The 144,179-nt window shown below is 32.2% G+C and overlaps 9 protein-coding genes and 1 long non-coding RNA gene across 15 annotated transcripts in view; 6 read left to right on the top strand and 4 right to left on the bottom strand.

Moving 5' to 3' along the window:
* Positions 1-326: 326 nt before the first annotated feature.
* Positions 327-5,092, top strand: LOC132717616 (uncharacterized). The gene is made up of 2 exons (XM_060701112.1): positions 327-429; positions 2,476-5,092. Exon 2 carries the CDS (start codon positions 2,514-2,516, stop codon positions 4,254-4,256), a length of 1,743 nt encoding a protein of 580 aa, XP_060557095.1. The 5' UTR covers positions 327-429; positions 2,476-2,513; the 3' UTR covers positions 4,257-5,092.
* A 1,999-nt stretch (positions 5,093-7,091) lies between these two features.
* Positions 7,092-13,487, top strand: LOC132717615 (uncharacterized). Of its 2 annotated transcripts, none has more exons than XM_060701111.1 (2): positions 7,092-7,287; positions 9,100-13,487. In XM_060701111.1, exon 2 carries the CDS (start codon positions 9,135-9,137, stop codon positions 10,884-10,886), a length of 1,752 nt encoding a protein of 583 aa, XP_060557094.1. In that variant the 5' UTR covers positions 7,092-7,287; positions 9,100-9,134; the 3' UTR covers positions 10,887-13,487. The 2 variants fall into 2 exon arrangements, with proteins under 2 accessions (XP_060557094.1, XP_060557093.1); XM_060701110.1 differs by having other exon boundaries at positions 7,092-7,404.
* An 870-nt stretch (positions 13,488-14,357) lies between these two features.
* LOC132717599 (uncharacterized) lies at positions 14,358-18,759 on the top strand. The gene is made up of 2 exons (XM_060701090.1): positions 14,358-15,049; positions 15,325-18,759. Exon 2 carries the CDS (start codon positions 15,366-15,368, stop codon positions 16,851-16,853), a length of 1,488 nt encoding a protein of 495 aa, XP_060557073.1. The 5' UTR covers positions 14,358-15,049; positions 15,325-15,365; the 3' UTR covers positions 16,854-18,759.
* Positions 18,760-22,284: 3,525 nt separating this feature from the next.
* On the bottom strand, positions 22,285-42,357 carry LOC132717613 (uncharacterized). 2 transcript variants are annotated; one of them, XM_060701108.1, is made up of 6 exons: positions 42,203-42,357; positions 28,028-28,124; positions 27,189-27,329; positions 25,938-26,051; positions 23,136-23,266; positions 22,285-22,761 (listed from the first exon to the last, which is right to left on the bottom strand). In XM_060701108.1, exons 2-5 carry the CDS (start codon positions 28,120-28,122, stop codon positions 23,152-23,154), a joined length of 465 nt encoding a protein of 154 aa, XP_060557091.1. In that variant the 5' UTR covers positions 28,123-28,124; positions 42,203-42,357; the 3' UTR covers positions 22,285-22,761; positions 23,136-23,151. The 2 variants fall into 2 exon arrangements, with proteins under 2 accessions (XP_060557091.1, XP_060557092.1); XM_060701109.1 differs by lacking the exon at positions 25,938-26,051 and having other exon boundaries at positions 42,203-42,356.
* Positions 42,358-69,713: 27,356 nt separating this feature from the next.
* LOC132717612 (leucine-rich repeat-containing protein 72-like) lies at positions 69,714-87,514 on the bottom strand. 2 transcript variants are annotated; one of them, XM_060701106.1, is made up of 8 exons: positions 87,488-87,514; positions 85,816-85,889; positions 84,960-85,029; positions 83,640-83,835; positions 80,871-80,960; positions 80,291-80,437; positions 72,348-72,384; positions 69,714-70,209 (listed from the first exon to the last, which is right to left on the bottom strand). In XM_060701106.1, exons 1-8 carry the CDS (start codon positions 87,503-87,505, stop codon positions 70,044-70,046), a joined length of 798 nt encoding a protein of 265 aa, XP_060557089.1. In that variant the 5' UTR covers positions 87,506-87,514; the 3' UTR covers positions 69,714-70,043. The 2 variants fall into 2 exon arrangements, with proteins under 2 accessions (XP_060557089.1, XP_060557090.1); XM_060701107.1 differs by lacking the exons at positions 69,714-70,209; positions 72,348-72,384 and adding an exon at positions 76,967-77,193.
* A 37-nt stretch (positions 87,515-87,551) lies between these two features.
* Positions 87,552-109,412, top strand: LOC132717611 (dual specificity protein phosphatase 3-like). The gene is made up of 4 exons (XM_060701105.1): positions 87,552-87,885; positions 106,691-106,907; positions 107,065-107,291; positions 108,049-109,412. The coding sequence occupies exons 2-4, from the start codon at positions 106,747-106,749 to the stop codon at positions 108,267-108,269; spliced, it is 609 nt and encodes a 202-aa protein (XP_060557088.1). The 5' UTR covers positions 87,552-87,885; positions 106,691-106,746; the 3' UTR covers positions 108,270-109,412.
* On the top strand, positions 87,935-104,759 carry LOC132717609 (uncharacterized). Of its 2 annotated transcripts, XM_060701102.1 has the most exons (8): positions 87,935-88,175; positions 90,279-90,445; positions 91,738-95,091; positions 95,322-95,475; positions 96,324-96,454; positions 97,278-98,212; positions 100,296-100,433; positions 100,744-104,759. In XM_060701102.1, the coding sequence occupies exons 2-8, from the start codon at positions 90,316-90,318 to the stop codon at positions 101,002-101,004; spliced, it is 5,103 nt and encodes a 1,700-aa protein (XP_060557085.1). In that variant the 5' UTR covers positions 87,935-88,175; positions 90,279-90,315; the 3' UTR covers positions 101,005-104,759. The 2 variants fall into 2 exon arrangements, with proteins under 2 accessions (XP_060557085.1, XP_060557086.1); XM_060701103.1 differs by lacking the exon at positions 90,279-90,445.
* Positions 109,413-110,002: 590 nt separating the features above from the next.
* On the top strand, positions 110,003-125,730 carry LOC132717610 (tetraspanin-7-like). Its single transcript, XM_060701104.1, has 9 exons — positions 110,003-110,180; positions 112,574-112,644; positions 117,306-117,521; positions 118,206-118,280; positions 118,779-118,877; positions 119,333-119,389; positions 123,362-123,517; positions 124,528-124,611; positions 125,331-125,730. Exons 2-9 carry the CDS (start codon positions 112,582-112,584, stop codon positions 125,397-125,399), a joined length of 819 nt encoding a protein of 272 aa, XP_060557087.1. The 5' UTR covers positions 110,003-110,180; positions 112,574-112,581; the 3' UTR covers positions 125,400-125,730.
* An 8,320-nt stretch (positions 125,731-134,050) lies between these two features.
* LOC132717607 (tetraspanin-6-like) overlaps positions 134,051-144,179 on the bottom strand; it is a 14,849-nt gene continuing 4,720 nt past the window's right edge. Inside the window, exons 4-9 of one of the 2 annotated variants that reach the window (XM_060701100.1) lie at positions 140,856-140,930; positions 139,063-139,158; positions 137,980-138,039; positions 136,621-136,764; positions 135,767-135,850; positions 134,051-134,215 (exon numbers count right to left, since the gene is read on the bottom strand). In XM_060701100.1, the coding sequence (XP_060557083.1) occupies positions 134,150-134,215; positions 135,767-135,850; positions 136,621-136,764; positions 137,980-138,039; positions 139,063-139,158; positions 140,856-140,930 (525 nt within the window). In that variant the 3' untranslated portion in view covers positions 134,051-134,149. Of the gene's footprint in view, positions 134,216-134,470; positions 134,771-135,766; positions 135,851-136,620; positions 136,765-137,979; positions 138,040-139,062; positions 139,159-140,855; positions 140,931-144,179 lie in introns of those variants that run through there. The other variant, XM_060701099.1, reaches the window with a different exon arrangement.
* LOC132717598 (uncharacterized) lies at positions 141,953-142,534 on the bottom strand. The gene is made up of 2 exons (XR_009623972.1): positions 142,405-142,534; positions 141,953-141,999 (listed from the first exon to the last, which is right to left on the bottom strand). It is a non-coding gene; the product is annotated as an uncharacterized LOC132717598 (long non-coding RNA).

Here is a 144,179-nt window from a genome sequence, read left to right as displayed (position 1 = left end):
CTAATAGCGATAACATGCACATAATAAGGGACAAATGTGTGGTACGTGTTGATCATGCGTTACACATATGGATTATAAATGATTGCATACATGTATATCCGTTGCTATTAATAACCACGATCATAAAGAAATAACAAGTAATATTCTAATCTCTAGCATGCCAATCAAAGTTCATAATGAACAATGTCTTTCGTCCGCTCATTCATAAGTGGTATACATTTCTGGTAGTTTATAAGAATATCTTGTCATCATATGTGTACTAGTTCATCTTCACTTGCTGCATTTCTTGCTTGGACGCCCTTTGATGCTTTGCATCAATGCTTTTCTTGTAGGATATTCATACGGGCCAGGTTATACACGAGAAGTTTCTGCTTTTCCACGTATACGCTACATGTGTAGAACGACATACTTAGATAACGAAATGAAATGGTAGTTTATTTTCTCATTAATAAGATTTCAATTATTTCAATAACTCATGTCTATATACAACATGCTTGTTACATATATGACGCTCTGAGTAAATGAATTTGAAGTTTTTCAAATGGATTCATATATTTAGATAATACAGTTATATGACAATAGGTTTTTTTTAAAGAATGTGATGCAAATCGGACTGAATACCAAAATTCATTTTAATAATCGGGTATCTTTTCTGCAAGGGATACCATTGTCACTGTCCGCATTAAAAACAGCAACAACAACTACAACAACAACAACAACAACAAAAACAAAAGCACAACAAATACACACCACAAACAAAGCCCCATCCCGATCGGGAAAAGAGACGCTTACTTAATTGACACCATGGTCTACGGGTTTCAAGGCAGACATCTAGGACATAGATTGCTTTAATGTTATTTTCAATGACATCTTACAGAAATTTACCATACACAAATAATTAAAACACACTCATTTCTGAGGTATCCGAGCATAAAGTTGAAGGCTTTTAAGAAATAATCGCTATTTTTAAGTTTATCTAGTTTTGGAAATATTTTTTCTTGAACAAGCAAATATTCTATACAATGGGTAATTTATATTTTTTTAAAACACCTTGTTACAGATAAAACATAACTATTTAATATATTTTGTTTATTACGAGTTCTCAATGATCTGGTGCTTTTGCGTCGACGCAAATTGGATGCTTAAATGCCAACTATGAAATGTGAAATTATTCTTAATCGATATCTTGTATGACAAATTTTTGTTCAGTGAAATTTATTATTAATTGAATGTCCTTATGAATATTTGTAATATAAAACTTTGAGTAAAATTTCTATTTCATTTTATATTTTAAATGAAAATTATATTGCGTAAATGTGTTCCATAGACAAAAACAAGAATTTTTTTAAATTTTCTTTTTCCTGTTCATTTTTGACGGGGATATGCTTTATAAAGGGAAAGCTTCTTCTTCAAAAATTTTTAGGAAGTTTACTATCAAATTTTAAACTTTTTAAAAGGTCAGTTTGTGTAAAAAAAAATTGTATATGTATATGATATTTTTATCAAATTGTTGAATATGATTGGGGAAATTTTTTGGGTTGTAAAATTTTGCAGTTTTTACTCAAAAATTAAAGCAATGAACAACTAAGGCGGGGGTATAATTTGGTTATAATTTAAAATAACCCCAAAACAACAAGAAATTTAATATAATATATGGGCAGTTAAAAAGACACGAAACGGGTTATGTGGTTCTGGGGAAAAACAAAATAGGGAGAGCCCAAAGGGTGAACATGAAGTAAAATTTATTCCCTATGACTTTATAGAAAAAATCTTTCTGAAATTTTTTTTGTTAGATAACTTTATGCACTGTTCCCTTTTTTAAAACTTTTAAACTGTTTAAATTGAAAACTTAACTCGAATATTGAAAAAAAAACTGTAGAAAAAAATACTTTGGCCTTTTAATATGTTTTTGGTAAAATTTAAAAGTAAATCTTAATTAAGAAAATTTTGAAAAACCCCTTCCTTATGTTTTTGGATTCTTGTTGTCAAAGAAAGTGTATTTCCCAAAGGTCAATATCCTTACACGTTATGCTCGGATATCTGTAAAACATGTATTTTGCTTTTCTTATAAGATAATTGTTTAAAAGTTATCTGATCATGTACTGTTCTTGCATTTTGTGAATCCCATAGCCCAAAAATTAATATATAATGTTTGCGTTTCTTTATCAGATCGGGGGAAAATTTTAAAAGCATTTGATTATCAGGAAAGAGAAAAGCAGTATCTCCTAATTATCCATTTGGAAAAGACGTCCGGTTATTTAAGCTTTGACTAATTCGTCATTACATTAGTACAATGTTGACTATAATATTTTATAACAACTTACAATTACTTTTTGCGTGGATATTACTACTTTAAGTAAAAAAATGATAAAAGTTTATTTTCTTTTGATGTCCATGTTTGTTTTAACCAAAGCCGGTTTTGTTTTCTTTTTTGTCAATTTGTAATAATGATTATTTAGTTGTATTCCTTTTTAGATACATTATTAGAAAGGACAAATGAGTTCTTAGCGACAATGGCAGAATCAAAAGCATTACACAAAACAAAAGTCAATGGCTCTGAAGGCGTTTTTGAAATGTACTGTGAACCTTGTCATAGGGAAGGGAAACGTGAGATAGCATGCGCTTTCTGTTCTGTTTGTGTGACCTACTTTTGTTTGATTTGTCTGAAATGTCATGGTAGGTTTTTTCCAGGTCATAAACCCCTGGCAGGAGTAAACATGCCTCAAGACTTGTGTATTGAAAAATGTAAGACACATTACCAGGAGATTTTGAAGTATTTTTGTACTACTTGCAATAAATTTGTTTGTTGTATATGTAAACCGGAGCTCCACAAAGATACCTGTAACTTGAGATATTTACCAGATTATGTTACGGATACTAAAGTGACAGAGGAACTGAAAGATATAAAAACTTATAATAGTAACATTGCTAAACGTTTGTCAGATTTCAAAGGGAACATAGATGTGAAATATGAGAGTATTTTTTCTTGTGCATCAGAAGCCAAAACTGTGATTCAAAGTAAGAAAGAGGATATATTTGCACCATTCGAGGAAGAAATCTCAAACTTAGAGAAAACTGTACACACAGCAAAGACAAAGGATATGTTGAACATTGATCGAGCGAAAGAAATGCTTGAAGTGCTGCACAATGAAACCGATAAACTATCGGAGAACATCAAAATAGTACAACAATTCCCAAAAAGTCGAAAGTACACGTCATTTCTGAAAATGAAGCAAATGAGCGGAGATTTGACACAACTGAATGAAATTGTGCGTAATCTGACAAAAGATTCATTAAAGACAGACAATCATTTTGGGGATGAAGTGAAAAGGGAATTGAATGATTTGATCGACAGAGTTAAAGAGATTGGAAAATGCGTTGCAACATCTCAAGAATGTCAAGCTAAAGCGACGGGTAAGGCAGCTTACTTTGTTGAGGATTTAAATGTAAAGGATAAGAAGGATCAGAAAGACTGTCTTATATTCGATTTATGTTTAATAACCGATCAATATCTAGTTTTGTCTGACAGAAGTAATTGTTGCCTGAAGTTAGTCGATGTCAAAAGCAAGAAGTTGTTGTATCGGCGATCTGTGATAACAGCCCCAGAAGCTGTTACTAAGATTACAGAGTCGGAGATGGCTATGGCTCGGTTATATGAGAAAGATGAGAGCCGCTGTATAATTCAGTTTTTGAAACTGACAAATGCTAAACAACTCGTTTTTATGAAGCGCTTTATATTGACAGAAATGTTTTGCACCAATATAACATACATTGGTAATGACAAGTTGGTAATTGCAATGACGGCTAACTATCATGGTAAAGTGCAGATAGTTGACTTCAGCGGTCGTGTTATACACACAATTGATAAAGATGAAAATGGAGAGTCTCTTTTTCAATGTCCCTACTATTTAAATACTAATATGGCGGAAAAGGTTGTTTACATCAGTGATTGGTTGAATGACAGTTTTTGCAAAGTGGACATTGACACATTAAGTACATATCAGTATTCGCCACGCATCTGGCATCCCTATGGGATAACGATTGACGAGGATTGTTGTATTTATGTCTGTGAATCTGGAACTGATAGTATACATGTTTATTATACCGACGACACTAAAAATTCGGATAAGCAAGTTTTGTTACAGTTCAGCGATGATAGCCCCCAAGCTTTACTTTTTTCTGCTTCATTGTCTAAGCTGTACGTTAGTTTCGACGGTTCTGAACACCTAAAGGTATACAATATTATCAACTCTTAGAACTGCTAAACTTCGAGTTCGACGAATGTTGATCATGAATTTACATATATTTATTTGACTTTGTGTCATCGAGGATGAGAAAGTTATCCGCTGTCTACGTTAAAGAAATGTTTAAACTGCCAGTTTGTTCTACCCATGATGTGTCGATTTGATATAGAACGTAACAGATGAAATTGGTGATGATTCAATTAAAGAGATAAACACATTATTTTAAGAATAAGACCTATGCGGATAAAACCACCTATGAAATCTATGTCATCATATACAGTAGGTTAAGTGATAGTTATCTTGAAAAGGTATAACGCGGGCAAACGTATGTGAAATACGGATCGACACTGGCTCTTTTCACAGAATCAAAGGGAGATAACATTATTAAACAGTTACTGTCCTTAACACACTGCTGATAATATTTACATGAGGGTGTGCACGTGATCACAACGATGATCGAAACAACATTTAAAGAATACAACTTTATGTTTTGAGTGCGTAATACATATTCATTCAAAAGTCACCTTTTTGATTGACTAAAACTTGTAAATATTCTAAAAAAATTAATGATAGTGAATATGTATTGTTTTATGGATATTTCATTCTTATCATTTACTATTTTATGTTGATTATTTTACTAAGTTTGACTATATTAAGCAACCTTGTAGAACTTTTAGAACATTCTTTTAGAGACGCTTACCATGGCTTAAGATTATTTTATATAGTAATGTATAATATATATATAGAAAATGGTTCTACTTCCACATACTCTGGCCTTTAAACTGAGTGGAATATAAGTTGTTGATTAAGCATTCGCATATGTTTATAAATATATTTAGTTTCTTAGTGGTATTTTTATTCTTTTAATAACTTTGTAGAACTTTGTTATTGTTATCTTTTGTAGAAAATGTTAATGTTTTTTTTAAATCTTTTCCATGAATCACAATATATTATTAGAATAGTTATGCAAAGAAATTATAAGCCTAAAGCATTTGTTAGGTAAATTCATGTAAGCAGAAATTTTCAGACCAATCAGATGTGTTGTTACATACAGTGCCACCTGTATGTAAATGCTAGCACCCTCACGGATGCAGAAGTTCATTTAACCAGTCATCTCGAGAGTTTTGTTATTCTGCTGCTAATTTATAAAGAAGCAACATCTAATGTTTATTAATCATTTAAAGAATTTATTTTAGGCACTTTGCCATTAAATTAAACTTAAAGATTATGTAAATTCACTGAACCATTTTTTGATAAATTTGTAAGTAATTTTAGTAATTTCTTTGTACCGGGGTAATTAAGATCGATTAATATCTTTTCTTTGTTTTTAAAAGTGGCAGCCATCTATTACTGTTAGATTTTCATACTTGTTAGTAAAACTTTGAAACATGGCTTGCTGCATGGAATTTAAGATTATTTTTCATACTTCCAGATGATTGTTTGACACTTGGTTTCAACGGATTTAAATCTTTTATTTAATATTATTTCTAAATATATTTTGGTTAAATACATATGGTAAAAAAAAAATTAAGTATGTAGGTTGAATGTAAACATAGACCTCGTGGAAGTTTGTTCTGACAACAGAAGCCGTGCTGCCTGAGATGGTGATCTTAGCCAGTGAGGAACAGAGCCATAAAAAACTGGAGTATGAAGGTGTATAAACTTTGACCAATGTAAACATCGGCTTCTTGGAATACCTGGAAAAAACAGTACTGTGAGCTTTTTTAATAAATTATTAAAGTAAAACATAAATATAAGAAAGACATTGATGAGACGTATTTGAGCATGTATCAATCGCATCTTTTCGGCCCCTTCCTTCATACTTTGAATAAGGACCTCGAACACAATAGTAAGAATACATAGAACGAATTCTGTATTACGGCCTTATCTCCGCTAAGAAACTAAACATGCAAACAAATAGTAAGAGATTGCTGAGAGATATAAAATTATATTTGGGTTGCGTTCATTGAACGCCGCCTTTCGTTGTTGATCTTGTTTATCATATTTGTGTTGACTAGGTTTATTCCAATATATAGAGTAAAAGTCTGCCTAAATTATATAATATTATTTATATATAAAGTAGTTGGTTGTAGAAACCGAAAAAACAAAATGTCTTTATTCGGATTTGTTTAAAATTGTACATTACTGAATATGTCTAATTTGAGTAAGAAAAAGCACTTACTATGTTTTTGGAGCTGCATCATCTGTCAAGGAATTTGATCCTGCCAGATAATTTTTTGAATGACACTATGTTTACCTATAATGTGTAAATCACGTCACGTTGTATTATTATTTGGCGCGCTTTTCATTCAGTATTAGGTTTAGTATCTTTTTAAAACGTTTCTTTGCATATAATAAAAATGAAAATTTATCTAGTTTAGTGTAAGATCGAAATATATTTCACCTTGTGAACACCAAAAGTTAATATTTCACTCGTGGCTGGGCCACTCGTGAAATATACCTTTTGGTGCTCACTCGGTGAAATATATTTCGATCTTACACTGAACTTAACAAATATCTTCTATATAACAATTTATCACATTATCATAAACCATAAACTTTAACATTTCTCGAAAGCAATCGGTACACCCCGACGAAGTCGCCGGAGAAAGCCGAGAAGTTACGATTGCAACAGTAAATAGCTGGTGCATTGTGGGAAGATCATACTAGACGGTTACAAAACTGCTGTTACTTTTAAAACCCTTTGATATAGTTTATCAGATGAAATGTCATTGATTTCGTTTCGTTATAAATTTACTGCATTTTTAAATTATCTGTCACGTGAAAATTTAACTGACTGGACTTATGTTTATCCCAGTAATGGTTTTTTAATTCCGACAGAAAATTTAAATACAAACTTTGAATTTTTGCGGAGTTATGATGTGGGGTTTTAATCAGATAAAGGCCTTATCAGTAATGTACTGATCCACACCGGACATGTTCTCTTCAACGACATAACGTTTTTACTGTTCAACATTTGGACATGTACATATCCTGTGTAAATAGTTATGAACGACATTGAAAGATATCACAGCATGTAAAGGTAATTTCTTTTATCAAGTTACGATTTAATATTCTTATCAGTAGACATGTACAGACATAGTTCGCCTTTGGTGAAACCTGTCTATGAAGTTTTGAAATCGGATCATGACCAATAAAGGTTTGTATTTTGTTTCTAAAAAGTTGTTTATATTTGATGTTTTTTATATAGTTTTCCAACACTTACTAATTTACCAATTAACTGAATCATATTTCGCCTGAGTTGCTTTCTGGGAATAAGCACAGTTATAGTGATTTAGTATTTTATATTGAAGTCAAATTTCATTCTATTTTTATTTTTACTACTTTTATGCCAACTATTTTCACATTCAGCACTACTCTTTCATGATGTAAGCCTCTAACATGCTAGATAAATCGTTCAGATCAATTTTTATTATAATTATAACAAGAAAAAACGGGAGCTGTTTTTCAAGCGTATCGATTATCATATATTGCTATTCTATTCACTTTAAGTATTGTATATATACGGTGGCACAAAGGTGACATGTGTGCATTTTTATTTATCTCGTGGCCACAAGATACTATGTCGAGGCCATGAGTTACTAAGTCGTGGCAACGACTTAGTAACACGTGGCAACGACATAGTATCTCGTGCGCACGAGATAAATAAAAACACACACATGTCACCTTTGTGCCACCGTATATATATCTTTATTTTTTTCAATGATTATTCTAATAGTTAACTAAGTATCAGTCTATATTGTATAGTGTATACAACAGTAGGTAAATAATCTTAAATGACGTCATTCTGTCGCTTTTTTAAAAAAAAAATAAAAAAAATTTTTAAATAATAAAAATTTTTTTTTTTTTAAATTTAAAAATAAAAAAAAAAAATATGAATGTGTCCGTGCTGGATTCTTATAATGGTGTAAGATTCATCAGTATTCTACATCATTTGCTGACCAATAAAATCACTCCTATTTTCAAAAAATCTTAATCGTATAGACAGGCAAATTGTGTCATTTATTAAGTCAAATACTTAATACAACGACGTGAAATTCTACCGGTTTCTTCCTTTAGGGGTCTTTATTGTTAAAATTTCACTTATACTTACAACATAACCTACATTTCTAAAGTAAAGGTAAATTCATGTACGATATTATAGTACATTTAATAATCTACTCTTATATCCTAAGACGTTGTTATAGCAACTTTCGCGTTTTGGTGAACCACCGTGGATTTTCTGTCTTTTTATTTTTAACTACAAAAACATACCTTGAAATTAACAAACAAAAACTGAAGAAGGAATGTACTATACTACATCCTCTATAGATTGTATGAATTACTTTCTTGATCGGAAAAGTTTATTTCCAAAACGAGAAAAACTATCTTCAGTACATTCGAAACTTAAACTTGGATATCCGAAAAAAAGTATAGTGTTTTTGATTAATTGTGCTCAGTAGAATTTCAGATAATCGCTCTAATATTGGGTAAAAACAAACAGCAATGTAGAGGAATATGTGCACTATTAGTGAAAAGAGCCCCTCCACCCCCCCCCCCCCCTCTATTCTCATTTTTGAAAAACTCTCCTGTTCAAGTGTTGACTAAGTCGGCGTTAGAGTTGTAAAATGTTGAACGATACATCATTTATCAATATAATGTTTTACGATTTTTAAAGTGTGTGAAGTGTCAGATGAACGTTGATAACAATTAAAGGTTTAAAGTAAAATCTTACATTTTCTAATGCTGTCCACTTTTGTTTCAAATTAATTTATTTTCCACAAGAAATATTTACGTGTCTTGTTGGCTCATTCTAATCAATTATTGCTCACCTGTATTTTACTTTAAAATTTAGTTTATTAGAAAAAGACGCATGAATTCCTGGTAACGATGGCGGAATCAAAAACAATTCAGGAAGCAGAAAGCAAAGGTTCTGACGATGTTTTTGACATGTACTGCGAAGCTTGTCATAGGGAAGGGCAACATGAGATAGCCTGTGCATTTTGTTCTGCTTGTGTGACCTACTTCTGTTCAACTTGTCTGAAATACCATGGAAAGTTTTATCCTTTTCATAAAACCCTGGAAGGAAATAAAATGCCCCAAGATTTGTGCTTGGAAAAATGTGAGACACATACAAAGGAGGTTGTAAAATATTTTTGTACTACTTGCAATAAATTTGTTTGTTGTATTTGTAAACCGGAGCTACACAAAGATACGTGTAACATGAGCTATCTCCCCGATTTCGTTACGGACACTAAATGTGAGGAAGAACTTAAAGGGTTAATGAAACACAAGGATGGTATTGTTAAACATCTTTCAGATTTCACAGGGGAAATTGATACAAGATATGAAAGTATTTTTGTTGATACAGCAGAAACGAGAACTGTAATTAAAAAGGAGAAGGAATTAATGTTTGCGAAGTTCGAAGAGGAAATTTCAACACTAGAAGAAACAATACAAACAAAAAAGGAAAGTGATACTTTGAGCATTGACAAAGCGAAGGAAAGGCTTGAATTGCTGCAAAAAGAAACTGATCAATTATCAAAGAACGTTAAAACAATAAAACAACTTCAAAAAAGTCGTAAGTACACGTTATTTATGAAAATAAAACAGCTGAGCGTAAATTTGACTGAAATGAATCAAATCTTGGGAGATTTGACACAAGATTCGTCAAAAATAGACAAGGACTTCAAGGATGAAGCGAGAAAGAAAACAAATGATTTGTTAAAAAGAGTTAAAGAATTTGGAACAAACATCGCTACATCTCAAGAATGTCATGGCAAAGGGATAAAAAAGACAGCGAACTTTGTCGAAGATATAATTGTCAAGGACATCTGTGATGAGGAAGACTGTTGCATATGCGACTTATGTAAACTGTCCGAACAATATCTTGTCTTGTCTGATCGTAGTAATTGTTGTCTGAAATTAGTCAATTTAAAAAGTAAGAATTTATTAGATCGGCTGGCTCTGAAAAGGACTCCAGAGGGTGTTACTAAGATTACGGACTCGAGAATTGCTATGGTTCAGTTATATGAAAAGAACGAAAAGAACGAGAGCCGTAGTATAATTCAGTTTTTAAAACTGACAAATGCTAAACAACTCGTTTTTATGAAGCGCTTTATATTGACAGAAATGTATTGTGCTGATATTGCGTACATTGGTGATGAAAAGTTGGTAATTGCAATGACTGCTGATTATCATGGCAAACTTCAGATAATGGACTTCAGTGGACGTGTTATTCGCACATTTGATATAGATGAAAAGGGAGAGTCTCCCTTTCAATGTCCCTATTACTTAAATACTGATATAATGGGAAATCAGTTTTACGTCACAGATTGGTTAAATGACAACATTTATAAAATGGACATTGACTTCTCATATGGATATTCTTATTCGCCACGCATCTGGCATCCTTTAGGTATAACGACTGATAAGGATGGCTTCATTTATGTCTGTGAATCCGGAACTGGTAGTATACATGTTTATCATACCGATGACACTAAAAATACGGACAAACAAGTTTTGTTGAAGTTCGACGATTTTTGCCCACAAGCTTTACTTTATTCTGCTTCGTTGTCGAAGCTGTACGTTAGTTTTGACGGTGCTGATCGCCTAAAGGTATACAATATCATTAATTTTTAGAACTGCTAAACTTCGAGTTCAACGAATGTAGATCATGAATTTAAATGTATTTATTTGTCTTTGTGTGATCGGGATTGGAAAGCTTTCCGCTGTTTACGTTAAAGAAATGTTATAAATTAAACTGCCATTTTCTTCTATCCATGATTTGTCGATTTGATATAGAACATGTAGAACGTAACAATTAAAATTCACGATGATTCAGTTAAAGAGATATAAACATTATTGAATTTAGAAGAATAAGACCTTTTCGGATAAAACTCTAATAAAATCTCTGTCACGATATACAGTAAGGTGAAGTGAACGTTATCTTGAAAAGGTGTAAAGCGAGCAAACTTTAATTTTGTGTAATACGGATCGACACTGGCTCTTTTCACATTATCAAAGAGAGATAACATTATTAAACAGTAAATGTCCTAAACACACTGCTGATAATGTTTACATGATGGTGTGATCACAACGACGATCGAAACAATATTTAAATAAAGAATACAATTTCATGTTTTGAGTACGTAATATATATTCACTCAAAAGACACCTTTTGATTGCCTTGCACTTGTAAATATTCTTAAAACTTAATGATATTGAATATGTATTGTTTTATGGACATTTCAGTCTTATCATTCACTAGTTTAATGTTGATTATTTTACTAAGTATTGATTGTAGAACTTATTGATACATTCTTTTAGAAACACTGAGCATGGCTTAGGATTATTTTATATAATTATGTACAATATATATAGAAAATGGTTCTATCTCTATTTACTCTGGCCTTTAATCTTAGTGGAATAGAAGTTGGTGATTAAGCATTTGCATGTGTTTATAAATAACTTTGTAGAACTTTGCTATTATTGTTATCTTTTGTAGAAAATGTTATGTTAATGTTGTTTCTTAAACTTTTCCATGAGTCATAATCTATTATTAGAATATATATGTAAAAAATATAAGCCTGAAGCATTTGTTGAGTAAATTCTGATAAGCAGTACATGTAATATGCAGAACAATCAGATGAGTTGTTACATACAGTGCCACCACTATGTAAATGCTAGCTCCCTCTGGGTACAGAAGTTCATTTAACCAGGAAGCTCAGGGACTTTTGTAATTCTGCTGCTAATTTATAAAGAAGTAACATCTCTAAAAGCTCTCTAATGTTTATTAAAGAACTATAGAATTTATGTTAGGCACTTTTGCATTGATTATCTTTATTCACTGAACAATATTTGATGAATTTGTAAGAAATTTAAGTTGTTTCTTTTTACCGAAGTAATTAAGATTATTTCAATAATTTTCTCTTTGTTTTTAAAAATGACAGTCATCTATATTTATGAGATTTTCGCTCTTGGTGGTATAACTTTAAAACAGGACTTGCTTCTATTTAGATTTATCTGTTAAATAGCACAGAATCAATTAGGTTATTTTTCATACTTTCAGATAATTATTACATTTTTGGCACTTGTTTGACGGGTTCAAATCTTTAATTCAATATTATTTCTTATAATAATATATTTTGGTTAATTAAGAACAGTTTATACAAGAGTGCATTTTGTAAACTTGTTTTGCTTTAAGTTACTTTTAGTTAAGTGTAAAAAAGTGAGTTTTTAAAGATTTGTTTGATTCAAAAGTATTCATTGTTCGTGGGTTATTTTCCTTTGCATTCAATGGCCGTTTTATCCTGACAATTAGATTTTTCCTCCATTATAAACTAAAATTCATCTCTATATAAAATTTCTAAACCTATTTTTAGCACCGTAACATTTCATTGATATTCTTATTATGTTTGTTTGAGTTTATTTATTCCTAACCATTTGTTAAGATGATTGAATTCCAAAACAGAAACCGGTGCTTTTACAGAAAATTTAGTAAACATTAATAGGTATATGAAACATAAAGGTGGTTTACTTTGAACAATGTAAACATAGGCCTCATGGAAGTATTTGTTCTGAAGATTCAATAACACAACAGAAGCCGTGCTGTCTGAGACGGGGATTTGAGGCAGCATCAGAAAACTTAAGTATGAAAGTGTATTAACTTTGACCAATGTAAACATCGGCTGCATGGAAATAAACCAGTCCTGTGAGATTTTTCAACATATTTTATAGTCCAAAATGTATATAAGAAAGACATTGATCAGATTACGCCAAACTTTGGATAAGGACCTCGAACACAAGAATAAGAATACATAAAACAAATTATGTATAAAGGTCTTACCTACGTTAAGAAACTAAACATGCAAACAAGTGGAAAATGAATGCTAGGAGATGTTGAGTTTATTCCAATATATGTAGTAAAAGTCCACTTAAATCATTTTAATATTATAGAAATAAAAGTAGTTTATAACATTATTATGATGGTTGTAGAAACCGAAAGTACAAAATATCTCATTTCGGATTTGTTTAAAATTGTACAGTAGTGAATATGTCTAATTTGGGTAAGAAAATGCACAAAACTATGGTTTTGGATCTGTATCATCTGTCAAGTTAATATTATAGCTATTAAAAAGATATACTGTGCTCAAATTTGTTATTAAAAATCTTGGCAATTGCTACACAGTGACTTTATTAATATAACATAAACATGTTATGACTGCACACAAAGTAGATATGTTATGTTTAAAATCCTACAAACTATATAGGTGGTCACAATATATATTGTCATTTAAAAAACCGTGACGTCAATAAAGTTTTAAATATACGGCTGCTGTAATTTATGAAGAAATCTGACATTTTCTCTAAAAAAAAGTTCCTTGCTGTTTTTTAAATTCGTTATAAACATTTTGACAGTTTATATGGCCATATATAAACGGTTGTTTGCAATATAATCCTCGCCTGGAGCCTCGCGTTATATTTCTAAACAACCGTTAATGTAGGGCTATATAACCTGTCAAAAATCTTTATAACTAATAATATATATGTAATGGTAAGTAATACATGGAAAATACACAAACCCTATATCTCAAGGATTCTTACTCATATATCATTATTGCCCATTAGCAAATCTTAAATCTTAAATATAAGAAAAATCTAATGAAGATATCAGGTTTCAAATATCTGATCAGCTTTTTGATAATAAAGCCACTCTTGAAATTCTTTCAACACCGTATTTTTTCAGGCAATCCTTATTTTTTTTTTTTCCCCTCTCGCGACCCTTGCAAGTTTGAGTAGGGTACGTAAGCAGAAAAATAAAATATTCAAAAATATGTTTTCTATCTAAAATTATATGGAATTCAAAACAAATTGTGAATGCTAAGCATCTGTTTTAAGTTTAGAATCAAAGTTTCAAAATTTTATTTAACATTTTTTCCAGTTTGTATATCTACAAAAACATGTGACATATATAAAATGTGATTTTCATTGACAGACTCCGATTCCATGTGTATATTTTCTATGCGATAAAATTCTTTGGGTAGCTGTAATTTATGTGGGTAGAAAGCGGGAGGGGAAACAAACAATATTTTATTTTAGGCCTTACGAATATCTCATTTCATTATTGATTCTGAACTATTTTGAAAAGGTATATCTTATTCAATATGCGTTTTGTGACGGATATGAATTAATCTTAAAACGATTTCAGTACTCGTCACAATAACAGACATATGCTGCGGTCGTTACGATAGCACAATGAAACGTTTCGTTTTCATCGATCGTTATCCTTTTGATTATGAGACTAGCAACAGTTGTTACGTAGATAACCAAACACTACCAATGTATTTTGGGAAAATTTGAATAGCTGAATTGAATGTATAATTGAGCATGTAAATGCATTATTAGAAAACGATATCAAACTACAAATACAAGGGGAAAAAAACACTTTTAAACCTGTTCACTTGTCAAAATAATATGCTGGGTACAGTTACCTACGTTTTTGCTAATTGTGATCAGAACAATGAGACTTCAAATATCGTTAATTGTGCGACGTTTTATGAAAGGTTGATTTCATAAAGTTCTATATATTTATAATGATTAACATTTCGAAAGTATTTGAAATATTGGTATTTTGGGACTCTTTTTAATGTTGGTTGAGAAATTATTTGGACATAGAATTAGATAAAGACTACAGTGTCCTTTGTGATCTTCAGACGGAACTGGTTACACACAATGACAGTTTATGCTGTTTATCTTATTGCAAATAATCATCAAGGTCATAGCAAAATGACAAAAGGAAAAGGGTATGTTAATCAGTTATTAAGATTAGCTTTTAATTATTCATGCATGTTAGTATGCAAACCAAGTTAGTCGTTAGTGAAAGTTTTTAATGTCTATGAGTCTCGCCTTAAGATATTTTTTATTTATGGTTAACAACAATATAAACGTATATAAACTGTGGTTCGTATACTATTTTTTGCTAATTCTCCAGGTATGATATAAATGAACGTAAGTGTTATATATATACTGGTATGCCACATCAAATATTCTTCACTTGTATTATTCCCTTCAAATTTAGATAGCTATTCGTAAAAAAAGTGGCTCGAGTTCCTAGCGACAATGGCAGAATCAACAACAGTTTGCGAAACAGAAAGCAAGGGCTCTGAAGACGTTTTCGAAATGTACTGCGAAGCTTGTCACAGAGAAGGACAGCATGAAATAGCCTGTGCATTCTGTTCTGCATGTGTGACCTACTTTTGCACAACTTGTTTGAAATATCACGGGAAGTTTTATCCAGTTCACAAACCCTTGGAAGGAGAAAACATGCCACAAGATATATGTATGGAAACATGTAAGACACACACCAAAGAGATTTTGAAATATTTTTGTACAACTTGCAATAAATTTGTTTGTTGTATTTGTAAACCTGAGCTACACAAAGAGACTTGTAACATGAAATATTTACCCGATTATGTTACGAACACTAAAGTTGCAGAGGAACTTAAAGGTTGTAAGACATTCAATGATGATATTGCCAAACGTTTCTCAGATTTCAAAAGAAAAAAAGATATTAAATATGAGAGTTTATCTGCTTTTGCAACAGAAGCTAAATCTTCGATACAAAGTGCAAATGAGTTAACATTTGCACAATTCAACGAGGAAATTACAAAAGTAGACGACAAAATACTTTCAGCAAAGACAAAAGATATGTTGAGCTTAGATAAAGCGAAAGAAAAAATTCAATTGCTGCAAAGAGAAACCGACAGACTATCGGAGAAAATCGAAGCAATAAAACAATTACCAAAAGGTTGCAGGTACACGATTTTTCTGGAAATGAAACGGCTGGGCGAAGATTTAACTAAAATGAATGAAATCTTAAGAGATTTAACAAAAGAATTATCAAAGTTAGACAATGATTTTGAATGTGAAGTGAAAAAGAAATCAAATGATTTGAGCAAAAGAGTTAAAGAGTTTGGACGATGCATCGCTACAGCTAAAAAACATTTTGGCAAAGAGAGGGAAAAGACAGCGTGCTTTATTGAGGATATAAATGTCAAGGACAGTTTTGATCAGAGAGACTATTTTATATCCCATTTATGTGTACTGTCCGAACAATATCTTGTTATGTCTGATCATAACAATTGTTGTTTGAAATTAGTCAATTTAAAAAGCAAAATGTTATTTGATCGCCTGTCTTTGAAAAGCAGCCCTGACGCTGTTACTAAGATTTTAGACTCGGAGATTGCCATTGTGCGATCATATGAAAATGATGAGAATCGCAGTATAATTCAGTTTTTGAAACTGACAAATGCTAAACAGCTCGTTTTCAAGAAACGTTATATACTGACAGGTATGCGTTGCTCTGATATTGCGTGCATTGGTGAGGAAAAGTTGTTAATTGCCATGACGGCTAATTATCATGGCAAACTTCAGATAAGGAACTTGACTGAACAAGGTATTCAAACAATTGATAAGGATGATAATGGAAAGTATCTTTGTAACTGTCCCTGCCATTTACATGTTGATAAAACAGAAAAGTCTTTTTACGTCACAGATTGGTTACGGGACAAATTTTACAAAGTGGACATTGACACTTTAGATATATAGCAGTATTCGCCTCGCATCTGGCATCCTTTAGGAATAACAACTGATGAGGACGGCTTCATTTATGTCTGTGAATCTGGAACTGGTAGTATACATGTTTATCATACCGATGACACTAAAAATACGGACAAAAAGGTTTTGTTGGAATACAACGAGTATGAACCACGCAATGTACATTTTTCCGTTTCGATGTCCAAATTGTACGTTAGTTTTAACGGTGCGAATTGTATAAAAGTATACAATGTAATTAACTCCTAAAAGTAACAGTACGGACCCAAGAATGGTTAACTAATAAAGAATGTTACAGTTATCCGCTAAAGTAAAGTCTTTTTTTTCAGGAGCTCCATTTAGTGCAAGATTTACTGCCGTCAATAAAAAACAAACATAGATTTCTTAAACAATTTGTCGATATAAAACGTGAACGAATGAAGTACATTGGGAATCAATCGCAAGAGATTTTCGCAGTTAAAACATAAAGAAAAAGACATATTTAAGTGACTTCATTGCTTTTTTATCAAAATATGAGGCGGACATTATTGTGAAGAAAAGTGAAAAGGTAATTATTTGTGTTGGTGATCGGTCTAGAGTTTTCACAATAAAAGGGAGATAAACGTTATATGAAACATAAGATTCAGTGCAGTGAGTAATTTTCCTTGACATTGTTAATGGCTAAATGTTGATGACAGAAATGATGATTTACTTCAAATACAATTTAATATTTTAAGTAGATATAAACTCACTTAAAATAACCCCTTTTTGATAGACATACATGTTGTAAATATTCGTGATGAAATGTTGTATGTATTCCTCCTCATTTATTTGTTTTGATGTTTCTGAACCACAGCAGAATCGGAATGCCTTTATGATCATATCTCTTTTGCATACTCCTTAATAATAACGCTTCTTCTGATAATAAAAAGAGGGGTAATTGCACCTTGTTCTCCGTTAATCTTTACCTGCGTGCGAATAATCAATCATTAACAAAGTGCATACATTCTTACAAATATATTTTAAGCCAGTTAGCTCATAAAGTGGTGTGTGTTTTTATTCAGTTGTTAGCTTGTACTTACAATATTTTATTCAAAATCTCTATATATAAAGAATTACATTCTATTGATGTTTTGATCAAACACTTTCGATTTTGATTTGACCACTTTTGGTCGCGACCACGTTGTGATTCGATTTTCTATTGTTCCAATTGAAGGGAAAACCTAAAATACGTGAAATATTCAACCTTCTCTATGCAAAGTTCATCTTAGTTGTTATTTCAACTATACAGGGAATTAAATGTATTTCATAAAATATTTCTCGCTTAATAATTTTTATTATGGTGTTTTTATTCTTGAACGTAACAATGCAGGGTTTCTCGTGATTTTGATTCCAGAACAGTGAATCATTTTAAACATGAAAACCAATTCATTACAGCTTAATTCTCAAAGAGAGACAATCAAATGAACGGAATCATATTTTCTCTTTAAAGGGTTTTCTGAAGTAAAGGAATGAAGCACTGTACAAAGTAATGAAAGCAATTCCGTCCTAAAAAATTAATGTAAAGATGAAGGACTTCTTACATGTATTCGATAAAACACAAAAAGGCGGGTTGCAGTTTTTCATATAAGTATAGTACATTAACTCAGCAATTCGTTTCTTATCTCTTTTTCTTCATAAATTTGTCAACTAATCTACCTTTTTTGCCTCTTTTATTTGTGTTAGCTATAATAAATACAGCTTCATGCTTTATAAGTACTTTTGTACAGTTTGTTCTTTTTTACCCGTGTTTGTGTAGAAGGTCACTTGATTTTAAAAACTTTAATGAAAAGCATTTTATGAAGAGTACGTGCAACGTGAATTTAATGCTAGAATTGAGTTTAATGCATCACAATGTTAATGCTTATCCCGGAAAAATAAACTAAGAAAAACAACTTATATAATTGCAGTATTTCAAATGAATCACAGCATATCTACTTTGGTAAACCGACTAAATTCAATCAGTCTAGTAAATCGAAAGTTTTATAAGAATAATTTCAAAACTAAACTGGGTTGTGTTTATTATATTAGTAAGCATTTACTAAATTTAATTGGTCATGACCAATTAATTTTGTAAATGCTTACTTATTAACAGTTACATATATAAAATTCAATAAAAAAGAGAATCAGCGTCGAGTGCTTGAATTGCTTCTAATAAAAAATATACTTTTTACACAACTTTTCAACAATACATGTAACGTACTATAATAGTATCTGAATGAGATGAACTATTCTAAAAAGGATTGCAATAAAATGTAAAATTGAATATCAAACGTGTGTTTTAAATATATTTATGTCATATAAGTTAAATCAATAAGTTTATATCAGACGTCTTATAGACAATTAGAAACCCCACATTGTATCTTTTTATATTACCATTTTACTGTAAATCATAGTGATACACACATTTTTCAAAGATTTATTTATTGTAAAAAACATTTATTTATTTTCTTCGCGTTAAACATGGGTCTGATGTTTTCACTTTAATGCAAGATCTAATTCCTGACAAAAAAAGTAAAATTTAAAAAATACAATAAAAGAAACAACATCAAAAATTAAAGAAATGTCTGAATATTCAAAATCTTTCAATGATTCACATGTCATATGCACAATGTCTTACCTCCTCTTACCTCGTATTTGGCGCAGTAATGGATATTTTGCATAAATTTGACATTATTTTACATGATTTTTCTTATTGAAAAATATTTCAATTGTCTTACATAGGCTAAATTTCTTTATTTGTTCACAATTTTTAAACTATTTAAAGCAGTTTTTTAACTTTAAATTTTCATGAATATAGAGACCTGCAGCTTTCACGATGTTAACATGAATTATCACATACCATCATTTGTGAAACACTATAAGCTATATTCCAAACATCAAACACCAGCGGGTATATCTGATCCTGCAGATGAAGCATAATTTAATTTGAATAGACTTGATTGATATTTGTCATCCCCACTTCCGTTAGTTTGTCCGCATTATACATTTTTACATTTGTAATGGGTCCGAGTTGATAGTATTCATTCAGAGACGGCGTTTAATAAAAGGTTTTAAATATAGTTCCAACGGCCATTTGGACGGCTAACTATAGAACTTGCTTTGAGCAATTATGGGCCAAATCAATAGGGTAAGTGGTTCAGCAGAAGAAGCATTGTTTAAACTTTATAGGTGTGCTGAAATAACACGAGAAGTATCTCAACCACTTTGTATAGAGTTCATATTAATGACTTCATTCCTCTCATGAATTATTTTCTCATGATGATTCGCTAATAGATTGTCTATATCAATTATCAGTGTTCTTCTGATCTTGGTAATTCTGTGGTCTTTTGAAGCAATTGTTTCGAAGGCCATTTTTTGCATTGCCCTGAACGGCCTAATAGCAACATTTGGAACTGTCAATGCTATTATATTACGAGCTTTACACGTGTATGTGGATAATTATTAAACATTTACGTTTTATGATTATGACTTTGACGAAAAAAATAAGACATTTCCTTCTTTCAAACAATCCGTGTATTTTAATTTTTATCGTACATTTACTGAATAGATCTTTATTTCGAGTGCGTTTTGGTATTAAATATTCGTAGCGCGGTTCTTTTTTATTAGATGTTAAGTTAAATACTCGTGATATAATAAGCATCTGAATAACATACCGAGTATCACAATGCACTCAAGTCAAGATTTTTTTCCACCCAACATGTCATGAAAGGGAAACATTTTGGCCATCACTCTCGTCCAATCTTGACAAAAACTGTGAATAAATTTACCATTGGCGCATATATTTTCAGAAGAAATCAAATAAGAAATCAAATTTTGAAAACGTTGTTATACAAACACTTATTATTTTAATCAAGTTGTTGATTATGTAAATTAGATAAGAGAAATCCTGATATCTACGACACGGGGAAGAACGGAGCATGTACATGGGAATAAGAAAGGAAAATGCGTTGTGGTGAAATAACACCCTTCCGGTTTTTTTACGATAAAAGGTCCCTAATTGTCCTTAAAATGATTTAAAGTAATTAGTGTCACAGACCTCCCGTTCTCCTCTTTACATGCACGTAATTGAGAGGCACAGGGAACCCACCGTGCATATCCAGTAACGCAGGAATGTGCAAGTAACGCAAAAGTTACAACGAATCTGTGCAACGCTATTGCCAAAACCAATAGCACAGTAAGTATACGAACCAAAATATTTGATTCTAAATGAAATTTAAAGAAACGAATAGCGCATACGGCTGCTACGACATTATACTTTAACCAGCATTACAATTTTTTTCAGGAGTATGTTTACTTCTTTAGATCATTCGTGAGAAATACAACCTGATTACCGTTTTGAAGGTGACTTTTGTGTTTTCGTCAAATAAATATGTACATTTAACACATTTAAAACATTATTTTTTCATATTATATATAGATCTACCTAAGACATTTGTCAAACTACAAGTGCGTATAACAATAGAAGGAAGCTGGTAAAATAAGATTTAGCTACTTTTTATGAGATAACCGGCGTTGCTTCAGTGCTTCATTCACGAATTCGGCGTTACCTCGTAAAAATGGTCACAATTACGTCAATTATCTGCTAAATTAACTGTAATATAACACGAGTAGACTGGAAAATGTCTCAGGTACAAGGCATATAAAAATCATAAAGTAACATGTACGTAATTGTATTTAAAGATATCAACGAAAATAAAAATTGCCATCAATACGCTAGTCAGGTCGTCATTTTCACGGATGATCTTGAAAAATTAACATGAAAATATTTTTGATGAGGTTTATAGTATAATGTCTCGAGAGCCATATGCGCTAATTCATTGTACTGTAAAAAATATTGGTCCATTTTCTTATCGCGGTGCTCGTTTTAGCCACTGATTCGCACCATTCTGTGTTATTTGCACATTCCTGCGTTACTGGATATACACGGTGGAACCGGTAGAAGATTTTTAGACCTTGCAACGACAATGTTCTGACTGAAGGCGATGGGAGATGTCCTACAAAGACAGGCACGACTAGGAAGGAAGCCTTTATTACAAAGACTCCTTGAAAGGCAGGCATTTAGCTCATAACAATTCTTATTGGGGCTATTTACCTCCTTTTTTATTGTTATAGGTTACGGTACGTTTAGGTTCCAATTAGCTTCTGTTCAGTGATATACAATGGGCTTAAAATTAATATATTTGGCTTTCACTCTGTGTAAAATTATACAGAGGTAACATCTCACTAATTTATGCTTCAAGATCAAACCCTTGAAAGAGAATAACAGTCCCGAGATGCGAACTCGATGACTTGATGGAGGATGAACCTTCATTAAACAGATTTACGTTACTATGATGTTACTGATATACTAGTATATGTTTATTATCATGATCAATTTCTTTTACATAAAAAAGACAAAACCGCATTTTTTTCAATTTGTTTATTTTACTGTTGTCTTCACACTATTCCAAAATTCAGATATACCATAAAAGTAATAAATAATTTAAGATAAAGCGATTACATGGTATTAAATAATAATAAGATAAAAATATACATCGATATAATTAAATTGACATTTTTGTGAAGCATTCACAATCTAATTTGATTTTTGGTCTTGTCAATGTTTGTCCCCTTAGCTCTTCTTTTAACATACATGTACATTTCGTTAAGAGATGTTTTATCCATCATAGAGTTTCTTTAAATTATATTGCATTGATGAAAGTGTAGCTCTTCTATGATCATAGCTGTGTCGATATTGTTGATTGTCGTCTAAGAACACGTACATTATTGTCAGCTCCAGGTCACATGATCTCAAAATAATTGTCAGAACTTGTTTTAGAGTTTTTAGTGAATTTTCTTAAAAATGTAGTTTATGACAGGACGGAGACGAACGCCGTTGAATCTGAAATAGAAAAGATTTAATTTTATACATTTACAGTGATTTTATAGTGACAAGTGTTTCTGAATAAGTAATTTGACAATATGTTGATATAATCCTAATTAACTTATTTCTTTTCTCCTGTAATATCATATTGTAATGTAATTCACCAATAAGATTACTTAATCTCACTTATTTTTTCATATCTTAGTAAAAGAAGAAAATCTAAATGAAAAATATTTGGTGAACCAACTCATTTAGCACTTACTTAATACCAACATTTTCTTCATCTGAATACAATATTTTCGTTCTAATACCTACTATTTATTGATTAACGAAATGCAAAACAAAATCTTATACTTGGTCGTACAAATAATATTTTTTATAAGTATGATAACCTCTAAGACCCCGTCGTTATGAATATTGGTCATCTCTTGCAGAAGAAAGTAAAATGTTTGATAATCTGTATTTCTGCTCATCACTTAGGCCATTAAACACCGAGTCCAGAGATCTTTTCTTGCGCTTGCCGCTAAAATGTACATAAGTGTTTCAATAAGATAAAGTATATATTGAAGATATGAAAGTATCAAAGTGATACAAAGGCGTTTTTAGTTATGATAATTCATAATTGTTTTGTTGGTTGACAAATATATACATAACTAAACAGCAAGAAGAAACCACGACATTGTTTCTTCATATACCACTAAATTATTTTGATATGAAATTGTATTTGATAGTATAAAATTGAAATTGTAAATGAACTTTAAAATGTTACCATCCTTTAGAAAACTTGAGAAAATTGGAAAATGAAAGGGAATAGGTGAAGAATCTTTCTCATATTGTGCATTTATAACGTGTTGAAATTTACTCACGTGTTCTTATAAAACATGATACTCTTAAATTGGATACATATGACGTTTCATTTATAATACATATTATTCATTTTAACATTTATTTTGTAAACGTAGACCAATGTATCATATATTTATCATTATTTCATATACATTACATATCATATATTTAATTCAGTGAATACAATATAAAGTCTTATAACATAAACAAGATTTGTAAAATAAAATCAGACACAAAATGTCCTTTAAAATTTTATTATGAAATTTGATGTGATAAAACTAATGATATACGGGTATATAAACATGCATAGGATTTAACATTCAACACATGCCATTCACGTAATTTGTATGTGTTTGAAATTGACAAATAAACAAAGTTATACGTTTTAAAAATTTGATGTGCTCGTGCAATAACGTATACATAAATTACAAATTATTAAAAATATTATATAAATAAAAAAATATTTAGCTTATTTGTAAACATAAATACACCGAATGTCAAGTTCTTACTTAATCTATTAATTTTGGATGAAAACAATGTAATTTAATGATGAAAACAATATGAGTGAATGTGTGAATGTGTGGGTGTTTGAATGGGTTGTTATACCTGAAACACTGTATCTTTAGTGAAATTAAAAAAAGGGGAAAAAAACACCGGTTCAGAAAATATCATTTTCATTGTTTACTATATATCTTTTTTGGTATTTGCTTTACTTGTTAAGGAGACCATCATCATTTTGGTCAATTATCTAAAATTATCAATAAATTTATCTCAAAATTTCTTTTTGCTCATAATACAATTATTGTTTTCCTGATTATATCATTTCTCACCCGTGTGATAAAGTGCACAAAGTGTTCAAGATACAAATTTAGCGTAGAAAATACCTATCTCAATTTTAACTACTGTTACTGTCTAAAGATTTTATTATCACGTGACATAGGAATTAATGAATTTCACAGACGCCTTAAGTGGTACTGTTGAAATTGGCATTCCTTAAACAGATACTGATACCAATATATATAAAATATTCAATTAAAAAAACCTAGAAATATGATTTAGTTTTGTATCGTAATAACTTCTTTATCGCCATTTCCTATATTGTTTTTATTTATTGCAGTGTTATCCGTTAAAATGAATCAATGTGTCACGGACAGATGGACCTATCTTTTTTTCAGACTTTCACGCATGGTGGCAATTATTCATACAGCATGATAATATTTTTTTCTTGTGTATAAAGGATTTCCGTGAAATTGGAGACGAAATTTTCCAGCTTGGTGGCAGGCAAGCTCTCAAGAATTCTTGTTAAGTTGTCGCAGTCTGTGTGGAAATTTGTACGGATTCTTGCCATTTATTTCTGGTGAAACACTAATTTTTGAAGACTTATGTTTGATAGTGGCCTAATTACAAATAAATAAAAATCACGTCTCTTGCAATTTAAATTTCTAGCTATAATAACGTGTGTATCTTCGATAACCTCGGATATAAAGTATTGGAACATGCTTTGCGTTTTAAGATAGAAAATGTTCTTATAAGTACCTATTCGTTCTTGAATACTAAACCACGTTTATAAGCTTAACAAGCTTACACTTGCGATATAACAAACACATCGGTTCATAAATCAGCAAAAAAGTTGTCTAGGGAAAAAAACACGTGATTGATACCTTTTCTAAAACAGTATATTGACTATATTCTAACATCGTAGACATATTAGTTTATACGTTACTGTGAGGGGATAAAAGTCCCTATCGTATTTGAATAGATGCAATTTTCCTTGCAGGTTTCAAATTACGTTACAAAAAATAAAGAAGGATGATTTGTTTCATCTTTCGCGTCAACCTCTACCAAATATGATAAGAAAAAAGTTATTTATAATATGAAAAATGACAATGTTTTATTATCCCATCCGTCAAGAGAGTCCTCATTTTGAAAAGGTTGAACCGATATTTTATGATGACGAAAGCAATTACTTATGGCGGGTACCTGCTGTGCGCATTATTCTCTGACATCATTTTTTTCCTAACCTATTTAATTATTCCTTACTTACTTTGAAAAATAAAATAATCATAATTATAATGTACATTATGTTAATTTGAAACACCGAAAAAGGAGTAAATGTGATTTCGAAGCAGACGACAATAAAATAATATCAAAGGAATCAAAACATTGTAAGACGCTATTACTGTATTTCATATTTTCACGTGTAGGATCTCTCTTTTGATTAAAATCAATTCTCTCCGTACTTAAATCATCTTAAAAGTGATAAAAAACAGCATATAGATCACAGTTAACTAAATGTCGAAACTGGCCAATTGAAACGTTATAAACATATGATGTCACTATATACGTACATATAATTCGGGTCAAATAGTCCGTGACCTACTGGTACACCTAGGCCTCTGTTGAGGGCAATAAGAGCCTGGATTTCGGCGATCCTCTGATCCGACATTGTCCGCTTCACCATACTTTTAAAATCAAAGGTTATATAACATGGTGGTTATATATATAATTATATTAAATAAATATATATGAAGGTCATAAACAAAACATAATATAAAGTATAATGCATTATACAAGTTTCATCTACTTCCGTTACAAAACTGCACAAAAAAGCATGCAAAAAAGTTAAATGGGTTTTATTCAGTAGCCTTGACCGTTTTCCTGTCATGAATGAAATAAAGAAAACGCATGCAAGAAACAATATATGTATTTATTTATATTGTGCCGTCGCCTTGGAGACAGCACGTTGATAAAGAAGAGACAAAAAGCTGTTCGCATCGCGCAGTGGGAGATTGTTCAACTTTTCCTGAAAAATTGGTTTATACTTTTATCATGTTTTAAGATATTTTCAGAGCATTAGACTGTAAAACTCAAATCTTTAAACGAATCTAGCTTTCTTATTCGAGTGGAAAGGCATTTATTCTTAAAAAATGTATATAAATGTTTGTATGTCTGCAACATTTTCAATTTTCTTAATATGTTGCGCGATCTTTAATGGGTCCCTATGTGACTGTTTGAATTGAGAACAATATTTTTATGTGAGAAATAAAGCTATTATGACATAAATGGCCAATTAAGCCAATGCGTTGCAGCGATGGTGCACTTGCCTTTATAAAAGTCTAGGCTTGACCTTAAAAAATACATCATCAGACAGACTTTTGTGTTATAACTGAATTTCGATATAATATCGTACTCAATCATTCTTCAAGCTTGTGTTTTTTTATCTTCAATTAATCTACAAATCTGTAAAAAGCAATTCAATATACTTTTATGCTGGTGTTCCATTTCTAAAATATGGCTTTGTCATTCACTGTATGAAGGAATTATTCGACCATTGTGGTGTTATGATTTAAGGATAAGACTGTAACAGTATTAATTATGCCAATGTTTTGATAATCAACGGATGCTACAGGTGACGCATGCAAATGAGTTATTTAAATAAAAAAAATCATGCTTAAGGTAATATATTCATATAAGATAAATATTCGGTCTATCATGCACATTCTCTTATGTAACGCATGCAGTGCAAAGGTAAAATCGCAATATGCAACCATGTGGCACCGGCAAATATATTTGACCACACCCAATGTCATCGCCTGTACCTTTCAAAAACGTCAACTAGACCGCAAGCAATATCAGCGCAATGTGATGGCATTTGAAGATAGCGTAGCAATTTGTTTTTATCAAGCGTGATACGAGCAAGATACTCGGCTGTGCGTAAGTCACCAATTTGTCGTTTATCTCTGAAAAACAGTTCATCAATTTAGTATATTCTGTATTACTTGAAAGACATGGCCTTTAATTAAAAAAGCCGCTTGAATTAAATTCGAAAAGACCGTTTCAACTAAAGACCTTTATATAAATAAAACAATATTCAGTACAAATTCGTAACATTTTTTTTATTATTTTAAAATCAATATTTAAATATTTTTACATAAAAGGAATTCGGCAGAAACGTTTATGAATGTTTAAACAGAAATGGCATTTAAGAATCATATGACCAAAATGGATTGGAAAGTAATTATTGTTAACAGTTCAAGTGTCACAAAGATACTTATTTTCAAAACACATCTTTCTTGTATATTGTATTTCCATTTACATATTCTTATGTAATTTACATAACAGACGCTTCATCAATGGTGGTTCGAATCTATCTAGAATGACTGTCACATAAAACTTGATGTAAATGTAATTTTAAAATACTACCTTTGGAAAATTAAAAAAAAAACGTATGGGGTCTTAATAAACTTTTGATGTATATCTTTACAAGTTAAAACAACTTGATGTCACAGTCTTCAACTGGTAAACATGAAATATTTAATCGGTTACTATTTCTAACTTTTGGACTGCGCCATTTATAAGAATTAATAAAAATTATAATTAGATGCAAATTGATAAACGTTATAAATAGATATAACAATTAGGTCAAGGTCGGGCATACCTGTCGTCTGTATCCTGTAAATATCTAGCAGAGGTGATTGTCGTCAATCCCAAAGCTATAACCAAAACCACTGAAGTTACGTATGTCTTTAACATCTCTGAAAACAACAATAAAAACAAGATTAACATTTTCGAAAATCAGGTTATGACGTAACAAATTAACGAGCCATTTAAAATCCTTTATTGTACTATTACATTAATGGTTTAGTATGCATATGGATGTAATAAATTGTAAGTTTTCTAAACTATGTTAGATATCATATTTAGTCCAACGCTCTACCTATTGAGCTAACCGGACAGTTGCTCTGCAGCATTGGTTTTGATAAAAGAATATATATATCGATAATGAACACTAGGCTCTGTCGTCTTTCTTCTTTTTTAATCTTTAATGTTAACAAATATTCTTATTAACATGCATATCATTCTAACCATTAACATGCAGGCGGCTACAGAATCTAGTCATGTGACAAGTTGAGGACAAACTCAATCTGCAAATCTGTGTTCGCTATTCAGACAATACATATATTACAATTTTCGCTTAAAAGATAGATAGATGGTCTTTTCCAAGATTGAAAGATGCACAGGTCCACCTGAGATAAATTGCTTGTTAAAACTTAAACAATACAGATCAGCTATGATTATGATTGAAATGCATCGCAATAGATTATGGTATTCTAATACGCATATATACTCTAATTTCTTCTTCGGTGACATTTTGTTTCTCTTATTCATGACTATCTCATATCTACTTTGGTGACGTTATTTCTCTTATTCACCTATTATAAGGGGTTTAGTGATTATAATGTTTCTTTTCTCTCTCTTTATATATGACATTCAACATGTGGTAATCCAGTACCGTCTTCTTAGATTGGTATATTAACTTGGAGTGCATTTACAACTCCAACACTTATATACTTTGACAAGAACGTATGTCAAGCGGATAATGTTAGAAACGTATTTGGTCATTGGCGACACATTGAAATATGGTAATGACCGTCTTTACAGGGGAATATACATTAAATAAGAAACGAGAGAAAGAAATAGTATCAAAGCGAATGTTAATGACCGACAAAGTCATAGGGTAACTGATATGCATAATTATTGAGCAACATGATAAATAAAAGTTCTATAAATAAACAGAAAAGTTTCATATTAGTTTAAATAATTGTAAATGTCCTTATGTTGTACTAATACATTTACTGAAATAATACGAATAAACAATTAGCTAAGTTCTAACTTTGTTATAAATTAAATAGATTTTTTTTCAAATAAGTTAAGGCATATATTTCACTTTTTTTGCCAAAAATTAAATCAAATTACACAAAGCAAACGAAATGCACAAAACCCAGACTATGATATTGTCAATTTTTTATTTGATGATTAAAAATGTAATTATAAAAGCACATAACTTTTTTGCAACGAAACTCATTCCATTTCCTTATTTCTTTGTGTGTGAATAAGTAAAGAAACGAGAGGAATTTTAAGTCAGGGACGTGGTTGCTAAGGAAGTACTTCAACCAGTGTGACACAGCAGACTGTTCTGCAACCTTATCTAATCAACAAGTTACACACAGACTCGCAAAGCTTAAGTGTCTTAATGCTAGGAAATCAGGGGAGTATTAGGTTTGGATTATTCTAAATGATCTTAGTCTGCAATAACCTAATAAGATATTTCACACGCACTACAGTGTTCTAATTAGATAACAGTGCTCCGCTGGGTATTAGAACTGTGAGCCAAATTCTATTTTGAAATGTTCAAGAGGAATTTGGTTTAGATTTGTAAATCTGTAGAGATGACTTCTGACTTTTGTTTTGTATGCATCTATAAAAGTGAATGAGATACTTGGAATTAAAGTGATTTGAGATTCCCCAATCACTCGTTAGAGAACAAAGTTCGGTTCCTATTTATATAAAATAGTTCATGAAAATGATCTTCTGATGTATCGTTTGTTTCTCCTGTTATTTGTTGATGTTATATTTCGTATTCATACGCGCCACATCGCAACAAATGTCATTTCAGATAATGAAAGTAAATATATCAAATTTCAAGGTAACAGTGTATAAAGTTAAATATGGTGAAATATTTTATCAAAATTTTAAATAACTGAAGATTTGTGTTGCTTACACATCCTTATAGTGACTTATTAAACAATTTGTAACATATGATGTATTTTTAATTAATTTAGCATACAGAACGTTATACGTAAATGGAATAAAATGTTCCGGGACAAAATATTAAAGCGGCTGCATTAAGTAGGGTTGGTGATGATTTCAAGCATGCCCACTCGCTTTTGATTATTAAATATTCTGACACAGGAATAATCACAATAGAAACAATAATTTCACAATCCACAGATTTCAGAAAGAACGCTAAAATTTAATAAGATAACCCGTTATAAGATAGTTTAGACATAAAAAGTAAAGTTTTGCATAAACATGTATTCATAGACCTTTTGAATATAGCCCAAACTGCATACTTATATAAATTCACACATCTTTTCCATTGAAATAATTGGTAAAACTTACGTCGAAAAACTATATTTAAGTACACTTTTGTAAAACATGACGTAAAAGAAAGGAAAGTAAACAAACCAAAGACGTAATATTTCTACAGGGTACACACTCACTGAACTTCGTCTTTATTGAATTAGCTTCCAGGTGCGACAACAAATGGTGTAATTAATTTGAGCTATTTGACCTCGGCTAAAATCAGCATGGAAAAGCAAACTGTACCTTGTTCTTCTAACACAGATCCAGGAAAATTAATTTTAATTACATTACCTCGATGTTTTGCCGTCTGTACATTGTTTACATGTTTATATATTTTAACCTTTGTTTCCTAAGTGTGGTGGTCATTGCGTCATAAACTCTCAAGAGTAATGAAAGGTGTTCAAATAGGCGTTGGCTTGCGTATATTTTTTTCACTTTCACCTGCGATGTGGAACAATTAACTAGTTTAGGTTTGAAAATATTAAATGATTAAGACATAATTCATAATTGTTATCTATAGACATTTTTATTGAGTTGGTCCATGGGAGGTCATAGAAAATGGAACATCCCCCACGCCCCTTGGCACCGCCTAAAACTGTATTCACGATTAATTCCTTAAATTACTAAGTAAAACTATAATCCCCAAGGTCCAGAACAATATTAATATCAACATTTGTATTAAAACCAATCCAACACGTATTGCCCTTTCAGATATACTTAAAATAAAATTGACCGGAAATTATTATTACGCTTTTGAATACTTCTTAGACCAATTTAAAAGATGTCTGTATGGAACGTCAACTCATGTTAGATCCTAACATTATGTCTTGGATATTTAATCTTTAGACAGTACATATTTGGTATTAAATTTGATTACCAGGAACGAGCTCGCTGCCGTGATCTGGAGTGAAAAAGCACACCACCGCCGACTACCCGGTATACTAGTATATGAAAATTGCAAATTCCGAAGACTTTAGTTGACTTTTCTGTAAATTGAATATTTTGAGACATCCTATTACTTAAATTTAATAAAACTATTAAAAAAGAAGAACATTTAAGGATGTGCTTGTTTTATTTTCCTGGCTATATAAAGGTGATTTAAGAACTATCATTTGAACCGTTGCCAATGAAAGAGTTAAAACCTTCCGACCTTCAAGTTTTATGTTTGCTCAATTCAAGAGTCACACGCACGCACACTTGTTGTCTTTAATTTGTTCATTCTTTTCATTCAAAATGTGACTATCGCGTGACATATTTTTTTTTGTAACATAAAATCTGTCTGTCAAAGATTTCAAGAGTTTTTGGTAATAGCTATTGGCAGAATAAAGTAGGAATGTGTATAAGATACAAGGACCATTGATTTCTTAATCTCCTCCGCGTGATGTATTTTGATTTAAAAAGATCATCATTTGATGTGTAAATATTAAATTGTATCAAAGCCGGTGCTAGGGAGGGGTCATGAACTCTATCTTGCAATCACCACTACCACCCATGAGTAGACGCCGACTCAATTAAACCAAGCGCGTAAGATATTCAATTTTGCCGATTTTATGTATTTATTTTGTAATTTGTTTATTTCATTAAATTTTTTTTCATTTATTTTTTAGGGGGGGGGGGTGGGTCTTCGGGGGTTCTGTTTTCTGTATTCGGCTTCTTGGTAACGTCTATAACTACAATTAAATGTTGGACACTGTGACTAAATTTCCCATAATTTTAATACACAATAAGTCATTTCATCCCGATATTGACAATTGCCTCCGAAAAAGCAGTGAATCAATTTCCCTAACTAAAATTATTAAAAGAAGATGTTGTTTTTTTTTAATAATTGCTCGGCGATATGCGAATGAAATGCAGTTATAAATGGGCGCCACGCCCAAACAAATAAACATAATGAAAAATTACACTAGAAATACCCCTAAGACTGAACGAAACAAGTTTTATTAGGAAACAAATAAAAAATGACGTTGAAAGGTTTAGAAGACGGGACACTATTAAAACATTTCTTAGACATGCTTTCCTTTTAACCATATATTCATATTATGTTATACTTGAAAATGTGTCATTATTTGTTATTTTCTCATTAAAGCTAAGAGTTTTCTTTCCAACATCAGTGGGTGTCCACACAAAAGAAATGCAAATAGATTGTACGAAAATTGCTCATTACTCCATAAGATGTTGCCATAATGAATATCCATGTCAGTTTCAATACAGAAAGGCAGTGAAATGTAGTAGAAAATATAACACTTGAGTGTCTAAGTAACAAAAGTAACAACGCGCCGTGTCCACAGTCTGTTAGTTAGTATGTAATTTTAAAGAATTTTCACATTTTGTCATGGTGTACAAATGTATTTAATTGGCTTGGTTGTCCATTTTGGTTAATTTAATGGCTTTAGGGTTATTTATTTTGCGCATAACATCGTTTTGTATTTACATCAAATAAACAACATAAACAAAATCAAAATACAATCAAAAGATAAAATGTAATAATGCAAAGGGTGTTATGAAATCAATACATTTGTAATTTTGCAACGGCGACTGTTCGGTACTACTTTAATCATCTTCAAATTAGTTTTTAGGCACCATTATTTCAGACAAGCAATATTAAAGAAAGTCCATATTACGTTGTTGGCATCAAAGTACCAGAAATAGTTACCGAAACACGCGCCTTTATAATAAGATCAGTGTTTTTACAATAGAAAATATCAAAATAAGATTTTTAAATTAAGAAATAAATGGATGAACGTTTGCAAAACAAAAACAAAAATCCAAGGAGCGTTAAAAATACCTAACACGAATGTCTTTCGTCTATTAAAAAGCAGTTTTGATTACTTATAAGCCAAAAAGAGTTATCTATAAATCCATTAATGATGGGTTATAAAGCAAAAATGAACACACCAAAACAAAATAAACAAAACGGGCCAACAGATTGACACATCCGTGCCGTGTTAACATGTTCGGTGCACTGTTTCTCTTTTCAGCCAATAGATATATCAAAATTTGTCTATCAACATTGAAAGAGGAACACGTCTATTTAACTGTATAATGGTTAAAGATCTTATAAATACATCTTATAATCAAGCAGTAATTCTCACTTGGCGGATAATTGCTAAGTCAGCGATGTAATCTAAAATAATGACAATGTGTCACATATTGTTTACACGAGCAGATGGCGAATCATACATTTTGAGTACCACCCGATAAGTACTTCCGGTCAAAGTTCTGCAACCCGTCAAACATTCAAAACCAAGATGGCGTCAAGAGGAGATCAATAATTTTAGCACGTTAATCTCGAATTTCCAATACAAGCTCTAGTTGGCTATGCATGATATATGGCTATGCCATATAACTCGTTTGTCATTTGTCTAAAAAGCTCCAAAGGGATTGTCCATAAATACATTTTATTTCCATTCGTCTAAAAATGTTTCATTTTAAGCTTGTTTTCTTTTAAAATACAGCATGTTTTTAAGTTGTTCGAATTGAATCTGAATGATAAAACAACAACACCAAAACCAGTTATATCACACAAAAGAAAAAAACAAACGGAAACATGCAATGAATATGTTATATATTCACACGATAATATTAAAAAGTAACAGTCAAGTTCTTCAAGTCTCAGCGGTTTGAACTTTATCCATCCCCCACATTGTTCTCTCTAGCTGTGAATTGCGTAGTGAAATTTTTCTGATAATCTTTAAAAGAGGGGAAAAACTTGCAGATAATATGAGGTCCTCGTAAAAACGATTGGAATTTGATTGAAGTTTAATACGTAAAATTCTATGCAATAAAATGTTATTTTCCCAATTTTGTACTGACATTTTGAAGAGTTTTATTTGAAATATTTCTCTTGATGACAACGATGCCTTTAAAGACTTACAATACAATTATGATTACTTACAATTACATACAAATAAACATTAACATATCTGCTTACAATTATAACAATACTGGGTTTCAGACTTTCTGGCTTTCCATTAAATTATTCATACTAAAACGAGGTTTTTTATGTATAAATTTCACTTAATGGCAACGATGGTTTTAAAGACTTACAATAACAATGAATTTTCTGTCCGATTATGATTAGTTTATTTTTCGAAACAATTGTTTTTGTAGGTAGGGTTCAAACAAATTAGGTCAAGACAATGGAAACATGTACAAAATTATCAGTTTCAATGATTTTCATTTCTGGAAAAAAAATGCTCCAAATTTTTGGATTAAAGTAAATTATGATGATAGTTTGTAGGATAAAAATATAATAATAAAAATAACTAATGTACTTTTGAACCGATATTTACTCTTTATATTTTGATACACTTTCTTGTTACGATGCATTGGCTTAATCATCTTTTTGTCTGGTTCATATTCTATAACATTAACTTAGTCTCAGTATGAATGCACCACAGTACAATCCCTTTATTTATGTCATAAAAAATCCCAAAACAATAAGCTTTAAACTAGATTGATGTTCACGTTCTTCATCGATAAAATTTCTAATGTGTTTAATGTTGTTTAACATCACTAAAACTCGCCGGAATTTATATGCTGACTCATGATTCAATTATTAGTGTAAAGAAGTCTTCAGTGCTATTAAGCAAAAACGTAATAATTCTGGACCAGAGGCGAATTTGTGAAGCATTTGTTAAACTTTGTATCAACCACCGAGTTACTTCACTTGAGAAAAAAATTCCAGTTTTAAGAAATTGTAATATTCGACCTTTAGCGAATAAATGATCTGGAATTGGTCGCAAACGATAGATAATGAAACGTTAATCGATCAATCCTTACGTTTAAAACGATGTCCAATTCCCAAATGATTTAAATTTACTCGGATTCTTTTATTTTGTACGGTCTCAGTACAAACTTGAAGCTCAGTTACCTACAAGCGGTCCATTGACATATACCTAGTTACAGTGCCTTTAGTACATCATTAAACCTACATTTTGTTTAGCGCACCTAACGTGATAAAATGATATCAAAATATCATAAAGAATCGTAAGTGAAACGTAAACTTAAATTATTGCGTTTTTTAACTTAAATAATTTTCCACGACTTACATAATCACCTGTTTTCTCTTTGCATATTCCGAAACATTAAAAAGTGGTGCGTATAACTTTGGTTCTTTTATTAGACGCCGCTAAAATTCGAACCGGTGAAAACAGAGCAAAAAGTACAAGATGATGCAAAATTACTAGATCAGTTTCACCAACGAGGTATGCAATTCTGTTTAGCACTCATACGGTACCCTTCTAATAAGCGATTAAAATCTCTAACGACATCTAAAATCTTTCATTGAAAATGCGATATTAGATCACCCAAATGAATATGTTTGGTACGACAATACTCTCAGATGGAGTATAAATTACGTTCTTGAACTTTTAGGCCGATTAAACTGGGAAATCATTCCAAAATATCATCCCTGAGAAACCTACGAAATCGCTTAAATTTTGGCAGTAAAATATGACCACATTATTACCAGATTAAAGTTAATAGCAGTGCATGCTAGAGAGTTACAAATTGTGAGCATAAGCTGCGATTTATTGTAAATAGGAAGCAACCGTTAACAGTTTAATCGAGACTTAGAATTTAAGTTAAAACAAACAGATCGGAAATTGTTTGATATCATATGCGTAAGAATATTGTTCTTTTAACTGCCTAGAGGAAATGTTTGATTATAAAAACGGAAGAATTGTCAGTATAGGAGTGATACGTATTTAGATATTGACTAAGCACTTAATAATATGTTGTATTCACAGTATATTTGAATAAATAAGGAAGTTTTCAGCTTTAACATGAACAATGTTGAATATATTTGATCAATCTCAAGGCAAAGCTTCGTATCATTTACGAATATACTGGCGCCTGTTGATATTTTTGGACACAAATTTATTCATCGAGAACGCAAATTATTACCGATATGAAACCTATCATGCTGATTTAATGAGACAATTCATGCAAACTATGATATTTGAATTAGAAAACTATTCATTACAAACATGATACTTTTGCAGTATACAAAAAGAAAAGAAAAAGAAAGATTATTGACATTGTAATAAAACATTCTGGACAAAATCATTCATCATTCGTATAGAAAATTTCAACATATATACTATACAGCATGTATCAAAATATCACAATATAACTAATTGTTATAACAAAAAAAGTTCAAATATCATCGTTATAGAATCGACACTGAAAGCACCTTAATGAAAAGAAAACTATCTTTAGTCGAACCATTTAATAAAGCGTACAATTAAAAATATTGCACAGTTTATTACCTTTCACTATTTGAATTTATATAAATCTTGTCAAATTTAACTAGAATTGTTTTGCCATCAATTATGTTTTTCACATAATGCCTATTTAATTTTATGTCAAATGAGAAAACGTGCTCTTTGTACTGCCAGTAAACGCTGTATGTTTCCCGCATAGTGAGGGTCATGCTGTATAGCTTATATAGAGAACTGTGCTGAAATTCAATTTTAGTTTGACCAACAAGGTTACAGTTTTATGGCGAATTATCGCTTACTTAAGACATTACTTGGTCCTCCGACGGCTCTTTGTCTACATTTGAGGCATGCACAAGCATTTTTAGAGTGCCAATAACAAATATTAATATACTTACCTTTCTAGATATAGCTGTATTAACAATAACTGTTGTTTATGTTGTGCAAAATCATTTAAATTTGGAGTAAATTTTTGTCTAACAATTGTAATCTAAACTAACTTGTCAGAGTATATATGTATTTCATTGATAAACGATATGTTCAAAGAATAGTTGGAAACAGAGAAAGCATAGACTTTCCAATATCATTAAATGCGTTCGAATAGATTGCTTTGTACTATTCAATATTTGTTGGAATTTGTCTATGCACTTTAATAAAGGAATTTATATTATTTTATTCTTTCCAGAAGTATCTTTATCGTACTTTTTCGAGTTTGGAGAATGTTCAATCAATCAGTCAGTCAGTCAGTCAGTCAGTCAATCAATTAATCAATCAATCATTTCATTCATTCAATCAATCAATCAATCAATCAATCAAATTAATCATTATCATGGCATATATTAAAAGTATGAGTTAGTGAATCAGAATAGTTAAGATAAACCAATAAACTAGGTTTTTTGGGGGGTTTTTGAGGTTGTTTTGCTTTTGGCCGAAAGCTTTCTGTGAACAAATTTGACTCCCTATAAAATTATACAGAGAACAAGTGAATACAAGTAGAACTTTTATTGGTCATTTTGATCTTGAGTCTTACAAATACCCAAAAGCACCGATTTGCCTTTACTTTTACCTCTTGCAAATGCTTCAGGTCAGCATGTGTTTCATAAAGATATCTAATTATGCATTCTGATACTAAGCATAATTAAAATTAAGAAAGTTGAAGCATATTTAATGACAAATTTGACTTAAAAATAATGCAAAATAGATGAACTAGGTTTTCTAGACAATATGTATTAATAAAAATATTACTTGTTTCACATTGGTAGCATTTTAAAACATACTCATCCTTAAAGACAAATTGTCATTGTAGTAACAACATAACAAAGTATCCAAATAATGTTTCAAAACTGTTTGTTGTTGTTAACAAAGATTAAAGAGAATACCACTTTTTGTCCATTAGAAGATGATAAAAATTTTGTCAATTTATTTTTGTTTTCTTGTAAGAGCAACTCGTTGATAGTTTTTATAATAAAAACAAAAAGTAGTTCTTGAGAAAGGTTAACACTGTGTCACTTGCTAGAGGTGGTTTTGATCTAAATTTGATATTTTTTTGTAAGAATTCGAGTAAATTTGAGGGAAATTAATGTGCCAGTGGATGCTGCTGAGGAAATTAAATTCAATTCCTAGTCCTAAGTGAAAACTGAGTCAATGTCCCTAGAATATACGACAAAAAGAAATAGTTCAACCATGTTTTCCTCAAAAACAGGAACAAAACTTTTGAAAAAGCGGGGGAAAGCTCGCAATGTAATTATTATATTATTAAATACTACTTTTCTTTTAGAAACTATATTCCCAAGTGAGTGCAAAGAGCATTATAAAATCGCAAGCAATATTTCTTGTAGTGGAAAATATACTCTTATGCAGATTTAATTGCTTTAGAGCCTTGAGAATTCAAACTCAGCTAAGAAAAACATGCCGAAGACTGTTGAAGACTGAATGCTTCTTAAGTCGGTGCTAGGGGCCTAAGAGATGACGAATTTTCCAATATTGTTAATGAACAGACCCAATCAAACCGAGTCTACAATATCTAACAATTTATGGTTTTTATTTAGGGACCTCTCCTTTTCCAAGTGTATAAGTTACACACATAAGATCCTGCAAGCCTTTTAAAAAGTTACAAATTCTGAGAAACCCTTTGCACAAATTCAACAGGGTGAAGGTTAGAGAGCAACCAATCAAGATTGGTAACTAAACTACTTCATTACAGTTCTATTTTTTCCATTTATCCTACATAATCTATTTTATTCTATTCTATTATTTCCAACCGATTTTATTATTTCATTATAATTCTATTATTCATGACAGTTTTGTTTTTTCCTCGAACAATTCTATTATTTCATTTAGGTTCTATTATTTCATCTATTTTACACGAGGGATTAAAAATGCATGATAGTACTTAACGAGAACCTTCTGTAATCGTGTTGGTTGTTGCAACAGAAGAAACATGTGTTTGCTTGTCTACAATTTGATATTGATAAATGCAAAAATGACTGTCAGACATACGTTTTAGGAAAGAAAGATTTTATTACAGAAATAATCATATCTTGATATATATCGATTAAGGGAAAGATTCAATTGAGAAAAGAAGTATATATTTCGAATTTTAATCCATTAAGATTCATTTTCAGGCTTATTTAGCGATTAAACAAATTGTCGTGGTAGGAAAGGTAGCTATGTATTTCAATGTTGCATGTGTCCAACACTAACTGACAATGTCATCATATAACAACAAAACTTATTACCTTTTTCAATGGTGCTTCACTGAAATTAAAAGGCTTTAAACATAAAATTTGAAATTCTTACATGGATCAAGTTTAAAAAAATGGAAAATTTGCAAAGGATAATAAAGAAATATACCCATAATTGAATTGTATATCGAATATTGTGCGATTCTTTGTCCAATTTGAGCGAAAAACGTTGCAACGCTTTACATTTTTGGGTCATTTTGCAAAAAATATGATTATTCTGGAAAAACACGGCGGTAAAATGATACCAAAAATTAAAAAAAAGGTTTCGAGAAATAAAAATGATAGCATTTCTGAGGCATAATGGGAATTTAATCTAGATAGGAATATCTTGTTCCGCAAACGTCACTACAATTTTACCTTTCCCTAATTTCAAGAGAACATATATGGCATAATCCTTCTTTTAGAACTAATGTTATACCATATATACCACAAGCCATTAAACACGTGGCGTAAAAACCATTTTTCAGAAATTACCAGTTGAGCGATAGTATGGTGTCTTTAATTGACTTAATTACTAACATTGCTAAGGAACGAGAGTGCGAACTCGCATTCAGATGTTGAAAGGAATTTATCACTGTGACGCTTAGTTTTAATCTGAATTACAGAGACGCTCTTTAAATAGTATACGTAATTTGTTAAACCATAAGTTGGTGAATTTCTTAAATGGTCTTGTCCAAATAGCATTTTCGGAACTGTCCATAAGAAATTTTGTTGATATGAAGATGACCATTCAAACATAGTATTCAGCCAACAGTTAGAGCTTGGTCAGACAATATGGGTGTGCCCGGTCTAAATTAAAATGGCGACGTTTTTTTCCCGAAAAAGAAAGTCAATTGGTTTTTGAGCTGATTTGAAATCAATTATTGTGTGCTAAACATATTAAAAACACATTTAAAATGACCGTAAAACACTTTCATCATCAATCGTTATTAATCATGTTTTGCCGTGTGAAAGAAATAAAAAGGTACAAGGATAACAAAATTTGAATCCCACTTTAGAAAGAAATAAGAAGCAACAGAGATAATTGTTACAGACTAAAACTCTCACGAATCCAGTTAAACGTGCCGATGCAAATTGATCGTCTCTTTTACAAATTAGAAATCATTCAAATTTCAAATTGAATGAGATTTAAAGAGAAAAAAAACTTATAAAGGGATGTGGCATAATAATCGTTATTAAGATACAAAAACAGCACTAACAAAATTATGTTTATTGTAGATTATCTTCTCGTATATTATTACACAAGTCTTTACTCTTAAATTTTATTGTATTTTTAATGTAAAGCTGAATTATTGAAAAAAATAAATTGGTTTTATCATCATACCTGCAAAGGAATAGTTATTCCCACGACTTATCTAGCATAGATTTATACATGTTGCTAATTTTATCGTATCTAGGGAAGTTTGCAAAAGTGTTTTATGCCATTTGCTACGTTCTTCATCCAATTAAAAGTCAATTATATTTAATAAAAATGAATTTATTCGTGGAAGCATTTAATACCGTCCGCAATGCTGTGAATTTAACAACAGGTATATAAAATATTGATCTATATCAAACTGATTTCTACGATTAAAAAAATCTGAAACATTTAAAAAAGAAAGAAAAAACATACAAAATTGTTGTAAGCTATCAAAATATGTGATTAACGTTATTCTTTGCCTTTTTGACGATATCAATTTTACTTTTGAATTAATCATAAGTACTTTACTCCATTTATGTTATTTGTAATATTTTTTCAATTTCGTAATTAAATGCAAAACATAGTTAGAAGAATATTTACATGTCATGTACAGATTAATTTATAGAATAAAATCACATATCGTATGAAGTGTAATTTAAACAAAGAGTATCTGCATTTTATTAACAAATGATTACCATATTCAAGGCAATAATAATATGTTTTATTCATATTTCTATCACGTAATAGCTACGATTTCCGACAAATGTGTCTGTTTCGACTTTATGTAAATATTTCATGTTTAGTGAAGCTCACTTATAAGCCCATTGGGCCTTTAACTTTTAATATGCAATCGCATGTACCTATAATAAATAAATTACGTACTTACTTACTTATACAATACATCACATAATGTTAACTCTATCAGTTACAATCAGTAACAATTACGTAAATTATTTCCAATATTTCAAAAAAGTGATAAAACAGAAATGCACATTAAAAAAATAATATTGAAAGACTGCATATCTGGATGAAACTTAGTCATGAGTATATTGCATTCTGTTTTTCGATATTTAATTCATACTAGATAGTAAGTGCCAAAGAAATCTTTGATCCTCTGCTATATGGAAATTGTGACTAAAAACCAACATGTGAAGAGATTTAAGTGTTGTTGTTTTTTATTTCATTTAATTTGATTTAAATCAAAATTTGATTTAGCTTATTGGCCTCTTACTATGATTTAATGCAAATTTAACGAGAAAAATTAAGTTAAAATAATGAAGCGAATATAATTGACACAGTTTACAGACAAATTAAAGAAGAATGTGAAATATCTTAAAACCTAAAACAGAAATAATCAGTTAAAAATTCCAATGACATTTCTGATGCAGTCAAACAACAAATAATTACAAACTATCAAACAGTAAACTAAATTCTTAAAATTATAACATAGCTAAATATGTATATCAGAAATTCTTTAAATTCAAACAGTTATAAGAGACTATTTTCTAAAACAATAAATTTAACTTAAATATTATTCTTACCTTTGCCAATTAGGATAGTTTATCCGAGTCTTTCAAATTTATTTATTTTTGTTCCGCCAAATCATGAAATAAAAACTCTCTTTTATACAAGCGTTTTTACGTGTGCGATTTTGATAACGCGCTTACATTAAGTAATAATAACCAATCCAAGCAAGCGTTTTATCGGGATTTTGTCACCTTTCGTCCAATCAAAATGCCAGTTACAAGTGGCAGAATCAATGCGCGTAACACGAACAGATAATTAGCGATTCCTACGCGTTTAAAAGTTTGCAATGTTTGGTCAGAGATATTTGACGAAAGTCATGTAGTTTCCCAGTCATATAACTGATTACGCACAAGAGGTGTTGTTGATAAGCACATGGCGTTTAGTGGTCACACAAGAGGTTATAAGACTCAATCCCATTTGACTCTACCCATTTCCATAGCAACAGTAACAAGATGTCATATCTGCATGTCATTTTGGCGGACAAAAATGATAGTGAAATCGGTAAAACGTCCCGTATGATGAGTTATATCATCTAAAATAGTTCAATAAGGAAAATTTGATAAGAATTTAAGATAGTTAGCTAAAGTGACGTGTGATTTAGGATTTGTTTTTACCAAACTCCTCTATCATTTAATCTAGTAAGAGACAGGCTCGTAAGTTTAATTAAATGACGTCATTGATATTGAATTTGGCTACACTTAAATCTCTTAATTAAAACAATAATAACATACTGTCTATGTATATGAGTTGTTTGTTTTTAGTATTTGTACTTGTATTTTATAGTTGGATTCGTTATTACAGACCTGCCACCCACTTCCACCCACCACCTCTTAAAAAAAAAAATAACTAGCAGACAAGAAAATCGCGTCTTTTTCAAAATAAGACATCTATTTAACAGACAATAAATAATTGTGAACAAGTTCTTCAAGCTTCCAGGCAAACGACACTGAAAGGTGGAATCAAACTGATAAAATTAATATTGCAACTGAATATTCGTTCTATTAAAGTTTTTATTTTAACGTGTTTATACAAGCATTTTTGTACAATATTCTATGATGTGTTGTTTACATATCTCAACTTACTAATAATATTCGTACGCACGATTTAACCTATCTAAAGTCTATACAAAATATATTCATTGTTTATTAAACCAAAATGTATTTAAACATATTCAAGAGGCAGGGGCATTTTAAAGATTAGTAAAGTTATAATTTTATTTTTAACATGCAAGAATTTTAAAACTTTGCTGAGCTTTACTTGACATCTTCATATAGTTATTAAAGGTGTATACATAGTAAACTTGCATGTACATCTCATTTCCTTGACGCGCTTATTCTTCAGCGTGACTGGACGCTACGTTTGTATTATTCGTTACTAGTATAAAGATTTCTGATAAGTTATATGGTTCAGTATAGTAATAATGGCTGTAAGTTTAAATAGCCAAAATATACGAAAGAATAACTTTTGTTTCCGGAAAAAAAAAGAAACTTCATAAATTGACAGCAACAGTGTATATAAATTATATAAACGTCACGATTATTCAATAAAAAACGACGTTACAAACGTGCAGTATTTTGATTGAGCCTGTCCAAGGACAGTACTGGAAAACGCAAGTTTTCGTCCACGCACCGCACCCTTGCACCGGCTTAAGCAGAATTCAACATGATATGTTCATACTGTGGTCATCATTGGGCATTCAATGTTACACGTTCGTGCCATTCCCTGGCAACATATCCTTGGGGGTGATGATACAGTATGTAAATAGGAATAATGGAACAGCCCATCAGTACAAAACAGATCAAATAGAAAGAACAAAAAGTACAACAAACTCACACACAGCAATCATGTCGTGCTTAACGATATTTAACGATCCAAAATATATGTATAACATCTTTGATTAAATGTACGTGGCGACTTTTTACGACCGCCACATAATTTAAAGAATAAAATGCATATGACGTCAAGTCAAAATCATATGCATTGCCGTGCAAACAAAATTGCTAAATTGCTATTATTAGTCTAATAACTATGGAAGCGTCGTAGTGCCAAACCTGAAATATTTTTATCTCTTAATAAGTAGATACTAAGTCATAATTAGTAGATAGTAAGTACTAATTATTAGATAGTAAGTGCTAATTAGTAGATAGTAAGTTATAATTAGTCGATACTAAGTCATAATTAGTAGATAGTAAGTACTAATTATTAGATAGTAAGTGATAATTAGTAAATAGTAAGTACTAATTAGTAGATAGTAAGTGCTAATTAGTAGATAGTAAGTTATGATTAGTAGATACTAAGTCATAATTAGTTGATAGTAAGTACTAATTATTAGATAGTAAGTTATAATTAGTAGATACTAAGTCATAATTAGTTGATAGTAAGTACTAATTATTAGATAGTAAGTTATAATTAGTAGATAGTAAGTACTAATTAGTACATATTTAGTAATAATTATTAGATAGTTAGTACTAATAAGTAAATGCTAAGTTATAATTAGTCGATACTAAGTCATAATTAGTAGATAGTAAGTACTAATTATTAGATAGTAAGTGATAATTAGTAAATAGTAAGTACTAATTAGTAGATAGTAAGTGCTAATTAGTAGATAGTAAGTTATAATTAGTAGATACTAAGTCATAATTAGTTGATAGTAAGTACTAATTATTAGATAGTAAGTTATAATTAGTAGATACTAAGTCATAACTTAGTATGTACTAATTAGTACTTACTATCTACTAATTATGACTTATTATGTTCTAATTAGTACTTACTATCTACTAATTATGACTTATTATCTACTAATTAGTACTTACTATATACTAATTATGACATAGTATCTATTAATTAGTACTTACTTTCTACTAATTATGACTTATTATGTTCTAATTAGTACTTACTATCTACTAATTATGACTTATTATCTACTAATTAGTACTTACTATATACTAATTATGACATAGTATCTATTAATTAGTACTTACTATCTACTAATTATGACTTATTATCTACTAATTAGTACTTACTATATACTAATTATGACATAGTATCTATTAATTAGTACTTACTATCTACTAATTATGACTTAGTATCTACTAATTAGCACTTACTATCTAATAATTAGCACTTACTATCTACTAATTATGACTTAGTATCTACTAATTAGTACTTACTATATACTAATTATGACTTAGTATATACTAATTAGCACTTACTATCTCCTAATTAGTATTTACTGTCTACTAATTCTGACTTAGCATCTACTAATTAGCACTTACTATCTACTAATTAGCACTTACTTTCTACTAATTAGCACTTACTATCTACTAATTATGACATAAAAACATTTCAGGTTTGGCACTAGGACGCTTCCATAAATAACGGTAATAATAATCTATCATATATTTCTATTACATGTATTTTCATCTGTCTGATGGTATTAATTTTTTTATTTATTTATGTATTAATTTTTTTATTTTTTTTTTGGTGTTTTCTTACATTGTTCGAAACGTTGGCAATTTAGTCATGTGCCTTTTGGTTATAAATAAGTTATAATGATTTACTGTTTTGTGTGGGAGACACTATAATTTGTGTAACTTTTATTACAAAACATTTCATAAAAACGCTTCATTCCGTCACATTATAAGCTTGTATTATGCTCTTAATTTATTAAAGCACAGATGCGCCTTTACTTCTTCAGGGAAAAAATGTATTGATTTTAAATTAATTCAGAAATTCATTTTATTTTTAAATAACTTTGCTCATATTCAATATCAATATAAAGGGCAAGCGCGCCGCGAAGATTTTGACACTAGAGCGGCTGTGAAAAGGCGGTTTTGAAGGGGTGTCCCGCCTGCAGACTCCATGAGTATATTTTGAAAAATGAGAATTCCTTTTAATGCCCTTTTTGATAGCTTTGTGATGATTGAAAATGGCTACTTTATATTTTGTTCATTTATTATTTAAGACGCCAAATATTTAAATATTTTTTATATTAATGTTTACTTTATTCAAGGCTAATAATTATAGAACTATAGCCTATAAAACTTGTATATATCAGTTATTACCAATTATAAGTAAATTCAATCACTTTATTTTACAATCAGACTATTGATAGTACTTTTGGATTCTTCTTACCAAAACAACGCTCAGGGAAATTTAAATTCAAACAATATGTTAGCAACTATTATGTTTACAGTAAGAAATAACTTTAGGAAAAAAAACACAAACAAAAAAATACGACGTGCCTTTTTTATTTGTTTTGTTTTATTTTAATATTTTCATTTTTTTCCTCTGTAAAATCAGGTGCGTATATACATGTAAATAATAACATAAATTTGTATCTGGTAAACCAAGTAGGACTATTTTAAGGCAATCCAATTCTTTCAATATTACCTTTATAAAACTCATTGGCTTTTTCAGTTCAATTCTTTAAAGTTTCGACATTTACTTATTTGAGAAACCAAAGATTCCCGGCTCAGTTTGCGGCAGTACAATATTAATATACAAGGATGGTACTGGCCACCATCTTGCGTAAGGCAAATTTCCTTGAGGCACGAGGAGATAGTTGCATTTTATATTAATAAATGACGTATTGGAAACGGGTGCCAGATATATGACGTTTTTGTCAATGATCCATTCTTTTTAAAACCCAAAATGTAATATTTTTACTTTTTTTTCTGTGCTGCTTTTACCAAAATTAGGGGTGCGGCGGTAGCCGCCCTTGCCGCCCCTAACTCGACGTCATTGTTACGTGAGTAATCCATATTGTATTGCACTTAAGTGTAACAATTGTAAATGAAACAATTTTATCATTCCTCATTACATCTTTAAACGGACATTTGTAAAAGCTTTCAGTCGTGTAGCAATTTATTTTTGGAATAAAACAAAAACATCAACTTTTATACCAGATTTAAATGACAAAGTTTTGATTCACGATGCCCATGATACATTTGTATAGCAAGAACAAAACAATTAGAAAACAAACTTGTGATGTCAGTGATAGAACAAATCAAGTCAATGTTTTATGTGTTTAAGGGATTTATTTAATCCGCCAAATGACATAACCAATATATTATGCAAGAAAATATTTCAACCTCTATACAATTATTATTGATTAGAATAATTTTCAAATGTATGCATTTTTCATCGACTCTAAAATGCCTTTTCTCTGTCTCCATTATTTTTGTTTTTTGTTCATCGGCTCTAAAATTGTATATTGTAATACAACGTTATGGTAAAAGTGTCAAAAGCAATGTTAAAACTTTTGACAGAACATTAGAAAAAAGCCACTGTTCTCATTTACATTTGTTCGAATTATTTAAATCCACTTTAGGCGATGCTTGGTTGTGAATCAAGTTTAACTCATGAACAGGTCATCGCTTTATTTAATTTTCTATTCTGGTGTGAGTTTTCCACTGTATAAGCTAAAGCATATGACATGTGGATTTTTAATAAAACAAAATATACATATTTGTATTAATTGTATAAGATGGTAAAAGTTATGTTGCGATTTCAGTCATTTTATCTAAGCACTAGTTAACATCACTTTGTTTTTTCTTCTGAATTAATTGTGTGTGTTTTTTTTAGTTTGGTTACCTACAGAAAGCACTAGTAACTATTATATTTGTAAAACAAATTTTCGGATAGAAACGAAATTTTTGCACTTTCTAGTCCGGAAAGACCATGTGAAGAAAATTATAATTTCAGAGACGAAAAACACCTTTCGAAATAAATTCACGACGACGCACACAATTTAACGCAAATACACTCAAGTATATTGTTAATTCTTACTAAAAGTAACCAAACAGGCAAAGGTAAACTTTGGGACACCGCTAAGAAAATACGGAAAGTCCCTGTTAAACATTGTTTATCAATTTATAATTAGCAATATTCTGTTGGTTGTTGAATAAGTCATAATATGACCGAACGTTCCCAGTTTGATGCACTCATTCACAATACCATATTGGGGAATCGTTGAAAAGGACTATCGACAATTTTTGCAGATTTACGCACCTATTGCGACGTATTATCTATCCGCAAATCCTTACATCTGGCGCGGTCATCAAGCACATCCGTTACAACATCATTTAGTGACCACTCGAGATGTCATTTCTTTGCAAACTTTGTCACGAATATGACCAGGATTGGCGAGCGATTTCGATTGTTCAGCAAAAGTACATTGATAGCCAGAAATGAATCGATATTAACTGCATTTTAACGATAAATAATAGTTATCAAAAGTAGAATTAGCATTTGAGTATACGGGTTAGCGCAGGCAACGTTTTTCACTGCGGTTTGGCCGAAACATTCAATATACAATATATGTTTTGCCGCCGCTTGGTGTTATTTAACTGTCTAGGTTTCTATAGGGGACATGCAAATCTGTCAAAACTGCAGAAACGTATTAATCATATAGATAATGTAATTTTCATTGTAAGCTTGTTAGCTTCCGTGCAAGCGTGCAGAAGAACTGGTCATGCAATTATGATGTTTATTGTACAATAAACTCTAAGGTTTGCTTAGGATTGTATTGTTTTCATATCATAATATTGTATTATCTAATAAAAAAAATAACCGGTATTAGGGAGCATGTTTTGTAGTGCCGAACACCATTAATCAAACCGAGCATGCAGCAGTTTAAGTGGGCGTGTTGGACGGCATATAATCGTCATCATCATCTTCATCATAATCATCATCATCATCATCATCATCAACAACAACAACAACAACAACAAAATAATCATCATCATCATTAACAATAACATCATCATAATATATTATTAACCTAAAAATATGTTTTTTTTTGTAAAATGCTTAATTGGTTTTAGCGTGAAAATGAGAAAATTTGTAACATAGCACTTTCATTCGAAAGTAAAAGTGCATCTAATAATAGTTGCAAACTATTTTCGTATGATAATCGTCATATAAAACAGAGAAAAAAAGGAGTATGGTTCATCTGAAATATGCAATATTAGACATTATGTTTAATATGTTTTCAATATTCACACCATTGTATTGAATAGGGGGATACTTTAGATTAACTCATCATGATTATTTGTGAAAGAATAGACAAAAAGAAGTGAATTGCAAAAGTACGCCTGGAAAAAAAAAGAACTGCATTTAAATTACAACTTTAATATTCATACATTTTCAAATAAAGTACTTTTTTTCATTATAATTATCAAAAACAATATCTTGTTTACAATTTCACGGTAATGAAATATCCGAAATATTTAATATTGTAATATTTTTTAATGGCATGTTATCTTCAAATTATATGCTTAATAATGTACGCATAGAATTATATAATGTATCTTTGATGGAATAATTATGACGTAAAACGTTTCAGCTACAATATCAAGTACATACTTAATTACACTTTTAGAGTTTTTCGCACGCTTTTTCCTTGACATAGGATTCCTTGGGTTATAATATAACATGCCATAAGTGGAAATAAGAGTATTTTCACTAAATATAATTTGCTCCTCATAACGACCCGGGTTAACAAACTCATAATTCTTATATTTCATATGCTTTAATTAGTTACAAGTGATTTGGTTAATAACTTTTTTTTCAGACCCGTCAGCAAAAAATCTATTTGAGGATATATAACAGGGTCGTCCGTTTTTTCGGACATCATAAAAAATTTTAACCGCGAAAAGGGTGAAAATTTGCAACATTATCATCAATATCATCAACATCAACAACATCATCATCAACAACAACAACATCATCATCATCAACAACAAGAATAACATAATCATCATATTATATCAACATTAATTTTTTTTTTTTAAAGTTTAAAAAATATATTTAAAAAAAAAAATTTTTATATAGAAATTACTTTCTTATGTAAGACAAATATACTTGAATATTTATCATATTGTGAGGCCAATTATCTGATCCATTGAGAGCATTTACTTGATATACTTTTAAATAAAGTAAAGTATATTTAAATACATTTTAAGAATAAATTGTCATAATTGTTTGTTGTTTATTCATCGAATTAATATTTTCTCTGTTTATTTCTTTAATGGGAAATCAAAAATCAATCATATTTGATATGCAGCAACAACAACAACAACAACAAACACCCTCAAATACTTTAACAGCAGCAAGAACAGTAGCAACAGTAACACAAAACTCCAAATTACGAAAACTAAATTATAAGTCGAGCATGTAAAACCATCGCATGTCTTCCGTGCAAATAGTAAATTGAATCAAAGGTGCCAAAGAGCCATTTCAAGCATTTTATATCATACAATAATCGTTAAGATAAGGTTAAAATACGTAGAATTAATGCCAGGAGAGTGTTCCTCATATTCTTGAATATTTGATCACTATAAAACAATCATTATTATGAAGATCTTCATCGTATAAATTAATGTTGTGTTTTTTTTTCTTCAAAAGATGATTGTATTGTGGAAATGTCATTAAGTTTATTTTAAGTTTATTTCGTAAACATGGCAAATGCAAGTATGTGCTTAAAGTCAAACCTTTTAAACATATGTTTCTTTAATGTTTTTCCTTTTGATGTATGTAGCCAGGCAGAGTAGAAAGTAATCGAGAAACACTTTCTGTAGATTTAAAACTTGAAAAAAGAAAGAATGCAAAACAAACAAAACAGACAAAATAGAAGAAGAAAAAACAAGCAAACAAAAATATATTCATTCTTAATATTCCCATTTTTAGAGGGGAATCACGTATTTTACGTTTCAAATAAAGTATACATTTGTGAAAGAAAACAGAAATGTGTGGTCTGGAAGTATTTAAATGTCAAGTTCTACAGTTAACCTTTTACTTTATCTAAAGAAAATGCTGCAAATGATGAGTAAATTTTTGAAATATTCAATTTCATGCTAAAATTTCAACAAGAAATATTTGATGTCACATTTATAAAAATGGGTTATTTTGGAATGAAATTGGATAATTTATTTGGATTATGGCAAATGAATGCAAATAAATATTAAATAACAAAATAAAGACTTGAGTAAAAATTTGAATATTTGAATTACCCACACTCATAAATATGTCAAACAATTTCAATATTACTGATATATGTCAGAAGAATATATGTTTAAATATCTTTATCTCTTTCAATTCTTTCTTGTATCTAAAATTATCTTAAAATCATTGTTATAGTTTATTGTTAAATACATGTATACTAAAATAACACGACGGTTTCAGTCATTCTGTAGGTTCGTGCAAGGTTTTTGTAACATTAATATTTGACATTCTTAAGCACGGTGCTTTTGAATTAATTATGTTAAACCTACTAATTTGACCTAGTGAACCCATCGATAGCTTCCTATATTTTGAAGTTATATCCTAAATTACCTCCTTCTTTCACATCCACTGGTTGCGGTATTGCCATCTGTAACCCCTTGCGGTCAACTATAATTTGAATCTATGTTCCGCCCATATTTGGCAAATTAACCTCAGAGTGCTTAAAATACACACCAAAACTGATAAAGACCGGAATACGATGTTATAACACGCATGCATCTCCTTAATAAACTCCTGTTTTTGATCGCGTAGAGTTTTGCACTTGGACATCATTTACTACTGTATTGAATACATTTGTACTAGAATTGAAAAGTTTTGTTATATTTAATTGTCAGTTCGGTTTAAGGAAAGGAAAATCAACTATAGATGCTATCTTAATTCTTCAAAATGTTATACAACATTTTATTAATAATGATAAAAGGGACGAGTACCATTTTAAATTTCCCTGTTTCATAGATTTTGAAGAAAAAAAAGTTTATTAAAAAAAACTATTATAAAAGACTTTCCATGATAAAATTTATTGAATTGTTATGTGTAATAGTAATATGAATAAACTTCTTAATCTGGCAAAATATATAAAGGAAACATTAAAATGCAGAAATTATATTGTTACTTTTGTCAATTAATTATTTATGTGATAAAATGTTTATCCTCAACAACACGATATATATTTTCATTGATTTCAAACAACACATTAAATAGTGACATGTTATTGTTTAGGTGACATTATAGTATTCACAATATATTACTAATGTATTACACGTTTGTAGCGTATATATAATGTATTGATTGATATTTTGTATCATTTTGTTGATATTTACGACAAAGTAAATAAAATTGTTGTTATCATTATCTGCTACAATTTTAAACACGTGATTTGGGTGCTACGCTTGTATATGCGCGTTTTTGTTATGATATTTTTCATTCTTTTCGGTTGTTTAGTTAACCTAATGTTCACTATTTAAAGTCAACAATTTAAAAGCATTTGTATTTATATTTTCATTTATCTTTAACAATCGTTTCTTTTTATTACAACGAATAATATAACATACACAAGAAGCACAATATGTTAAAATTTTCTTTCTTCTCTTGTTTCTATAAATACTTAATATGATTTTCATAGTTCTAAAGAATTGCAAAAATAATGTCATAAAACTAAAATAACAACTAATTCAACAAACATGCTAACGTTATTTTACATACAATGAATTCGTATAGATCGGTTACTTGAATACATTCAGAAATACGACCAGAAGTTTTATGATTTTAAAACGTTGATACAAATACACTTTCTTTCTTCCACATTGACTTTCTTTTACGAACTGATTAGATTTAAGTTCTATATCAGTATTGAAATAAATGGACCAATGACAGGAAAAACGAAACATCGTAATAATGTTAAAAACGTCCATAATCGTTTATCGGAATTTATTTCCGACGCTTGCTAATCTTATCTGAAATGCCATTAATGAGATTTCCTGATTTTAATCGTGTTAAATCGAAATAAACATCGCGGCTGAAAGGTGTATTATTCGGCATTTCAACCGGTTTTGTCCGTTTTGAGTGCGAAAAATTAACCACTCAGGCCTACGGCTTCGTGTGTCAATTCCTTACGCATCAAAACTCCAAACCGTGTTAAATAGCCGATATACACCGCTCAGGCCGATGTTATTTCTTAAATATTTTGAACACGTTTGTAATGTAAACATAATGTATTGATTAAATAATTTTGCACACGTTTGTAATGTAAAACATTAATGTATTTGATTAATATTTTACACCGTTTGTAATGTAAAACATAATGTATTGATTAATATTTTGACACGTTTGTATGTAAACATAATGTATTGATTAATATTTTGACACGTTTGGTAATGTTAAACAATAATGATATTGATTAATATTTGTATCATTTTGTAGAGTATGGCACAATGTACATGTCAAAATAAAAGTTTGATCACTGTGGCATCATTTGTCTCTTCGTCGTCTGCGTACGTGCAACTGCGCGTGTGTGTGCGTACGTTTTTTGTTATGATATTTTCTTCTTATTCCTTATGTTTCTTGGCTTGTTTAAGTTACCTTGTTATCAATATTTGAGTTTTGGGAATTCAATTCCATTTTTTCAATCATTCTGTTTTTATCTTTTTCATTTATATTCTTATAACTGTTACAATCAATTTCCTGATATAAAAAAAATAACAAAAACCAACAACAACGAATTCCTGTTTCTTCTTCTTTTCTTGTTTCTATCAAATACATGTATTTATGGTATTTTGCATGATATCTAAAAGAATTGCTAAAAATGTCACAAAACAAAAATACAGAATATCTTCAACATGCGATAACTTTTAGCTGGACTGTAATACAATAATTCGTCATAGATACGGTTAACTTGACAACAATCATCTAAACAAATTATGATTTGAACCCGTGTGATAACATCATATACATTACAATTGTTCGTTTCTTTCCTACATTTACGTTTGTTTTCAAACAGAACTAAGATTAGATTTATTAGTTTCTTAATCAGTATTAAATAAATGGACCAAGTTTGACAGGAAAACGAAACATTTCGATTCAATAATGTTGAAAAACGTCATTAACGCTATCAATGACTTTTTTAATACCGGCGGCGGAAACATTGGCTATCTCTTCATCTGAAATGCCCATTAATGAGATTAAAACCATTTTCATACACTGTTTTGTTTATGAAATGATAATGGAAAAGTCACAATAGACAAGACAAATATGTTTGAACAATTTCGAACGCTATTGTACTCACGTTATGATAATACATGTATAGAGACGGCGCAATGTAAGGTACTTTGGTACTACAAATATGTTTTCTACGAAAGACCGATGGGGACATTAAAATTCATTATAAACTTCACAAATTCACAATTTAAGCATTTCAACATCAATATACAAGATTCCAGAGTTTATACAATATGTTTATTGCTATATATATGATATAAAGTGCATGTAAAATGACGAGAAAACAAGCAAGCAAACAACAAAAATTATTAACTACATTTTGGAACAAACAAAAATTGTAATAATACGTGAAGTTGAAATTGTGAGTTTATGAAGGTGAGCAGATAAATAGAATTTATGATTTTAAGGTGATATAATTTTCATATTTTCATTGTCAAATTGAGCTGAATTAACAATATATTTAAAAGAATTTACTGTTATAACCGGTCTTCGACGAACAGTTGATATTGAAAAATGTAAAATATAAATCTGCCTAAAAAATAAAAAGACTGCCCCTCTCCTTTTACAAATTGAATTGGTATTTATAGAAATTTTACTCGGGCCATGTGAGGCATCTGTTGTTCATGCGGAGTTAATTTTGAAATTGAAAGTAATTATGGCAAAATTTTTACTTATTTTAACTCACAATATACCCTCAGATGGACATAATACCTCCTTAAGATGTTGAAGTTGTGAATTCAAGAAGTAAAAATGTTCCTACCAGTGCTTCGTAGTTTTCTGTTTCCATATTTCTATTGTCATATTCTTCATTCAGCTATGGTTGTTTACCGCTTTGATTGAACTACATGCAAAACACACGTAGTTTTGTAACTGCTGTTGTTAAAAAGTTTAGTAAACACTGCCATATACCATAATATTTATAACTTAATGACGTAGTTTAAAAAAACACGTACAAATTACACATGTATCCTATAGCAGAAGGAATCGTCATGTCTAACTGTAATTTTTGGGAATAGTTATGTGAACAATCTAATCAAACAAAAACAATAACAACAAAATAATAATAAGAAAGAAAGAAAGAAAGAATGATTTTGTAAAGGAAAGAAAGAAAGAAACAACAAACAAAACACACAAAAACAACAACAACAGAAAAAACGATTGCTGTGAATTTTTCTAGAAATACCATTCCATTTTGTTACCGGACACGACATAAGGTATGCACATTTACAAATAAAGTGCTATTATCGATGTCAACGTCAAGTAAAAAAAAATAAAATACTTTTTAAAGATTTGCCGTTGAAAGCATTACGATATTGGTGCCTTATATTATTGGTGAATATTTTTCTATACTGTGAGGGGAACAGCTCCAGTACCGACCATGTACAGTTCCAGTACCGGCCTTTGAACAGTTTCAGTACCGGCCATGAAAATTTTCAGTACCGGCCATGACCAACTCCAGTACCGACCATGACCAGTTCCAGTACCGGCCATGTACAGTTCCAGTACCGGCCTTTGAACAGTTTCAATACCGACCATGAACATTTTCAGTACTGGCCATGACAAACTCCAGTACCGACCATGAACAGTTCCAGTACTGACCATGAACAGCTCCAGTACCGACAATGTACAGTTCAAGTACTGACAATGTACAGTTCAAGTACTGACCATGTACAGTTCTAGTACCGACCATGAACAGTTCCAGTACCGACCATGAACAGCTCTAGTACCGGCAATGTAACAAGTTCAAGTACCGACCATGTACAGTTCTAGTACCGACCATGAACAGTTCCAGTACCGACCATGAAACAGCTCCAGTACCGACAATGTACAGGTCAAGTACCGACCATGAAAAGCTTCAGTACCGACAATGTACAGTTCCAGTACCGACCATATTCAGTTCTAGTACCGACCATTGAACAACTCCAGTACCGACCATGAACAGTTCCAGTACCGATTATGTACAGTTCCAGTACCGACAATGAACAGTTCCAGTACCGACCATGAACAGTTCCAGTACCGGCCATGAACATTTTCAGTACCGGTCATGACCAACTCCAGTACCGACCATGTACAGTTCCAGTACCGGCCATGAACAATTCCAGAACCGGACCATGTACATTTCCAGTACGGACCATGAACAGTTCCAGTACCGGCCATGAACATTTCCAGTACCGGCCATGACCAACTCCAGTACCGACCATGTACAGTTCCAGTACCGGCCATGAACAATTCCAGTACCGACCATGTACAGTTCCAGTACCGGCCATGAACAATTCCAGAACCGGCCATGAACAATTCCAGTACCGACCATGTACAGTTCCAGTACCGGCCATGAACAATTCCAGAACCGACCATGTACACTTCCAGTACCGACCATGAACAGTGCCAGTACCGGCCATGAACAGTTTCAGTACCGACCATGTACACCTCCAGTACCGACCATGAACAGTTTCAGTACCGACCAATCGTTCCAGTACCGACCATTATCAGTTCCAGTACTGACCATTAACAGTTCCAGTACCGACCATGAACAGTTCCAGTACCGACCTTGAACAGCTATAGTACCGACCATTATCAGTACCAGTACGACCATTAACAGTTCCAGTACCGACCATCAACAGTTCCAGTACCGACCATATACACTTCCAGTACCGGCAATGAACAGTTCCAGTACCGGCACTGAACAGTTCCAGTACCGACAAGGAACAGTTCGAGTACCGGCAATGAACAGTTCCAGTACCGGCAAAAAACAGTTCTAGTTCCGACCATATACAGTTCCAGTACCGGCAATGAACAGTTTTAGTACCGGCAATGAACAGTTCCAGTACCGGCAATGAACACTTCCAGTACCGACCATATACAGTTCCAGTACCGGCCATGAACAGCTCTAGCACCGGCCATGAACAGCTCCAGTACCGGCCATGAACAGTTTCAGTACCGACCATGTATAGTTCAAGTACCGAACATGAACAGATCCTGTAAACATTTGTCAGTTTTTACATGTTCTTTAGGGACTCTTCTTTTCTCCGTTTTAATACCCAAAAAAACAAAACTTTGCACTCATTTACTTGACATCTAATTCGCGATATCACTGGAATATTATTTGGACGCATTCTAATCCCCTGTTGTAAAATAGTGAGCATATTTATGCCTTTACAGTCTCAAAATGCCGAGAAAATGAATGCGATTTAAAGACATTAGTGTGGTTCAAAAGAGCATGACTGTATAACTACACGAACTGAGACTAACTGTTAACCGAATAATTTAATCCTGTATGCCATCGAGAAAAGTGAGGCCCCGACATGTGATTTAAACAAAACGTGTCCATCTTTTTCAATTCTATTTCATGAAAAATCAGTATATGATATGTTTCATCTGTACGTTTACTAGAATATTGGGAATCACAAAATGTATGTTCAAGTATTATATTTATTAGTACTTCTTTAAAGTGATTAAAGTAAATTGGTCTATGACGGAAGGTCTGTAATATTTAAAGGTTTATTCTTGGTTTCAGCTCGCCATTAAGCCATTATAATGGCCCGAAGATGTCAACAATGCCCTGAGGACGAGAAAATGTTGTTTTATTGTTGTTCATATTGATAACTGTTCTTTATTCGTGTGTAATGCTTGTTGTTGTTTTTTTATTAAATTATAATTGTGTACTTTCAAGAACAAATACAAGCTTGTCAAGAACATAACTCTTTCCCTTGTCTTGATGATGCTTCCAGTTCTTCCTTTACTGCAAATTGCCTGCTAATTTCCTCAGATCTGTCTGGGGATGTAGCCCTAGCTTGATATAGATTTATACATGATTAATTCTTTGGTTGTTTTACGGTAATATTGTTTTATAATGTCTGCTGGCCTTATGTCTGTACAGCAGATCTATCGTCAATATGAAGTAATTTAGGTACATGTATTTTTTAGGGTCACAATTTGGCATGGGCACAGTAACTTGAGTTTCTTGAGTTTATAGGTCTTCAAAATTAAGCTATTGATTATGTCAACAAAACTTGATTTTATGTGTTAATTAAAATTGAATCTCAGATCAGATTTTTTTTATATTTTGGGTTGGCTTTCACCTACAAGCCTGTTTGTCTGCGGTTTTATCGATATTAAAGGTATTATACTATATGTATTATTATTTTGCCACAATCAGAGTACAATTTTATCAATACATTGATGAAATCATCACTTAAGGTATGATTCAAAATTAAATTCGCTGTGTGTCATTTAAAAGTGTTACAACTTCTGTGCACCTATCGCATTGCTTTAGAAAATATAACAATTGAAAGTTTCAAGGCACTGGCTACAGGTACATAAAAGGAGATTGAAAACTGAATAATAGAATTTTTTAACTTTGAATTAGCTGAGGTCAAAGGTAATTGTGTAAATATGATCACTGCTTACAACACTTCACCTTTATTCTATTGGAATCCAAATGATTTTACCAGGTTAGAGGTACATGTATTACAGCTGCATATTTTACAGGCTGAACCGGCTCTGTACTTGATATGCACAGATTGATAAAAAATTGTAAAAGAATGGGAACTTGAAAAAGTAAAGTTTACAAATCAAGCAGGTAAGATAAAGCTTGAAAATATGTATAGTCTTATCAGGGTCAGATTGTCGGCTGCTCAAGTTTTTTTTTCTCTTGCAGCCTATCACATTATCTTTTCTATTACAAGTAGAATAAGTGGAATATAGAAATTAAATTCGTACTTTGACAAAACTCCCCTCAGGTTAACCGTTAATATTTGAAAACAAATAGTGAAATATATCTTTATTTTTAATGCATATCAAACGTTTTTGAAACGTCCCTGTCTTGCAAATTATATAATTATGTTCTATACATAAAATGAAAAGTAGAAAAAACTTTAAACTCAAAATATTCCAAGAAATTTATATATCATCTTCTTAAAATTTCATAGCGGAATTAAAAGGACGTTAACTGTTAAACGCTTGGTATATCCGTGGTTGTCATATATAAATCAATTCAAGACATATTTTATTTGTGAAAATTGGCCTTCTTATCAATACATGTAACTGTAAGAAAATGGCATATTTTAAAGTATGCATTTTAGTCAAAATTAAGGGCGGACAACTACTTTTCCCTTTCTCATACAAGAAAAGGGGGGGGGGGTCTGTGATGCGTGTAAGTGGTTGCACGGTCACTTTCCCTATATTTCTGTGGTCGCATGGTCGAAAATCTCTAATTAAATGACAACGTTTTCAAAGGAGTTTTGGTACGGATCCGTCTGGCGCAAAATCTTGATGTTCTTAAAAAATGTTGAAATCGTATCTATAGACAATTTTGTTTATCTCGGTATCAAATTAACATACACTTGTACCATATTAAATGCTGTTAAAGCATTAAATAAGTAAGCTGTTAAGGCATATAATACTATTTTGAATGTACATGTATTTGATAAATTGAGTACCAAGTTATCTCTATTTGACCTATATTTACATATGGCTGTGAAGTGTGGGGTGTTAATATATATATATAGAGGTAGATAAATAAAGCATTCGGTTTTGTTAGTTTATATATAAAGTTTAAAAAACAGAGACCAACATAATTATGATGTGTATGGGGAACTTGGTCGTGTGCCCGTCGAAAGTTATTTGCAAGAAAAGAGCTATTAAAGTTTGGTTTAAAATTATGAAAAAAACACAACAAAAAACAATGATCTATCACACATGATCTTACCACATGTATACAGATCTTTGTAACAATGTTAATATTCCTTGTGTGACCAGTATCAATAATAAATTCAATTAGAAAATAAGATTGTTTTTTTTATATTATTATTCTAGAGTTCACTTGATTCACCACAGTTCATTAAAAGCAGGAATGAGGGATCAATTTGTTTAAGAATGGAGTAATAAAATTAATTATATGTCATAATCAGATTGCTATTTTAGATATAAAACTTATTTTCATTATGAAACATAATTAGTTGATATTCTGAATGATCAATTAAGGCAGCATATAACCAGTTTACGATTATGCTCACATGCGAGTAGTTTAGAAATAGAATTAAGAATTTACAGTAATGAATATAGAAATAATAGAGAGTGCAAATTATGAAGCGGAAATACATTGACAAAATAATATACATTGTACCCCGAAGACGGTGGGGCATAAAATAATTCAATCCTTTTGTGCCACTCTCAAAAAGAAAGTAAATACAATAAGGCAGCCACCCGCTTGATCACAAAACCATGAAAAAATGAGCTTTATTGAGGCGATCCCAGCACAATATTTAGGGATCATGCTAGTACACTGATGTTTTTTAATGTCTCGTGTATTTATTTATGTAATGGACACAGTAGGAGTTTTTCTTAAAAAGTGTTTTCTTACTCATCGGCCAATTAGCTGGACCATCTTTTTCATCTGTTGTTCTTCGTCAAAAAGTACAGTTATTAACAGTTTTTGCCTGATCTATAATTCCCCTAATGTTTTTTCTTAGCGTACCAACAAATAGTTTTCCGTTTTCAGGCAAAAACTGTCCATCTATCCAAAAAAAATATATTGCACTTGTGACATACCACTTACTAAGTCTCCGCTTCATTTGGTCATTGTTGATAAAGAAATAAAGAACATACGTGAGTTTAAATATTCGAATCGGGCGGCTTTCTTCATAGGTAACAAAATATGACACATTTTATTAGAAGGGAGACAACCCAGCCATATCATAATATTCATATTTATACCAGTTTTTTCCCTTTACATTATCGCATGGGCGTCATTCATGAACACGCTGCTAATGATTAATACAAAGATCTCCTATAATGATTCAAGGGACAGATTATCATCAACCGCGCGAAATTAAATTTTAAGCATTTTTTTTTTAATTTCAGGTTTCTCTAGATTTCTCTGATATTTACATGTATTCTTCTTTGTATGTTTGTTGGTGTAAGAGGGGTCATTTTCGAAATTATATATGTTTGAAATGCAAAGATGTAAACATGACAATTCAATGTGGAAACGCACGAGTTTCGAATATACATGATACCAAAGAGGTCATAGTGCATTAATATCTTCTTCTTGAGGTATATCATGTATATGAGCCAGAAAGTAAAGAAAAATGGAGTTTTAATTACTTGAAATTCTTAAATTTGTTTGTGTATTATAACTTTTCAATAATTAAAACGTTTGTTTTGACATCATTTGTTATATCTACATATAATTATGTGTGTACTTTATTACTAAAAAATCCAATAGTTTGAAAATAAGTTCTTTTCTACGCAATATTTATATAAACATTTTTTGCGGTGCTAGTACAATATTATCATTTTTTCAATTTTAACACATTTGTCGTCCGCATTAAAGAGTTATAATAGATAGGACCCAGAACAATGTTTTTATCAATGAATATGATGAATTGTTTTGATAAAAAAAGTCAATGTAAATGGGTAATTCTTACCATTTTAACGCATTTCAAAACTCGACAAACGTCGTTCAATAGTATTTATAAAAATAAAATTTGTTAAAGGGACTCCACTGAGGTTTTTTGACATGACGGGTCTTGAAATAATTGTTCGGAAGTAATGTTCCATTTTATATAGTCCTAGACCAATAACTTGTCTGCAAAATCTAAGATCATTTGCTCACTCCGTTTTTTTTTTGTTGTTTGTTTGTTGTTGTTGTTTGTTTTTTGTTGTTTTTTTAGAAAAATTATTCTCATTGTGAAAAATGATCCAAAATCGAAAAGCGTTGCAACGTTTTTCCCTAAAATCGGACTAAGAAAAGTATTATGCATTAAAATTTTGATTATTATTATTATTTATTTTTTATATTTATTTATTTATTTATTTTATTATTTTTATTGTTTACTTTGCTGAAATTTCTTAATGTTTTATTTTTTACTTTGCTGATCGATATTTCTTAACGTGCTCTTTAATGTCGGTAACATGTTACAACAGAAATCATAAGAACAAATACAGATAGGAAGATCTAAGTTATCTAATCTACTGTAATCGCTTTAACAAGATTATTAATCCCTATTTCAGATTATTCGGCAGTAAATATTGCAAAAGTAATTTTAACACTATCAGTAACCATAAGCTGAACATGATTTGTCATGAACGTTCAGGGTTTCAGTTAATACTTTTAGTAAAAAGTAAACATTGTTTCATTGGATAATTCCAAATTTCATTACACGAAATTAAATTTGATTGGTTAAAAGGTAACTAAGGGTATTAAGGGTCACATGGTGTACAATAAAATTGATTGGTTTATTAATTACTGTCACGGATGTTATTGTTCTAATGTCCTTTCCTCTGAAGAGCCATAGATTGTACGACTCTGTGAAATAGTTGCAAAATAAATTGAGGAAATATGGCATCTTTTTGTATTTTAGTTTTACAAGAATTGTCCTACAACCAAAGCAGAACAATAGCACAAAAATCATTTTTCAATTTATCTTTTGTATATCTTTTTGGCTGAACAATTAAAGAAATTCAAAATTTATGTTTTTAGCCTTTTGGATAGTTTCTTTAAGTGACTACATGGGGCAATCTTATTAAAATACCTTAAATTTAAACTGTCATAACATACACGCCTTTTTATAACTACGAAAGGGACGATTAACTTTCACTTGAATTAAATTATTTTAACATCCCGCTTAAATAGTCTTGCGCTTTTTTTGCAATCAAACAAACAACAAAAAATATTTGATAAAATCCTATTGTTGACGTCGGACATACGGACGAATACCGTGCTCGGGAAATATAAAATAAGTTTCAAATTTACATAATTAACGATAAAATGTGGTAAATGAGCATCAAAAAATTAATAAGTTAATCCACGGATTTATATTACATGTATTGTAATGTAAATCCGTGGTTAATCCAAAAGTTTTTTTTGTTTATTTTTTTAATCGAAGATTTGTACAAACTACATGTATGTCCATAATCATGATAATATGATAATATTATTTCGAAGCGAATGTCTGCCAAAAGTGTTGTCTGTGTCGAACCATATCCCCAATAAAGATTACGATAGATATCAAACCTGAATCGGTATTTGTAAAACAGTTATAAAATCATCAAAATATAATCCATCGTTTCTTATTTGAAACGGTGCATATACAGGAATTTTCTATGATGTCATCACATTTTATCAATAATTGACAATAAAAGACCATTAATTATGTAACTGGCTTATGAGATAAACATCGCGCATTGACTACCCAGGGTAATCGATAAATATAGCGTAGAAGATTATGTGTAGCCCATACATTATTGATAACATGTATACATATGGAGTTAGGGCGAAATCATGTCCATATATTTGTTCGGTGTATGTAATTTAAAATCGATCAATAGAAAGTGATTACATTGTTTATTTTGTTGAAAGGAGTAAATAGTGCAAATCAGATCGTGTTTCAAAATGGCTGATTCTTTCAAAAGAACTGATCCAAAGCCCCTGTGATAATCTTTAATTAACGTTCGACGGTTGTTCGAATTTAACTATTTATATTCATTGGAATAAAAATCTCATAAACAATACTGTATTTTTTATTCATCTACACAGCGATACATAGAGGAATTATATCAAGGAAATAGTGTTTAGTATGGGACACAATGTATCTTCAACAAAGGTTGTTGTTAAACCAAATTCATCGGGCTTAAATGTTATAAAACACACCGAAAATGGCATTAACAGTTCTGCTGGATTCAATCACGTGACTGAGAATCGCTCTTCTGTGAGGATATTTAACAAAAGTAAGGAATTTAATGTTAAAGTTGACAATGACAATAGACTATGTGACATCACCGGATGCTGTATCACAACAGACGGTTGCCTGGTGCTGTCAGATTTCACGAATAAAAGACTAAAGAAAGTAAGTCCGAAAGGTCTCGTTACCTATATTGACCTTCCTGAGCAACCTTCGGATGTGTGTTGTATAGGTAAAAATGACAACAAGATTGTTGTTTGTGGCGGAAACTCGTTGTATTTTGTTAACAGCAAAGGAAGTATGAAAATAACACGTTCAGTGACGTTATCACATAAATGTAACGGAGTCACACACTGTGGGGGCAAGTTATACGTCATTGATGACTCTTCTATAATGAAATACGCAAGCAATGGCGGGGAAAAGGAATTGCTGTACACCGGAAGTACTTCGTCGTCTGCTTTTTGCCATATTGCCACAAATGAGAATGGAACTAAATTATATGTAACAGACGAACGTTCAGGATTGAGAACTTTTGACAGTTCAGGTGCAATTCTTGCCACACTGACGGACAGTGGGCTAAAGAAGGCACAAGGGCTTTGCGTGGATTCAGAGGGTAATGTCTTAGTCAGCGACTTTGAATCTGACAACGTTATTAAAGTTGACAGTTGTGGGCAGGAGAAACTTGGAACAGTTATTCAGGATGGTGGGGATATACGTGATCCAAAGTGTTTATGTATGAACAACCAGGCTTCAAAATTGTATGTAGGCCAATGGGATGACAAATTAACTGTTTTTGATGCAAGATAAAACCAAGCTTTTCTGTGATATATAATAAATTACTGTTGTGCCTCGAATGATCAAACATTAGACTATATTTATTACGTTTATTTTATTACTGGGATATGCTATTTGAAGTTTTATGGCGATATCTCGGTTCATATTTGAGACTTCTTTAAGAACACACACACTAGATTATCAGTATTTTTACTTCTTAAAGGATTATCCATCAAAATCCTTAATGATAGTTTTATGCAAAAATTCGCTGATAATAATGGTCTTAAATACGAATGTTTTCAATAGATTAGAAAAAAAAACAGCTTTAAATTCTTACGTTATATCCTCTCGTCGAAACCATGTTTAACAACTGCTTTGATCATCTTGTTATTTATTATTATACTGTTTACTGTACACATTACTGTTACAATTATGTTCAACCTCGACTATTCATATTTGTTAGTCTATGTTTACAATAAAAATAACGAATCATACCTCTGTATTCATATCTTTTACCTAGAACGAAAATTTGTCTCAAGTTTTAACTTTTATAATGTACCACAAATAGAATGTACGCATGATTATTATATGTAATATACCTGTTCTGCATGTATTTAATTATTTAAAGGCTGTATTATGTAGCATGATTTAACAAACTATAAATTCTGTTATAATTTACAAATCAATATTGATTTTAACGCGTCATGATAATATAATGAGTGGTTTATTTATAGAACGATCGTGTTAATAAAATGACGGTACACTTGACATAAACATAATTGTAAAACATAAACTATAATATAAAACTGATCTGTATGTGCAATATTGGTATGAAAACTGGTGGCACTTTATAACTAATTTAGTTAAATTGACGTTATATTTTTTTTGTGTGTGAAAAAGTGCTACTGATCCATTGCATATCTGCCACTGGTAGAACTAAACAAAAACGCAAAACCCATGCAACAAGCAACTGCAACTTTTCGGCTCTTTCCGTCAAACTTCGGATCAGGATGACGTACTATTGGTAAAGTGTTCCGAATGGTGAACCGGGTCTTGAAAAGGACAAAATTATGATATTAAAGAGATAAATGTCGAAAAATATAAGATTTTTTTTACTTTATAAGGATATAAGCATAGTTGAATATGTTGTACAAATATAAGTAGCTCTATATTGAAGGTACCTCTTAAAAAGTTTAATACACGTAAGTGGTTGTAGCATGGGGTTTTAAAACTTCTATATTAGAACGAGTGTACATGCATGTATACGTAAGCAGCAGACGATGATCATTGCAATAAATGACTCAGGGGCCATAACTCTGTACAACATTGAAACTTGTATACCAAAGCTGGGACATATCTCTTTATATCCCGGACCAAACACAGGAATATACAGAACAATACCAATTCGTAATAACACATGCTACTATTAAATTCAAACATTTGCAGATTTTTGTTAACCAGAATATGTTAACAGTGTAAGGGGCAATAACTCCATTAATTATTTAATTATAATATTAATAATGGATAGATCCCTATATGACACATACATGTACCTTTCTTATTCAAATTATTGCATTATCATAAGAATTTCACCATGAACTGTTTTTAACAAAAGAACACATGTCAATTTTTGTGGTAAAATCTATTGTTTTATTTAAATAAAAGGTCAGAGTAGGGATCTATCAATAACCATATACATGTATGTTTCATCTCCTCCACATAAATGGGCCGCTAAATATAGTCTCTACAAAAGTTGGTTATATATGTATATATACATGTACAAAACAGGGACTTAATGTCCCAACAAAGTATTTTTAATGGAGAAGGCTAGGTATATTATGAGCTTTTAAAAGTGAGAATGTAGTTGTACAAAACAGTAAAAAAATCACATTTGCATAAAGAAACAATAGTTTATTTTTTGGTAATGTCAATATATATGTAAGGGTATCACAGTTCAAATATTAAATAACTCAAAGATTGGTTATGCAAAGCAAGGATCACAAAAAATATAGGTAATACTGTACGCTTATCAGGTTTTTATATAAAATATCATAATACTGCATGCATGTTTGTAACGTCCATTTTCATTGGACAATCATCATTTGATATTATTCATAATACATTGTAAGTAAAATTTCATATAATATTTTTATCTTAACCACAGAAAGCAACTGTGCAGTATATCAATCTTTATGAAGACTTCTAATAGGTTATATGGCTGTTTTATAAACAATTGTTTGCTATACAACCAACAAATAGCTTGGGTTATATAAGTTTACAACCATTTATATTAGGTCATATAACCTGTCAACTTTAAATTATACGATATATGTCAACAAATACATACAGTTTCAAGGCAGGAGATTTAGGTAAAACAATTCTTGTTTAATTATAATACTTTAAAATACCAAAAACAAAAGTTAAACACATCCATATCACTGAAAGGACAGGGTGTTTGAGGTAAACAAGAATAACAAAAACACTAAATAAATTCTGCACTTAAAAGAAAAACAACAACTAAGATTTAACATCTTAAAGATAGAAACAATAGTAATAAGTATAAATGCTTTTTTGAAACCTTTCAGCAAAGCAGAGCATGTCAACATGTAAAAACTCTAAAAAAAAACTTATAATAACCATAATTCCTTAAAGCAGCATACCTCTAGATTTGTTTTTGTTTTGGATGACAATTCAAAGATTGTTTTCATGAGTAAAATGTTGCTAATTTGTATAAATTAAGTGAATAACTAATATTTGGATTACAATTTAAAAATTGGAGTAAAAATGTTGCTAATTTGTAAAAATAAAGTGAATAACCTAGTTTACGGTATTTACTGTTTACAGAACTTAATTTATCAAAATGTTTAGCAATTTCTCTTACTCCTTTATTTGAAAGTAAAATAATGTAAAGTGAAGAAAGTAAGCAATTTTAATATTACAAACAGCACTTACAATCCACATTAATTACTGAAAAGAGGTCAAAATATAATGCAAAAATATTATAGTCCTTACTGTGTTAGGTCAACCAGTATTGAAATATGGTCAATCTACTGCAAAATCAGTCATTTATCACACATATCATGTAAATTATTACTTGAATCTTTTTACTTTTTTTAAAATGTTACTATATTTTTTCTCAAGTTTGAGTATTTAAAAATATTTTTGTTCATCTAGAGGCATGCAGCTTTAAAAGAACAAATCTATTTCATTCAGTCAGCATGTAAGGGGTTAAAAATACTGATTGTTTAAACATTTAACAAATTTAATGATAAAAAAACAACACCTTTCTTTTACAGGATAATAGATAATATTTTACAAATTCATTTATTGTTACTTCCTAACAGTAACAGCATTATTAGGAACATGTAATATAAAACTAAGGCACATGGTGTGATTTTCTTAAATATGCTTTTTGGCTCTCTCCATATATTTTTCAAACTTAGCACTTTAAGTAAAACATGTAAAAGTTGAATTTCAAATTTACACAGACTCAGAATAAAATACATCATACAAATAATACACTAAATTATTTGTATTTTTAATGTACATGTATTTTTTTGTTCTTCATTTTTTTTTTGGTTTATAGATACTTTTGCCAATGGTTGGCTATAATTCAGTTGTATCTTAAGTAATGATTATTTTTATTCCAATATTGTGTTCAATAAATATATTTCCAATTTCTTAAATAATCTTAATTCTGAAAAAGCCTAATGATTAAAAATAGTGTAAGTTTTTAATATTTTGTTTATACATAAATTATTTCAACACACTTTGGTTTCCTATTAAATTATGGAATACATGGAATCACATTTGTGTTCAAACTTTTCAACTGGCAGTGAAATATGTAAACAAAATGCTCACATTTTCTAGTTCGCAAATATTTTCTTCCTTGTTTGAGAAAGAATTGGAGATAATGTATCATAAAAAAACTTTAACATATTTGAGCCGCGTCACGACAAAACCAACATAATGGGTTTGCAACCAGCATGGATCCAGACCAGCCTGCGCATCCGCGCAGTCTGATCAGGATCCATGCTGTTCGCTATAACTTTCTCTACTTGTTATAGAGTTTGTAAACAAACAGCATGGACCCTGATCAGACTGCGCGGATGCGCAGGCTGGTCTGGATCCATGCTGGTCGCAAACCCATTATGTTGGTTTTGTTCCGATGCGGCTCATTTCTTTATCCAAAATATAACACTTGATAACAATTAAAGTAATATATAGTTTAACATACAGGAAGATAATTATCATGTTTCTTCAATGTCTTGTTTATTCCATATCATGTTGTTTCCATAATCCTGTTAATACACATTTCCATAACTATGTTAGGAAAAAAACAAGAGCTGTCAGAAGGACAGCGCGCTCGACTTTTTTAGTGCTTGCCTATAAAACAAAACTTTGACAGTTAAGGGCACACAAGACTTTAACTAGGAATTTCTAAGTACAAATCAAGAAACATTTTCACAGAGTTATCTTCTCTTGCTTACAGATAGGTCTCATGATGGCACATAAGAACTCCAACTTCCAAAGTAATATCTCAAATGGTTAAGTCAACAAGTGGACAAGAATGAAAATCTTAACTGAGTTTCTAAGTCAAAAAAGGGCCATAATTCAAATAAAATCCTTAACAGAATTACCTTCTCCTGCCCATGTTTTGGGACCATGATGGTAAACAAGTATTCCAACTTTCCAAATTAATATCTCAAACAGTTCAGTCAAAAAGTGGACTGGTACTAAAAACTTAACCAAGATTCTAAGTCGATAAAAGGCCTTAATTTTTAAAACAAATCCTTGACAGAGTTACCTTCTCTTGCGTACAGATGGGGTAATGATGTGAAATAGCATTAAAAGTTTCAAAGCAATATCTCAAAGGGTTAAGGCAATAAGTGGATTTTACCCATATTCAATGTATTTTCTAAGTCAAAAAAGGGGCATAATTCTGTCAAAAACCTTGACAGAGTTATGTCCTCTTGTCTGTTGATGAAGGTCGTGATGGTAAACAAGTATGGTCAGTTTCAAAGCAATACCTCCAATGGTTTTGAAATAAAGTGAGGTGGTACAAAAAACTTAACCAAGCTCAATACACTTTCTAAGTCAAAAAAGGGCCATAATTCTGTCAAAAACCTTGACAGAGTTATGTACTCTTGTCTGTAGATGGAGGTTATGATGGTGAACAAGTATGGTAAGTTTCAAAGCCATACTTGTAATACTTCTGAAATAAAGTGGGGTGGTACGAAAAACTTAACCAAGGTGTGACGCCAACGCCGACGCCGACGCCGGGGCGAGTAGGATAGCTCCCCTTTTCATAGAAAAGTCGAGCTAAAAACTATAACAAAAATAACATAATGAAAACAAATGGTAAAAACATGAAAAGAGAATAAAAAAGATAATCAAGTTATCTATAAACATGAGTAATAATTTCTGGAGAATCAAACACAGTATCTGTTTGGCGTCGTTCCTCAATCCGCGGCACTTTCGACCAATCAAACGTTGTGTACAAGGTGACAGATTTCTTCAACCTTCGAGCATTACACGCATCATCAGAGCTCATGTATAAGGGGCTGTAAAAAAATAAATAAAATAGAATATAATAAGAGGTACATGACTTAGGACTTTTAGTAGAAATGTTCCGATATTATCAATAAATCAATGTATTGTGATTATCGCCCTCATTCTACAGTATTGTGACAACAATTCTGAGGTATCAACATGTAGGACAAACAGATTAAAACCAACACAATTTTAAATATCAATACATGTTTTGTCAGTTGATACATAAAGGAAATGACGTAAATGTACTCAAAACAGACGTCTACGTTAATAGACGGCACATTAGGCCCATAAAAGAAATGTTATAATATTATAATAAAACAAAAAAACGTCTAATCTATATACAGCAATACATGTACATCACTCTTATAGTTGTCTCTTTGAACAGTACTGTAAATTCAAAAATTTGTAATTGCTAATTGTTAATCACTTTTTGAAATATTTGAAACTGAAGGACGATGTAAAGATACATAGTCTGAGATTTAAAGTTTGTTCTAGTCAAGAACTTAATTCACAATAATAGTGTTACAGAATCAACACCAATACATTGTAAATCAGCGCAATGGTATAGAAGGTATTACTTTAGAAAGACTTGAACATTAAAAACTGCATTCATTTCTAGCCTACCCCAACCTGTGCATTATTTAGCACTGGCACATCCTTTAAAAACACTGAGCCCCTGTAAGCTACCTAGACTCCTTTAGAACCACTGAGCCCCTGTAAGCTACCTGGACTCCTTTAGAACCACTGAGCCCCTGTAAGCTACCTGGACTCCTTTAGAACCACTGAGCCCCTGTAAGCTACCTGGACTCCTTTAGAACCACTGAGCCCCTGTAAGCTACCTGGACTCCTTTAGAACCACTGAGCCCCTGTAAGCTACCTGGACTCCTTTAGAACCACTGAGCCCCTGTAAGCTACCTGGACTCCTTTAGAACCACTGAGCCCCTGTAAGCTACCTGGACTCCTTTAGAACCACTGAGCCCCTATAAGCTACCTGGACTCCTTTAGAACCACTGAGCCCCTGTAAGCTACCTGGACTCCTTTAGAACCACTGAGCCCCTGTAAGCTACCTGGACTCCTTTAGAACCACTGAGCCCCTGTAAGCTACCTGGACTCCTTTAGAACCACTGAGCCCCTGTAAGCTACCTAGACTCCTTTAGAACCACTGAGCCCCTGTAAGCTACCTAGACTCCATTAGAACCACTGAGCCCCTGTAAGCTACCTGGACTCCTTTAGAACCACTGAGCCCCTGTAAGCTACCTGGACTTCTTTAGAACCACTGAGCCCCTGTAAGCTACCTGGACTTCTTTAGAACCACTGAGCCCCTGTAAGCTACCTGGACTTCTTTAGAACCACTGAGCCCCTGTAAGCTACCTTTACTTCTTTAGAACCACTGAGCCCTTGTAAGCTACCTGGACTCCTTTAGAACCACTGAGCCCCTGTAAGCTACCTGGACTCCTTTAGAACCACTGAGCCCCTGTAAGCTACCTAGACTCCTTTAGAACCACTGAGCCCCTGTAAGCTACCTAGACTCCTTTAGAACCACTGAGCCCCTGTAAGCTACCTAGACTCCTTTAGAACCACTGAGCCCCTGTAAGCTACCTGGACTAAGCATGTTTGCTTTAAACTAATCCAACATTTTTGGCAAGATTCAAACGTGCTGATTTTATTACTGGGACATTAGTGAACAGACTGACAGCTTTAAAAAGTACCAATCTCAGCCACAGGCCATGCATCTTAATTTCTTTTCCATCTACTGCTGAACAATTTTAACATTTAAAATGAAGAGCAATCACAAAAATACTAAAAATTTGTAATTTTTTCTTGAACTGACAAAAACCAGACAGCTGCATAATTTAGAGGACCTTTGCTGTTACCAAAAAGATTGATTATATTCAATTCAGAATTAAGTTGTTTAAAAGCACAATGACACTATTATGAACATATGGCAACTGAATTTTCAGCTTTTATGATGAAGGAAGACTTTTGGTGCGCAGCATTGCTTAGTCCTCACAGGGGAAACCTCTGACATTAGGATCAAACCCGTTGCAGGAAGGGTCTAGAGATTTCAAGTTAGCACCATTAACCACTTGGCCAGTCAAAGCTTACACTTAATGCTAAAGTTATAATTATTTAACAGGGTACTAACCTATCTCTTAAAAAGCTATTTCCAAGATCTCTTGTATCTGAAATATAACACAAATATAAATGTAAAATAGCTAATAAGTAATCTATCAATTTATATTATATAAAAGATGTTTTTTTTGTTGTACTTTTTTTTTATTAATCTATAGCATTTTTTGTTAAACAAAAGAACTCTTCTAACAAAGAAAATGAGTATCAATTTAAGTAGTTTATCTTCTTAACAAATTTAAAAAAAAAAGATTATTGGCCCTTTTTGAAGTACTATTATCTAACATAATTACAACAGTTAACCATTATCCAACATGGACCAGATAATCTAACATGTTACACATTACCTAACCTGAAACAGATTATTGTACAGATTATTTTAAAGTCACAGATGATCTAACATGTAACAGATCATATTATATGTAACAGATTAACTATTTTTATTGGTTTATCTAACACACATAAAACAGATTTTATAACATGTAACACTCAAGACTTTATAACATGGAACAGATAATCTAACATGTGACATCAAACATGTAACATATTATCTAATATGTAATATATTAATTCTAATATGTATTGTAACATATCTGACATGTAACAGATTATCTAACATGAAACAAATTTAATATCATGTAACAAAATTTATCTTACAACTGTAACTGATTATCTTACATAGGACAGGTTATCAAACTACAATGTACCATATAACCTAACATTTGACTGTCTTATTACCTTATGTGTAGCAGATTACCTAACATGTGACTGATTACCTTTAATGTGACAGATTAACATAAATGTAACATATTACCTAACATGTAACAGATTACCTAACATGTAACAGATTACCTTAAATGTAACAGATTACCTAAATTGTAACAGATTACCTAACATGTCACATATTACATGACATTTAACAGAATATCAAACATGCAGCAGATTACTTAACATATGACAGATTACCTAATGCATGACAGATTACCTAACGTATGAAAGATTACCTAACATATGACAGATTACCTAATGCATGACATATTACCTAACATATGACAGATTACCTAACATGTGACAGATTACCTATCATGTGGCAGATTACCTAACATATGACAGATTACCTAACATATGACATATTACCTAACATATGACAGATTACCTAACATGTGACAGATTACCTATCATGTGGCAGATTACCTAACATATGACAGATTACCTAACATATGACATATTACCTAACATATGACAGATTACCTAACATGTGACAGATTACCTATCATGTGGCAGATTACCTAACATATGACAGATTACCTAACATATGACAGATTACCTAACATATGACATATTACCTAACATATGACAGATTACCTAACATATGACAGATTACCTTATATGTAACAGATTATCTTACAAGTAGCATATTATGTAATATGTATAAGATTATCTAACATGTAAGTTATTATCTAACATGTATCAGATTAATGATTACCTTAAATGTAACAGATTACCATACATGATACAAATTATCTTACACGTAACAGTTTATCTACCATGTTACAGATATAACCATACGTTTCTTAACCCGATATGACAAAAAAATCCTTTGCAAATCATCTTATTCATTAAAATCAAATTAGTAATCCTTAGGTGCAAATTATATTATTTGTTTGTTTCAAAATGAAATGCTTCACAACAACTTACCATATAAAATAACATTAACTGTATTGACTCGAACAAAAGTCCATTTTTTTGATGTTACATTAAACTGGTACAAAATTCAGAAACATTAAACTTAAAGTCGGCTACCTAATAAGTTGGCTTCCATAAGACATTTCAACGACCAAACTAAATTAATAAATTATCTTGAATCTATATAAGTCTAAACTTTGAAAATAAGAAAAAAAAAGAAAAATAATAAGATATAAAGAAAATAAACAAAAGAAGATAACAAGAGCTGTCAGAAGGACAGCGCGCTCGACTTTTTTAGTGCTTGCCTATAAAACAAAACTTTGACAGTTAAGGGCACACAAGACTTTAACTAGGAATTTCTAAGTACAAATCAAGAAACATTTTCACAGAGTTATCTTCTCTTGCTTACAGATAGGTCTCATGATGGCACATAAGAACTCCAACTTCCAAAGTAATATCTCAAATGGTTAAGTCAACAAGTGGACAAGAATGAAAATCTTAACTGAGTTTCTAAGTCAAAAAGGGCCATAATTCAAATAAAATCCTTAACAGAATTACCTTCTCCTGCCCATGTTTTGGGACCATGATGGTAAACAAGTATTCCAACTTTCAAATTAATATCTCAAACAGTTCAGTCAAAAAGTGGACTGGTACTAAAAACTTAACCAAGATTCTAAGTCGATAAAAGGCCTTAATTTTTAAAACAAATCCTTGACAGAGTTACCTTCTCTTGCGTACAGATGGGGGTAATGATGTGAAATAGCATTAAAAGTTTCAAAAGCAATATCTCAAAGGGTTAAGGCAATAAGTGGATTTTACCCATATTCAATGTATTTTCTAAGTCAAAAAGGGGCATAATTCTGTCAAAAACCTTGACAGAGTTATGTCCTCTTGTCTGTTGATGAAGGTCGTGATGGTAAACAAGTATGGTCAGTTTCAAAGCAATACCTCCAATGGTTTTGAAATAAAGTGAGGTGGTACAAAAAACTTAACCAAGCTCAATACACTTTCTAAGTCAAAAAAGGGCCATAATTCTGTCAAAAACCTTGACAGAGTTATGTACTCTTGTCTGTAGATGGAGGTTATGATGGTGAACAAGTATGGTAAGTTTCAAAAGCCATACTTGTAATACTTCTGAAATAAAGTGGGGTGGTACGAAAAACTTAACCAAGGTGTGACGCCAACGCTAACGCCGACGCCGACGCCGGGGCGAGTAGGATAGCTCCCCTTTTCATAGAAAAGTCGAGCTAAAAATGGCATCTATTTTGAAAATGCTTATGTACATCTTAACACTAAATTGCATGTGATAAAAAATTTATGTTTATATATTTAATCTATAAACACACATGTACTAATTTAATCAAATATCATATAAGATAAGAAAAAAAGGAAAATAAAAAACGGAACTACAAGTCTTTTATTTATCGATGAATGTTGAGTGTCAGCCTCTCAACCCAGGGATCACGGGTTCAAGCCTTACTGAGGTCACAACCCATTTCTTCACTACTATGACACCAGTACTGGTTAAGTTACAGATAGTGGACTCAAAAGTGGTCCATTTACAAGTTTTAAGCTTTCATCATAATCAAGCTTACATAAATATGTTTAAAATGACAATTTTTTGAAAAGGTATCTCATTGCATTTACATAGAATATAAAGATGTGTCATAGCTTAATTAATGGGTTGGTTAATAAACTTTTATATAACTTGTTGGCAGCAAAAGATTCTACTCATGTGATCAGTGCAGACCAAGACCAGCTTGCACATCAGTGCTGCCTGATCAATTATGGTCTGCACTGTTCACTATTCAGTCCCATTAAATATTTTGAAACTTCCCCCCAAAACTTGAAGAATGGTTTAGTCCAGCCAATTCATGGTATTGATTACCATAACACAAGTGGAATTCAAATTATACATATGTGGTGAATTTGCGAGAGAAAGGAAAAGGACAACCAATGCAATAGAATTATGTACTCTATATACATTGTACATTCAAACAAAGATTATTTGCTTCAGGGTCCATGCCATGTGCACAATATGACACAATTTTAACCAGCTCATCAACATAATGTAATAATGCATTAACATAGTTCTTTTATAAAATTAAAACATTGGCTCAAATTACACTATATTTTTTTGTAATTTCATCTTACACTATGTTAAACCCAGTTTTTTGTTGTGCTGGACATAGTACCTTAAATAAGTCACACCTGAGATAATTGTAGCTTCTTGGAGTTGGAACCTGTGTTTCTTTGTTTTTTAGAACATAAACTATGACATGAAGACTAACATAATGGTTAATTTAGGTTCCTCACATATGTTCACAATTTGTAAAAATATTATAAAAACTGCCAATACTTTTAATCTGCAAACTAAGTGTGTGTTAACATGATATTAAATCCATTTTTGTAGTTTAATAAAATACACACAAAACAAATACAGAAACAACAAATAATTCTATTTATAACAGAAACAAAGTTAGATTTATTTTGAGGATGGAACTATTAGATTGAATGGGAAATGATGTTGTGAAGGATCACGCCAAATGGAATGTTGTTCATCACATTTTTCACCTTAAGCATACTAGAGTGATGTGAAAGTATCTATATGAGGAAAAATACAAAGAGATAGGGGGGGGGGGGGGGGGGGGGGGGGGAAGTGGAAAATGTATCCTTCAATTAAAGCTTGCCAGTTAAAGCTAAATATAGAATGAAAAAAAAAAAAAAAAAAAAATAGCAAATTGGATGAATAAAAAAGCTTAGCAGCAGAACATTAAATGTAAAAGTTTTTCTGATTAAATGTTCAGAAAAACAATATACCTGAGTAAACAATATTACTGAGTATTTTAAAGCAGCTTCTATACTTACTTTTAGCTTGTAGTTAAGAATAATTACATATTTTCATTTTGGACATGGAAGCAATTGATTTAATAATTTCAAAACATTTCAAAACCTGAGTGTTCTTGAAACATATTTTCCTCAGTGACAGAAAAGAGCACTTTTATCTAATTTTCCTTTAAACAACACCAAAAAGTTAGAATAAAAAACCACAAAAACAATCAAATTCAAATTGATAAAGGTAAAAGTCCACACAAACAGAAATCTCTGGGAAACAAAAAGAAACTCAAACCACTCACTCTTGTCTGGTTTAATGTATCGGCAAGGTAACTCCAGCACTGTATTATATATGTATACATTAAACGATAATAAAACACCATTTCAATCTTTTAAAATATGCCTTTTTTAATGAATTATGTTTGCAACTTTTGCTTTTGTAATAAACTATATTTGTAGCCTTTGGTATTGAAATAACTATATTTGAAGCTTTTGCTAATTCTATAAGCTATACTTGTAGCTTTTGCTATTGTAATAAACTAGGTTTGTGGCTTTTGCTATTGTTATAAACTATAGTTGTAGCTTTTGCTATTTTAATAAACAAGGTTTGAAGCTTTTGCTATTGTATAAACTAAATTTGTAGCTTCTGCTATTTCACCAAACTAAATTTGTAGCTTTTGCTATTTAAATACACTAAGTATGAAGCTTTTGCTATAGTAATAAACTAATTTTGGAGCTTTTGTAAAATAAACTATTTTTGGAGCTTTTGCTATTTTAATAAACAATGTTTGTAGCTTTTGCTATTACAGTAAACTAAGTTTGTAGCTTTTCCTAAAGTAGTTTAGTATATTTGTAGTTTTGCTTTTGTAATTAACTATATTTGTAGTTTCGCTTTTGTAATAAACTCTTTTTGTAGCTTTTGCTCTTGTAATGAAATATGTTTGTAGTTTTTGGTCTTGTAACAAACTACACTTTTAGCTTTTGCTCTTTTTATGAAATATGTTTGTATTACTAGCTTTTGCTATTATAATTAAGCCATCAACAGGAAAGAGCATTTTCAGACTGCAGGTAATACACAGACTGACATGGCTTTATACTGGTAGCATAGGTATAATATAATAATAAATACAATTTAGTATTTACTCCAAATACCACACAATCCAGCATATAATACCAAGTACTAGAAATGTGTCCATAGGACACATATGCCCCCACACGCCACTGTTCTGTCAATCTTTTGACTCTAGGTCAAATATTTTTTGGACTACATGTGCCACAAGTTGAAAACTAAAAATCAACAAAAGGCCATAATTCTGTTAAATTTGATCGCAGCAAAAATTCCTTCCTTAACTGCCATCTAAACATTAAGGTTGTTCTTCCTTGTAAGTTTAAGCAAAATCTGCCATCTGGTTTAAGAGGAGTTGCGTTCACAAAATTTCCACATAGTATATAGTGAAAAAATCAAAAAAGGGCCATTACTCTATTAAATTTGGTTGCAGCAAAAATTCCTTCCTTTACTTCCATTACACATTAAGTTTGTTCATCCCTGTAAGTTTAAGCAAAATATTCCATCCGGTTTAAGAGGAGTTGCGTTCACAAGATTTCGGGACGTACGTACTCACAAAATGGTACTTATGTGACTTTTCCTTTGATCTTTTTGGCCATTTTTAGTCTCACAAGTAAAAACAGAATGAATAGGATCAAAGAGAATTTACTGTTACCCATTGTCCTCCAAGTCACACAAGTACATTTGGGTTCGTACAGACGGACAGACAGACGGACGGACGGACAGACGGAAGGACAAGTGCAACACTATATGCTCCCACTTTGTGGAAGCATAAAAACAATTGAATTACAATCATTAAAAGGCTTGGCCTAAAATTTCACACGAAGGTATGCAAAATTTTCCTTGAATATAATAAAAAAACAAGAGCTGTCTGTAGGACAGCACGCTCGACTATTCTAAGTGCTTGATAGTAAAAGAGCCTTGATAATGTTAAATTTTTTAAGTTCACAAAAGGGCTAATTTTTTTATATAAATTCATGTTATAGGTCTTAGAGAGAGTCTAATTATACAGAATTGGCTTGACTATTTGGAAGGGAATGTCACGAGGGTTTTTTATTGAGTATAATAATACTAATTACCTATGAATACATAAATTTGACAGAAAAGGTACAAAAGCTTGTTATTAAGATATTTTATCAAGTAAATCACTGCTTTATTATTATGAATGCATAAAATTGTCCCAAAAAAGGCACAAACCCTTCAGTAGTTATTGAGATAACAGCTTACAAGCAAAACTTTACCATGAATTTCTAAGTTGAAAAAGGGGAGAAAAATCAGCCTAAATGCAAGATAGAATTATGGATCTTTGTCAGTGACCTACAATTATGACCCTAAATGCATATGTGAAGTTTTAAATAAATATCTTTAATAGTTATAGAGATATGTAAAACTTGCATGTAAACATTAACCAAGAGACTATGTAGAAAAGGGGATATGAATCAGCCTTAATGCAAGATAGAGTTATGGAACTTGGTCAGTGACATACAATTATGCCCCTCCAATTATGACCCTAAGTGCATGTGTAAAATTTCAAGTAAATATCTTTGAAGATTTTTAACCTTTAACCAAAATTTCTAAGTTTCAAAGGGGCAAATAATTCTGCAAATATTGCAGACAGAGTTATGCAATTTTGCAAACTGATTGTTATTGTAAATAAGAATTTTAAATTTCAATTGAATATCTCAAGCAATAATTGAGATATTTGACTTTACAAAAAAACTTTAACCAAAATTTCGAAGTTCCAAAGGGGCATAATTCTGTCAATATGGTAGGCAGAGTTATCCAACTTGTCAATCTGATGTACATTGTTACTATAAATAAGTATTGTTAGTTTCAATTGAATATCTCAAGCAATAATTGAGATATTTGACTTTACAAAAAACTATAACCAAAATTTCTAAGTTAAAAAGGGGCATAATTCTGTCAATATTGTAGGCAGAAGTTATCCAACTTGTCAATCTGATGTACCTTGTTACTATAAATAAGTATTGTAAGTTTAAAATTGAATATCTCAAGCAATAATTGAGATATTTGACTTTACAAAAAACTTTTAACCAAAATTTCTAAGTTTAAAAAGGGGCATAATTCTGTCAATATTGTAGGCAGAGTTATCCAACTTGTCCAAGCTGATGTACCTTGTTACTATAAATAACTATTGTAAGTTTCAATTGAATATCTCAAGTTATAATTGAGATATTTGACTTTACAAAAAACTTTAACCAACGCAGACGCCGACGCGGACGCTGACGCCGGGGCGACTACAATAGCTCTCATATTCTTCGAATAGTCGAGCTAATAATACGTAATAAATTTCATCAATGAAAATTAGCTTTCAAATTTTTCTTGAACAAATGGGAACAAAGAAATCATACCAAATTTTGTGAGAGGCTGATCTTTTCCTGGGTAGTAAAGATTAGGTGGCCCCTCAGATCTGCGTCCAAATGCAACAGTCTCTCTGATTTTCTCCTGTTCCTGTTCATATATTTTCTTTCCTGCCTCTTTCTCACTCTTTAGCACCTCTGCAATGTTAGAAATATCATAACATATCAACCAAATGTTTGTCTAAATTTTAACTATGGTGCCAAATTTTATTTTAACTTTAGTTTAAGCATTTATAATTTATATAATAAGTTGGTGAAAACCTATCCCATAACCAGCTAAATTTATGTAATGAACTTGTCAAGCTTTGATTTTGGAACAGTTAAATCCAAGTGTAACGGGATTTTAATATCAAAATACAACTAAGAACTGTCATTGGAAATGACAAATGCCTCCCCAAAGCAGGGCCCAGTAAAAGGAACCATGACCTTTGACTTCATGGATGAATTAGACTACATTGGTGGCAAAAGTGTGTGCTCTTTGTTTGTTTTGTTTTAGTTCAACTCATTCAAAGGTTTACTAAAGTATAATTAATTAATTGACTTGCAGATACTGCACACACACAAAACTCACCTTGTCTGTCAAGTAATTCAACTGATGGGACTGAATGAATCACATACAGTCTGTAGTCCGGCTCTTGAGCAACAGGATTATTAAACAAATCTGTAAGTAACAAGATAAAATGGCAAGTAACAGAATGAGATTTTGGCATATGTAAGCTCCTCAGCAAACAGGATCGTTAAACAATTATGGAAGTTAAAACAAGATAAAATGGCAAGTTATAGAAACAAAAACAACTTATAAAGGTTCCTGCATCAGCAACAAGAGCTGTCACAGGAGACAGCGAAGCTCGACTAATAAAATACTGGACGCAGTAAGGAGGACAAAACTATGAAAGAAAAATCAATTATGTATAATTATGTATTAAGTTATAGTAAAAAAATGATATTTGTTAACATAAATTCCAAGATCAAGGGGAATAATTCTAGAAATAGTCATGCTAGAGTTATGGACCTTGTCACAACAACATTTGTGTATGATAAGAAATATATATTTGAAGTTTGAAGTAAGGTACCTTAACAAGAGCTGTCCGGTTCATAGGACAGCAACGCTCGACTATTCTTAGTGCTTGATTGTAAAAAAAAAAGCTTGATACAGTTACCTCCTCCTGTTTACGGGTTGGGGTAATGATGGTGAACAAGTGTGCAAAGTTTCCAAAGCCATATGTAAATGGACTTTGAAAATATTTGAGGTATTACAAAAAACTTTAACATAAATTCTAATTGAAAAAAGGGGGCATAATTCTGTCAAAATGAATTGATACAGTTACCTCCTCCTGTTTACGGGTTGGGTAATGATGGTGAACAAGTGTGCAAAGTTTCAAAGCCATATGTCAATGGACTTTGAAAAATATTTGAGGTATTACAAAAACTTTAACATAAAATTCTAAATTGAAAAAAGGGGCATAATTCTGTCAAAATGATTGATACAGTTACCTCCTCCTGTTTACGGGTTGGGGTAATGATGGTGAACAAGTGTGCAAAGTTTCAAAGCCATATGTCAATGGACTTTGAAAAATATTTGAACTATTACAAAAACTTTAACGTAAATTCTAAGTCAAAAAAAAGAGGCATAATTCTGTCAAAATGCTTGATAACAGTTACCTCCTCCTGTTTACAGGTGGGGTAATGATGGTGAACAAGTGTGCAAAAGTTTCAAAGCCATATGTCAATGGACTTTGAAAATATTTAAACTATTACAAAAACTTTAACATAAGTGGTTACGCCGACGCCGACGCTCGGGTGAACTACAATACTCTGCTTATTCTTATGAATAGTCGAGCTAAAAAGTAAAGAAGTTTATTATATTTCTTAAAAGAAAATCCTAAGTTAAAAAGAGAGATAAATGTGTAAATATTGCTTCAAGAGTATATGAAACATTGTCACATAAAATGTAATTGATGAATAAGGAATAAGTATTTGAAGTTTGAGGTAGATACCTTTTAAAAATAAAAAAGTTATAATAAAAAATAACATTTTTCTAGTAAAAAAATCTTAAGTTTATGGGGAGATAATTTCTTGCAATATTGGTGCTAGAGTTATGAACCTTGTCACATAAGTGTGGATGATGATAACGTAAATATATTTTGAAGTATGAAGTTGATCCCTTTAGAAATAAATAAGAAACAGTAAAAAATAATATTTTTTATGGAAAATTCTAAGTTCAAAGGGAAGATAAATCTGAAAATATTGGTGCTAGAGCTTATGAACCTTGTCACATAAGATGGGGATGATGATAACGTAAATATATTTGAAGTATGAGGTTGATCCCTTAAGAAATAAAGAAGAAAACAGTAAGAAATAGTACTTTTTGAGGAAAATTCTAAGTTCAAGGGGCAGATAAATCTGAAAATATTGGTGCGTAGAGTTATGAACCTTGTCACATAAGATGGGGATGATGATAAGGTACATATATTTGAAGTATGAGGTTGATCCCTTAAGAAATAAAGAAGTAATAGTAAAAAAATAGTATTTTTTTAAGGAAAATTCTATGTTCAAGGGGAGATAAATCTGAAAATATTGGTGCTAGAGTTATGAACCTTGTCACATAAGATGTGGTTGATGATAAGGAACATATATTTGAAGTTTGAAGTTGATACCTTAAGAAATGACAAAGTTATAGTGAAAAATATTTTACTGCACCAAAACTTTAATCTAAAATCTGGACGCGGACGCGGACGCCGGGGCGAGTAGGACAGCTCTCCATATACTTCGTATAGTCGAGCTAAAAAGGGTTATTTTACAAACCTGCAATGTACCAAAATGAAAAAACAAGAAATAGAATACAAATAATTAAAAAAACTAACGGCAAGTTATAGAAAAAAACAACTTATAAAGGTTTCTGCATAAATGATAAGCAAAAAGGGTTATTTAACAAATCTGCAACTTACAAAATGAAATATAAAGTATATAGAATGAAATAGTAACTAATGCTGGAACCTGAGCAACAAGATAAATTTTTAGCACCAGTATTAAACAGAATGGGAAAGCAGCTTTCGCCAATTCTTTATGGAAGAAATACTTGTACAACTTATATATATTTTACTTTTGGTATTGGCAATAGGAAAGATTAAAAGGAATATAAATGTTAGTTACACCAAAGACATTGCTCCCTGATGTTGCTTTGGCACATAGCTAAAACATAGTCTTTTGATGGCACATTTTTTTGCTAAAACATAGTCTTTTGATGGCACATAGCTAAAAGAGGCTTTGCTATAGGGAATATAAAATTGTAAAAATTATATGAAGAATGTGGCTTCTAATTTGTCTAATTTTCACTTACTAAGTATTTTAAGGCACTGCATCTTGTTGAACTCTTTCACGACTTTATCGAGTTTTGTAAGCTGGTTATTATGTAACATAAGCACTTTAAGACTTGTCAGGTGTTGTAACACGCCCGCTATATCAGTTAACTGATTGTTCTGTAGATACAGCTCTGCTAGCTGGAAATTGTTGTCTAAACAAGATATGTCTCGCAGCTGAAATAGGTAATAAAGATTGTAAACACTTTTAATTATTTATCTTTATTTATTTATATGCATACATATATATATATATATAATATGTAGTTGCTCTGTCACAACTATGGTTATCAATATGTAGTGTTCCATCAAATAGCTTACCATGAGTAGTAAGTGTTTCTAATAATTAAAAATAAGTAGTGTGTGTTCTCAATAACTTACCATGAATAGTTTGTGTTCTCAATAACTTACCATGAATAGTATGTGTTCTCAATAACTTACCATGAATAGTCTGTGTTCTTAATAACTTACCATGAATAGTATGTGTTCTTAATAACTTACCATGAATAGTGTGTGTTCTCTATATTACTCACCATGACCAGTATGTGTTCTCTGTAACTTACAATGAGTAGTATGTGTTCTAAATAACTTATCATGAGTAATATGTGTTCTTTATAACTTATTGTGAGTAATACATGTATATGTTCCCTGAGTATCTTTCCAAAAGTATTATAATGTTCATAGTTAAGTAACTAACTGTCCCAGTATTATGTGTTCCAAAAAGCTTACCATGAGTTGTCTGTGTTCCAAGCAGCTTACTACATGTATTGTGTTCCCAATAGCTTACCATGAGTAAAATGTGTCCCCATCATGTAATTGTCTATTATGTTTCATGGTTAATATATGGTCCCAGTAGCTAATCATAAGTAGCCTAACATGAGTATAGTATGTTCCCAGTAACATAAAATGAGTTGTATATATTCCAAAAAGCTTACCATGAGTATTATGTCTTCAAAGCAGCTTACCATGAGTATTAGGTGTTCCAACCCCAGATTTCTTATATTCTTGATTGTTTGGTTTTAAGACCCTAACCCATTGTATTTTTTGCCCCCAAAAGTTTTCCCCAAATGAGTATTTTTATGTTGCAAAGAGTATTTAGATGTTGACAGATATATAAACACAATCCTTTTTCTGAACACCACTCTTGAAACACTGTTGTGATTAAGGCTTTTATAACCTTGCTCATTTAGCCACAATCTACAATGTTCATTCCCCTTTTATTGTTTCAACATTAGCCCCTAAAAGGTCAACTAATTTTTTTTCAACTTAGTTCTATATACCGGTAAGGTAATTATAAATACCCGGTTCTTGTTCAGCCACAGACTTCTCAGGTACTTGAATCTTGTTAGCTCCACACATTCTGATAGGTTTCTGAAAATAAATCATTTAAAATGATGTCATAAAATGAGACTTATTAAAGCCAAGCCAATATTTGTATTCGTAACAAAATGATTTTTTAAGTAACCTAAGTTTAAACTTATGTATCTGAATATAGTTAATGCTTGTGCAAAATGAAAATTTTAAGCAAAACCCTTGAACATATTTGAAAAAAAGCTTTACTTTGCACGGGGAAACCTTTTTGGTTCATCCCCTTTCCCCCCAAATGATCTGAAGCCAATGAATTTCTGCTAGTTTTCTTTGTTGTAATTTAAAATTTTTCAAAAATTTATATTTTCTTTTTTTTGTTGTTTTTTGTTTTTTTAGTTAAAATTCATTTGCCCCTTTTTGCCCCTTCTTAGATGAACTTTCCAGCTTCAATTTTTGGAACTGTTCACAATTAAGATTTAAGGATATCAAGATAAATATCTGAAGTTCAGGCCTTACACTGCCACTGTTGAGGGCCAGGAAGAATAATACAAGAATGTGAATATGGCTCACCTGGCTAACCTGAGGTTGCACTTCAAATAGTGGCTATCCATTCCATTTTCTTTTCCAGCATGCTCAAGACTGCTGGTGGAAACAGATTCTGCCTATGCAACTAGTGCAGACCAAGATCAGCCAGCACATGATCATGGTCTGCACTGTTTGCTACATAAAACAGTATTCAGTCAATAAGCATATTTTGAAATTTACTCTAAAAATGATAGACTGAAAAATGGACAAGTTCATTTAAGATATTTAGTGTGGTACATAAGATAATGATACTGTCATACATACTGTTTTGCTAGGTAGAGTTCTTCAACATCTTTGTCCTTTTTAATGCCTCTTTCTTTTAGATGGGCCTCTAATACCTGAAATAAATACATTATCACTTTTTCATTACATCATTCTAAACAAGAAGCCTAATAAGTATATAGTAATTTGCTTCTAGCAGTTTTGTAAACAAACATGTACTAGTTTGTCTCACAATAACAGTTAAACTGAGAATTCAACAATCACATAGCCATACTTTCAATCAAATTTTCAATTTAGTAGGATGGTTATTTGGTACTTTAATTTTTTGCTGCAGTTACAGAATTTTTTTCTGTTCATATTGAACTGGTAAAGTGTGGGGAAACAATGATGGGATAGGCTGTTCCCCCAGTAGGATGGTCCCCTATGGTACCATTGTTCTTATTAATTCCTGCAAATTCTACATTACAAATAAAAGAACGTGTACATGTATTTACTATTTTTATTAAATTGTGTTTAACTGTCACATCTTGACTTTAAAATACACATGTCATTCATAGAATAACTCAATGATTTAAATTTAAAACATCTATGGTCAGTCTGTGAGCCATGTTTTGAATGGGAGCTTAAATGGAGAGCACTATAATGATATCATGGTTTGTAATTTGATGGCCCTGTTTGGCTTCAGTAGAATTTTTTTCAACAGAATATAACATCACTACAGTTTCAGCAGGCGACCTTCACTTGTCAGAACATGACATTAACTGGTTAATATGGGATAAAATACAGAAATATTTTCAACACACGTGGGCAGCTTTGGATTTTTCCTATCAATGACAGAAATTTATTTTAATTAATGAAAAATATTTCTAACAATTTCTATCCAAATTAAAAAAGCAGCACTTCCACTTTCACGTTAATGATGAAAAACACATTTAACTGTCATTTTCTAATTACAGCGGAATGGCAAGGACATGGTACCAGCGGGGAGTACTATACCAGTGGGAAACTGTTGGGATTTGTAGTCTAGTCTATTAATTAATCCTTAGTCCCAACTATATTAGACCGTTAACGGCCGCTTGTTATAGTTTCCCTGTCGGTCAAAGCCCTGACTTGCCCCAGAAGCAAAAATATCTTCAAAAACGCGACGTCAGTAATCCTATAGGGGACAAAATTAATCCTGTGATTACCTTTCTCCCAAAAATGACCTTTCGCTTTCGAGATATTTTTGCTTCTTGACAAAGCAAGGACATCGGGCTTGACCATCATAAACTATCCCTGCGTTGGGTATTTTCGTGGGCTCACAACATCTGATAAATTGGACTTGGGATTAACTAAATATATCAATATTGATAATTCAGTCGCAAACCATTCGGCATAGGGCATGTCAGCATATATAAGAAGGCTCTCTCTGAGTGTAATGGGGTTAGAAACATAAGGTTAGAATCAACAATTAATCTGTTGACATAGGGCATGTCAACATGTAAGAAGGCTGTGTCTAGGTGTAATGGGTTCAGAATTACCAACCAATCAGCAATCTGAATCTTTTTCTTTTTTTATCACACAATGTGACAGGTTATAAGTTGTAACTGGCAATCAGCTAATTAAACATAGATGTGAAGAAACAATTGTTAAAATGGTATTAAACTTGTTAAAAACTTTCAAATGGTGTCGTTTAAAGTAGAAATAATGCTTAAATATCTTAAGTGACACTAGCCTTTGCGGAGGCCGCCATCTTTGTTGTTGCCCTTACAATTAAATCATTCAGAGTCACCTCATGTTTGTTTTCGTATTAGTCAAAATTGAGAAATAATGAAAAATCATTTAAATTGACACATAGTTTATAAAGTTTAACCTTATATTTTTATTTTCTCTTGTATCAAGGATTTAATTGAATTAATCAGTACTATTTAAACGACTGGAATTATTGTTGTCGATTCGTACTTTGTTATTTTCAACCACGTACTTTACACTATTCGTCCCGGTTAAACTAATTGATAAATTGTATAAAAGAAACAATCGTTCACAAAATTGAACATCGACTGGATTTGATAAAATATAAAATATTGCCTTGAAGGTGGGGATAATCAAAGTTCATCTTCACGAACTATTTATGTAAGTATTTTAAACCTTGTTACTATTTTTAGACGGCAAGGATTTTAACACGTGATCTACTTTCGTTTTGCATTTTCGGAAATTGATATACAAATTTTCACATTATAATATATTTTAACTGTTTAATGATGAAACATTGTTTCGATTATTTGGAAATTATTGCGATTCCGTTAGACCGATTTTATTGGCCGCATTAACCAAGTCTTGGGGAGAGACACTTGATTCCCAAACCGAGGCATATCTCGAGCCGAGTGGAATTTCCAGCCGGGCCGAGTCATTGAATTGGACAGGTAAAAATTTTGTTGTTGTATTTTCTTAAACAAACAAATCCCATTTCATATAAGCAACATTATTATGTTAATTAACTGTTTGTAAGCTATCATATCTGCTATACAGACTGCAGCAAGCACAATTTTATTTCATATATATTTTTTTCTTTCTACATGTGTGTACTTTCGATTTGAAAATATTTTCTTGCAAGATATATATTCTTTCATGACAGTATAACCAAACGTAACAATTTAAGCTCATATGAACACATAGTATTACATGTTGAGCTGTTGGTTTGTTGTCATGCTACAGTACATATGTAGTCAACTGTCAGATAACATTTAACAAATACATGCACATCTAAAACATTTTTAAAACAGAGGGAGAAATGTTTTTTATAATAAACTAAACTTGATGCGATTTTATTTCCTTGTGAATGAAAAATGCCCTATTTACCATCAAGTCTCAATAAAGTTGACTGTAAAAATTGAGGTTCAAGTTTTTACACATTTTATACATGTAACTGACACAGATTGGTGTTACATTCAGGTGCGTGATTAAGGCCCTCTAAGACCTCTAACAGAATACTATAGCCTTACCTGAGCATGCAGCCCATATGAAACTGTCCATCCAGTAGTGATTGAGTCTGACTGTCTATGTAAGCTTTTTCACCAAAACCACTTGACAAATAATGACGAAACATGCAGGAGTAATTGTCATGAAGTCTTCTTATGAAAATTACAAAAATTTGACCTTGACTCATAAAAATTAAATATCTTGACCTTCAAGGCTAATTCCTTGAACTTTGCTAATTTTGGCTATATATTTGGCTAAATCTTTATCTTTGATTTTATTTATTGTACTTATACACTTGGACATTACAACCCTTTGGACCTCCAATTTGATCATATTCAACTTGACCTTGACCTTTTTATGACCTTGACCTTTATGCTTAACTTTTTGCAGAAATTGGCCATAAATTTGTTGTTCATGGGGATATATTCATACATGTGCATTAGCAAATAAACACATAGTTTTTACTATTAAACTGTAAGGTTGAGTATTTCAAGAATAACTTCTAGTACATGTACATGTAAGTTAAACTGAAATTGACCTTGATGTCTATATATGAATTAAGTCACCTTGACCTTAATGGTAACATTATTGAATTTTACTAAAATAGCCACAATTATGTTTGTTATTAATGGGCACCTTAGATTCATGCTTGGAAAAGACAACACTTGTTACTATCATGTTGAGCAATGCAAGTGTGATATTGACTGTTGAATTACCTTGACCTTTATGGGCAAATTATTGACTTGAGCTTTACTTGTCAATATTTTTTTTAATGGATGTATATTGTAGTGTATTCATTCTTAGACATTATCTTCTAGAAATTTCAATCATGAAGGTAATAATAAAACTGAATTTGACCTTGACCTTAATATGACCTTGACCTTTAAACACTTGATTAAATCATTGTATTTTGATAAAAATGGCCACAGCTTTGTTGCTAACAGACACCTTTGAATAATACTCTAAGAACCAAACCCTTTTATTAGTAATTGCCTATAATAATGTTCTTAACTGATTTATAAGGCAAATTATTGAATTCTGTCCATAGTAAAGTATTTCAAGTATGCATGGGATATTTATCAAATTAATTGACATGTCATGTAATGATAGTTCTAGTTGTTAAATAACAAAAAGCACCACATTCCAGTGATTTTGACTTTTGGCTTAACACAATCCATGTAAAACTTTTCCTATGGAGACATTCAAATGGTATAATACCTGCTGAATTTCACAGCAGCTCAAGATTGAATTGTTTCACACAATATTTGCACAAAGAAAAAACTAGATGCATTGACTTTAATGGCATTGACCAGGACTTGGGGTGGTTGTCCAGGTTTTAATACAATGGACTTGCAATGAATAAATGTTAATTATAAAAATGGATTTCAATTAATAAATATAAAATAATAAACTAAAAATAAACAAATAGTTTAGATAATGAGATAGTTGTGTACATGTAATTAAACTATAAATAGGTAAATAAATAATGATTGAATAAATATTGATTGAAGTTATACTTCATTTTGATATATGTTGGTTTATTGCAGGATTTACATATGTTAAATCAGCATTATAGAGGTGAAGATGGCAACATATATCCCTCTAGAGTGCTCTGTCTGTAACAAGATGTTTTCAGGACCTATTCCAGCACAGGCCCATTTCAGAAGTAATATTCATCATAAGAAAATGGAAGCATCAAAACAGCAACTTCCAGGTAATAAGAATTAAAGATCCTGTAACTCATTTTTTTATGGTTTTATATCATAAATATGGTGAAATTGTTTAAGAAGAATTATTATATACTTGTATAAAATTTCACTGAAGTGTTGTAACATCCTTAATTACATCATACAGGATCTTTAACCCTTAACCTACTGGAAACAACAGAAAAGGGAAGTCTTTGCCACAAGTATAGGACCAGGCCAGCCTACACATCTGTGCAGTCTGACCAGGCTCTATATTGGTGGTGACTACCTTTTATTGTTCATGCTGATATCCCCAAAAATACTAGCCTGGTTCCAGTCTGTAGATTTTTTATGTGCTTCTGTTTGGCAAATTGACATTGATATTATCAAAAACACAAACAAGTATGAAATAGCGGGTATGTTATAAGTAAGAAAAATATTAACACCTGAATCCCAGGCTAAATAGATACGTGTACATTAGTTCCAACGTTGTAATTTATCAGGTTTAGAGTTACTGTTGCTATAACCAAAATAATAAAAAGATTAAAATACATGTAACTGCTATATCTGTTTTGTCACTGATACAATTGTTAGTTTGATTAATTTAGATATTCCAGGTGCCTTCATTCCGACATCTGCATATTTAGTTCTTATCTCAAAAACTACTGTAAGAAATGGGTTGAAACCTCACACACTTGTTCTCTGAGATTAACTTACATGATTAGCACAGATCCTATAACTCCCTTTTAGTAAACTGTCAAGCACAGAGCACTCACAGTCTTATGGACTGCCCTTGTTTTACTTTAATGTTTAAATGCCATAAGTTGAAATATTGGTTATTTGAAATTCAAAGCTTTATTGTGCAAATTTTAGTGGATAAAGGGTTAAAGCTGCATGCCTCCAGATGAGCCAAAATATTTCAAGAAAATCAATATTGAGAAAAATGTACTAAAATTTTAAGAAAGGTAAAATCATTCAAGATCCAAGTTATATTTTACACGTTATGTGTGGTTTACGACTGATTTTGCTGTAATTTATCACCATATTTCTACTGCATTACTTACACAATAAGGGCTGTTTTTGCTTATGTTGACCACTTTTTGTTAATTTTCTTGGATTGTAAGTGCCATGGGCAATATGTAAATTACTTTATTTGTTCACCTCACATTATTTTACTTGGAAATACCTTTCCAAAATTTTTATGAAAATTAACAAATCTGGAGGGTGCTGCTCTAAACTACATAAGGTAATATACTTGTATAATATGTACATGTATGCATTTGTTTCAATTTCAGGTTTAATCTTTTTGTTTCAATTTCAGGTTTAACCTGCCGGATATGTAATATAAATTGTGATACAAGGCTTCAACTGCAGCAGCATGAACAGTCACCAAGACATTACGCAAATGCAGAAAAACTACAGAAATTTAATTACTTCGGCAATCACTTACCTACAGACAGTATGAGTAATGAAGGCAAAATAGTTGGAAAAAATAATAACAATGTGAGAAACTCTCTAACTTGTGATACATGTGGAGTGTCATTTACTGGTCAAGAAAATGCACAGCAACATTATAGTAGTGAAAAACATAGAAAACAGGTGGTTTTGATGGAGAAACATAAAAGAGGTGAGTCACTACCTTTGGAATGCAAAATTTGCAAGTGCTCTTTCACAGGCCAAGAAAATGCAGAGGATCATTTCAAAAGTAAAAAACATAAAAGAAACAAGGAAAATATGAGCATTCAGTCTGAAGGATTACATACTGAAACAGCCCCTTTTCCCAGGGTAGTCGTGCCAGGACCCCAATTACATGTCATGCATGAAGATGATACTTTTGTACACCAAGATGATTCACCAAATTTATCAAGACCTGTGGCACCTTCCACTCAGAGTGTCAAAACTGCTACTGATCCTCATGATTTGCCACATGTATTTAAACCTGTGCCAGTAAAATCTGCAGATTTGTTTCAGTATGTTAAAGAACATCCTGATAGTTCAAAAGAGGATATAAACCACCTGCATGGTACAAGCACGAAGAGTGTGTTCAAAGAAGAAATAAATGATACATTTTTAGCAAAGCCAGTGCAAGACAGACAACAAATGTCAACTGTAAGAGACATATCTGCAGGTGATGACGAAGATGAACTAATAGTAAAGCCAATAGAAAATGATGATGACAATCAGAATACAGAAAGTAGAACAAGGCACAGACAAAATAATTCTTTAAGTCCCACAAGGGTTGGGCTCTTTAAACGAGTGGATACTGAGAATGATACAAAAGGATACAGTGAAGATAGTCTAGTAGTCAAACCAGTTGATGGAGAAAATGAAACACAGAACAGGCAGACCAATAGGGAATGGCCTGAGACTAATGCAATGTTTGAATCTTTGTCAGAATTGAAAATAAAAGAAGAAACTAACACACATAATGTACCAGAGTTTAAATCAGTAAGTAGGAGCACAGGAGACTTTTCGTCTAGAAACACGTTGCCAGTTAGATTTGTGAAGAATGATCTGGACCAATCACTGGCGCCGATGGGACGTGGGCGTGGTATATTCACAATGCTAAGACAACAAGATGAAAATCTGCCAGAAAAAGTGGTTAATTCAAATAAACTGAACAATGAGTATCTTTACGATTGTGAAATATATGATGATAATGAAACACAGAAAAAGTCAGTTTGGCAGGATACGCCAGCAGCACCTAGGCGGAAAATAACGGATAATGAAGGAGACGATTCTGATGAAAATGAGCAAAGTCAATACAATAGTCAACCACATTTCACTAAGAACAATGGATACCATATGACAGTTTCTAGGTCCCCGAGCACAGTTTCTAGTTCCCCAAGCACAGTTTCTAGCTCCCCAGCAGCAGTGTCTAGTTCCCCAACAAACTTTTTTCATCAGAGGTATGGTGAGAGAGGTTATTCTCCCAGTGACTTAGATACCTCAAGTAAGCTGGAGGAGTATATATTTGATCCGTGTACAGGTCGGGGAAAATGTTACATATGTGATATTGATTTTACTTCTAGTAAACATAAGAGCCAACATATTCTAGGAAAGAATCATCTTAAAGCAAAGGAAGTACGTCAGGGATTGATTAAAGTAGGGAAAACAGCCAGTGGCTCCCTAATTTGTACAATCTGCTCGGTCACATTCCCCGGACCAGAAGCTAGGCAGCAGCATTTCGAAAGTGAAAAGCATAAACGGAAAGTAATGCGCCATCAAGAAGAAGAGACAAATTCTTATTACTGCGATATTTGTCAAATATCTTGCACTGGACCTGAAAGCTTTACACAGCATAGGTTAGGTGCTCAGCATAGAAAACTTGCAGGTGAATTAAATGAAGAGTATCAAGATATGTCTGCCCCTAATTATGACCGCACTAAATGGTACCCATGTGAAATTTGTAAGTGTAACATGAACACAATTGAACAGTTGAGATTTCATGAAAAGTCCCCAAAACATTTGAAACAATTAGAAAAACAGATGCCAGGTGGTTTGCCAAGTAATGATCGTACACAATGGTTTCCATGTAATGTTTGCAAGGTGAATATGAATACGTATGAACAACTTAAAATTCATGAACAGTCTCCAAGACATATAAAACAAATGGAAAAGCAAATGCCGAGTGCCGTAGGAAGTTCTGATCGTACTCAGTGGTTTCCGTGCAGAATATGTAATGTTAATATGAACACCTTTGAACAACTTAAAATCCACGAGCAATCTCCAAGGCATTTAAAACAACTTGAAAAACAAATGGATAATGGAAATACTTCACCGCACGACCGTTCTACTTGGTTTCCTTGTAACGTATGTAATTGTAAGATGAACACACGAGAACAACTCCGTATTCACGAAGCTTCACCCGCACACATTGCTAAATTGAGAAAGTATAATGATATTCAACAAATGGCACCATCTGATTCAGCATCAAGACAAATTATTGATCCAAGTTGGTCACCAGGATCAGCAACACCTTTAGAAAGTTTTTTATCAGAAGAGTTGTTTCCTGAAGAATTTTTACCACCATCTGATTCAACTATGCATAACAATAACACCAAAAAATTAGAAGATTATTTCCAGGAACAGTTGGTTGAGTCTGATAAACCTTTTCCTAGAGCTCCGAGGTTTGCTGTTGTTACCCCAGAACAACTTGAGAGGGATACAACAAACTCACCAGGGGCTGGTGGGACCAAACGTGGAATGGGGAGTGATTTAGCTTTTGCAACAAGAAACAGAGGTACTAGGGAAAATAGCAACAGGTCTAGAGAACGGTCAACACATTCATGCACTGATGACTCACCTTCACAAAGTGTGAGACCAATGCAGTTTGTTACTAGCCAAGAAGTTGGTTACAAGCCTAATCAAAACATGCACACGGCTCCTTCGAAAATGGACCCTACTGAGAACAACCCATATGCAGCAACCCATCGCTATTATTGTCATACATGTAAAGCGCCAATGAATACTAAAGAGACGTACGACAACCATATAAGAGGGAAACGTCACATGCAAAAGGTGTGTACTGAACAAGCGCCGAAGAGACAACATAATGCGCCAATAAATTTGCCTGAAGACTTTTTGCCGTATACGAAAACAAATCCAAGAAATTATCAACAAGAATTATATAAGAAGAATATGAGAGGGAACACACTTTGCTTTTTGCCAACAGGTTAGTTGAAATAGTTAAACGCTTGTCTGTATTTACACGGACTTTAAAATTACTACTGTATCACAACGAATATTCGCGACCAGTTAATATTTGTATAAGTATTGAATATAGTTTTGGGTTTGATACATTGGTATTTATATGCCATATGTTACTAAACCTTCATTTTACTTGTCCATCTATGCATTAATGTTTTTTAAAACTTTTTCTGACCAACAACTGAATGTTTTTAGGGACTGGTAAGACGCTGGTATCTGTGATGACGATGAGCGCCATGTTGGAAAAACATCCGTCCAAAAATGTTCTTTTCCTGGTTGACAAAGTCTTGCTTGTAATCCAACAATCTCAATATATCAAGTCAGAACTTGAAGAGAGAGAGTTTAATCGGTATGTATTATTCATGTATTAGGACGGATTTCGTAGGCCTGGACTGTAATTTTCTGGCCATTTGTAATTATAAAAAGGGCTATCATTCATTAATTTAATTTACTGATATTAATTGTTTTATCCTAAAAAGACACATGATCATCAAAGTTTACATCATTGATTTAGAACAATTTCACCTGGATCTAGCTTCCAATTTATAAGTGCATAGTGCTACATATGCAAATTAGCTTATTTTCTGATAACCATGGTATAATTGATGACACCGTTCAAGACAGGGGCTATCATATGCATATTAGAAGGAAATAATATTTGGTTTTATGCTTAATATATGCTTATTTTTCAGTTAAAGGCATATGAAATTGCTTAAAACTCCAATCAATTTTGGTTTTGTGCATGTCTTCTACATTTGTAACAGTCAGAAAATACTAATTCAAAGGAAAAAATTGATGAAATTATAAATAATCAAAACCTTAGGCTTAGAGGCATAAGTAAATGAAATACTTCTATATCTCCAATGTAATTTGTTTTAAACAAAATTTATTTAAGATTGTGTTGGAAAGGAAGCTATAAGGTTATAGACACATTATCGAATATGTTCCTAGGACCAACCTGTACTGAACAGTGCGTGTAAAGTTTGCAATTGCTTGCCCCTGATGGGGATTGAACCAAAGCGACTAACAACCACTCAGATTACTAGTGGACGCCATATTTCTAGTGGACGCCTTTAATTGTTTAAATATTAGACAGTCATGTGATGTACAAACGTAATGAAATGCTTTTTTGTACACTTATGTGAATCTTGGAGACTTACAAACCGAATTAATTAATAGTGATAATTTATGTTTCAGCTTCAATCCAGATAGTGATAACCCGTTAGACATTGAGAGAAGAAAACTGCGTATAGCGGCTGTATGTATGGGTCAGCAGGCGACACATGGAATTCCATTGTGGAAGCACGATGTTGTTGTAGTTACTGCTGGTACAATTTATAGTTATAATCTGTTTCACTTTTAATATTTAGTTATAGTATTGGTTATAAAGATTCCTCGACAGGTTATATGGTTAGTAAAGCTTCTATAATCGTAGCTTTAAGACGCGCATTATATAACAAGCAGATGTTACTAGTAATGTAAAGTTTAAAAGCTGTGGCCAGAGTATTCAAAATTCTGTCAGAATAGCAAACTCCTGTTATATTCCATGTAATCTTGTGCCCGCACATAATATATAATAAAGTTATGGTGTGAAAAATCTTAAAATGTTTTTTCCCCTCATAATTAAGCAATTGGTCATGTTTTAAATAAGCTGTTATGATAGGCTTATGTACATAGCCAATACACATGTAATACACATTCATTACATAATGTCTTGGCGTTAAAAATAGAAAATAATCTCTGAAAAAAATGACTGTATTTTCATTACAAAACTTATTTATATAATCAATACAAAAATATGTATATATGATTTATATAATTTATACCATTGTATTTAGGTTTGAATTATATAATTTCCCACACACGTTTCTATATGATTTATATAATTCATACAAATGTAATTAAATTTGATTTATATAATTTATACAAATGTATCATTTAATATATGATTTATCTGAATAGTTTTTAATTTAACATGGCTTTTTAAAGTAGAGCACTGGAAATGAAATATAAATAATTAATTGTTAAAAACAAGTTTGATTGCATGTACATCTATTGTCAGCTGAGCCTGCCGAATTTTAAAAAAGAAACATATATGATAATGTCTTTATGCAATTTTTTGACAAATGATGACTATTTTGTCTGTTTCAGCATTTTGTCAAAATCTACTGGACAAACAAATATTACGATGGGAGGATTTCAGTCTGATTGTTTTTGATGAAGCTCACCATTGCGAAAAGGGCCACCCATTTAATACCCTCCTCTCCACTTACCATAGACGCACCCTCCCAGAAAATAAACCAAAGGTTCTTGGACTTACTGCATCCCCAGCAGGTAAAGCAGATGTCCCCAAAACACTTCAAATGCTTCGTGGACTGATTAGCAATATGGGCGGAGTGCGCATGACAATTGTTGAAGAACATGAAAATGTTGACACATTAAATGAGTACCAGTCTAATTCCAAAATGATCATACGACCACAGCTTGCACCGAGTGATTTGATTGAAAGTGGCCTACGACACGAACTGAACATATATATTATGAATTGTTTAATGAAACTTTATCAGTTTTCAAATATTAAACACTACGTCGACTTTGGAAGGGGATTTACTGCTAATATTTCAGATGAAGAGGTGAAACGAGTGGCAGATGACTTTGTTGAGAAGAATTTTGACATGATTCAGTCAAGTATGAATATGATAGATAATGAAAATGAGAAGGCAATAGGTAAAGCTGAATTTTATCATTTGTGCATGCATGTTCAGTCAATTTGCATGGCATTGAGTTGTCTTGAGGAAGGAGGTGTACTCATTGCTTTGAGCGAATTGGAGGAATTAGAAACTACTGATTTTAATCTAAATTTTGCAAGGCGGCTTGGGTTGCCAACAGTTCCTCTTCAGCAGATAGTGGCACGACAAGGAGCAGGCTTAGGAGGTCAAGATGCGAATTCTGCAACAGGTCTGCATATGCAACGTTTAATTGACGAACTTACAGCGGATATGTCTGCGACTGAAGGCGTAAGAAGTATTTCTTTAGTTTTGGTGAAGCAAAGATGTACAGCTCACCAGATAACAAAAGTTTTACTAGTAAGCAGTATTTTATATTAAATTCATTTTCAAAAAAACTTAAAACTTAAATGAACATATAAGTCAATGGTTAGTGCAATATCAAAGTAATTGTTATTTGTTTTTCAGTTGTATTATAAATATTTACGATTTTGAATTTTTATGCTCCCCGAAAAAATTTCGGGGGAGCATATAGTCGCCGCCTTGTCCGTCCGTCCGTCCGTCTTTCCGTCCGTCCTTCCCCTTTTCTTGTCCGGGACATAATTTTGAAACAACAAGTGGTATCAACATGAAACTTTGTAGGTAGATAGATCTCATTGAGAAGGTGTGCAGTGCACAAAAACCGTAACTCTGCCTTGCCTAATTTTTGAATTATTCCCCTTTGTTTATTTTTACACTTTGAACTTTGTCCGGGACATAACTCTAAAAGTATAAGAGGTATCAACATGAAACTTTGTAGGTAGATAGATCTTATTGAGAAGGTGTGCAGTGCACAAGAACCGTAACTCTGCCTTGCCTAATTTTTTAATTATCCCCCTTTGTTTATTTTACACTTTGAACTTTGTCCGGGACATAACTCTAAAACTATAATAGGTATCAACATGAAACTTTGTAGGTAGATAGATCTCATTGAGTAGGTGTGCAGTGAACAAGAATCGTAACTCTGCCTTGCCTAATTTTTTAATTATCCCCCTTTGTTTATTTTACACTTTGAACTTTGTCCGGGACATAACTCTAAAACTATAATAAGTATCAACATGAAACTTTGTAGGTAGATAGATCTCATTGAGTAAGTGTGCAGTGAACAAGAACCGTAACTCTGCCTTGCCTAATTTTTGAATTATCCCCCTTTGTTTATTTTACACTTTGAACTTTGTCCGGGACATTACTCTAAAACTATAATAGGTATCAACATGAAATTCTGTAGGTAGAAAGATCTCATTGAGTAGGTGTGCAGTGCACAAGAACCGTAACTCTGCCTTGCCTAATTTTTGAATTATTCCCCTTTGGTTTTTTTTACACTTTGAACTTTGTCCAGGACATAACTGTAAAACTATAAGAGGTATCAACATGAAATTTTGTAGGTAGATAGATCTCATTGAGTAAGTGTGCAGTGCACAAGAACCGTAACTCTGCCTTGCCTAATTTTTTAATTATCCCCTTTGTTTATTTTCACACTTTGAACTTTGTCCAGGACATAACTCTAAAACTATAATAGGTATCAACATGAAACTTTGTAGATAGATAGATCTCATTAAGTAGGTTTGCAGTGCACAAGAACTGTAACAATGTCTTGCCTACTTTTGGAGTTATAGCCCTTTGTTCATTTTGACATTTTGAACTTTGTCCGGGACATTACTCTAAAATTATAAGAGATATCAACATGAAACTTTGTAGATAGATAGGTCTCATTGGGTAGAAGTGCAGTGCTTAAAAATCATTACTCCGCCTTGCCTTATTTTGAAGTTATTGCCCTTTGTTTATTTTTACTTTTTGACTTTTGTCCGGGACATAACTTTAAAACTATTAGAGATATCAACATGAAACTTTGAAGGTACCTAGATATCATTGGATAGAACTGCAATGCTTAAAGAACCTAAACAAAGCCTGGTCTTATTTTGGAGTTATTGCCTTTTGTTCATTTTTACACTTTGAATTTTACCAGGGACATAATTCTGATATCATCAGGAAACTTTATAGATAGATAGATCTCATTGAATAGAAGTGCAGTGCAAAAAAACATACCTCTGCCTTGCCTGTTTGGAGTTTTTGCCCTTTGTTCATTTTTTTATACTTTCCTTTGTCCAGAACCTTCTCGGGGAGCATCACCCGGTTCAACCGGTTCTTGTTTAATCATGAAAGAAAAAAATAAAGCTAAAATAGCTGGTGCCATAGGTGCAATCTGTCCAGGCAGTATTCCTTTTGCAGTTCATTCTGTTCATGTTTGTATTTTGATATTTAATCACTTAAACTTTAATTTGACTGCTTCAAATTCAAAGCAGGCAAAATCAGTCACATAAATTCAACAGATTAAGGGATAGATTAATTGATTTGATTAATGATTATAAATTAAATCTTTAATAATGTCCATCTTGTATCACAGAAATCAGATAGGATGAGAAAACTAGGTTTGAACACAACGTGTGTGGTTGGTCACGGAGGAAGTGGAGCAGCCGACAAGGGGATGAACGTAAACCAACAGAAGCGCGTGCTTGAGGAGATTAAACAATATCAGTATCAGGTAAATTGTTGCTTTGGTTAAATGTTGATTGACAAATTATATGTATGTTTATATATTATGTAGTAATATAGTTGTTTGCACATTTAAGCATTCGTAGACAAATCTATATTTATTTCCAAGATTTATCATAAATTGAAATATCTATATAATACATGTATATCCATAAATATGTTTATGTTGGTAAGAAAATATTTTTGAAATAGAAGATTTTGAAAACCTTGTACACTATTTGGAGTAACTATTTTCTTTAAACATATGTTTTGGCACACACCTTTACATTCTTGTACGGTAAGTCTGTTTCTGTATCTAGGTGATAGTTGCTACATCGGTTGCCGAGGAGGGCGTGGACATGCCAGAATGTGAGCGTGTGATAAGTTTGTACCCGCCTTCCACAGTGACCGCCCTTGTTCAGATGCGCGGTAGAGCTAGGAGGAAAAATAGCAAGTTCATTGTGTTGTGTTCCAATCAAGAAGAAGAGGGGAAACTTTACGATATCATGCAGAAAGAGAAGAATATGATTGAAGCTACTGAATTACTGATGCAAGAAAACAGAGACACGGAGGCGTATTAAAGCAATTGAAAAATAGTTGCCATAAACATGTTTACGTTTATATATATTTGCTTTTAATTATGCGATGTTCATATTATTATGTAGATTGAATTAATTGTTTTGAAAATGTTTTCTCCTACTCTTTAGCCATTACACCTGTCTTAAATTTGAAATAGTTAATTTAATATTGATTTCAAATTCAACATACAAAGACTGTGCTGCACACAGTATAGAAGAGGGTCAAACTGCAGGCCTTGCTCTTTTTCATGTCGCAATGGTCCATCACTTATGGTTTTAGCATGTTAAGTTTAACAATTTACGGAGCCAAATTCACTTTTGTACCAAAACTTGTCATTTTTCAGTGTTCGTATATGTACATAGTACATATAGTTTAAGGAATGATAATTAACTCTTAGTCTTAGTCTTAGTTTAAAACTAGATACATTTCCATTTATTCGCAACAATTTTGCAAAATAGGCATAGGAATTGAGTATTAGTAATTAAGAAATTGTTTTTCTTGTTATTTTTCTTGTTTGTATTGTTAAATGTTACTGGGTTATAAAACTTTTGTTGCACAGATGCTTGATGTTTATTTCATGTTTGCATATTCATGTACAAGGTTGCCAAGTTGTCTTTCTTAAATTTAAACTTTCATGATTTTATTACATGTATTTCATTATAGATATAATATCAGTTTTAATTTTATTGTTTGGAAAAGACAGTTGGATTTGTTCAGATTTTATAATTAAATTGAAATATTTCTTATAGGATATATATCCCTTCTCACGCATCTTGTTTAATCTTTATCACATATATCATTGTAAAAAAATCAAATTTGTACAAGGAACTTCATTAAATGTATTTAATCATTGAAAAATACTTTTTTTTTTGAAACAAGAAGTGAATGAATGATCGATATGAACTTTTGCACACAAATTATGCTACATTATTTTACTCGAATTGTGACCAATTTTTACAGGGAACTTTATTAAAAGTATTTAATCATACTTGGAGGGACTTTGGAGAGTTTTTTTGTTGTAACTAGAAATACTTTTTAAAGTGTTGTGTATCATACTGGCATTGATATACATCCATGGACCAAATACTTGCAAAATTTCATATCAAAAAAAGTATCGTTTGTGCAAAATAACCCAAAAATGAAAAACAATTAAACACTTTGATTGGGTTTAAATACGCACAAAAGTTATTTTCTTACTTATTTTTATTTCAACAGTTAGTTGATTTATGTTAAAGTCTCAAAATATATGTTTTTAGACTTTTGGATCTTAGTATAGTTCCATTTCAATTTCATCCGTTCACTTGACTGTGGCCACGCGATAGAAATTGCGTTCTGTTGGTCAACTTAAAACATTGCATGGCCATGTTACGGCTGCTGCATTGGCATGTAAGAAGTAGCATGTGCCCAAGTATGTCTTTTGCTTCGTTTTACTTCCACATGTACACGTACTAGCTATCACGCATTTACGCAATAGCTGTCGCGTGACCACGTACCACATTATAGATATCGCATGCGCATGTTGTAAATTAGCGATCATAAGTCCCATTTTTACCATTGTATTTTATTTTACTGTTTATTCTGACATGCATAGTGAAGTAGGTAAACATATTCTTTATTTTGAAACGGTATTAACGCTGTTGGACCCACTTTGTTTTGAGAAAGATATGTTGTATCCAGGTATATATATGTTAATATACGTAATCTTGTGATATTTTATTCATCATTTTATCTAGTTGTAGATTCCTGTATTGATATTGGTGAAGGATTGGAGAAACCACTTCATTATCCAGAGCCAGTGTATTTTTTGCTTTTTGTTTGATCTTGATCTTGTTGCATGTGCTCTTATATATTTGATGTTGCCAAAGAATGAAACTATCACGTTGCTTGGCTTTTATTCTGAATATTCATACTGACTTGTGTAAATATAAATACAAGGGATGTAAGCGATTTTAAACAGAATCCTTTTGAGTAAGCCAGTTTGTAAAGAAGACAATACTTACTCTATAATCATGCATGTACTATTTACTAGTGCTTTGTCCACCAGTAGCAATTTTTTGTTGTAGTATAACGGAATGTATTGTGATGGTTTGAAAATATCAACATGAAGTATACTTGCGCAAAATGTAATTGATACTATATTGAACCTGTAGTTGCAGCCTTAGAGTGCAAAAATTATGAGTGTGTGTGTGTGTTTAAGCTTGTTTTTGCATGTTTAACTTCTAAACTTGCTTTTTTGAATCACTGTAAAAAGATCATTTGATGTTAATAATAAGGACAAATATTGTGACGTTTTGGTTTGTTAAAGCAACATGCCTACAGTGGATGAGTAAAATTGATATTCAAAATTTATCAAGCTTAAGAAAAATCTATTCATAGTTTATGAAATAGATAAACTTTCATTTATAATCCCTGTAGTAACTTGAATGAATTGTGCAAAATGTGATCGAATTTATACCTTTTATCACTTAATTTTTAATATAAACTTAGTAAAAATGTATTAATAACATACCCTATGCCAATTTTACGACTCCGTAAAATGGTATTGCACGGCCGTGCATATATTTGCGTTACACAAACAGTGTAAAAACGCTTTATTATACTCCCCGAAGGTCAAGGTCACGGCATGACCTTTCAGCAAAATCGTGTCCGGTCCATAACTTCATTATTTGAAGTCGGATTTTAAAACTATTTCACAGAAATGATCATTATATTGAGACGATGTGTGGCAACATTTGGGTGGCTACCTTCAAGGTCAAGGTCACAGCATGACCTTGCAGGAAAATCGTGTCCGGGCCATACCTTTGTTATTTAAAGTCCTATTTTACAACTATTTCATAGAAATGATCACCATATTGAGACAATGTGTCGAGCGCAACATTTGGGTTGTTTATACACTTTGAATTGTCTGTGTCATAACTCTGACACTACAAGAGGTATACCTTCCTGTGTCCAAAACCTATTCAGGGAGCATCACCCGGTTCAACCGGCTCTTGTTTATTAAATGTTAGCATTAAAATATATAATGAAAAAAATTTATACAGTCCGTTTTGGGTATGTGATAAAATGAATATTATATTCGTGTAGGGTTATTGCTGAATTAATTCAACACATTTAATAAATTAGTTTATTTTAATAATATTTTATTGCAAGTATATAACACATGTAAAATATGAATAACACAAAACAAATGTACGTATAAATACAGTGCAAATGGGTAGGGCTACAAGTTATTACAACATTAGCAACAGCCCTTCTTCCCACAAAGTCTAATACTATATAGTATTTATAACATATATTTTACGAATAATTTTCTGAGAATAAGTACAAATAACTGATTTGCAATGGGAGTAAGAAATAGAAAAAAATCAAAACAGACAAAAACAAAGCAAACAGACACAAATATATAAATTTGGTATGAGAAGTATTGCTATATTCAGTATTGAACCTTAACTCATTGATATCCTTTATGTTATATAATCTTAGTAAATAAATTGTTTATGAATGGTGATAAACATGCATCCTTCTCAAGTTTTCCCTTTCTCTTTCTTTGTAGTATGTTGCCAGTTTAGTTATTTTCCGAAGTTATTGTTATTTCCGATAAAATTATTGTGTTGTTATATTATAGCAAATTATGTCTGTTTATTTTTATTTATTTTAATTCTTTCTTCTACTTTTATTTTTATTTGGGAAAGAAGCCATAGTTTATATAAATATGTGATGTTTTGTTGAAATGAATAAAAAGTTTTTTTTGACGGAATTAGTCTTGATATTGTTTTTACTGGTTCCCTAATATTTTAAAGTTCGATTTACATCGAAAATCGATCGAAATTGAGCATTGTCGACAAATATGGATTCTGGGAGACAATATCCTGTGAATTTATGGATCAGTTATGATATGAGATATTTCATCTTGGGCTAAATTAAAACAATTGTGTGTCTACTAATGTTTTTAGAGAATAACTGCCTCCAGGGAATATGGAGTTACCAAGAAATAAGAATTTTGTTTAAATAATTTTTAATGGTGTAAAAGGCGAGTGACAAAAATACAAAAATGAGAACCTAAAAATAAGATTGAATATTTCTTTACTTAAAGCAATGGAAACTGTCACCTTTTCCCTATTTTCATTGTCATTCTATATTAATGTTTATGCAATAAATTGCCCTACATTAAAAATTTCGGGGGAGCATTTAGTCGCCGGGTTGTCCGTATGTACGTACGTCCCGAATTCGTGTCCAGCCCATAACTTTGTTATTTCAAGTTGGATTTTACAACTATTTCACAGAAATGATCACCATATTGAGATGACGTGTCGCGCGCAACATTTGGGTCTCTACCTTGAATGTCAATGTCACGGCATGACCTTGAAGCAAAATCGTGTCCGGCCCATAACTTCGTTATTTGAAGTCGTATTTTACAACTGATCACCATATTGTGACGACGTGTTGCGCGCAACATTTGGGTCGCTACCTTGAAGATCAATGTCACAGTATGACCTTGCATTAAAATCGTGTCCGGCCCATAACTTCGTTATTTGAAGTCGTCTTTTACAACTATTTCACAGAAATGATCACCATATTGAGACATGTCGCGCACAACATTTGGGTCGCTACCTTGAAGGTCAAGGTCACAGCATGACCTTGAAGCAAAACTGTGTCCGCCCATAATTTTTATAACTTCGTTATTTGAAGTCGGATTTTACAACAATTTCACAGAAATGATCAACATATTGAGAGACGACGTGTCGCGCGCAAGTCGGTAAATAGATCTAATTGAGTAGAATATTGAAGTGCAAAGAACAGTAACTCTGCATTGCCTAAGTTTGGAATTATCACACTTTGAACTTTGACTGGGAACTACAAAAAAAAACAAAAAAACTTTAATGTGTCCAAAACCTGGTTGGGGAGCATCACCCGGTTTAACCGGCTCTTGTTTCAATCAGTTTCAAACGGTGTGATAATTACAGGTAATATGTATACATCTCATTTGTGTATTTTTCTTTTCATTTCACTTCTCCGTTATTTATGATTTTAGGCGCGTTGGGTGTTTTAATCACAAAATAAGAAATTTAAAGAAGTAATTATTTAAATGACAATTCAAAATATCATAACTTTGAGGACTTGTCTGCTTATGTTCTAATCTAGTATACCAAGGTGACATGCCGCCGGGAATCCTGGCCATCTGTTTACTTTAGCTTACCGGTCTATACAATTTTCAAAACATCCCCATTTTTATACGCCCGAAAAAAATATTCCGGCGTATATTGTTATGCACATGGTCATCCGTCTGTCTGTTTGCAGTTTTCTTGTCCTATCTATTGAACCGGTGGAAGGAGGCAGAAATATTAACCATTATGAGACAATGTGCAAAGTGCAGGTTTGACCTTTCTCAGGTCAAGGTCACAGTCATTTTTCAAATCTGTATCCTTTGAACCAATAGAAACACATTAAAAAATTTTGACAGAAATTTATGTCTCACATAAGACTTATAAGAGCTAATTTCCAAAACTGCGACGCAACTTAGACTAAATTATACTTATTAATGTTAGCCAACTTTTTTGACCTAGCACTACACAGTTAAACATGGTGCGATTATCTCGTTATTCCTGCACTCCTGTGGAGGGTGTTTGATTTTGGGTACAAATGCATGTTACAATTTGTTTTCAACGGTATAATTAATTTTACTTCCAGAATGAGGTCATTTCCGTAAATTCAAGAAACCTTCTAGCGATTACTTTACATTTACCATGGCGACAAAGGATGTGGATAATGAAGGCATTTCAGAGGAAGACCGACCGTACACACCGGAAGACTTGCTTAAAATAATAAATGCGCCGTCTGGCGGACTTTCCATGTTGCCGTCTGATGCATACAATGAAGTATATCCGAATATTCTGCTTGGAGAAGAGTAAGTAATTATGTATAAGCTAAGCAATTTTAAAAAGTGGATTAATATTTTAATTGATATTTTAAGTTACATTACTAGGGAACTAATAATGTAGATTATATATTAATTCCGTAGGTGCTACGAATGATTACATGACAAATTAAATGTATCATTTCAGATCTATAGCAAAACAGCGTGTACAACTCCAAAAACTTGGTGTTACTCACGTGCTAAATACAGCAGAAGGTAAAGATGATGGCTATCACGTGCACACGAATCACGTGATGTATCGTAAGGTTAATATAGAATATTTGGGAATACCAGCCACAGATATGATGAGTTTTAATTTGTCGAAATACTTCAATAAATGTGCAGATTACATTGAGGATGCATTATCAAATGGAGGTAAAAATAATTGTCGTCTGCATCATAGTTCGTATAAATTCGGTAAACTCCGTAATAATATAATAAGTCTTCTTACTTATATGAACATTTATTTTATAAATTTTTAGATTACTTGATTGTAATTAAGCTTGATTGTAAAACATTTCTCGCAACTTCAAGTCCGCTTCCTGTAACTAACACAACCTAGTGTAATAAGTGTGAAAATCCGAGATTCATTCGAAACTTCCTGGGTTGAGAGGCAGGCACCTTATAAACTAGACCACCGCTCTCCTCAATATCTTAGCTTTGTTCATAATGATACTTTCCACAATGTTGGATTTAAGATATACCCAAAGTCTCCTCCGTACATTTTAAGCGCGGACGCGTGCACCTGGGATAATCCACCAACCCTAATTGTAAGCTTCATTTACCTTCTGAAATTCATTAAACTGAAAAGTATCAGTATAAACATATGACATAGAGTGGAGCAGTGGCATAAGGTTTAAGATGTCTGCTGCTCACCCAGGGTTTATAAGGGTTAGAACCTCATTCGGGTCACGATGATGTTTCATCATATGACTCTAGCATTGATACCTTCACATCAAAACATTATTCGGGGTTCTTACCATTAGAGGTGAAGAAACAGACGACTTGAGGGCGACCATCTTTGTTTTCAGTATTATCCTAGTGTATGTAATAAGAAAGCACGAATTTCTCAAATAATATAATTTTATTCCATTGAAGTTTTTTTTAAAATGTATTGTATCCTTTATTTTAGGTAAGATACTTGTAAACTGTAAAGTAGGAGCCAGTCGATCTGCCACCATTGTGTTAGCGTTCCTAATGTTGAAACGCCACCTACCTGTCCAAGATGCAGTGCGTCTTGTAAGAAAAGAGCGGGAAATTTGTCCGAATGACGGCTTCTTGCAACAGCTTTGTGATTTAAACGAAATTTTAAAGAAAAAAGGACATTTTAAATGCACTGAAGAGATACGATAATTGGATATACTGAATTATAACTTTGCTGGACGCTGAATTTATGTTTTTAAACTCTGGTACCTTTCAGATCCCATAATACCTGTGATACTGGAAAACAAAGTACTTTCGTGTATTTTTTATATTTACAGTGAAATTGATTTTTCATTTGAAGACAGATCAAGCTTCCGTCCATCCCTGTTGTAAATTTATCATGTTGTATATAACACTTTTTATGCCCCCTTCGAAGAAGATGGGTATATTGTCTGTTTGTCGTCGGTAGACCACATGGTTTCCGCTGATTATCTTAAAAAATATCTATCACAAAGTGTTCATATTACACATACTGATTGATCATAACTGGTAGATGACCACTATTGATTTTAGGGTCACTAGGTCAAAGGTCAAGGTCACAGGATCCTTAAATATCAGAATGATTTCCGCATATTATCTTGAAAACGATCCATCACAAAGTATTTATATTTCACACACTGATTGGTTATAACTAGTAGATGACCTCTATTGATTTTGGGATCACTAGGTCAACGGTCAAGGTCACAGGGACCTTAAATGTTAGAATGGTGTCTGCTCATCTTGAAAGCTATTTATAACAAAGTCTTCGTATTTCACATATTGATTGGTCATAACTAGTTAATGACCCCTATTGATTTTGAGGTCACTAGGTCAAAAGTCAAGGTAACAAGGGCCTTGAATGGTAGTATGGTTTGCGCTCATTATCTTGAAAGCTTTATATCACAAAGTCTTCATATTTCACATAATGATTGATCGTAACTAGAAGATGTTCACTTTTGATTTTGGGGTCAATAGTTCAATATCAAGGTCACATTTGTGCAATTTTCTCTTGTCTTTCATTTCATCGTTCAGACGCTTGCTGTTTAATCTTTCATCAATCAGAATTATTATTTCGTTTGTAAACTTAGTATGAAGACTGTTTCGAATAACTTTGTTCAATCTCTGTTCGTCTAAATGTATGGAGGCTTATTTTTTCCACCTAACATCTGCAACCCGTGGTACTGAAATCTGGATTAACTGAATATACTATGGCGCAAGAGACGTTCACAAGCCGAAAAATAATATCTTAACTTTTTTCTTTTATCGGAGAGAAATTACTCTAAATAGCAAATGTAATAAAACAACTGTTTTGTTGTTGTTGTTTTTTGTGTTTTTTTTATCTATTTCTAATCGGGATAAAATGCCCTCCGACAAGACATTTAATTGTTGAGATAATACCTATATTTATCGCACATATTAAAGTAATTGTCATGGGAGAGATAACCTCCTCATACGTCTCGTTATCTGTCACAAGTATATGATAAGTCCAAATAACTCATCCCGGCGTATCAGTCCATTTTGTAAACAGTGCATTAACCTATATAAATATGGTCATCGTCACACGGTATACTCGTACCACAACATTCGTACCAAGATATTTTAGATACCAAGAGATTCCGCTCTATGATTTATTTTAAAAAAAAACGAAGAAAAAAACAACTTATTTTCATTAATTTAATTTTTTCTATCGTATGTGTTTTGGTTTTTTTTTTAATTTCAGTGAAAAAATTAAGATCAAAATTGTAGATAAGTGTATATACCTATATTTGCAAAAAAGAAAATGAAGAATGGGAATTGCTCAATTTCTTTGATTATTATTAAAATTCAAGTTTAATTTTTTTCTATATATTTCATTTCAAAATAGCACCTCTTCATTACGAAAGCACCTGTAAGCAACGGGTACATACATGTGTGTATCTACAGTTTGACTCACGTAATCAGAAAGTAAACACAAAGGGGGCGTAACAATGTTCCTATCTGACCTATTTGATAGTGAAACCAGTGTCTAAATTATTTTGAATATTGGGAGTATTTAAGATACAGACGTAGAAAAAATATTAGATTTGACGTAACAGCATAAAGGTAAATGAATATAATATTATTATTATCATTTATTGACATATTTAGAATATATTTTCAATTTGTGAACTTTAATATGTAAATTAACTTTGGCTACATTGTTATTTTTATTATGGCTTGTCGTTGAACTCGAAAATGTTCTCAATTAATTTAAGTTAATCGTCTACACAAGAAAGTAAGCGTTTGATTATTTTACATTTCTTTATTAGCATCGAAAAGATTACTGAAAAATACACTCATTTAATGTTGGTGTGTTTTGTTTTAAATTTTCATGTATCACTGATTGATAAATCATACTATTTTAAACAAGTAACAACATCCCTTTATAAATTTTTGATAATTTCACTGTGTGGCGATATTTGTATATTTGTAAATGTCTACTTTTTGCTTTCACGAATTAATTAGTTCAGTATACATGTATTTGTTAAATGAACTACACTCATAGTTTTATAAACTTCGTATAAGTCAAATAAACTCGCGTGACACTGTGAGCATTGAAACAAAAATGTCTAGTTACGGTCAGTGTCGAATTCCACCAATGTGACGCAGATATGAAGCCACTTTTCGGTCAATATGACATGCCTTGGAATGAGACCATGGTACTTCGGCTGACTGTAAATTAGTAGTCCTGTATCATTTTCAGAACCAAAGAACACAACATTTGGCGAATAATTACCAAAATAATTTAATGAAACAAATACGCTGCAAGATTTTTTTTCAATTTTGAAGTCGCAAATATTTTGTCAGAGCCTTATTTGATTTATTTAAAAAACATTTGTTATACATGTATTTTATTTTTCTTCGTATTTACGTTGTTAATACAAAATAATCAAAACCATTGATCAAATCAATTGAACGTACTCAGTGTTCAATGTTAGCGAGATAACGACAGGAAATTCTTGTTTAAAAAGCCATTTTCTGAAGCATTTATTGAATGTTGGGAAGTCCTTATCAAAATTTTATTCATACGCAAACTTTCTCAACTATATACATGAAAACACATGTTGTTTTTTACTAGATAAGGGAAGTACATGTCTGATGCAAAAAATCAGTGTTTTATATACTAATACAGCACTTGACAATGTTTGAATAATATTGTGCTCCCGTTACTGAAGGTTACATGCAATGCTATAAATTATTGGTTATATCTTAACAACATTGATATCTTGCAATGTGATATGGATTGTATAAGTGCGCGATAAAACTATTAAACATGCATGTCATGCGGTTACTATACATCGCATATCCAAAAACATGTATATCTTGCAAAGTTATATTATCTTATATCCCCCTTTAAAGCTGCATGCCTCCATAGATTAACCAAAAACCTTTCCAGATAATCAAACTTGAAAACAAAAAATGTAAATTGTTGCAAAGTCATATAATACATGTTATATGCGATTAATGACTGATTTTGCAGTGTTTATCCCCATATTTCTACCGAGATACTAACGTATAGTAAGAGCTATTTTTGCATATTTTGACCTCCTTTTGCAATGTGTAAAATACTTTCTTAGTTCACTTCCCAATATGTTACTTTAAAATACATTTTCAAAACTTCCATCTTAATTAGCATAGATCTGGAGGCATGCTGCTTTAGTTTATATACATTTATTTTAGCTATAGGCTTATTGAAACACTCTCGAATCCGTTCCTGGAACCAACCAGTACTAAGAATGAATGTTAAGTTTCTTGCTCAAAGAAACAACGGCTTGCCCCTGACAGGGTTTGAACCCAAATGCGGTCAGCAATCCTTAGAGTTTTAACTAGCCACTTGGCCACGCCGCTACTGCTTTTATTATTATTCGTTCCCTCATTTAATTGTTTTGCTTAATCAACTCTGAGGAAGAATAGCTATTTATAATTATATTACTTTATAAATTACTCATTCATGTAAGTGGGGAACAGTTTATTTTTAGTCTTTATTTAAAGTCTTTATTTTTCCTAATATACTTTGCTTCGAAAAAAAGTTCTTATTTGCTCTTTATACATTGCTTGAAACCATTATACAAGGGGAACATATTTCAGAACTTCTTACTTGTTTTACTCAATGTGTGACCTATAGAGTAAAACATGTAGCTAATGTTTCATCCACGTTTTGCCCGATTCAATACTTGTAGTAAATGTTATAATTATGCAGTTGATACCTTAAGTATATACATTTCTTTTGTTCCTAATTTTCAATACAAATTCGTGATTTTGTTCAAAAAGACATTTTCTATGGAGTTTAAATTCGTGGAATTTAATATTCAAAGGGCTCATATTTAGCAATTTGCACAATATTAGACCTAGATCTGTCAAAAGACCCTCATCTTAGTAGATACCATCCTCAAGTTATAGCATTAACAATATGTATTACATGTTTTATTGTTGAGTTTCGTTTCTTTTGTTTGTAGTTTTAAGAATGGGAAGCTGTGGCGAATGCTTAGCAAAGTTTGGGCTTATTACATTCAACATCATATTTCTGGTGAGTATACGTACGCGTATATTATTAGTTATAAAGATTTTTTGACAGGTTATATGGCCCTATATAAACGGTGTTTTGCAAATATAACCCGAGCTGCGATTATCCAATGTAAAGAGATGTTATAAACGTGCAGTATTATATATAATCAGATACATTGTACGTACACATGTATTAAAATCGTCCGACCAATTATCTTATCCATATGATAACACCATAAGATTATACATGTATAATATTATTGTATAAAAAATTGATAATTGATAAAATCCTAGGAAACAAAGTAAGTTTCTCGGTCCAAGTTTTAACCATTACTAGTTGGCCATTAATTAAATGATATTTGTTACATGCAGAAATGAGAAAAAATAACTAAACAGGAATCAATTTTTATTGTTATTATTATTTTATCTTTATTATTATTTATTATTATTATCATAATTATTATTATTATCATAATTATTATTATTATTCTTTTATTATCATTATTATTATCATCATTATTATTAAAAATTATCATTATTATTTTTTTCTGAATTCATTAATCACTAAGGAAAATACTAACACAATGTTTGGGTGTCGATGTTAAGTTCAAAACCAATTATTTTAAGCGATGCAGTGTACATGGTGTATTAGACTGATAAAATGATTTAAAGCTGCACGCCTCCATACGAGCCAAAATATTTCAAGAGAATCGAACTTGAAAATCAAAGAAAAATGTACTATGATTGCATGAATATAAAAAAGATTCAATGTTCAAGTAATAATTTGCATGCGATATGCGATCAATGACTGATTTTGCGATATTTTTCACCATATTTCTACTGCGTGACAAACGCAGTAAGGACTATTTTGCATAATCTGACATCTTTCTTTCTTTCTTTTCTTTCTTACTTAACTAAATTAGGCATGTTAAAAAATGAGACCTATTTTCTTGGCCCTTCTGTTTATGAAAAGCTGTAAATTAATGGAATTTAGAGATAAACTGAAACTAATTAAGGTTCAAGTACTTGTATAAAACTTGCCTTAATTCTTAACAAAATGTACGTGACATTGGAACGCGAAATCAAAGTACGTTTTATCATAAACTAGACATTGATAACATTTGATCGATATGCAAATAACGTTGTCTAAAAAACGATATTTACAACTAGGTTATTTTCGATTGAATCGATTCAAAATATTTTGTCTGTGACATTTGTGTAAAAATATGTACTAGTATGGAACGCCGTGACTGTCTTATGTAATCAATGTTTTTGTTATCTTGTGAAACGATGATATTATTTTGTCGTTTGAGCATGTTAACATGTGCAATTTACATCATGTCTTGTCAAAGAAACATGCTCACTTGTACAAACAGCATGTTAACTTGTCAAATTGTTATGATGACATGTGCAGACAACATGTTAACTTGTCAAAGTATCGTGATGACTTGTGCAAACAACATGTTAACTTGCCAAAGTATAATGATGACTTGTGCAAATGTCATAGTAACTTGTCAAAATGTAATGATGACTTGTGCAAACGACATGTTAACTTTTCGAATTATTGTGATGACATCTGCATACAGCATGTTAACTTGTCAAAGTTTCAACAGCATGTTAACTTGTCAAAGTATCATGATGACTTGTGTTGTGCAAACGCCATGTTAACTTGTCAAAGTATAATTATGACTTGTGCAAACGACATGTTAACTTGTCGAATTATCGTGATGACATGTGCAAACAGCATGTTAACATGTCAAATTACCATGATGACTAGTGAAGACAACATGTGAACATGTCAAAGAATCGTGATGACTTGTGCAAAGGACATGTTATCTTGTATCATGCTGACATGTCAAAACGCACTGTTAACTTGTGCAAATGCCATGCTAACATGTCAAAATTCCATGATGACATGTGTAAACAGCATGTTAACTTGTCGAATTATCGTTATGACATGTGCATACAGCATGTTAACTTGTCCAAGTATCATGATGACTTGTGCAAACAACATGTTAACTTGTCCAAGTATAATGATGACTTGTGCAAATGCCATGCTAACTTGTCAAAATTTCATTATGACATGTGCAAACAGTATGTTAACTTGTCAAATCATCGTGATAATATGTGCAAACAACTTGCTAACTTGTCCAAGTAGCATGGTGACTTGTGAAAGCGACATGTTAAATGTCAAAATTTCATGATGACATGTGCAAACAGCATGTTAACTTGTCAAGGTATCGTGATAACTTGTGCAAACTCCATTCTAACTTGTCAATATATCATGATGACTTGTGCAAATGCCATGTTAACTTGTCAAATTATCATGATGACTTGTGCAGACAACATGATAATTTGTCAAAGAATCGTGATGACTTGTGCAAAACACATGTTAACTTATATAAAGGTATTATGAGCATGCCATCACGATAATTCGACAAGTTAACATACTGTTTGCACATGTCATCATGAAATTTTGACAAGTTAACATGTCGCTTTCACAAGTCATCATGATATTTTGACTAGTTAACATGTCGTTTGCACAAGTCATCATGATACTTTGACAAGTTAACATGTTGTCTGCACATGTCATAATGATTATTTGACAAGTTTACATGCTGTTTGAACAAGTCATCATTGTCTTTAGACAAGATATGATGTAAATTGCACATGTTAATATGCTTAAATGACAAAATAATATCATCATTTCACAAGATAGCAAAAACATTGATAGCATAAGACAGTCACGGCGTTCCATATACATGTAAGAACGTTAATAATCGGGTGTTCGCAGGTATTAAGGAAAAACGACTGAAGAGGTAGTTGAACGAACACCTTATCACCGTGCGATAAAACACTTGAAAATATATTATTTTTTCTGAATTCATTAATCACTAAGGAAAATACTAACACAATGTTTGGGAGTCGATGTTAAGTTCAAAACCAATTATTTTAAGCGATGCAGTGAAAATGGTGTATTAGACTGATAAAATGATCTAAAGCTGCACGCCTCCATACGAGCCAAAATAATTTAAGAGGATCAAACTTGAAAATCAAAGAAAAATGTACTATGATTTTGTGAAATATAAAAAGGTTCAAGATTCAAGTAATAATTTGACTGTTATATGCGATCATTGACTGATTTTGCAATACTTTTCACCATATTTCTACTGCGCGATAATTGCAGTAAGGACTATTTTGCATATTCTGACATCTTTCTTTCTTACTTAAACCCGTTTTAGGCATGTTAAAAAAATGAGACCTATTTTCTTGGCCCTTCTGTTTATGAAAAGCTGTAAATTAATGGAATTTAGAGATAAATGAAACTAATTAAGGTTCAAGTACTTGTATAAAACTTGCCTTAATTCTTAACAAAATGTACGTGACATTGGAACGCGAAATCAAAGTATGTTTTATCATAAACTAGACATTGATAACATTTGATCGATATGCAAATAACGTTGTCTAAAAAACGATATTTACAACTGCGTTATTTTCGATTGAATCGATTCAAAATATTTTGTCTGTGACAAAAATGTGTGTAAAATATATACATGTACGAATTTTAACAATCGGGTGTTCGAGGTAGTTGAACGAACACCTTATCACCGTGCGATAAAACACTTGAAACTATATTGGTTAGGGAAAATGTTATAGAGATTAGAACTCGTGAAACTTCGGTATACTTCGTCTCTTTCTGTATCTCTGTGGAGATAAAAAAGATCTTTATGACCTCTGCAGCAACATGGCAGCAAACCGTCACTTATCAAAATGATATACAGAAAGTTACAAAATTAACCGAATCGATACGAGCTATTGGTGGTAAGAATGTATACATTTTGCCGTTCACAATTGTAAATGCCCGTGACCTTATATATTGAGGTAAAAAGTGATGACAAATCCCTCAAGTGTCATCCCGTAATCTAATTTAATTCGCATTATCTTTAAACAGAGTTAGCTCATGTTATGTAAACTTACAAACTTATCTTGTGAGATTTGAAGATGTTTCACGAACAATATAAAACGCTAACCGTATTTGAAATAACGTATTCCGTATACCTCAAACTATTTCTTCTGCATACTTACATCATCATAATATGACAGGTGGTTAATCTCGTGCACTTTTTTGTGCTAACAAGTGTGAATCTAGGGGCCAGAGGGGCTGTCAAAATTTCGACAAGAGGTATTGTATATGTTCAAGAGGGATCTGGGATCTTGATGTATTCAATTTATGACACAATGGCTAAATCTCAAGGGGACAGGGTCATTTCTCTCTACCCCACGCCCTTTCCCAATTGTAATGAGGTAAGTTCGAGAAAAAATTAATTTAAACAATTGCTTCATTACGTTTGTCAAAATATTTCAGTCGATTAGAAGCTTATTTTTCACTTTGAATTTAACTTCGGTAATGTCTAGATCGTCATTTTATTTTTAAGGGATCTAAAATACATAATAATCAATCATAGAAAATGTACAACAGTTACTATAAATACAGTTTAGGACCGCCTTACGACCAATTATTATCACTTTAGCATATGGTGACATCATGATCCCAAAAGATGACCATTGACTCCAATAAGTTTGCATATCTTAATATATTTTTAAAAATAATGTTAGTAAAACATATTTTTAAACATACCTCATAGAACGCTCTCTCCAAAATTTACTTTCTAAATCTTGCAGCTCTCAGGAATTGCAGTGTTGGGTGTAGGAATATGGGTCAGGGTCGACAAAAATGTGGTTAACATGCAGAACTTGGTCGAGTTCGACTCCGATGACAAATCCCTCTCGACAGCTGCTTATGTTCTAATTGGGTTCGGCAGTTTTGTTCTGGTTGTCAGTGCCTTCGGTTTCCTGGCTGCATGCTGTGCCAGCAAGACCAAGTTCTTTATCGTTGGTGTAAGTTGATGAACAATTTTCTTAACGCCTTATATAGCAATAGCAATGGGTCTGTATCAAATTCAATAACTGCATAAATGTATAATTTAAGTAAGACTCTTCACATAAAAAAACAACAAAATATTGTAGTTGACACTTTTTGTACACCGTAATCAAGAGTCATTTTTTACTTTCCCGATATAAGCGCCGTATTATTTGTTTTGATTGTTCCTTTTTTATTATCCTTATTTTAGGTGTTCTTCCTCTGATTTTTTGTAATTGTAATACCCGGTATGCGTTTTTTATTATCATGTTTTTTGCTGTTAGCTTATTATCCCCCTTCTAGAGGGGTGCATTTAGATTTGCATTTGTCCATCCGTCCGTGCATGCGTTGTGCATGTAGGATTTTGATTGTTTTTATTTTGTTTTTAAGCATATTTTAGGATGTATTCTTAATATTGGAAAAAATCAAGATTGGATGTCAATTTAATGCCCTTCACTTAAGCGTAGGGGGAGTCATGAAGAATTTCCTTTCTGTCTGTCCAGTAGACTGACTCAACAGTGGAATGTAGTCCTACGAAAACATTTCTAGTGTTTTTTTCCTTAGGATTTTTCTATAAACTGCCGTTCAAATATGTTAGTATTATTATGCTGTACATGTTCAATATATGTTCTATATAACATAATTATTACTTACATTTTCAGTACATCGTGTTTCTTGTTATAATATTTATTGGAGAGTTCGCTGGAGGCATTTCGGCAGCAGTATTTAAAGGAAAGGTAATACACCTTGATTTCCATGTAATATATAATTATTGTTTCCGGTTGGTTGGACATAGATTGCCCTTTGTGTACTATTTAAGACTGGTGAGATTCGAATCCATGGCATCCTTAGCGATGATGTTTTTTTATCTTCGTAAGGACGGAAAATGTCGATGTATGCCGCACTTTTACGAACTCGTGACGGATATTAATATGCCATTTTAAAATGAGTGTATGTATATGTTATTTTGAATTCTTATTAACACTTTTATTCCTTAGTTACTGTCGGGTTAACTATGGTAATACATGTACATACTTCTGCGCTAAAAAATAGATCTAAATGATTTCTGTGCAGTTAACGGTTTTATTAAGTCATTATAACATTACTTCTGACCTTTTTCAATCAGTTAACAATTATTCCGCGTAAAAAATAGTTCTCAAAAGGTGCAATAATTGTTTTTGTCATGAATTATTGTCTATCATGTCATTGTCAAACTGCGTATTTGTTTTTTTTAGATTGATCATAATTTACCGTCTGTGCTAACCAAATCGTTCCAGAAATACAAGCCTGGTAATGGTCTTCTACCAAAGGCGTGGGACTACATGCAAACATGGGTATAAATATCACATTCAACAGTTTTTTATTCTAATATCTACCATGATTTTGATTTCCTTGTTATTTTTTATTTATTGTCTCTGTCAACATCCAGGAAATCGGATGTACTTGTAATAAACATATAATATTTATAGATGAAAACGTTAAGCAATACTATTAGAAAAATAAACTTTTTGGCAATGCCAATATTGACATTGTCATCAGTGTTTAAAAGTTTTTAACTTACCATGTATTCTTGCTTACATCTTTGGACTCAACTGTATATAAACCAAAGAGTCAAAGTCATGGCTGTTTTGGAGGCAATGGGATTTCAACAACGATGCATGACTTGTTGGGTTTTTGTTATCGTTGTGTGACAATGCAACATGTCATGCTTATGATTATTTATTAACGTATCGTATTTCTATGAAGCTACTGTCATAAAAATCATGTGGTGTTTGTTTTTTTACTTCAGCTGAGTTGCTGTGGCTCACAAGGACCAAAGGATTATAAAAGTATCAACTTTACCTCGGTAATGTATAAATTTCAAAATGCAAACAAGAAAGGTTTAAATAAGTTTAGAGTGGGGGAAACTTTATAAATGTATACTCAGGAAAACTGAAATGCATGTATTGGCAAGTTTGGTTAAAAAAGTATTGACTGTACGATGAAAAAAGTGTTTCACGTTGGTTAGTAGCTGACTGCAGTGTACCAACCTAACAGCCGATTGAGTAATCTTACAGTTACCGCTGGGTAGCAAGGTCATCTTTGCTTAACCCAAATGAGTGGGTTTCTGTAAATGTAAGTAATAGTTATAGTACATGAAACGAGTTAGTTACGAGGATATAACACTGGCTGGGGCGACATCAAGGGATGTTTCTGCTAAAAAATGGCGAGGCGAAACTAACGAGTTTCATATACTATAACTGTGTGATCACAATGGCATAATGTTTTCTATTTTTGTAATAGAAATAAATAAATGAATAAATAGATAAATCGTTGGCTACATTACAGTTATTTATGATAAGGCACGTTTTTCAAGTTGTTTTCCACGGGGGAGGAAGTGTTACACGAAGGATGGAGTTCTTATGATAACTTGTTTTGAGTTCTTATGATAACTGTCACGGAGTTCCTGGAAAACGTTACGGATTTCTGTGGAAAACTTTTCTATATACTTGGAGAACTCGCGTAAATAATGGTTATTTTTAACTTTAAATTGGGAGTTTGAGGTGCTAAATTAAACTTTGATAATTAAGCTTGCCCTACATATTGAATTATGTTTCAGAAAAAATCTTTTAGTCCATATTTCGTCGCCGTTTAAAAAAAAATCTGGTAGTTTTGAGAAAAATTTCCAAATTATTTGCTAATTCGTACATATTGACCTTTTCATTTGTGATCTTCTTCGTTGCTATACATAATCACCTAATTATAGTGGAGAGTTGCAAACATAAAGCCCGAGCTAACAAATGTATACCCGATTTTTCAAATGTTACGGAGTTCTTGTGATAACTCAAAATATGTCCTGGAGTTCTTATGATAACTTTTGTTACTGCCAGTGTGTTTCTTGTGCTTAATTACGGCACATTTAAGCGTATTTTATTAGTCAATAAGTGTATAAATCATTATGAAGCATAGTACGCTTATCATTTGCACAAAAATTTGGTTATATAACGTTGGTTTTGATCGTGTTTTAGTTCCTAATTAAATTTGTGCGAAATCATATTGACATTATAAAACCCAACGAATGCACTAAATGTTTCTGTGTATACTGTTCGTCAACAAAAGTTTTATGTCATAAGTTTCCGCAAATGCAACATTGAGGTCATGTGGCAAAATTAAAACACGATCATTCAATATATCTGGAGAAGACATGAAACTGCTTTGGTGTACAGTCTATATAGGATAAACAGGTGCTAAGCTATCTTCAGGAACGACCGCCTCCGTGGTCGAGGGATTTGAATCGAATCCAGTTACCTCTCTGACGTGGGTTCAATCCCCGGGAGATGCTTTGGTAGTTTAGCACGGAGGAAGGTAGTCTAGTACTGGAGTAACTCTCCAGGAACGATGGTTAGGAAACTACCCGCCCATAGGACTGAAATACTGTTGGGAAAAGGCGTAAAATGAAACAAACAAACAAAAATCTTCAGGGAAACCTGAATCAGCGGCCACCTGTATTCAGCAGTAACATGGCTTAAACCGCCAAGGAAAATTGTTTAAAACTTACACTTTTTTCTCAGTTACATGTGTTAAGCAACTGCCTTTCTAAAGCAGACAATAAGTAGTTGGGCTCAAAAGCGGCTAAGTAAATTGTATCATAATATACCATGTATCGTATGTAACCGGGATACCCTTCACACCCATGCACCGAAATGTATGATCTTTTTATGCATAAAAAATCACCCGATTACTACCGATCTCTTCGACAGATTTGCACGTGCCCTACGGGTTCGAGCGAAAGAAGTTCGACAATATATTTTTGTAAATCAGTTACAGCAAAAGTTGTTGCAAAATTTTCACAACTAGGACTCCAACTTTGATAAGAAAAATGTATGCAGTAATTTTCCGAAATATGGAGATTGTTGTACGTCACGTGATGCTACATTGGATTTAATAGAGAAAGGAACAGGGTCGATAAACGGCATGAACCTTACGGTGACTCACATATCTTATTGAAGACTTACTTTCTATCGTCATATCATTGTCATAGAACTTTATACGTTTCTATGACAAAAAACTGATACCTTTTAGAAATTGTTCTAAATGTTCTCTAAAACTGCCAGGAATATTGATACTAGTATATGACGAAATCATGCTTGAGTATTAAATTCAAAGCGTCTTTTTATCCTGTAAGTAAATGCTCTACATCAAGTATGTTTACAGTCATTCCAATAAAATAAAAAACACACACACAAAATGACCAAAACAAACACAAAAAAACACAAGAAACGGAGGTAAGAAAAATATCTATTGAACTGAAAAACACGATCAAAACCAACGTTATATAACCAAATTTTTGTGCAAATGATAAGCGTACTATGCTTCATAATGATTTACACACTTATTGACTAATAAAATACGCTTAAACGTGCCGTGATTAAGCACAAAAACATACTGGCAGTAACAAAAGTTATCATAAGAACTCCAGGACATATTTTGAGTTATCGCAAGAACTCCGTAACATTTGAAAAATCGGGTATAAATTTATTAGCCTTGGCTTTATGTTTGCAACTCTCCATAATAATTAGGTGATTATGTATAGCAACGGTGAAGATCACAAATGAAAAGGTCAATATGTACGAATTAGCAAGTAATTTGGTAATTTTTCTCAAAACTACCAGATTTTTTTTAAAAAGGCGACGAAATATGGACTAAAATATTTTTTCTGAAACAAAATACAATATGTAGGGCAAGCTTAATTATCAAAGTTAAATTTAGCACCTCAAACTCCCCATTTAAAGTTAAAAATAACCATCATTTACGCGAGTTCTCCAAGTATATAGAAAAGTTTTCCACAGAAATCCGTAACGTTTTCCTGGAACTCCGTGACAGTTATCATAAGAACTCCAAACAAGTTATCATAAGAACTCCATCCTTCGTGTAACACTTCCTCCCCGTGGTTTTCGCTGCCTCAAAAAAAAAAAAAAAAAAAAAAAAAAAAAAAGATATACAAAAGACATCCAATGTTAGAGAAGGATTGTAAAATGTTACCAATATTGATTAAAGATTAAAGGGGTTTTTTTTCAGTGCATTAATTATCTTTGTTTATATTTTTCCTTATAATTATTTCCTTATTTAATTTTATTGAAAAGTTAAAACGGCAGGGTCGGGGGACGAAAAAACGCTGAAAAGCTGGGGCACGGGGCGAAGTTTAATATAAAAAAACTTCGCCTCGCAGTAGCGCGGGACGAGATTTAAGAAGTAAAACCGTGGGGGCGAGGAGCTAAAAACGCTAATTAGCGGGTTTTCGCTCCGCGCCCCCGCCATTTTAACTTGTTAATTCTCAGCTTTTCGCTTGACGGGGTCGCAGGAATAAGCGGGGGTGAGGGGCGAAGTTTAAAAATAAAACTTCGCCGCGCGCCCCCGCTAATTAACGTGTTTTCGTCCGCGACCCTGCCGTTTTATTTCTTAAATCACGCTCGGCGCCTTCGCGGGGCGAAGTGTTTTTATTAAATTTTGCCCCGCGCCCTCGCTAATGAGCGTATTTTCGCTTCGCGCCCTCGCCATTTTAATTTGTTAATTTTCGACTTTTCGCTTGACGGGGTCGCGGGGCAAAAACACGAATGGCACAAATCAGCTACCATACATATGTGAAACCTCGTAACTGGACGCTCTTCTGCGTCAACTGGTGCTTTAATGTTTTCTCATTAATTAGCAACCAAAAAGTCAAGCGAAACACCCTTGAAGACAAAATTTAATTACAAATATTTGAATGATAGAGAAACGGGTACATAAGATTTTTCTATTTTGTATAACCAAATATATACCGAGAAATATCTATTTATAGATTCCGTATAAACATTATGTTCCTGACACGTGCTGTTTTCTGAGCAATAATGATCCGGAGAATCCGAAAGCAGTTGACGAAAAAAAATGTCAAGATGACGCAGTGAAAATTCAAACGAACAACAACAACACAACGTCTTCATATGTACACACATTGGTATGGTATATTTTATTACAGTTTGTAATTCATTTCTTGGTAGTGACTACCAGCTGATCAAATATAATTACACATGCATGCGGATTGACTACTTACACTAATGATTACAATTAACTTGACATTCTATATACGTAATGAAGTTTTTATATAGTTTGATATGTTCGTGAATATCTTAACTCAGTATTATAATATCCGAACATAAGCATATTAAATCTACCTTTGTTCGTAATTATCTTTACTCAATATTATAATATCCGAACATAAACATATTAAATCTACCTAATTTCGTGAATATCTTAACTCAATATTATAATATCCGAACATAAGCATATTAAATCTACCTTTGTTCGTAATTATCTTTACTCAATATTATAATATCCGAACATAAACATATTAAATCTACCTAATTTCGTGAATATCTTAACTCAATATTATAATATCCGAACATAAGCATATTAAATCTACCTTTGTTCGTGAATATCTTTACTCAATATTATAATATCTGAACATATGTATACAGTCAACTATCGTTATCTCGACATCGCTTTTCTCGATATTTCGTTATCTCGATTAAATTGTGAAAGTCCCGATTTTCTTCCTTCTTTATCTATATGGAAATGTTTGTTTATCTCGATATTTTTATTTCGATATTTTCTGTATCTCAGTTTCTGTCTTATTCAAACCCTAATATGTTTATCTCGACATTTCGTTATCTCGATATTGTTGACGGTCCCGATGACTTCGAGATAACGAGAGTCGACTGTACATGTATTAGATCTACCTATGTTCGTGAATTCGTGAATATCTTGCAAATCCCAACACTGACCGTTTCAATTATTATTTTATTATTATACTGGTCACTTGAGCTGCTCAACATCTCTCTGTTAATAAGGTTTTGAACTTAAAATATAAAAATGTACTAATTTGTTTGTATCCATGGCCGTTTTTCTTTTATTTGCTTTTTTACAATATTATTTATTGTATAAGAAAATTATGTGATTTGTTTACAGGGATGCTACGACAGTTTAAATGAAAAGATTAAATCTCACGTCGCAGTTATAATCGGCGTGGCTGTTGGAATTGCCATGTTTCAGGTAAAACTGTATTCTTCTTTACATGAAGTATGTGTTTGAGTCCCACCAACGCTTTAAGGTCACATAGCAGCTCAAGCTTTATTGGTTGGCGGTTTACACCATAACAATAACTTCCGTAATATTGTCCACTGTCGAGTGGCCACGCCCGATAGCTTCGAATCATTTGCCACTCACCCCCATGGAAATGAGCCCTACATTCACTGTCAATGAGTTCATATGATTTAGATATTTAGATAGTTTTAGAAAGGTAGGTGATTCTACTCAGATGACTGAAATAATGCACGGATGGCCGCCTAATATTTTCAACACCGCTTGCACCAGATATTCCCCAATGAAATCTTCACATACTACCAAAAACTGCACATTATATGAACAAATATATTGTACAAATGTATTTGAATGGCATTGTCCACAGTCAACTAGATCCCTTTCTTATTCGGATTAGTCAATTTGTCTTGAAATTAATTTGGTCCGGAATCATTTTGGATCTGCACATTCTCCGAAATGGTCACCTCCGCCATCTTTTCTTCCAATTGTTGTTTTATGATTATTTTGTATTAAAATCGTGCATTTACTTATGTTCACAACACATTTATACTAATATATCTTAAATAGTTTTTACAAAAAAAAAGATCAATTTTTCTTTAATAACACTGCGGTAAAAGTGAAAGTACAATTTAGGAAATTTTAGGAAATAAATGGTCTTGTTGTATTTTCAGCTGCTGGGAATAGTTATGTCGATTTGCATCTGTAAACGTGACCGGGACGATGGGAACAACGTGTACTAATGTGAAGTAAAAAGCGTATATAACATACATACTGTTTTGTGTGTTGACATAACATACATTCTGTTTTGTGTGTTTGGAAACTTAACATTCAAAGATTCTTCTTTTGGGGCGTATGGGGTTTTGGGGGTTTATTTTTAATGGAAATGGGAAAAGAAATATTGTAAATATATATTATTTTTGGATGGGTTTGGCGACGAGGAACACTTTTTTTTGTGGCGATACACAGTTATTTGTTTATCGCATTTTGTACATGTAATTTTAATTTCAAAGTTTGACGTTGAAGGCAATGTTTGATTTCATTATAAGAATACAGAAGAAAAATATTTACTTATTTCATTTTACGTTATCTTTTATTCTCCGTCATTTTGGTAATTCCGCAGAGGAAACTCTGTAATGTATGATGGCTGATTTATGCCATGTCGTGTTTTCGCTCTCGGGTGCCAGGCGAAAACACAAAAATAGGACAGCATTCGGTTACTTTGTTGTATTTTTGTGTTTTCGCCTGGCGCCCAACAGAACAAAACTACTACCTGGCTCAAATCAGCTACCATAGTTATGCGATAAAATATAAAAGAACTATACATCTTTACCTGATGATGCCGAAAATTTCTTTTGCAATATCCGAACTTAACGAAATTACCAAGTAGCTATCCCTCAAATTCCTACCAAATCATTCCTACACACAGGTCATTTTCTATTTAGATTCACGTCCAATATAAATACTGCAAGTAGAACACACACTGGAATGGAGAATTTAGGATAAATTTCAAAAGGACCAATTTCAGGACTTTTTTTGATATACGCGTTAACTAAAATAAAGGTACATTAAAAATCATGAATGCATGGCAAGTTGATATGGTGAAACATTATTTACCGCTCTGGGTTCGAATCCCGATTGGGTTATTGGATTTTCCATGTGAAGAAGGTATCCAGTTAGCTTAGCTAACGGAAATCAGGTGCCCGTTCGTGCCTGAAAAACAAGCACGGAAGGGCACCTGAGGTCTTCCTCAAACATTGATCAAAACAGCGTTGTGCAACGTTTAACCCAATCAACAAACAAACAAAACATCTTCCTCCAACATTGGCATATACTGTGTTGGTGCAACGTTTATCCCAATCAAACAAACATACAAAACATCTTCCTCCAACATTGGCCTATACTGTGTCGGTACAACGTTTAACCCAATCAAACAAACAAACAAAACATCTTCCTCCAACATTGGCTTATACTGTGTTGGTGCAATGTTTGAACCCAGTCAAACAAACAAACAAAACTTAGCGATAAATGAAAACTCACAAAACAGTTAAAGTAACTTGAGTCTTTGTCTTTGTCCATGTTGTGTTAGATATATATGATAGAATTCATAACGCAACTCACAGAGAAGATTTAGTAGCAATACTTATCATACAATATGAAGGAACTTGATACTAAGGAACACATGCATTACGGTCTTTAAAGGTCAAATGTATGTATAAGTACAAAACTCTTATAACAATTGGCAGACAGCAATGAAAGCATTGTAGGAGCACATTTGTCTCGGAGCACATTTGTCTCACGAAGTGTGACCGATGTGTTCGTAAACATACATATTTACGACAAATTGGAAATGAGACAGATGTGTTCGACACACAATAGAAAGGACACTCGAAGCACATTTGTCTCACATTTTTTCCATAAAATTCTTAAAAGGTAATGATTATGTCCATTTGTATACCGGCTACCAGCCATTGTTCTGTGTTTTCTGTATTTATAAATACCGTTTTGAGGTCACTTCCGGTTAGTCAAAAACTTCCTGTCAGCATAGGAGTAATATAATTATTAAATTAAAGAATATCCCTTTTCTGCATGTCACAATGAAAATTTCTACAAGTGCAGCATCCAGAACCTAAACACATATGCAGCAAGTCTTATCGTTATCAATTGTGATAAGTCTATTTTCAATGCTTAAAGTTTTATAGATGATTCATGGCACTAGCAATATCCTTAGCAAACACAAGGTGGTATCCACGGTGGCATAAAGGGGACATAGAATTTTCTTTTTTTATTACGTGCGCACACAATAGCTTTTCCGTGGCCACGCAATACTATTACATGCGCACGCGATAGCTGTTAAGTGCACACGCGCATATGTGATGCGCATTTGGACCTTGACCGGGATCTTCGCATGAATAGTTCGACGCCCCGTGTATGTGTCGAACCTACAGCGGTTAGGGGCAAGTGGTTTTTGGAAATCAATCGGCCACGGAGGCCCTTAAATGATCCATGGAAAAAATAAGAGGACCATTACACACGTATTTCGTTTTCATCAGAGATATATGTATAAAAAGTCGTCATTTCCCAAGAATTGCGGCTTTCAGATTCGCCATTGAAAGGCACTTACAACATACAAGAGTTCCTAAAATAATCCGGGTAATGCCATAATTATGTAATATCGGGCCACTCAGAATCGGACGAGACGCGACATTCCGATGAGACACGAAGCGAGGCACGATATTGTAACAGGAGATCTCGCACTGTCGAAGTAACCCGTACCAAGAGATTTTAGAAATGAATAAATTTTTACTTGTTTAGATAGGGCAAGTATGAATTTATTCAAATAATGTTTTCTGAGGAAGTTAGATGCTTGTAACCCAAAGAAATTCGCGATAAATGTGAAAGAATACGTCACAAAAGTAGCATATGTAAACAATTTATTACTTTGACTTCAATAAAAATTAAAATTCTAAATCACTTCAACTGTACAAACTGCAAAACAGCAGCAGATGAAAAATGCTAATAAGCCAATGAGTAACTTTTTGGAGCTTAAAAGTATACCAAAAATAAGCTTTTGAGGAATACAAATAAAAGCATTTCTCAGGCATAATGGGTCATTAAGTGATTTTATGTAGACTATAAAGGGAATAGTTCTTAGCGGTATATGACCTGGAATCAATTTCTTGTCTCGCGTCGACGAATGGGATGCGAAGTGAGACGCGAGATTTCGACGAAATGCGAAACGAGTCACGGTATTGTATCATTCAAAAACAACCGATTATGATGTTCCGTTTGGACATAAGTAACATTTTTGTCTCCCTGAACAGCTATGCTCAATGGTACAAAGGTGCAATTGAAATGGTACGATGGTACGATGATTAAAACACGATGGCACGATGGTGAAATCACGATGATGCGATGACACGATAGAGAAAATAATATTGCGTTTTCATCATCATGCAATCGCAGTTTCATCATATCGTATGATCGTATTTTCACCATCGTTACATCGTCTTTCATCATAGTACCATCACGTTTTCATCATTAAGCCTTCGTTGTTTCACCATCCACCATCGTACAATCGTTGTTTCACCATCGTACAATCGTTGTTTCACGTTCGTACCATTGTGTTTTCAACATCGCATCATCGCGTTTTTCATCAACGTACCATCGTGCCATCGCACTGTCACCATTATACCATCGTGAACGGGATTTAGTATGTTTCAGTGCACGCCTTCAGGTTAAGTCAATCAATTTCTTGAATTAGAGATATTTAATTAATAGTTCACTGTAGGTTTTCATAAAGAAAGCATAAGTAAACTTTTTAATGATTACACTTGAGGTAAAACGGTGAACCTCGATTCTAAAAAAGAACTTCTGCCGTGGGACATATGTGACAAATAGTTTATAAAAAATGACATGAGACAAATGTGCTTTCTTGTCCCTTAAAAACACATGAGACAAATGTGCTTTCTTGTCCCTTAAAATACTTGATCGGAGCACATTTGTCACACAAATGAGTTTTTGGGGTAGACATTTGAGGTCCCATTTGTCTCATGTGGGACAAATGCGATCGTATCGGTCTAACGTAAGACAAATGTGCTCCGAGACAAATGTGCTCCTACAAAGCATCTTATGTTCTAGTTGTATGTTGTTAATAAAAAGTATGTGATAATTGGGGCGTCGGTGACCGAGTGGTTAAGGTATTTGACTTCAAACCACTTGCCCTTCACCGCTACGGGTTCGAATCTCGATGGGGACTTTTGCTTCTTTTATGTGAGGAAGCTATCCAGGTAGCTTCCTGAACGTCGGTGGTTCAGTTCGTGTGCCCGTTCGTGCCTGAAAAAATAATGTACGGAAGGGCATCCGAGGGCTCCCTCCACCAATAAAGCTAGTGAAAGCGGTGACACCAATATACTGTGTCGGTGCAACGTTTAACCCAATAAAACTTGGTGATAAATGAAAACTCACAATACAGGTAAAGTAACTTCACAGTTTGTCCATGATTTGTTTAACTAAATAACCCAGTAAAATGCTATAACACAAGAGGTTAGCAATGCCTGTTGTAACTGTAAATAGTATATCAGTAATTACTATGATCAGATCACACATCAAAGTTGTTGATGTTGGTTTTTGTTGTTTGTTTTTTTGTTGTTTTTTTTTTGTTTTTTTTTTCCAAAACGGAAAAACATATAAAGATATAATATCACAAAAACATCTTTACAATAACAAGACTTAGTGTGCTAACTGTTAAAGAAACAACACAAGAGAAAAGATGTTAAACTATAAGAGTAACTCGTTTTAAATCGGCTTACTTCGTCACTATCCGTGTCATTGTTTGTAATTGGCGTCCGCGCCGAAGCGCGGCGCTCTTATGGAATGAAATCAGATTTTGTGAAAGGGCGACAGCAACTTCTCGAGCCTTTTAGTCGGTCATAATAAAAGCCGAAAATTCCGATCGGTATGAGGGTGCTTGATTATTAATTAAGAATGAAATGTCGCGATATGTTACAATGAATTTTCGCAATGCAAACATTTTCAAATGAAATAACATTTTCCGTCAATAAATCGCGCTCTTCGGGGTTTATATTTATCATTTTGTAGCACACAGTCGGTTACCATGGTATGTTATTGTTGTACATGTATCCTAGAATGATCAGTTGATGACCTAAATATTCCAAAAACCTATTTATAGATATATAGATCTATTTATCACTCCTATCGGTAAATGCCGGTCTCTCCCGGTCTATTTTGACAAGGATTTACTAGTGAGTCGTGACCGGCGAATAGTACCACACGTTTATTGTCTGGTCTCTCCCGGTTTTGGAGTAGATGTTTGATATCGTTAAAAAAAAACAACAATAGCATGTTTCATTTTATCTATATGAGATAAAAACAATAAATATGTACACGGATTTATATGTAATATAAATACGTGATATGTACAATAATTGAGAAAAAGGTACATTTTTTATGGTATTAAAATGACATTATCAACTTTGAAACATTTTATTTAATTTGTTATCCGTGTTTAGTAAAGATGCCGAGGAATTATTCAAAGTTACAAATTAGATTTTATGAATTATTCAATTGATTGATAATTTAAAAAATGATAAAGAAAAATACAATGTACATGGTTTAAGAATAAACAATATTATATATTGAAAGATAAACCATAATTTACTGACTTTTTCCAGTTAAGCTTTGACTTAATCGTCAGTCAATATGACAATTGAATTCTTACAATTTATTTTACAATTTTAATAAAAAAAGAGTAGTAAAAACTCAGTATTAAAATAGCACATAAAACACAAAAAAGAATAAAAGAAAACAATATTCATAAAATTCGTATTTTTTAAATTAAAATTACTAGATATTACAATTATTGTATAATAAACAATTATGCTCAACATGATCAACATGGTAATATAACCAGTGTCATATTTTTACTAACTTAAAGTGTGAACAGATACCTTAAGGGGGTCTTCGCTAATAGCGATAACATAATAAGGGACAATTACAAATGTGTGATACGTGTTGATCATGCGTTACACATATGGATTATAAATGATTGCATACATGTATATCCGTTGCTATTAATAACCACGATCATAAAGAAATAAAAAGTAATATTCTAATCTCTAGCATGCCAATCAAAGTTCATAATGAACAATGTCTTTCGTCCGCTCATTCATAAGTGATATACATTTCTGGTAGTTTATAAGAATATCTTGTCATCATATGTGTACTAGTTCATCTTCACTTGCTGCATTTCTTGCTTGGACGCCCTTTGATGCTTTGCATCAATGCTTTTCTTGTAAGCTGTTGGAATGACAAGATTTTTTACTCCTAGTTAAACTGACGCATACATTTGTATAAGGTCTACATAGTGAACGAAAAATATCGAAATAGGTTATATTTTCACCGTGATAAAGTAGTTTCAACTTCTGATACATGTAGTTTTATTAGATCTTAATTTGTAGATCTATACACCTTTTCGTATAAAGTCTAGTACTAAAACGATTAAAAGAACATAAAACCTTAAACACTATACTTTATTATCTGTTAGACATTTTTCTACACATGCTATACAAAAATCATTTTACTCGTTCTACACAAATCTTATTTTTCTTATTAAATAAAAAGAGCAGTTGCTTCCGCTTGTAAATGCATTTATTAATTTTTCCTCTTTGTATCATCACTTCGTTTTGTCATTCAGAAAAGTGGAGTTGATCGAAATGCACTACTCAGTTATCACATAACTCTTTACTTTGTAGTTTGTATTAAAATCACTAATAATAAAATGGTATACACATAAATACACGTAAAGATGATTTATTAACATAAGTATCATCACTAACCTGTTTAATACCTTTTTCACGTTATAAACTTCTCGGGAAATTAAATCGGCCTCCAGCTTTTCTAAAGGTTAACTATGTTGTTTTTTTAGATAAATCGTTTCATATAATTGTCAAACCAAAAATAACAGGGTGGAAATGAAATTTGCCAACAATGAAATACATAAATAATAAAGAAACTCCTAGATATCTCTATAACCTACCGGTCCAATTATTATTATTATTATTATTGGCGTCCGCGCCGAATAGCGGCGCCCCTTATGGAATGAAATCAGATTTTGTGAAAGGGCGACAGCAACTTCTCGAGCCTTATAGTCGGTTATAATAAAAGCCGATCATTCCGATCGGTATGAGGGTGCTATTAAAATTGAAATGTCGCGATATGTACAATGAATAGCGAACTGGAGAATTCCGCAATGCAAACATTTTCAATTGAAATAACCTTTTCCGTCTCCACGGGTTTTTTATTTATCATTTTGTAGTACACAGTGGGTTATTATGGTATGTTGAGTTGATGACCTAAACATTCCGAAAATCTATTTATAGAGGGATGTACTCCTATCGGTAATTCCCGGTCTCTCCCGGTTTATGTTGACCGGGATTTACTAGTGACCGGCGAATAGTATCACCCGTTTATTGTCCAGTCTCTCCCGGTTTTGCAGTAGATGTTTGATATCGTTACAGAACAGAACAAATATTTTACAGATAAATAAGCTTTTTTTCCAAAATGAATGTTTGTCACTTAGTTTGGTTACAATATTTAATAAACATAGATCAACTCTCAAATTTATTGATTATTATTATACATAAACATACAATTCGAGAAAAAAAACAACAACAACAATAATATTTCATTTTATCTATATGCGATAAAAAAGGTACATTTGTATGGTATTAATATGACACTATCAACTTTGAAACATTTTATTTAATTTGTTATTTGTGTTTAGTAAAGATGCCGAGGAATTATTCAAAGTTAGAAATTAGATTTTATGAATTATTCAATTGATTGATAATTTAGAAAATGATAAAGAAAAATACAAATGTACATGTACATAATTTAAGAATAAACAATATTATATATTGAAAGATTAACCATAATGTACCGACTTTTTCCAGTTAAGTTTTGACTTATAATCGTCGGTCAATATGACAATTGAATTCTTAAAATTTATTTTAGAATTTTAATGAAAAAAAGGAGTAGTAAACGTAAAAACTCAGTATTAAAATAGCACCTAAAACACAAAAAATAAAGGAAAACAATATTCATAAAATCTGTATTTTTATATTAAAATATATATTACAATTATTGTATAATAAACAATTATGCTCAACATGATATAACCAGTATCATATTTTTACTAAGTGTGAACAGATATCTAATGATTGTATACGTGTATATCCATTGCTATTAATAATCACGATCATAAAGAAATAACAAGTAATATTCTAATCTCTAGCATGTCAATCAAAGTTAATAATGAACAATGTCTTTCGTCCGTTCATTCTGGTAAAAACCAATTAACCATTGAAAAGTTTATAAGAATATCTTGTCATCATATGTCTTCTAGTTCATCTTCACTTTCTGCATTTCTTGCTTGGACGCCCTTTGATGCTTTGCACCAATGCTCTTCTTGTAGTATACTGTAGCGGACGAATCGTTTCTAGATCTTCTATTTTTAGAAATAACAAGAAATAACAGTCACTGACGCGTTATAAATAGATCTAGGGACGCTGTTTTAAAGAAAATAAACAGTAACATGTTTTTTTGTTTTTTTTTTTCTTTTTTCAAAATAAAATTACTTAAATACTTAGTTTGAAACAAAGCAAAATTGTTTTTTCGAACAGAAAAATAAAAGCTGAAGGTCGCTTTAATTAAAATAAATATATGTAAAGACGATTTGTTGAAAATTTCTTGGGAAAAAAACGACACTGCTTTGATGCCTTTCTCTTCTTATATATGTTTCCAAAGACTTCTGTTACAATTAAATAGAGCTCTGTGATATTTCTGAAGACGAACCTTTTATCAACATGATCCATTATTTTTTTTTACAAAAGATTTACACACGTTTATTTTGTCACACTTCTGATACATAGAGAACTTCTTCTTGTAAATAATTATCTACATTGCGTCAGGTTTAGAAAGCACTGTAATCATTTGCGGTGTCCATGCACAATCCAACGGCGAAGAAAATACCAAGTATCTAAATAAGGAAAATTATATCTTATTTGCATAACAATGCATGGTCGTTGAAATTCAAATTAAAGTGACATTATGTCCATCTAAAGGTATATAGTGAGTGAACTGGTGAGAGTCAAAATAAATTTTCATTTTGCCATAATTCCCTTTGATTTAATGATTTACTTCGGATAAACAATAAATAACCACCGGATTCAAACGGAATTTTAGTAAATATCAATTAGAATGTACATGTAACGTTCAATTTATAAAAAGAGTCTTTTTGTATTTTTTTCAGATTTTAAATTTTATCCTAAACATTTTCCAATATAATCTGTTGGTCAAAAGTCATTTAACCAGTCAATCTTTTGAAATATAAAGTCAATTCAGCTCAACTTGACAATGAAAATATGAGCATAATGTCACTTTAAAATACAAGAGAATTTTTTTCTCAATTATTATCTCCCATAATGTAGCGAATGTAAGTTGTCCTTCCATATAAATTTATAGTTTATGTCATATTCCGGTACTTGTTTTCGGGGTCCATACACATACCAATTGCCAGGAAAAATGTCACAATCTAAATTATAAAAAATGTTATCAAATTTTCTAGGAAAATAGATTTAGTATTAGAATCAACCAATAAATCAATAGATCAATCAAAATAAGTAAAGAAAAATACTTGTAGATGAAATATTATGAAGTTTATACGCATTGTTAAGTACAATATCAATAAATTGTTTGGATGAGTATACAGCTCTTAAATAAATCTATATTGGACGAAGCACTGGTAGAGTCTGACATGGGTTTTGCAGCTGTGTACGAATCCAGTCCAGTACGCATTGTTCACCACAGTGTATAATGACTTATTGTTTCACACCGCCATTTTATACATTTTGACAAAACTGTGTAAAATAGTTTTTTTATATATATTTTTGGACTCTGAAATGAAAACGAGACTTGACAAAGTGTGATATGCATTTTGATATAGATTTTTTGAAATTGAGGCTATATTGGGCACGATAGGCATGCGGAATGGATTTTTTGGGACAAGGATTAGCTGGATCCAATAACAATTCCTATTAAAGTATCACGAGGTACAACCACTAAAAGTGCATTAGTTATATCTTATAAAGTGTGGAATAAATTGAGATACAGTAGTGATGGTTGGTCAGGATCTTTTTCTCTTAAATTCTGTATTGATATTCAAATTGGATAGCAAACAGGCTACAGCCAGAAAGTAACAAATTATGGCTTCACAGCTCCCATCTTCGAACAAATGATGGTATATTGCTTTTTCACATTTTGGCCCTTCGTTAGACCAAACCTAGTCCGGCCAGTTCTTTCCCACTGTCCTTTGTTTCTGTTTGGTGACTGATAATCTGTAAGTCACTGTCATGTACCATGACACATGTCATTGACCTTTAAAATAACACCAGAACATCACATTGATATGCTTTAGATAACTGTAAAAAGGTCGTTATCAGAGGTGTGGCAGCAACAGCAATAGAGTCTTATTTGAACATTCAAATTCATATCTAGTTATGAGCTTACAGCAAAAATCGTGAGATATTACCTGTAGGACAGCAATTGTAACTCCAACACCAATTATAGTGGCGACGTTGGCATAAATAATGTCCTGTAGGCTGGTAAAACATCCCTGTAAAACACAAGTTCTCTTTCATAAATTTCGTATTCTTAAAAACATAAAGGCACAATAAAAACAGCATTATCTTAAACGTTACCCGATCTCAGGATCTTTTTTCTATTTGAGGACATCTCAAGGGCAGATAACTTATACATAAGTCTGACTAACTTTTTTTGACATTTGCTTTAAATTTTCAGTTATAATTGGTCGAAATATAAAATTTAATGAAATTCCATGAAACCACTTTTCTCGATTTCCCATTTTCACTAAAGAGCCTGAAAAAATCTTAAAATATGGCATTATAGTACTTTAAAAAGAATTGATAACAATCGATAGGTAAAGAAAAAAAAAACAAATAAATTATGTTATGCTTAAAGTAAAAAAAATCACATTTTAAAGGGAAAGTTCAAAGGGGATAATTCTTAAATAAAATGGTCCTAGTTTTATGAGCTTGTCACGTGATTATGATGTTAATGGTGATAAGAAACATAATTATATTAAATAAAGAAGTTGGTGTAAAAAATAATAGTTTTAAAGTGAATCCACGGTCTAGGGGAGATAAATATTGAAGTATTGCTTTTAGAGTTGTCACTGGTTGGTGATAAGGAACATTGATTTGTTTGTTTGTTTCATTTTACGCCTTTCCAGTCATATAGGCGGGTAGTTTCTTAACCATTGTTCCAGTACTAGACTACCTTCCTCCGCGCTAAACTACCAAAGCATCTCCCGGGGAAGGTATATTAGAAGTATATTTTAGTCGATCTCAAAGTCATAACACTTACAGTTGTTTCAAGAACATGAGAAGATGTAATATTTCCATCGATGTACATGCGAGCGTCCATCTGACACTGTGTACCATTTTGTGGTGTCGGGTGGTCGGCGTCCGTGTTTGTCAAAACGCAACAAGTGGTCGGGACAAACATGTACTGATTGAAAAAAAAATACGATTAACATACTTGAACTAAATACAAACATATAAAAACTAAATTGAAATATGAAATAACAACAGAAATTAGATTGAGTGTACTAATATGCAATACACTGATGTCATTACTTGGTAATTAAATAAGCACTGATCGGTTAATTAAAACTGATAATTAAACATTTTTGTAACAACATAAATAAATTGTGTGCGTGTCATGATGATAAAACCGAACCATCAGTCATCAGTGCATTTCCACGCATTGGGTTTGATATATCGGGCTCGAGCACAATAAATAGGACCATCCATCTACCGTAAACCACATACTCGGGGTTCAGACCCTGCCCGTCTTTGACCTAATCTTTCAAACTCTCAGATAATATATTTATCTCTTTTCAGACTTAGTGTTTGTGTGTATTCATTTTGAACGTGTATGAAACTAAGTATGTACACAGATACCCAGTCGTATTAAATTGTTTCAAAAAAACTGTTTTAGATCTGACAGGAGCACAACAATGCGGGAAGTAAGGTCAGTTGTGTTAAGTTTTCGGCCTAGCGGCCTGGTGGCCAAGCGATTTGAAGTTTCCGGCCTAGCGGCCTGGTGGCCAAGCACTGTGAAGTTGCCAGCCTAGGGTCGTAAAGTTAGCGACCGGGCGACCAAGCGGTGTGAAGTTGTGGACCTAGCGGCCTGGCGCCCGATTGGAATGAAGTTAGCGGTCGGGCAGCCGAGCGGTGTGAAGATAACGGCCTGGTGGCCGGGCGGCCAAGCGGTGTGAAGTTAGCGGCTGGGCGGCAAAGCGGTGTAAGGTTGGTGGCAAGAGATGACAGGTACAGGTCTTGAAGTATGTGGATACAACTCTCTTGCGAAGGATAAGCGGCATTTCTATGTTGGGGGATACTCTTTTGCCCTACGCAGCTTCCGCATGCGTGCGAAATTACTACATCTTGTCAATTTTTTATAGCAAAGGACCCTGTCGTAGCAAGAATGGTTCTTCAACGTTGAGTGTGTCAATAATTCAACTATGTAGCAAATTTATCCGATTGTATCCGAATGTGTGTATAGTAACAAGCGTTAACAAATAAATGCTATCATGTTGAATAACATGTAAATTAAATCTGTTAATATTACATTACTAAATAGCTATGTGGTTTACGACGCATACGGCTGACTGAAAATGTAATTCTACACCGAAATACGAAAAATAAACCATAACTTTACCGGCTCATTGAATTTCACTTCCGTATAGTCTTTCGGACCCTTTGATCCACAGCATTTGAGCTAAAAAATACAAAACATGTAAACAGAAATAATTAGATGATTAGCCCGGGAATAAATTAGACTGTTAAAGTAGCATGATGCTATTTTTTTTTTCATTACCATACATTCTGAACAATATTTGAGCCGCGTCACGACAAAACCAACATAATGCGTTTGCGACCAGCATGGATCCAGACCAGCCTGCGCATCCGCGCAGTCTGATCAGGATCCATGCTGTACGCTTATCAACCCTTTTACAAGTAGAGAAACTGACAGCGAACAGCATGGATCCAGACCAGCCTGCGCATACATGTTTTGTATTTTTCTTAGCTCAACTATGTTGTTTTTGTCGTGACGCGGCTCATTTCCATTGCTCACATGAATTATTGATTAATGGTTCATAATAAAATACGAAATTGAACGCTATTATAGCAAAATGTCAAGTTGTTTCTATTTTACCTGTTCACTGACAATTTACACTTGGATGGGCATGTCCCATAAAGCTTTAAAAAAACACCTTTAAAGTAAAACTGACGTGCCTTCAGAAGAGTAAAATGATTTTCAATATAAACATTAGCAATTCATGTGAAAAGTTTTATAAATACGAATGTATTGTCTATCATTTGACCGAAATTATTACTCTAACCACCAAAATCTTAACCCATGTATTAACGCATGGGGATTAATTCTGCATATTTTGAAAATTTCTGTGGATAGTAAATGACTTTGACCATGTTAAATCACTTAATTTGAACAGGAGGTAATATTGTTACTCATTAAAACCACCTGTCATCTTTTATCATATTCATAAAAAAATCTACATAAAATCTTGGGGCTTGCCCCTTTAAAGTTAAAAGGTTTAAAGGAAACCGCCCACGTGCGTTTCAAACGAGCAGTCATTAAATACAATACTAGTATTCATTAAAGATATCCATGGATATCAAGAATAAAGAAATTTTCTTAAGATACTAGTTGGCGTTAGCCTCTTTGAGACAGACAGACGGACAGACAGACGGACATATCGACTGCAGGGTCGGAGCTTACCCAGGTCTGAACGTTATCCCAATCATCAGCATTATCACTCCCTTCTTTATAGGTCTTGATGGTCTTTTTGAGTGAATTTGAGAAGGAATCATCAATCTGAAAACAAATCACCTTTCATTAACCCATTACTTCATATACACGCCTTTTAACGCCTTTTTCACCCCCCCCTTTTTGTTGTCTCAAATGATGAAAAAATGCCTTATTTAGGCCCCAAACACTTGTTTTCGTTTGAGAAATGTTGTTAAGAAAAGTGACCCTTTTTTCGGCGCGGCCCCCCAACCAAAATATACATCAGGGGGTTGCCAGAAGGGGGATGTGCCCCCTTCTGTTTGGGGGGGGGTTTGAAGGGGGGCGGAGTCCCCCTCATCGCCAAGAAAATTTTGGACTTGTGAGAGGCTGTAAATGACCCCAGATTGATCATAAGGTAACGTGTAACCAACGCTGAAAAGCATTTGACTCTATCTCAATCCATTGAGAAGTTGCAGCACTTTGAAATCAATTTTGATGGAAAAAATCAACGCAAAAAAGTGATTTTTGAGATGTCCCCTCGTTGCCATGGTAACAGAAAATTTAAGCCTGAGCATGTTGTTTTAAGGGCAATGGTCCAGTCAACATTTGTGCCAAGTTGGATTAGTGTTGAAGCAGTTTTTATAGTATTATAGCAATTTGAACTTGTAACGGGTGACTTTTCAATGAAAACAGCCATTTTTCACAAAATGCTCATGAAGTAATGGGTTAATGAAAAAAATAAAAAAATCTACAAAACAACAATTTTTCTTCAAATTTATATGACAGGCCATGTTTAAACATGAAAAAACGCGATTTAGGGTAATTTCAAGTATTTTCATCATTTTCTGTTAACCCATTACTTCATATACACGCCTTTTAACGCCTTTTTCACCCCCCCCCCTTTTTGTTGTCTCAAATGATGAAAAAATGCCTTATTTAGGCCCCAAACACTTGTTTTTGTTTGAGAAATGTTGTTAAAAAAAGTGACCCTTTTTTCGGCGCGGCCCCCCAACCAAAAGATACATCAGGGGGTTGCCAGAAGGGGGATGTGCCCCCTTCTGTTTGGGGGGTTTTGAAGGGGGGCGGAGTCCCCCTCATCGCCAAGAAAATTTTGGACTTGTGAGAGGCTGTAAATGACCCCAGATTGATCATAAGGTAACGTGTAACCAACGCTGAAAAGCATTTGACTCTATCTCAATCCATTGAGAAGTTGCAGCACTTTGAAATCAATTTTGATGGAAAAAATCAACGCAAAATAGTGATTTTTGGCAATTTTGAGATGTCCCCTCGTTGCCATGGTAACAGAAAATTTAAGCCTGAGCATGTTGTTGCAAGGACAATGGTCCAGTCAACATTTGTGCCAAGTTTGATTAGTGTTGAAGCAGTTTTTATAGTATTATAGCAATTTGAACTTGTAACGGGAGACTTTTCAATGAAAACAGCCATTTTTCACAAAATGCTCATGAAGCAATGGGTTAAATAAAAAGAATCTGTGATTAAGGATAAGTGAGATTGAACGAAAAAAATCTAACAAAAAAGCTCCCACATATTTGTAACGAGCAAAATCGGTAAATTGACTTAACTATTTCATGCAAAAGTTTCTATTTGAGATAAATAACCAGTCATGCAGACATTAATTCGTTATGAACGTCTTAAGAATTGACATTCTTTTTCAATGTTATTCTTTGCTATTTGTGAGTAGAACAAAACCAGTCGCAACTTCTCGGCACTTTCCGTCAAACATCGGTTGGAAATCGGCGAGACAAAAAACTAAAAATGCTTACCTCCCCTTTAAATTTCCCGTACACAACAGCTGCTGCCACACAACATCCAAATATAACCAGCAGACATATTACGTACTGTAAATAAATATAAAACAAATGATGACGTCATATCATTACAAAGCGGCCCATTGAAAAGCAATGACCTTTCCCAAATTAACAATGCCCCCCAAATAATCAACCTCAGTAGACTAATGCCTCGCAGCAGCAACCAAAATCTTGCACCTATCAATATTTTGCCCGCCGGGGGGGTCGGCGGGCTGACCCAGGGGAATTTGACATCTTAAAATGTTTGATGTCTAAATCCCCACCCTAGAGACAACCAATTTTGTCTAAATCCCCACTCTTGAGCCTGTTTGGTGCATCAAATGCCCCGGGGGTAGGGGAGAGGGTAAATATCTAAGAGATCAATCAATAAATAAAACAGTTATCAGAAAAACAATGAAAAATATAAGTACAAAGGCTTATCATTAGGAAAATAATGAATCCAGATTAATGGGCCTCTGAAGTAAGGTAGGTAGATTCACTCCCAATGAGTATATATGTATCAATTGTAGTTTAATAACTTTGATAGTATTCAAATAATTAGACTTTGAAGATACTTATAAAATGGGTATTTTCAAGTAATAAAGGGGCATAATTCTGAAAATAATGCATCCAGGTTATAGGCCTTCTTAGTATGGTAGTCCCACTAAATACCGTACCTAGTTTCAATTGAATATCTTTCATAGAATAGAATGTATGACTTAAAAAACTTAAACCATTGCGGTCACGGACACACAAACGATCGTATAAGCCCTTTAATATTTTACATTTATAGTTTAGCTACAAAATAAACCTACTAACATAGTTTCTGACTCCACATGACCCAGTTTCTGTAGGGATGATAAGCATGCTGACCAAGCTTAATTATAATTGAACCATATCTGTGCCTCTTAGAGTGTTAAAACACTAAAAGTTGAGAACACCAGATTTGCGAAGACAGACATTCACCGATTACAATAGCTTCGTGCTCACAGCTCAGATGAGCTAAAAACTTACAACACTTTAACTTCTTATTTTATTTTAACATTTAACACAAAAAGTCATTAAAAAGGACATTCTTCCTCCTCCTGCGGCCAAACCTGGACACTTCCACATTGTTTTTCTGAAATAGAGGGCATTTTTACAATCTTTAAGGTTTCAAATTTATTAAGTTTCATTTAAATTGGCCCAAAAATGTTCTAAGATTTGACCCAATGACTTAATTTTTTGACCCCTCATGACCTAATTTTGAACATGTTCTAGATTTCATAGAGTTGAACATTTACACTTAGTTAAATGAAAAATGGGCCAAAAATGTGGCGTCTAAAGTGTTTGCATTCTTTTTCTAAGAAATGACCTAGTGACATAGTTTAGGACCCCACATGACCCAACCTTGAACTTTGCCGAGATTTCAGCCAAACATTTTGACAAAGTTTCATGGAGAAATGACAATTAAAGCTCAAAATGAACACAAAGCTACAAAAAAACTGACATAATTTTCTTAAGCTAAGTTGCATGGTGTACTCACAATCTGGTGCACTTTCCTCAAGAGCCTGGATAGGAGCAGGAGCCTGGATGGGAGCTTGAGTCGGGATATATAGGAGCTTGAACCTTGATAGGAGCTTGGGCCTAGATAGAAGCTTGAACCTGGATTGTTTAAAAATTAATAATTTAGTAGCACAACTTGAAAAAGATTTCCAACATATATTTTTGATAGATAAAACAGTAGGTTGCTTTTAATTCTATGGGAACAAAAATGGTACTGAATTTTGTTTTTCGTTTTTTTTAAAACACATTATTTTCTAACAATTCTGCTGGTACTAAGTCTATCAAACTAATCATGCAATTATGGTGGGGAATCACGTGATATGGAGACTACATGACTATTCTTCAGAAATTATTTTTTCATCCAAACATACCTCCAATTATTACATTTACGCTACATGAGAGCAATATATTTATAGCGTATTTCGAAGATTTTCTTTCATGTCTTTAAGAAATCAAATGCAAATTTTTACATCAGAATTCTACTTCATGTCATTGGTGTGAAACTGAATACTCTTTTAATTCAAATAAAGTTTACAAATGCATAATGGGACTTTAAGATACCATGTTACGTCACAGGTCACCATATCAATGATTCCCCACCATGTCAATGATAAAATACACATATTTAGACCACAGAAGTGCAATACCCCTTATGTTTTGTATGGCTTTCAGAAAAAAGAGTTTTTTTGGCCTCAAACTCATTTAATGTTGATGCAATCATTTATGAAATTCAACTCATAATGTCATTGTACCTGAATACCTCTTTCAAAGACCGTGTCTCGAACGCCTTTGCCTTGCCCTTTTTTCTGTTGGCAGAAACACTCGTCAAATGGTCAAACCAAATGTTCACCTGTTTAAATATAAATCAACATTTTAATACATTCACATTTATCAGATTAGAACAAAGCCTGAACATAGTTTCTGCAGATTCAATTTACTTTTTATTAGAGCAAGTCACGACCGTAAAGCAATACAAGGCCAATGAAGATGAAACCGATAGCCAAGATTCAAAGCCTCGTTATGACAAGCAGTTGAAACAGTAAATGATAAAATACAATGATGGGAATACATCTGAAAAAAGGATATTATTTTATCTGGATCTGTTTTGACATACATTGTATTTAAATGCATTTTCTTACTTTATTAAAAATCATATTCTAACAGAGACATAGATAACAGAGATAGGCTTCTTCCTAGCCAGTTAAAATATCACGCGTGCCTGCTAAACTTAAAACTTGTAGCAAGTAAAACTTATTAACCAGATATCAAAATCAGTAAAATAATACATTTTCTGAAAACTTATGCATTTGTCTATGGCTGCAGGTAAAAATATTTACAGTTCCCATTTAAATAAATGTAACATCATTTTTTAAAGAGATATATTTTGTTACAAAACCATTCATATTACAGAAAAAAAACTGGCTCAGTGGGTATGTTCATTGTTCTGCCATGTTTTTCTAAGGGAAAGGCATGGAAAATTACCAATATTTTAACATGCAGCCATAGATGAAAGATTTACCTTTCAAAGAAAGGGTATATAATATTTAAGGATCAAATGTACATCCATTAAGTTGTTTTTGCGACAAAATGCCTTATTTTTCACTTTTTGATAGGCATGAGTGATATTTCAATGGAGTATATAAGAACTGCTTATCTCTATGTCTCTGATTCTTACAAGGCTCAAGGGAACTACTGTCAGACTTGGAGTACCATGACTTCAGCCTTTGGATTTGGACTCCCTTGCACGGATGTGCA

The sequence above is a fragment of the Ruditapes philippinarum genome, unplaced genomic scaffold, assembly GCF_026571515.1.
Source record: "Ruditapes philippinarum isolate M1 unplaced genomic scaffold, ASM2657151v2 ctg3385_1_1_1_1, whole genome shotgun sequence".
Taxonomy (NCBI): Eukaryota; Metazoa; Mollusca; class Bivalvia; order Venerida; family Veneridae; genus Ruditapes; species Ruditapes philippinarum.
Note: the sequence above shows the minus strand (reverse complement) of the source record. Positions and strands in the feature narration are given on the sequence as shown.

What these genes read in the sequence shown, in the direction of transcription:
- LOC132717616 (XM_060701112.1), top strand. Translation starts at nt 2,514, where the DNA reads ATGGCAGAATCAAAAGCATTACACAAAACAAAAGTCAATGGCTCTGAA.
- LOC132717615 (XM_060701111.1), top strand. Translation starts at nt 9,135, where the DNA reads ATGGCGGAATCAAAAACAATTCAGGAAGCAGAAAGCAAAGGTTCTGAC.
- LOC132717599 (XM_060701090.1), top strand. Translation starts at nt 15,366, where the DNA reads ATGGCAGAATCAACAACAGTTTGCGAAACAGAAAGCAAGGGCTCTGAA.
- LOC132717613 (XM_060701108.1), bottom strand. Translation starts at nt 28,122, where the DNA reads ATGTTAAAGACATACGTAACTTCAGTGGTTTTGGTTATAGCTTTGGGA. An exon ending in TTACAGGATACAGACGACAG is followed by an intron (nt 27,330 to 28,027) that starts GTATGCCCGACC and finishes ACTGTTTTTCAG; the next exon opens with AGATAAACGACAAATTGGTG. An exon ending in CTATTTGACCCGAATTATAT is followed by an intron (nt 23,267 to 25,937) that starts GTACGTATATAG and finishes TGTACATTTTAG; the next exon opens with CGGCAAGCGCAAGAAAAGAT.
- LOC132717612 (XM_060701106.1), bottom strand. An exon ending in GAACTCTACCTAGCAAAACA is followed by an intron (nt 85,030 to 85,815) that starts GTATGTATGACA and finishes ATTTATTTTCAG; the next exon opens with AAACCTATCAGAATGTGTGG. An exon ending in GCAGTGCCTTAAAATACTTA is followed by an intron (nt 80,961 to 83,639) that starts GTAAGTGAAAAT and finishes TGTTACTTACAG; the next exon opens with ATTTGTTTAATAATCCTGTT.
- LOC132717609 (XM_060701102.1), top strand. Translation starts at nt 90,316, where the DNA reads ATGGCAACATATATCCCTCTAGAGTGCTCTGTCTGTAACAAGATGTTT. An exon ending in ACTTTGCTTTTTGCCAACAG is followed by an intron (nt 95,092 to 95,321) that starts GTTAGTTGAAAT and finishes GAATGTTTTTAG; the next exon opens with GGACTGGTAAGACGCTGGTA. An exon ending in AGATAACAAAAGTTTTACTA is followed by an intron (nt 98,213 to 100,295) that starts GTAAGCAGTATT and finishes CTTGTATCACAG; the next exon opens with AAATCAGATAGGATGAGAAA.
- LOC132717611 (XM_060701105.1), top strand. Translation starts at nt 106,747, where the DNA reads ATGGCGACAAAGGATGTGGATAATGAAGGCATTTCAGAGGAAGACCGA. An exon ending in AATATTCTGCTTGGAGAAGA is followed by an intron (nt 106,908 to 107,064) that starts GTAAGTAATTAT and finishes GTATCATTTCAG; the next exon opens with ATCTATAGCAAAACAGCGTG. An exon ending in GGATGCATTATCAAATGGAG is followed by an intron (nt 107,292 to 108,048) that starts GTAAAAATAATT and finishes CCTTTATTTTAG; the next exon opens with GTAAGATACTTGTAAACTGT.
- LOC132717610 (XM_060701104.1), top strand. Translation starts at nt 112,582, where the DNA reads ATGGGAAGCTGTGGCGAATGCTTAGCAAAGTTTGGGCTTATTACATTC. An exon ending in CCAAGTTCTTTATCGTTGGT is followed by an intron (nt 117,522 to 118,205) that starts GTAAGTTGATGA and finishes TTACATTTTCAG; the next exon opens with TACATCGTGTTTCTTGTTAT. An exon ending in GGGACTACATGCAAACATGG is followed by an intron (nt 118,878 to 119,332) that starts GTATAAATATCA and finishes TTTTTACTTCAG; the next exon opens with CTGAGTTGCTGTGGCTCACA.